This window comes from Carettochelys insculpta, chromosome 9 (genome assembly GCF_033958435.1).
Source record: "Carettochelys insculpta isolate YL-2023 chromosome 9, ASM3395843v1, whole genome shotgun sequence".
Classification (NCBI taxonomy): domain Eukaryota; kingdom Metazoa; phylum Chordata; order Testudines; family Carettochelyidae; genus Carettochelys; species Carettochelys insculpta.
This window is the reverse complement of record NC_134145.1, coordinates 18,766,262-18,910,440: the sequence shown is the minus strand read 5'-3', so window position 1 is coordinate 18,910,440 and position 144,179 is coordinate 18,766,262. Positions and strand designations below refer to the sequence as shown.

At 42.8% G+C, this 144,179-nt stretch overlaps 3 protein-coding genes across 4 annotated transcripts in view; all 3 read right to left on the bottom strand.

Annotated features, from left to right (window-relative positions):
* Positions 1-37,601: 37,601 nt before the first annotated feature.
* Positions 37,602-40,751, bottom strand: LOC142017905 (leptin receptor-like). Its single transcript, XM_075003248.1, has 2 exons — positions 40,740-40,751; positions 37,602-38,423 (listed from the first exon to the last, which is right to left on the bottom strand). Exons 1-2 carry the CDS (start codon positions 40,749-40,751, stop codon positions 37,602-37,604), a joined length of 834 nt encoding a protein of 277 aa, XP_074859349.1.
* LEPR (leptin receptor) lies at positions 38,319-109,576 on the bottom strand. Of its 2 annotated transcripts, none has more exons than XM_075002798.1 (19): positions 109,489-109,576; positions 98,101-98,159; positions 90,569-90,877; positions 88,714-88,837; positions 84,904-85,109; positions 76,005-76,150; positions 74,225-74,369; positions 62,075-62,368; positions 61,762-61,879; positions 55,251-55,447; positions 52,449-52,597; positions 52,008-52,167; positions 51,848-51,930; positions 49,437-49,653; positions 47,731-47,913; positions 46,723-46,818; positions 45,636-45,738; positions 44,528-44,603; positions 38,319-43,536 (listed from the first exon to the last, which is right to left on the bottom strand). In XM_075002798.1, exons 2-19 carry the CDS (start codon positions 98,138-98,140, stop codon positions 43,519-43,521), a joined length of 2,664 nt encoding a protein of 887 aa, XP_074858899.1. In that variant the 5' UTR covers positions 98,141-98,159; positions 109,489-109,576; the 3' UTR covers positions 38,319-43,518. The 2 variants fall into 2 exon arrangements, with proteins under 2 accessions (XP_074858899.1, XP_074858900.1); XM_075002799.1 differs by lacking the exon at positions 109,489-109,576 and adding an exon at positions 102,963-102,978.
* Positions 109,577-142,951: 33,375 nt separating this feature from the next.
* The window catches only part of LEPROT (leptin receptor overlapping transcript), an 8,743-nt gene continuing 7,515 nt past the window's right edge, over positions 142,952-144,179 (bottom strand). Inside the window, exon 4 of the mRNA XM_075003132.1 lies at positions 142,952-144,179. This exon is cut by the window's right edge and continues 2,198 nt beyond it. The gene's annotated coding sequence lies outside the window, so the exon portion shown is untranslated.

Here is a 144,179-nt window from a genome sequence, read left to right as displayed (position 1 = left end):
ATTGGTTTCGCTATTCTGAGTGACCCTACAGCAGTAAAACACAATCTGGTGCCCAAGAAACCCTCATTCCAAATCACAGAATCATAGAATCCGAGGGCTGAAAGAGACCTCAGAAGGCCATCGAGTCCAGCTGTCCTCCCAAAGCAAGATCAACCCTAACTAAATCATCCCAGCCAGGACTTTGTCAAGCTGGGACTTAAAATCTCTAGGGATAGAGATTCCACCACCTCTCTAGGTAATGTATTCCAGTGCTTCATCACCCTTTCAGTAACAATGCTTGGGACTCTTCCATGCCAAGGGCAGTTGTCCTTGTTGAACCTCATCAGATTTCTTTTGGCCCAAGACTTCAACTTGTCTAGGTCACTCTAGACCCTCTCCCTACCCTCCAATGTATCTACTTGTCCCCCTAGCTTAGTGTCATCCACAAATTTGCTGTGGGTGCAGGCCATCACCTCATCTAGGTCATAGATAACGTGTTGAACAGTAACGGCCCTAGAACTGATCTTTGGAGCACTTCCCTTGAAAGTGCCCACCAATCAGACATCAAGCCATTGAGCACTACCTGTTTTGGGCTGGACCATCTAGCCAGCTTCCTATCCACCTTACAGTTAATTTATCCAATCCATACATCTTTAACTTGAGGGCAAGAATATTGTGGGAAACTATATCAAAAGCTTTGCTAAAGTCAAGGTATATCATACCCATTGACTTCCCCATGTCCACAGATCCAATTACCTCATCACAGAAGCTAATCAGATTGGTCAGGCACAATTGCAGCAGCCATAAAGCTGAGGGGAGGTGTATGTGTCTTTTTTTTTTCTTGGAGGTCACAAGTAGGACGTCTTCATGTCACCCTCCTACTTGTTAGTCTATTAATGGTATGTGTAAAATATGAGAGATTCCCCAACATCTGCTGTTAGTCAAAAATGAGGAGGAGAGAGTGTTGTGGAAAATTTCAACTTTTGTAAGAAATTTGAAAACAGACATTTTGGCCGAACACCACCACATTTTCATTTAGCAGTAATGCTGCAGTGCTTCTTGGGAGTTGTAGTTCATATGGCTGAAGCTCCCATTCTCCTCTATATGTCAGGCTCCTGGTCAGACTAAGAAACTTGATCTTCCCTCTTGGAAAATGGAGATGGTGCATCGTGGGAGTCCACAGCCATGGTTCACCACAAGGAGAAGTACTCCAGCCCGTCGGCCAAGTACTCCGCCCAGTACAGAGAGGAGACGAGGACCATGAGACAACCGAACTGCAACTCCTACACAGCACAATGGCAGTATTTCAAAATTAAAATATTTCTGTGTTCTGGTGACAGTTTTTGGCTGATAAATTTCAGTGATTCGGTGTTCAGTTTTTCAATTAATAGACTCAAAATTCTGCAGGCAAGTGCACAGTGGGGAGAGGATAGCAGAACTGTATACCTGGATGCTGTTTGTTCTTCTTCCCATTCCCCTGACTATCAGGGATCAAGAGGAAAGTACATGGCTTGCACACATGTCTCTCACACCTGGCTGGAGACAGGAGGAGGTAGAGGTATAGTTCATGGAATATGTGCACTTTACCCTTGCTCCTTCAAAGTCAGAGGGCCCAGGATGAAGAGGAAGTGGTGTTCTGGTACACCCCCACTGACGCACCTCCACCTTCGCAAGATGGCACGTTTGTCAGTGGGAAGAATTATTTTTCTTTTGTGAAAAGTTTAGTTGAAACAGTTTAATGGAAAATTGTCAAACAACCCATTCATGCTCAAAGGAGAGAGGAGAGGAGAGAGCAAGAATGTTCCTTCTCCATTTTGGCAGTCAGAGAGGGTCACGCAGATGAACTCAAAATGATCAGTCAGCTACTAGATGAAACTGATGTGAAATGTGCCAGTACACAGGAAAGCCTCTGGTAGGAATTCTGTTCCTTTCTCCATTGCTGTCTTGGAGGGTTGGTGTTGACTTCACCCTTGGCAATTCCCTCCGAAAAGAAATGCACTCCCCCTTAACATTCTCCTCTATTTGGACCTCATTGGTTAGGTTTCTGGCTTATAGGCATTTGGGAAAATTTCCAGACCTTTAGATGTTTGTTGGGTAGATGGGGTGACAAAAGAAACACAGAGGTAAGTTTAAAAAGAGATATGTGATTTGGACAGAACACCTGGAGTTGACTGGTAGAGAAAAACAGTGACATAAAATATGTGGGAGTAGTTAGAAAAATCAAGAGTGCTAACTTCTTACACATATTTGTCAGGTAGGTGGAAGGAAAGCAAGCCAATCTTATTTTCAGGGCTGTAACTTCAAGGAGAAAGAATAAGGTGAGCCACACTTTAACAAAAATGCAGCTGTCTCCCCCTCCACACACACACACACCTCCTTACAAAAGCTAAATAAATGTACACAGACACTTTCCTTTTGCCAGGAACTCAGTTTTATATCAGTAAAACAAACTGGTTGTTCGATTTCAGCTCTCTCTTATTTATGCAAAGTTGTTGGGATATTTTTTTCTCCAGAGAGAACATGAGGATGCCGAGGAAAACTGGGATGTTTGTAACCAAGTAGGAAGAAGCATCAAACATGGAATAATGTTGTTGCCTCTGCTGCATACCACACAAAAGTGGCAGCGTCTTGGCTTTTTAACAAAAATAAGTTTTGTTAAATTTTCACCAGGCCCTGATGAAATGCATCCTTCTATACTTGAGGAGCTGATAGACAAGGTATCTGAGCCTTTATCTATCATCTTTGGAAAATCATGGGAGACAGGAGAGATTCCAGAAGACTGGAAAAAGGGCAAATATAGTGCCTATCTATAAAAAGGTGAATAAGAATAACCCAGGAAACTACAGGCCAGTCAGCTTAACTTCTGTGCCAGGAAAGATAATGGAGCAGGTAATGAAAGAAATCATCTACAAGCACTTGGAAGGTGGTAAGATGATAGGGAACAGCCAGCATGGATTTGTGAAGAACAAATCATGTCAAACCAATCTGATAGCTTTTTTTGATAGGATAACGAGCCTTGTGGATAGGGGACAAACAGTAGATGGTATACCTAGACTTTAGTAAAATATTTGATACGGTCTTGCATGATATTCTTATAAAAAACCTAGGCAAATACAATTTAGATGAGGCTACTACAAGGTGGGTGCATAACTGGCTGGGTATCCATACTCAGGGAGTAGTTCTTAATGGTCCTCAATCCTTCTGGAAAAGTATAACAAGAGGGGTTCCGCAGAGGTCTGTTTTATGACCGGTTCTGTTCAATATCTTCATCAACGATTTAGATATTGGCATAGCAAGTACACTTATTACGTTTGCAGATGATACCAAACTGGGAGAGATTGCAACTGCTTTGGAGGATAAGGGTCATAATTCAAAATGATCTGGATAAATTGAAGAAATGGTCTGAGGTAAACAGGATGAACTTTAATAAGGACAAATACAAAGTGCTCCACTTGGGAAGGAACAATCAGTTTCACACATACACAATGGGGAGAGACTGTCTAGGAATGACTACAGCAGAAAGGGATCTAGGGATTATAGTGGACCACAAGCTAAATATGAGTAAACAGTGTGATGCTGTTGCAAAAAAAGCAAACATGATTCTAGGATGCATTAACAGGTGTGTTGTGAGCAAGACACGAGAAGTCATTCTTCCGCTCTACTCTGCGCTGGTTAGGCCTCAGCTGGAGTATTGGGCCCAGTTCTGGGTACCACAGTTCAAGAAAGATGTGGAGAAATTAGAGAGGGTCCAAAAAAGAGCAACAAGAATGATTAAAGGTCTAGAGAATGTGACCTATCAAGAAAGGCTGAAAGAATTGGGCTTGTTCAGTTTGGAAAAGAGAAGACTGAGGGGTGACATGATAGCGGTTTTCAGGTATCTAAAAGGGTGTCATAAGGAGGAGGGGGAAAACTTGTTCTTTTTGGCCTCTGAAGATAGAACAAGAGGCAATGGACTTACACTGCAGCAAGGGAGGTTTAGGTTGGACATTAAGAAAAAGTTCCTAACTGTCAGGGTGGTCAAACAGTGGAATAAATTGCCAAGGGAGGTTGTGGAATCTCCATCACTGGAGATACTTAAGGACAGGTTAGACAGATGTCTGTCAGGGATGGTTTAGATAGTACTTGGTCCTGCCATTGGGGCAGGGGGCTGGACTCAATGGCCTCTCGAGGTCCCTTCCAGTCCTAGTATTCTATGAAATCCAGGGATGTATATTAATTTTTAGTACAAAGGGATCCAGTTCGATGTGGTTACCTTAGCTGGCCTATAGAACAATCTACTAGTTAGGGTCTGCATTGCTTCAGAAACCCAAGAGCTGGAGTCTGCAAAACCCTCATTATTTACAATGAAATTCATTTGAAACTGGGCAACCAGGTAATATTGGCCAAAATGAGCAAAATGCATCTGGGGTGAAAGCCTGACTCTGTTGAAATCAAAGTACATCCTGATACTGACAGCCACAGGGCAGAATGTTACCTCTGGAGTTCTGCTGGAGGCGTGTTACCTGATTGTTTTATTTTGAGTAATTTTATTTTGAGCTTGCGGCAAGCATATCTAAAAAGTGGGTTTTTTAAAACAGAAATTCAAACAAAGACAGAATACAAATGGCTGTATTTGCAACAGAGATTATATGTGATCGTGAATGTCAGTGGAGATGTGGGGTAGTTGAGGAAAAGAGATATATTCACATATACACAACACTCAGGCCCATAACCCACACTCAGGCCCATAACCTGGGGATCATCTTAGACTCTTATCTTTCTCTCTGTCCTTAGACACAGCTTGGGTGTAAATCTTGCCGATTCTGCATGACATCTCTTAAATACAGCCTGTCCTATCCATCCACGCAGTTAAAACACTCATTCAGGCTCTAAACATCTTGTACCCCTTTCAGGAGTCTGATGTGTCTTCTGTACCCTAAGTTTCACCTCACTTAAGAAGTACTAGCTTACAAAATCAGACATAAAAATACAATAGCACCACCGCACATAACTACTGACAGAAATCGCTTACTTTCTCATTTTCACCATATAATTATAAAAATAAATAATTTGGAATATAAATGTGGTACTTACATTTCAGTGTATGGTAGCAAAAGCAGTATAAACAAGTTATTGCTTACATGACATTACACTGTGCACTGACTTTGTAGTTTATTATGTAGCTTGCGGTAAAGCTAGGCAAATAGCTAGCTGAGTGAATGTACCCACTTGTAAACCTCTGCATCCCACCATGCAGGGGTTGCTCTTAACACATCCCTCCTCTCCTTCCTCTGGCTTCTTCTCTTTATTGTAACAAACTTAAGCTATGGTATTTGTCTTCTGTTTGTGGCCCTTCATGGCCTTTCCCCATCCTGCCTATCATCTTTCATGAAATGCCAAAAGGCCAGTTCCTACCTCTGGTTAGCTGACAGTGCCATTGCCATCACCGCTTATCAGTTCAGTTGTCAAACAAACTGCTTTGTAGCTTCTCTGATGCTCCCTCTCTCGCTTGGAATGAACACCCATAAAGATCTCCAAAACTAGGGCATGATCCGCTTCCCAATTTTCCCTTGTTGCAGTACCTATAGCAACTTGTCAGTGGTCACACTGCTGGGATGCAGACACTGCTGCCTGTCATGCCACCAACACAAACCATCCATTTACTCTCTCTTGTTTTATATTTAGATCTAAAGCTCTTTGGAGCGGAGGCTGTCTTTTAGTTACGCACTGTACATAACCTAGCACAATGGAGTACTGATATATGAACAGGGCACTCTGCTGCTTTATTATTAATAGTTGTTTGTTTTACCAACAACCAAGTAATTGTGGGGGGGGGTGTTATGGAGTCTTTTTTCTTTACTGCTTTTCTTTTCTCTGTTTTTTTTTCTTGAAAGTAACTGGCCTATTTGATAAATAGACACTTTTCAACTTGTAAGCAGGGCTTTCATATTAGGGAAGCTTCATAGCAATGTTCCAAGTACAAACAGGCATTTGCAGGAGAGTCGAGTGAATTTTTGGATAATTTAAAGAACTGTTTTGGAATATTTGAGTGTTTGGGGTTTTTTTAATAGTTCATTAGTGCAATTAGTATTTACTTTGGGAGGCATCAACATTTATTTTTGTTGCAAGATATTTTTATTAAAGATTTAAATAAAGTCTTATTCCTTCACCAGTCTTTTCTTGCTACAAAAGATTACAAATCAACACAAGAACAGAACACTGAATTTGCAAAAGGCATTGATCCTACACACCCTGAAGTCAGTGGGAATTTTATCCCATACTCTCTGTCATCTGACCATTCCTCCCAAAACAGCTACATCTAGGTCAGAGAAAAAAGAAACAAGGTTTCAGAGCTGTTTCTCACAGGCAACATACTTACAAAGGACCAGATTTTTGTCACGTAGTCATAATGTTTGATAATTCCTCCAGAGCCTTATGATTTGTTTACATTATGCATTAGGTGTGTATAGCTTCTCCTCCTGCATACACTTGCAGATAAGCTTGGTGCCTGCCCCTGAGGTACCTCACGTCTTTAACTGACAAAACTGTCAGATTCAGAAAGTTGCCTCATCCAGGCTCAATATGAATATAAAAATTCCTGAGAGGGACACAGCGTAAATGGGGTAAGCAGGGTCACAGCTGACATACTGGTTGCGAAAGATGCTGGTGAATTATGCTAATCCTCTCTCTGGGGTTAAGGTACTCTGATGGCTAGCTGGCAGGTTTTCTGTATGTGAGCTTGTAGCCCAGTTTATAAAACCATAGATGGAAAAGAACAACAAGAAGTCCTGCGGCACTTTATAGACTAACATATTTTGGAGCATTAGCTTTTGTGGGCAAAGACCTGCTTCATCGGATGCATCAAAAGCTGGTCTATTGGCTGCATGTTGATGGATTTTGTGGAAAAAAATGGTTTTAACAATGTCTAATATTTCTAACAAGAGAGCCAGGGCTACCAGGCTCCTATATTTTACAGACAGATCAAAAAAAAATCAAATTAATCTTAATTTGTATGAAGTGACTTTGTTAACATGTACAAACAATGCCCTGACATTCTGGCATCTTTATACAATAGGAAATATTTTAATATACATCAGTTATCCAGCAAATGCCACTTAATTTAGTTGAATATTGTTTTATATTGAATATTAATGTTTTATACTAAACAAATAGCTTTATTTTGAAGCAACGTTAAATACTAAATCCATCACTTATACTCTCCCTTTAAGACTTTGGGCTTGCACAGATGTCAGTTAGGGCAGAATTTGTCCCTAAAAGACTAATTTTTGCCCTAAATTATAATACATGGAGTTCTTTTGATTTTGCATATTGTGTAGACATGTTTCCCCCACCTTAGAATCTGCCCCCTTTGCCCCTCCTCCTTTTGACGGGCCTGAAGGTCAGTTCATTGACTAGAATTTAAGACCAGAAGGGACTACCAGCTCATCTAGTCTGACCTCTTGCAGAGCAGAGGTCATGGGTATCACCCAACCCCTGCACCGTAAACACATGATCTATTTCAAATGTCAAGGGAAAGAGATGGTCACGGAGAACATTCTCTTGAATTGAATGCTATTTCCATTTCCTACACCATAATAAATAGAGTTCATGGTGAACAATAAGACAGATTTTAATTGTTTTTCTTTTTAATGATGATATCTGCTCTTAGAAACATGGGTAAGAGAGCTCTGTTTATTTACTGGTTTAGTGTATTATTTTTAATGAGACAGTACTCTGTTAAATGTTGTAAGATATTGACTAGTCCAATCTGGTAGACACTTGCATACAGGAGTAGCTTTATTCACAGGCGTAGTCTCCTTAAGCCTGTGAAATACTTATCTGCATAAAATTACTCAGATGTCTAAGTGTTGGCAGGATCAGATATTTAAACTGCATTCATATAGGTTGTTTGTTCATACAGTGAATTCACCATTAAACCTCCGCAGGATTGTAGCAAACAGTGGGTTGAATTAATTTATTCAGTGAAGTTACACCAAAGATTAATTTGGCACAATCAACTATTTTAAAAGAACACTATAAAACAAGCCCTGAAATTATCCTGTTACAACGTGAGCCTAGTGTTGTGCTGGAGGTGTGAAAAAGAATCTTAAGTTGGCAAAAAACCTCTGTCTCTCACTATAACTGGCCAACAAAATGCAAAGCAGATTTTGAAAAGAACAAAAAAATACCCTGCCAGTTTTTGGCCTGACTCATATTAGATCCAGTCAGAAAGAGGGAATATAGCTGTTCGTACTACAGTGGTTCAGACATGTGCCTGTAACAATGAGCACAATGGGTAGTCAAGCAGATAACTACAAAATGTGGCAATATGGTAAAAACGGTCAGATGGGAAATTGCACAACTAAGAGAAGCACAGTGAAATCTAGGCATCTCTTCCCAGGAAGGTTCATATTACCAGGCATCAGCTCCTGAAATGGACAGGCTTGGTAGCAGTACTTGAATTAGGCGTGGAGGTAGCTACTTACCTTTGTTCTGAAACACTGAAGTAATTCCGGAAGAAAAGCAGGTGTTTACAAAAGAAGAGCTCAAACAGAGACAGCAACTATTTATGGAAAAGAGCACAATCAACTTGCCGAAAACCCCTGCACAATAAAACCTCAAGTTACACGGGGACTGAATTCCTGCAACTCCCGAGTAACTGAAATTTTTGTGCAAGTCAGGGTGGAGAGCTGGGAACCAGCTGCCACTTGATTCACAGCTCCCCACCACTTGCGGGACCCGGGAAACTGACTAACCCACCAGGGCTCATCAGTTTCCTAACTGCTTCTCCCTGCCTTTCCCCAGCCACCTGGCTGTCAGCCTGCCAGTGGTGCTGCTGGGGAAAGACAGGGAGAAGACTTTTAGCCTGTTTGCATGGCTGGGAGAAGGCAAGGAAAAGGGGCTCTTCGCCTGCCTAGCTGCCTGCAGCTGCGGGCAGCTAGGCAGACGGACAGCCACAGAGCAGCTTTAAGTTATGCTTAACTGGTATTAAAGCAAGTTATGCATAACCTGAAGCCACATATTTTGAGGGTTTACCGTACTGCGGGGAAAAAAATCAGATTCAAAGGACAATCTGAATTTTGGGTCTGAGGGCCAATCCAAATTATTTATTTTGTCAATAAAAACAATGTGCCACAAAAACATTCTGCTCTCATAAACACCAGTGGTTTTCCTTTTACTAAGGACTAATTCTGTGAAGTGCAGCTTAGAACAGTCTGTACATCCAGCTGCTTTACAACTGACAGCTATAGAGTAATTAGAAGCAGAGTGTGGCACGCATCTTTACTACAAGGAAGTTTTAAATGGTGCACTAACATTAAAAATTACAGCGTGAATTATGCTGTCATTTATGCTACAGCTATGGATTCGGTAGCACTTGGGGAATTTCACCCATCATCGAGAGTGATTCAGTTTGGTTTGGCATTCTGATCTCTTCCATTGTCTTACTCTCCTGGACTAGCACCATGTGCAGTGTTTCAGAGAGACATCTACATTAAAATCTCTCTTTAGATGTACTGAATTTAGATCTCTGTAAAGGCTAGTACTATTACAACCTTGCTAATGCAACACTGCCAGAGCTGCAGCTCGTGCAAAATAGCTGTGAGTGGTTTTGAGAGCACTCTTACCACTTACCATGGTCAGAACAGTCACCAGTTCAACTATTTTTAATCCAGCCAACAAGAAAAAGGTCAAAAGAAGCCCAATTTGACCATGACATGCAAATAAAAGGCAACTGGTAACTCCATCATAACCTTTTCTCAAAACTCTTAACTCTGTGAAGAAAAGCAAGCTAAAAAATCTACACACGTGGTTTGTGGCTGTATGAAGTCATTTGCTTGGGAGATGCAGTGGTGAGAATCTGAGAGACTCCAGATTGTTTTGTTTCATTGGAAATTCAACAATTTCACCTGGCAGAATTCGGTCAGATCACCTCGGAGAGGGAGTGTGATGTGATGTCGCCATTAACACCAAAGCAACATCGAGTCATATCATCCACTGTGTGCGGAGGGGAGAATGCCATGGGGACTGACTTCTCTTCTCCAGCTCCCAGTTTCACTCTGCAAACCTCTCTTCCCAGGCATTCCAGCTGGAAGAGCTTTCAGTGGGTAACTGGGAATGGACACAATAAAGGTGAGGTGGTACTCCACCAGCCTACGTGAGAGCCACCCTGGCTGGATCCACTTTATTCCAAAAGAGGGGTCAATCCAGGCTCAGATCATTAAAATTTCAGTCACCTATAAACTAGACCACTTCACCAGGCATTTTTATTAAATTAATTGGAAGCTATTCTATAAAGAACAGCATCATGTACCTAGCACACTCCCCTGACATACCATCACACAGACAGAGGCTCACCTACCATTTAATTGCCAGTATTCCGGCTCAGCTGTGTGCCAGCCTTGCAGGGCTTGAAATGCTTCTGTCCAACATTAGCTCCAAACAGCACCATGTCTCCTGCCCATTTCTGTACAAACCTCTCACTGTCAGCTCACCAGCTTTGATCTGGCATCAGTAGCTCTAGATCCACACTTGCTTTCTGGTCACATCCGTTCCTCATACAAAGTGCATAAACGGACAAATGGCCAGTTTCAACGATAAGTGAGTTTCTTCCCCGAAATGCAGCTCGGTAGCATCAGGAAGTTTCACATCTGGCTCAAGTTCAAATTCATTCAGCGCAGAGGTAAAGATTCCCACAGAGATTTTTCAAAAATAGGAGCAAAAGAACAGAAAACATAGCAGGTGCAGAAAGCAAACTGCTCATTTGGCCCTTTCAGCATCAGGCAAGAGCTCAGAGTGCATCGTCATCATTAAGAGTTGAGGGGAAAGACACACCACTGGGAGCCTATAAAAATGAAGACTTAAGTCTGTAGTTGCCACTGCCTAAGTTATACCTGTTCTATGGTTAATCAGAAGACCCCATTCTTCAGAACTGGCCATTGTGTATTTTTTGCCATCACCAATGTCACTGTCAATGCCTTTGTCTCTTCCTCACCTGTTTTTCTTTTTTCTTCTATTCACCCCATTCCAGCAGGACAAAATCATTCCATAAACTCTCAGAACTGAATTTCAGATTTCCCAATGAGCTTCTCAATCCTTTCCCCTCCTCTCCTGATCACAGCTCTGGCAGGAGAAGCTCTGATGGGTAGTAATCAATTGGAGTCTCACGCAGACAATTAATTATCATAAAAACACTTCATAACTTAATAGAATGACACCTGCCAAAACCAGTCAATTTTCCACTATGCAGGATATTGTATGTTTCCCCTTTTACTCGCTTTGAAAGAAAATCATTCTTGCATATTCTTTTGGTCTTCCTGGCATTGTGTTCAACCTAACGTGCTGTTCACTGAGTTTTTAAAAATTACAGCTTCCAGCATAAGGATCCAGTGCTGTAAACAGACAATGAAATTCCAGTCACATGTCCAGAAGATAAAGGAATGGAAAATTATTTTTGTCCTTTCATCCTCAAAGGATACTTTCTGAAGTTCCCATTTAAGGAAGGTTTCCCTTTCCCAAATATTATTGGAATTGTGTCCTCAATTTAAATATGATGTCCTGTAATGGCAATAATGTTAACTGAAGCAGCAGTAATGGTTTCCACTTGCTTAACCGTATTTTAAGTATTTCAAAAGTACATTCTTGATCCATTGTTCTTAAATAAGCATATAGAGCCTGCTTTAAAGCCTACTGAAGCTACAGGGAATCTTTTGGATCAGACCCTTAGGGTTACCATATCTGAGCTTTCAAAAAAGGACACCCCTGAGAGGGAGTGTAACTGCATCAGTATCTACCAACTCACTTTGTATTAATGTATTATACTATACTGGGGTGCTCAAGTGGGGGATGGGACCCCATAAGGGGGTGTGAAATTTCATAAGGGAAAGCAGCATGATTGGCTGCTGGGTTTCATATGTTGACATATGTTACTGTTTTTGTGTGTGTGTTCACATTTATATACTGATAAAGTTTTTACATTCTATAGACTTATTTTCTGACACGTGCTGAAAGGCTTTTTTTCATATGAACATAACTGAAATTTCCATTGGTTTGGATTACGTTAAACAGGTTGGAGGGGCCCTGCTACTTGCAGAGACAAAAAGTGGCACTCGATGTAAAAAGTTTGCTCACCCTTGTATTATACTGTAGTATATTAATACAAGGTGAGTGGGTAGATACTGATACACTCCCTTTCAGGGGTGTCCTCCTTTTTTTGCAAGTTCAAACATGGTAACCCTACCTTAGAGTGCTCCAAATTTCTCCTTGGATATAAGAATCCCTGGACTGGGCGTCAGAAGTAGAACAGCAAAACTCAATTTTAGGTCTTCTAGTCGCAGGCCCTAGATTCACATGGACACTTATTAATCTTTTTTTCTGTTTGTATCAAGAGTTTTTTTTTTTAAAAAGTTCAAAGGGAAAAAAAAAGCATTTAAACCCATTAGTGTAAACAAAGGGAAATAATGTTAGCAGTAGCTTTTTTAGTTCTGTGTTTGTACAGCACCTAGCACAGAGAGGTCCTGGCCCAAAACTGGGACTTCTAGGCACTACTGCAATGCACATAATAAATAATGTTAGTTATTAGCAATTCTAAAGTTAGCTGATGCCTCTCACTTGCCTCTTCCCCCCCCCCCTTTTTGCTTAGTCGTCATCTTACTTGCTAAACTGTTTTTTCTTTGAAGCACTTGTTCAGAAAGCTCGAATCTTGCAGATTCTCTGGCTGTATTCCAGCAGTCTGTCCTGTAAAGAACCAAACTTTTCTTAAAATGAGTTACACACAGGAGCAGCCCTAGCCATTTTCCCAACCAGAGCAGAAACTAACTCCCAGAGCAGCCAAACAACCAATAAACTCACAGCCACTCAGTGGCACATCATTATCCAGCCCAGCAGAACAGATCTGAACTGTGTGGCACTGTAATAGGGCTTGGGTGCTCAGGCAGCCTACTGTTTACATTGCCAGTTGGCCTCAGCCTTTAAGGCTGGCAGGGAGTTGGGGGAGGAAGGAGAGGAAAGAATGACTCGGCCCTCCTTCGGTCCCAGCCCAGGCTCTGTGTCTATCAACCATTAAATGGGGCAGGAGATCAGTGTCCCTCCCAGGAAGGAGTCAGAATCTAGTTCCCCGGACAACTTCCTACCAGTCCAGTCAGTTTGATCCTTCCAGTCCAATCTGCCAGGCAGCTTGCTTTCCATAAGGCTCTGGAGGGGATCTGGACAGCACCTTGCTTCCTCAAGCAGGGCAGCCACAAACTGGAGATGAAAAGCCCCACAACTTCACTGGCGCTTACTCAGTCAGTTACCTCCCATCCGCAGGCTTACTCCACAGACTCCCTTAGCTCTGAAACTAGTGCTTGCTGGTAGGCTAGTCTCCATCCCATCAGACAGGGAGACAGCTAACTCCTGCTTCTCTGCCAATGAACTCTGAAGTGAGACAAGCTCCCTCCTTTTCTCTCTGCTCCAGGCCTGACATTGGCTGCAGGTATAAAAGGGACAACAGGCTTACTTCAACTCCTGATGTGCTAAATGACAGTTTTTCTGCTTCATCACAGGCACTCTTTGGATTTTGGCACCCAGCATGGCTTCCTGCTTGCCCACATCTACAACCTGCCCTGTTTGCACCGGCTGTGCATGCAACATTGATTTAATCAGTAAGCATGCCGTGGTCTCATCATGTAGAATAGATCTTACATTTCTCAGGGAGCGTGTGATTGCCTAGTGAAAATATCTAAGCTTGGACCTTTTGTCTGATTTTTTACAGACATTTAAGCCTTGGAAATGAAATAAATCAGGTGCAAGATTCTTTAAGTTACAGATAAATCCACTAAAACAGGGATCGGCAACCCCAGCACACAGGCCAGCAGTGGCATGCAAGCCGATTTTAGTTACCACATGGCAGGAGCTCAGCCCCGTCCCTCCTCCCACCATGCAGCACAAGAGGGGGGCCAGAGCCTCTACTGTGAAGGTCCCATGGCAGCATGGGGCTGGGGCTGGAACTTCCTGGAGCCCCCACTGGCATGGGGCTGCGGCTGGAGCTCCTCTGAGCCCCTGCTGTGGCAGCATAGTGCTGTGGCCTGGGTCCCCCTGGAGTCTGCACTGCTGTGCAGGGCTGGGGCCAGAGCTGCCCTGGAGCCCTCACCATGGCAGCCTGGGGCTGACTCTGGAGCTGCCCTGAAGTCCCCATCATAGTGCAGGGCTGGGGACGGAACCCCCACTGTGGTGCAGGGCTGGGGATGGAACCCTACCATGGTGGCCCCTGCTGGACAGGCCCCAGCTGCGGGACTGTGGCTGCACCCCTCCTTGTGGAACCGTGCAGAGCCTGCTGCAAGTTGGTTTTTCTCCCCCTCCCCTGTGGACTGGGGACAGGTTTGTGGGTTCTGGCTGGGAGGGCCAGTGCAGGAGCAAGTTGGGCATGGGCATTTGGGGTCGGGGTAGAAGGGAGGGTGCAGGAACAGGTTGAAGGTGAGGTCTGGGAAGGAGCCGGGGTCTGGAAAGGAAGGGATGTAGCAACATGGTGGGGTGGTTTGGGCAGGAGGAGGGGGCAGGAGCAGGATGGGTGAAGGAGGAGGCACTTATCTCCCTGCAGCTCTGTCACTGTCCACCCCGCCCCCGACAGCCGGTGGTGGTCCCCTGACTGAGGCTGGCAGCAGCTCTGCACTCCTGGCCAGTGGGACAATCTGCCCAGGGCTGCCAGCAGCTCTGCTGCCAGCATGTGGAGTTGCCTGCCAAACTGGCTGAGACCACAGATGTTGCCAGACCAGAGGATCCGGGATAAGAGATGTTCAAACTGTATGAACATCCCAGGCAGTTTTAGAAATTTAAAAAAAAAAACAGCTGGACAGATTTAAAAAAATGAAATGGTAAAGCTCTGCATCTTTATCTATTAATGAAGCTGTTATAAGTAAAACTATTAGTGACTTTAAGAAATATCACCACAACTTGGTGATACATAGAGGTCAAAGAGGTCAAATTTCAGCACTCTGCCTCAGAAGGGTTGCTGATCCCTTAACTAAAAGGTATGTACCTTTACCAAGGAAGCATTCTTTATTTGTTTTCTACTCCATGATGCCATCTGCTGGCCCTCTTGAAAGAAGAGGCAGTGCCTTGGCAGAAAAGAGGGCTTCTGCTGCTTTGACTCTGGGATGCTATTCCAGGAAGATCTTTTGGAAAGAGATGGGATTCACTGGACCACAAAAGGAAGACTACCTTTGCCCCTATTGAATCACCAGCCTAGTGTGGCAACCTTTAAACTAGATTCAGAGGGGGCAAGTGACAAACAAACAAACTAGATTCAGAGGGGTTAAACACAAAAGAGACATCCTTAGCACAGGGCTAGATCTTGAGGGGGACGTGCACAATTCCATCTTGAATGTCTATGTACACGTGCAAGGAGTATGGTGAATAAATATGAAGAACAGGATGAATTAGACTATAAGATGAATTCTGGCTTAACTGGCATCAGAGAGACCTGGTGGGGTAAATCTCATGATTGGAGTTTTAGTACAGCAGTGTGTATCTTCTTCAGGAAGGTGAGGCAGGATTTAAAAAATTTGAGGAGGTGTTGCGTTATACACCAGGAACAAATATGCTTGTTCTGAGATACAGGAGCAAGGAACGGTCAGATCAGATGAAAGTCTCTAAGTAAAAAGGGATTAAAATGCGTGAGGTCATGATAGGAATCTACCATAGACCACCAAATGAGGAAGAGGAGGCATTTCTAGAGCATCTAATAGAAATATCCAAAACACAAAAGCTGGTAGAAATGAGGGACTTTAACTACCCAGTCATCTATTGGAAGAGTAATATGGAAAACTTTATTAATTAATTTCTTGGCCTATATTGGCAACAACGTATTGTTTCAGAGAGCAGAGGAAGTAAGCAGGGCAGGGGCAGCCATTTTGGACTTAAATCAGACCAATTGAGCAGAACCTGAGGTTGGATGGCAATATGGGTGGCAATGCATATGAAATGACATATGTCCTGATTCTTAGGAAAGGGAAGAATGAGCAGCAGAATAAAGCCAATGGTTTTGAGAAGAGCAGACTGTAGCAAAGTGGTAGGTAAAGCCCCAGGGGAAGAAAATCTCAGGGGATAAAGGAGTGGAGCAATTTCTCAAGGAGACAACATTAAGGACACAGTTGCAAACTATCTCAATGTGGAGAAAAGACAGGAAGAATACGGCTCCCTCAGGAGCTCTTTAATGACCTGAAACTCAAAAAGGAATCCTACAAACAATGGAAACATGTATGAAATACTCAGGAGGAGTATAAAAGAAGAGCAAAACCACGTAAGGAGAAAACGGGAGCAAAATGAGTTGCACCTTCAAGGGATATAAAAGGAGAGAAGATGAGGTTCTTTAAATACGCTACAAGTAAGGGAAAAACAAAGGAAAACACAGGCCATCTACTTAGTAGGGAAGGAAAATTAATAACTGATTATATCAAGAAAGCAGAGGTGTTCAATGACTCTTTTGCTTCAGTCTTCACTAAAAGGTTTAATGGTGATTCTCAACACAATATTAACCCCAAGGGGAAAGCTATGAGTCAAAAAGGGAAAGAATATGATAAAGAAGAGAGAGAGTAGATAGAGGTCTTCAAGTCAGAGGAGCCAAGGGTACTTCAAACAACCTCAGAAACATTAGCAATCGTGACTGAGAACTCATGGAGGATGAGTTAGGTCTCAGAGAACAGGAGAAGGACAAACATCATGCCTCTCTTTAAAAGGGGGAACAAAGGCAACCCAGAGAATGATAGCCCATAACTTAGCTACTCAGGAAGATACTAGAACTAATTATTAAACAATCTATTTGTATGTACCTAGGGCAAAATAGGATAAGAAATAGCCTGCATCAATTTGTCAAGAACAAATCATGCCAACCTAATTGCTTCATTTTATAGGGTTACTATTTAGAGTAGGGGTAGGAAATCTTGTAGCTTGCCTTAACCTGGCCTGTGAGGCTCAGAGCTCAGCACCCCACGTCGTATTACTTCTTGTATTAACTTTAATTTTCTTCTTTTACCAGTAAAGGAACGTCACTTCCCCCGCGCGCGCGCACACACACACTTTTAGCTTCCCACCCCACAATCAAGATTTTTCCAAGGAATTGTTTTTAGATCTGGAACATACAGCAACAGTTGATGCAGAGGAGGCAGAGTTGCTGTAGATGTCAGTCTATTCCCATTGTATGGTGTATGTGAGTGGATGACAAACAAATGACTAATACAGCATGAGACTGGGGGCTCAAGAAACTTTCCAGCTTTTTCACCAAACAAAAGAGATTTTAAAATTGCCCTTAGAACATGACTTAAGGTGCTTTATGTCCTTTGAAAGGTCAGACCAATGCTCTTCCACACCTGCTCATGTAGTTTGCAACACCAGCAAAACACTGATGTGACAACTAAGCAGGAGGGCCTGATCTGTGATGTTCATACCCATACACTGCTCCCATTCAGCAGTGCTAGGACCCATGGGCCTTGTTTGGGTGCCCCTCTATGGGTAACACTCAATATTTTTAATGAGTGTCTACAATGCTGCAATTCATCACTTTATCTGGCCTACCTTTACTTTATAGAAACATGCACCTAGATGCAGAAGTGCCCTGTGCAATGTTAACCAGCTTGACTTAGCGCGGGAGAGACAGATGACTATGCAGAATGGTCTCCTCTGCATAAGTTCCACTATACAGCCATGCAATTGGAGCAGTCATTCAGTGTGACATTTTGTGCCATACATGCAGGTCTGGATACAGTGTGGAAATAATCACGGGAGCTTTAGCAGTGTATATTCCTCAGTATTTCAGGAGTCCAGCCAGAGTCTTTGCAAGAAACAGCTCTGGCCTGGAGCCAACAGCAGAGTAGCAAACCCATGCTGGCTGTGTGGCTAACTTGCCAGTGCAGAAGAGCAGCATGCAGGGAGAGGACTCAGGGTTCATACTCTTATGATCTGTGGGCCCTTGCTTTCATATTCAGGATAGCGGTGGATCCCCTGCCTCTACTGCCATGAAGGATGTTGTGCGGCAGTGCAAGCTTTCAGGTGTGTGTTCTCATCCCACTGACCTTTACATGCCAGGGAAATACACATACTGCAGACATTAGAGAGGGCGAATGCTACTATCCATTCTCTTGACACATAGCTGTGAAGGTCTGAGGAGCATCTCTCGTGATGTCACTCATAAATATGAGCAAAGTTAATGAGCTTCCACTGTGGGAGGAGGGCCTGGGAGCAACTCCCAACTGGTGGGGGGTGGAATTATGGGACTGATCACCACTGCTTTGTCACTTCCCATTGTTCTCACCTGGGCCCGCAGATGACCGTTGTAGACCCGCTGAAATCAGCTGAAGTACACTTCCGTTAAAAATTAAGGTTATAGCAGAGATCAGCCCAGGAAGTGAATTTTTCCTGCTTCACAACTGAAGGTTCGGAAAACACTGTCCATGGCAATATAACAAAACACACATAGGAGAAGCATCACAAATAAACAATTAACTGGAGCTATAAACTTTCCTTCCTGTAGAATTTTATACAGTGACCTTTCCAAGCTTGGTATGGCTCCTATTTTTTCTTTCCTCCTTGATTTGCCCACCAATGCCATCCTACATATAAAAAAATGTGCATATCTTGAAAAAAAACACCAGAATTGCCTAAAGAGATGACTATAATTTCCTTAGCACATGAAGTTTCAGGCCCGTGACACTCACTCTTAACTATGTGCTTCCCTGGACATCATTAGCTACTGAGCATATTGGGCTGATGTCATTTAATCAATTTAGTAATTCTGGTCAAGCCAGGTAAGAAATCACTCTGGATTTACATCACTGGCATCAACACAATTACTGCTTTAAACTGCAGTAAAGGAGTAAGTTTGAATTAAGCAGTGCACAAGTTTTGCAGGGCAAGTCCCAGCGCTGGAGGGAAATCTGGCTGTACAAAATGTCCTGCTCCCCTCCCAGAGCAAAAAGAAATGCTTGGCTTCGCAGAACGTGAAATACATTTCACTGCCTGTATGTGCATTTCTTCTTTCACACAGAACTTCGTGCACTTCAAAGTGAATTACGAAGCCACTAGATGGCAATAGAACAAAACACACATAAGAGAAGCGTCACAAATAAACGATTAACTGGAGCTATAAACTTCCCTTCCTGTAGAATTCTATTTTGTGGTTGTTTTCAGTTACAAGGCAAGATTGTTAGCAGCATAGGCTCACGATTCACCAACATGATCCTTCAGTAGATGCATATGAGCCCTCAAGCAGTAATTCTGTTTCGCTGTGTCTATGTATAACTGCACTAAACTCCTGTATTTGAGTTACTATTTGAGAAAAAATACATCAATGGTTATTCAAAGCAAAGCATTTGTTAGATAACATTAAAAAAACCCTTGTCATCTTACATAGAATAATTAAAATAGACTTTAAAATTAAAAGAGAAATCCCAAAAAGGCAAAGCGAACCTCCTCCAGGTTACAGGTATCTTGCCACCAGCATCTGACTTCCTTGAGCTGTGTCTACACGTGCACGCTACTTCGAAGTAGCGGCACTAACTTCGAAATAGCGCCCGTCGCGGCTACACGCGTCGGGCACTATTTCGAAGTTAACTTCGACGTTAGGCGGCGAGACGTCGAAGTCGCTAACCTCATGAGGGGATCGGAATAGCGCCCTACTTCGACGTTCAACGTCGAAGTAGGGACCGTGTAGACGATCCGCGTCCCGCAACGTCGAAATTGCCGGGTCCTCCATGGCGGCCATCAGCTGGGGGGTTGAGAGATGCTCTCTCTCCAGCCCCTGTGGGGCTGTATGGTCACCGTGGGCAGCAGCCCTTAGCCCAGGGCTTCTGGCTGCTGCTGCGGCAGCTGGGGATCCATGCTGCATGCACAGGGTCTGCAACCAGTTGTCGGCTCTGTGGATCTTGTGTTGTTTAGTGCAACTGTGTCTGGGAGGGGCCCTTTAAGGGAGCGGCTTGCTGTTGAGTCCGCCCTGTGACCCTGTCTGCAGCTGTGCCTGGCACCCTTATTTCGATGTGTGCTACTTTGGCGTGTAGACGTTCCCTCGCAGTGCCTATTTCGATGTGGTGCCGCGCAACGTCGAAGTTGAACATCGACGTTGCCAGCCCTGGAGGACGTGTAGACGTTATTCATCGAAATAGCCTATTTCGATGTTGCTACATCGAAATAAGCTATTTTGATGTTGGCTTCATGTGTAGACGTAGCCTTGGTGTCTTAGGAATATTGCATATATTGAACAAGCAAGGCCACGTCTGAATCTCAAACACGCACCTGGTACTTCTTTGACTGCAATGGGGTAGCACATGTGAACTGAAAACAGTATTTGGACTTTGGGCTTCTCTTAACAGGACCCACAGGAATGCAGGAACCTGCCTGAAGGGGAGATATTTTATTTGTAATGCGCAAGAGAAAGATGCATAAAGAGGTATTTATCCACGTACTTTTGTGTTGTTTACGTCAGGGGCTTGGGAATCAAGACATGTAGACAATTTCCCTCTGCAATCTCTGAACCTCTGTGACTTTGGCAGAGTTGCTTAAACAGAAATATTAAGCTTTCCCACCCCACCGCCCCCACCGGAACACTACTACTATTCTAGCCAGAGACACAACTTGTGCAACAAGAGGGTAAAAACTGAGTAGTGGTTGGAATCATAATGCCTAAGACAAAAAGCACAAAAAAATTGTTTCCAAGGACACCGCAAGGGATGTTCAGAATTGGTGCTACACTTTTTAGAAAAGGTACAACTTATAGTTCCCATACTATTGGCCTCCAGAGTTTAACAGGGGAGCTGGGCTAGAGCCATGGCCACTCCTTACCCCACCTGGCCACGTCCTTTGGAGCAGATATGATTAAAGACAGTGAATCGTAGAACGTTGGGCTGTACACTAAGGCTATACCTACACGGGCAGCGTCTGTCAACAAAATTGGGCTTCTGTCAACAAAAACTTGCAGTGTGTCTATATAGTTAAAGTGCTCTGTCGATAGTTTGTCGACAACACCCGACACATCGCCGGCAGAGTTATACCTCTCCCCGCACAGGCATAATGCCACTGGTGACAGTAGCATGTTGACAAAAGTGCTGTGTAGACGCATGTGGCCCCTTCTGTCAACAGAGAGGTCTCTATGGCACCAGTCAGCAACCTTCCCATCACAGGCACAGCTCTATAGCCTGTGCGTCCACCTGCACTTAAAAGGGCCAACAGCCCTAGAAGCCCAGGGCAGGAAGATGGGGGCATGGCTCCCGCCAAGTTGCATGTGGCCAGGGACACACCCTGCCAGCCACTCCCAGCAGCCTGCTACAATGTCCCAGGCTGCTGGAGAGCATCTTGGGCCCTCAGAGAGCGCAGAAGAGGACTCCCAGGGATCCACATGGGGCAACAAGAAAAGGGCCCCATCCTGGTCAAGGCCCAAGATCTGGGACCTGCTGGCCCTCTGGGCCAATGAGGAGGTCCTGCTAGACCCAACCACAAAGCGCCACAATGCCCTGGACTACGCTCAAATTGCCAAAGCCCAGGCAGAGCATGATTACCCCACCCAAACCCTTGAGCAGGCGTGGGTGAAGGTGGAATAGCTCCACCGGGGCTACGCACAGGCCTGGGATATGCGGCGGAGGTTGGGGGCCAGGATGGCCACCTACCCCTCCTTCCAACAGTTTGACCACCTCCTTGGGGGCAAGGACACTCTGTCAGTGGCATCATCAACATCAGGGAGGAGGAGCCCCACTCCAGAGATGGTCCCTCCAGAGCCTGCAACCCCACCAGAACCAGTCCATGAGCTGCACTCCAACCCCAAGTGTCCACACTGGTGATGTGGATGAGCCTCTGCAGTAGGATCTCGTTGATGCTGCACGCCATCTGCGGGGAGAGGAGACCAGACACACCCACGAATCGCCCCAATGAGGTTCACAGCCTCCTCACCTCTCCCCCCATGCAGTCCAAGAGTGCCTTACCTTCAAAAGGACGGCTCCAATGGTGGGCCTCCCACACCGAACTGGTGGCCCATGGAACAGTAGCTATCGTGACCTACTTCTACAAGGTGAGGGCGGGCTGCTTGTTGGTGTCCTGTCTATGGAGGGCAGGGATGAGCCAGGTGCACAGCTCGAGGAAAGTCAGTTTCCTATTTGGAAGTTCCAAGTCCACTGCTGGTCTCCCCACTGCCCCATCACCAAGCGGTCCCACCAATCAGAGCTGGTGGGGTACTGCTAGATGCGTCCAAGCCCGCGAGGGGTGAGTGTGGGTAGGGCACTGTGGGTATGGTCCACAGGCGGCCTCTGAGGGTCGTCTCAGCAGATGCGGTGGAACACACTGACCAGGACGAGAGGCAGGGCCAGCAGCAGCTGGCCCTTGGTTCAAGGTGAGCCCGAGGGCTGCTCCAGCAAGGTACTGGTGTGGCAAGAAAAACTTTATACACCAAGGGCTGGGGCCCCGACATGGGCTTTGCTGTGCCTCCAGGAGGTATGCACAGATCGGCACAGGCACAGACTATGGGCCAGGGGGGAAGCTTTAAGGGCACATGGGGCCAGGGCTCCAGGAAGGGCTTGCACTCCATGTGGGCCGTGCTTCTGGGATAAGGGGCCCCCTGTGTCGACAGAGCTGACTGGCCCTGTAGAAGGTCTCTGTTGTATAGCGATCTACTCCTACCTGTAGCTGTGATCTGTTGACGAATGGTTTGCCAGGGAAACTCTGCTGACTGTGACATATGATGACGAAGGCTTCTAGTGTAGATGTAGCTTAAGCGACAGAGGGTTTTCTATGTCACATGGGAACAACAAGAAATACCGTGGCACCTTATAGACTAACAGATATTTTGGAGCATAAGCTTTTGTGGTCAAAGACCCGCTTCATCAGATGCATCAGATGCATCTGATGAAGCGGGTCTTTGACCACAAAAGCTTATGCTCCAAAATATCTGTTAGTCTATAAGGTGCCACAGGACTTCTTGTTGTTCTCGAAGATAGACTAACATGGCTACCTCTCTGACACTATGTCCTACAGGATGTCCACCATTCAACCCTGAGTGTTTTGTAAAGGAATGTCTAACTTAGCACTCACCTAAGGGCTAAACATGGATAAGCTTTCAAAAAGAGAAGTGAAAAATAACTTTTCCCCCTCAAAGTCCTGTATAGCAAGGGGAAACCTTTTGGTCATATCATGAAGACCATTTGCACCACTGGAAAATGAAACAGACGTGATGGAGCAGTGTTCAATTCTGGACTCTTCTCCATATGATCCTCAGAGAAAAGAATGTTTCTGTTTCTCAGGATACATGATAAAGTGAGGATGCACACGATTGACTCACAACAGCTATGTCTACACGTGAAGCCTACATTGAAGTAGCTTATTTCGATGTAGCAACATCGAAATAGGCTATTTCGATGAATAACATCTACATGTCCTCCAGGGCTCGCAACATTGACGTTCAACATCGATGTTGCGCAGCACCGCATCAAAATAGGCGCTGCGAGGGAACGTCTACACGCCAAAGTAGCACACATCGAAATAAGGGTGCCAGGCACAGCTGCAGACAGGGTCACAGGGCGGACTCAACAGCAAGCCGCTCCCTTAAAGGGCCCCTCCCAGACACAGTTGCACTAAACAACACAAGGTCCACAGAGCCGACAACTGGTTGCAGACCCTGTGCATGCAGCATGGATCCCCAGCTGCAGCAGCAGCAGCCAGAAGCCCTGGGCTAAGGGCTGCTGCACACGGTGACCATAGAGCTGGAGAGAGAGCGTCTCTCAACCCCTCAGCTGATGGCCGCCATGGCGGACCCCGCTATTTCGATGTTGCGGGACGCGGATCGTCTACACGTGCCCTACTTCGACGTTCAACTTCGAAGTAGGGCGCTATTCCCATCCCCTCATGGGGTTAGCGGCTTCGACGTCTCGCCGCCTAACGTCGATGTTAACATCGAAATAGCGCCCAACACGTGTAGCCGTGACGGGCGCTATTTTGAAGTTAGTGCCGCTACTTCGAAGTAGCGTGCACATGTAGACACGGCTATAATTGGGCAAAAGCACATTTTTCGGCATGATTGAAAGCAGAACATATACATTTGAGTCAAGCTTTAAGGGAGCTAACTAAGTATGAGTGAGGTTTAAGGACTAAACCCCGTGTTGATGCAACGCTGTTCAGCGATGCCGGAGGACCTCTCCGGGCACAAGCCTGGGAACTTATTATGGAGACTCTGGGCTGCCCAGACACCAGTGTCCCCCTCTCGGCTTTACTGATATAGTCCAAAGGAGAGGATAACCTCCACGTCTGGTACCAGCTCAACTGCAGGAGTTGCCAGGACAGTGCCAGAAGTTGACACCGAACCACCTTTGGACTCCACTCCGGATTTTCTGTCAGGGTTTACTCCCTTAGCCTTGCTCCTTCCCAGGATAACCCACAAGGCAGTGGGGTGTGGAGAATGTGGTTAAGGATCCCACTACTTCATACCTCCCTGTCACCACGAGTCACCATAGCTCCCTGTGGAGCAATGACCTCATATCCCCGGGACCCTCCTCCACACCTTTTCCCGCCCCCCGGCTACCATCACCATAGGACCCTCCCCAACCCACTGTCCCCAACTCACTCTATAACCCTGAAGTCATTCATTTTCCCCCCGATCTCATTCATTTTCACTGAGCTGGAGCAAGGGGTTGAAGTGTAGAAAGGGGGTTCAGGCTCTGGGGTGGGGAATTCAGGGAACACAAGAAGGCTCTGAACTAGGGTAGAGGGGTTCAGAATGCAGGAGCAGGCACCAGGTTGGGGAAGAGAGGTTCAGAGTGCAGGAGGGTGTGCTGGCTCCAGCTGGGATGGGGGCTTTGAGGTGGGTGTGGGGATGAGGAGTTTGAGGTGTGGGAGGAGTCTCAGGGCTGGGACAGAGGTATGGGAGGAGGGGGCTCTGGGATAAGGCAGAAAGCCAGGGTGGGCAGGATGGGGGACCAACGGGGTGGTGCTTACTTCAAGTAGCTCCCAGTTTGCAGTGCAGTGGGGTTGAGAAATGCTCTCTGAATGCCCTGGTTCTGTGAGGGTCGCAGCAGCAGTCAGCAGGTCCCTGTGGCCCCTAGGCAGAGAGCAGTAGGGTTTTCCACCCTAGTTGCCCAAGCCTGCAGGCACTGCTCCTGCAGCTCTCGGTGGCCACAGTTCCTGGTCAATGGGAACTGCAGAGCCAGCACCAGGGGCAGACTGCAAAGTTTCCCTTATCACCCCTCCTGGCGGCCACTCCTGGGAGCTGCGCAGATCCAGGGCGAGCAGGGAACCTGCCTGAGCCCTGCGCATCACTCTCGGGACTTTTAAAGGCCCCACAGAATTTTAGGTAAAAAACGAGACAGTTGGAAACCCCGGCACCCAATCTGCCCACTTCCCTCCCCCCCTCCCCATCCTGCCCATCACCGCCCCATACCCAGCACCCCATCCGCCCACTTCCCTCCGCCCCACCCCATCCGCCCATCACCGCCCCAAGCCCAGCGCCCCATCCGCCCACTTCCCTCTGCCCATCACCGCCCGAAGCCCAGCGCCCCATCCACCCACTTCTCTCCCCCACACCCCATCCTGACCATCACCGCCCCAAGCCCAACGCCCCATCCACCCACCTCCCTCCCCCGCCACCCATCCGCCCATCACCACCCCAAACCCAGCGCCCCATCTGCCCACTTCCCTCCCCCCACCCCATCCTGCCCATCACCGCCCCAAACCCAGCACCCCATCCACCCACTTCCCTCTGCCCCACCCCATCCGCCCATCACCGCCCCAAGCCCAGCGCCCCATCTGCCCACTTCCCTCCCCCCCACCCCATCTGCCCATCACCGCCCCAAGCCCAGCACCCCATCCGCCCATCATCCGCCCATCACCTGCCCAAGCCCAGCGCCCCATCTGCCCACTTCCCTCCCTCCCACCCCATCTGCCCATCACCACCCCAAGCCCAGAACCCCATCCACCCACTTCCCTCCCGCCACCCCATCCTGCCCATCACCACCCCGCTTCCCATCCGCCCACTTCCCTCCCCTCCACCCCATCTGCCCATCACTGCCCCAAACCCAGCACCTCATCCACCCATCACCGCCCCATCTGCCCACTTCCCTCCCCCCGGCCCCATCCTACCCATCACTGCCCTCACCATGTCCTCATCCCCTCACTGCCCCCTGTTCCTCCCGCCCACTTCTGCAGCCCCCGCACCCGCCTCTCACGATGCGGTTCTGGTCGGTGATGAACTCGTCAATGTTTTCCAGGTAGAGATCGTCTTCCATGGTGCCAGGCGCCTCTGAAATCCAAATCACTGACAAAGCCAAACAGATGGAGCTCTGGGTTGAGCACTACTCTGAGCTGTACTCACGTGAGAACGTTGTGGTTGACACAGACCTCGATGCCGTCGAGCTCCTACCACTAATGGAGGAACTGGATCAAGAACCGACTGTGGATGAACTGAAGAGAGCCATCGACAGCATTGCAGCAGGAAAGGCCCCTGGCCAGGATGGTGTACCACCAGAGGTAATCAAGTGTGCCGTGGACACACTTCTGGAACCCCTACATGAGCTACTGTGCCTGTGCTGGAAAGAGGGTGAGGTTTCACAGGATACGCGAGATGCTAACATTGTAACGTTGTATAAGAACAAAGGAGACAGAAGCGACTGCAACAACTACTGTGGAATCTCCCTCCTAAGCGTCACTGGTAAACTGTTTGCTCGCGTCATCCTTGGCAGACTCCAGAAGATTGCTGAGAGGGTGTACCCCGAATCGCAGTGCGGATTCCAGGCAGAGAGGTCTACCGTTGACATGGTCTTCTCTCTAAGGCAGCTGCAGGAGAAGTGCAGGGAGCAGAGGAAGCCACTCTACATAGCCTTCATCGACCTGACCAAGGCCTTTGACTTGGTCAGCAGGAATGGTCTGTTCAAACTGCTCCACAAGATAGGCTGTCCTCCACGGTTACTCAAGATGATCCAGTCGTTCCACGAAGACATGAGAGGAACCATCCAATATGACGGCGCGTTATCGGATGCTTTCAGAATCAGGAGCGGCGTCAAACAAGGATGCGTGCTTGCTCCGACATTGTTCGGGATCTTCTTTGCACTCCTCCTGAAGCATGCCTTTGGATCTTCAACAGAGGGCATCTTGCTGCACACAAGATCTGATGGGAAACAGTTTAATCTTGCAAGGCTGAAAGCTAAGTCTAAGGTGTGGGAAGTCCTCATCAGAGACATGCTGTTCGCAGACAATGCTGCTGTAGTGTCTCACACAGAAGACCAGCTTCAAAAACTGCTGGATCAGTTCTCCAAAGCATGCAAGGACTTTGGGCTTACCATCAGCCTAAAGAAGACAAACGTACTCGGTCAGGATGTTGCTGAATCCCCATCAATCAGCATTGACAACTATACGTTAGAGGTCGTCCATGAGTTCGTTTACCTCGGGTCCACCATCACTGACACCCTGTCATTGGACACTGAGCTGCATCCTCAGCACCCTCCTTTATGGCAGCGAGACTTGGACCCTGTATGTCTGCCAGGAAAAGAGGCTGAATGTCTTCCACTTGCGCTGCCTCAGGCGCATCCTTGGAATATCATGGAAGGACAGAGTGACCAACACCGCCATCCTCGAGCAAGCTGGAATCCCAACTATGCACACCCTCCTCAGGCAGCGTCGACTCCGCTGGCTTGGCCACGTCCACAGGATGAATGATGGAAGGATTCCAAAAGACATCCTGTATGGTGAGCTAGCCTCTGGCAAAAGACCTCCCGGACGCCCCCAGTTGCGCTACAAAGATGTCTGCAAGAGAGACCTCAGAGAGGTAGACATTGAGCTGGACAACTGGGAAGAACTAGCGGACGACCGCAGCAGATGGAGGCAGGGGTTACACAAGGGCCTTCAGAAGGGCGAGATGAGGATCAGACAGCTAGCAGAGGAGAAGTGAGCGCAGAGAAAGCACACTAAAGACTTGCCAGATATCCACCACATCTGCAAAAGATGCAGCAAGGACTGTCACTCTCATGTGGGTCTTCATAGTCACAGTAGACGCTGTAAATGAAGTCCTCAATTGAAACTATAAAGGGTGCGATCCATAGTCTATGCAGACTGAAGGATGCCTACCTACCTAAGGACTAAAGAATTGCAGAATATATAACTCAGTTGCAGCAAATAAGCCCATTTCAATAGTTCCGCGGCTATGCGTGCTGAGTCTCATATTACAACTATGGAAAAATATATAGTGATTTCATTGCAGAAAGCATATGATTAGAGCTATTGTTCTTAAACTGCAGTCCATGGACCACTGCTATCTTCTGGAGCACTGGCTAATGCTTCATGCTGGTGCTTCTCTCACTCAAGGAAAGCTCCTGTTGGTGTTCACCTAATGACACTTCTTACTAGATGCGTTATTGTTCAGGCTCTTGAAAAGGTTTCTGGAAAGTATTTTTGAGCAACTGAGGTACATCCCATGCCCTTCAGTTGATTTGTGTCTTTGGTATAAATTCATCCAGGACCAAGTAAGTTGATAGCACAAAAATTGGAAAAGATAGCGAACACTGGAGCAACTAGGACCAAATAGCAAAGTGACCTGGAGAGATTAGAGCAGTGGGAGCAGGAGGCAGTAAGGATAGAGCTTGTAAACCCTGCACCAAGATAGAGAAAATTAAAGCAGGTGATATGAAATAAAAGAACATAACCATACTCCCTCACTCACTGTAATAAAGTCAAGTAGTGTGTTGTTTTGTTTCTTTAAATCTCATTTCCTTAATTCTGCCACATAGGGACTTTCACCATATAACCAAGCAGTATAGTTGCCATAGAAGGAAAGGATACATTAAGAAATGATCCACAGAACTGGAGAAGATTATATTCTAGGGCTCCATCTACACTAGCAAGTTCTTTTGAAAAAAAAAAAAACTGGCCTTTTCCGAATGAACCCGCAGAGCGTCAGTAAACAAAATGCACTCTTTTGATCTGAAATTGATAGAACGCAGCACTTTTTCTGGTGGCCCTCTTCCTCACAGAAAAAAAATGTGTAGATGCCCCAGAGGCCCTTTTCTTTTGAAAGAGCAGTCCTCATGACATCAGATTTTTCGATCCCTGGCCCGTTCTTTTGAAAGAGTGGGGTTGTGTGGATGCTCTCTATTGAAAGAGCAGATCACTTTTTTGATCTGCTTTTTTGTGTGTGGATGAGCTCTTTCAAAGTTCTTCAGGCGAGATCTTCCTGAAGAACTTCTTTCAAAAGATCACTGTAGTCTAGACGCACCCTAGTAGTGTATATATAATACAGGATCTATGTCATTGTCATGGTCAGTTGTGCTATGTATGCAATGAAAGTAAAATTCTAATGGCTCTGCTGTTCTATTTAAATAATACACTCTGGTATTTAAATATAACTTCAACAATTAGCATTTTATTCACAAAAATAAATACAAAATTACTCTGCCATCTGAATAAAGTGCCATTTAAAGCTACAATTCTGAGAAGAAAAAAAATTACTTACATAAATGAAAATGTTCCAAAAGTGAAAGGTACATAAAAATTTAGTTCACAGTTTTGGCAAGGAAAAGCTCCCCAAAGTTCTACTACACACATTCAAAGTTAAGGATAATTATACAAAACAATGGGTCAAACTGAACAAACTAATCCACAAATATACAGAATATATGAAAAAGCAATTCTTGTTATTTTAAATGATTCCTGTTACTTATAACATGAATTGAAATACAAAAATAAAATAAAATGGATATCTAAGCTTCATCATAAATGACTCATAACAGCAGTAACTCCATGTTTGATTAATAAATATAGTTTTAACATAACTGGGCTATAATCTTAAATGCTATCCAAAATAGATTTGCAAGCTTTTAGTTCTAAGGTGCATGGTTATTTACTTCAAAACTCATAGATGTTCCTCCTAGGTGTTACCAGACAATTTAAACTGAAAGACTTTCCTGGGGGATAAGTAACCACAGCATAAAAATCACTCAGTTGAGTTTGCAAACTTACTGGCAACCTCAGCACTGGCAAATGAAGAGTTAAAACTGAATTTTTCTTAGAAAAGTTGAGGTATATTGAGAGGAAGGTATTTTACTGCCAGTACCTATATGCTGTACTTTTTCTGCATCAATCATAGTTTATGGTACATCTGTATATAGTGCCCTAAGGACCTCTATAGCACACCTGTGCTCCACAGCCACAATCCTTTCACTCATCCTGAGGGTACTTTTTTTCTCTCTGAATGTAGAGGGCTGCCTAAGTGCTAAGCCTTCTCTTTACTGGGGCTGAACCCAGGAGTCCATTTACCCAAGATCCATGTAAGGCTGACTGAGTGATACTGTCAACCGGGGGATGAAAATAGAGTTTATCAAGTTGAAGAAGAGAAGAACTGCATCCCTCAGCCAACCTCCTTCCCTGCCCCATTCATTCAGCTCCCCGCAGGATGATGGCTGGTTCCCTCTGCCTGACCATCACTTTCTTCCTTATCTTTCTCTCATTCTTGGCCTGCAGTAGCTTCCCTAGGCTAGCAATAGAAAAGAGGTGTCAAACTGCAGGAAGTTCTGCTCAGGAGGAGAGATATGGAGCAGGAAACATTTGCTTGAATATTTTGCCTCTTGTATATGTCAGTCACCTTCAAATGCGATAAAAGCCTTCAAATACGTTAAGCACTGTTATGAAGGGGATGGAGATCAATCGTTCTCCGTATCCACTGAAGATAGGACAAGAAATAATGGGGATTCATCTGCAACAAGGAAGATTTACATTAGATAGCAGGAAAAACCTCTTAACTATAGGCATAGTTAAGCACTGGAACAGACTTCCAAGGGAAGCTGTAGAATTTCCATCACTGGGGGTTTGTAGTATCAGATCGGAGAAGCTTCCTAAGTGCTGTCTCAATACAGGTTGCTGGAGTTTACTTCTTGAATAGAGTTGCTAACTCTCCTGAACCGGATACCGTTGCTGTACATGGTGTATGACCTCTCTGGCTGGGAAAGTAGACAACCCTATTCTTGAGGTCCCTTTCTGACTTACATTTCTGTGATTCTATGATCCCCTCCACCTCTGCGTGTGGCTTACCCAGAGGACTGGTTGGCTCAACACAGAGCTGTTTTACACTGTGTTGTTACTTCAGCTACTTCTTAAACTTACACGTGGCAAAATATCTGGCCCAATGCAACCAATACAGGATGTTTCTTATATGTCCCTATTCTAGCTGCTGAACTCATATTAAGGTATCCTGTATTTGTATGGGATCTAGGTTCCATTGCTGCACATGCAAATGACATCCAGAACCCCCTTCCCATATGAGTTCAACATAGCATGTAGACTAGGGGCCACCAGATGTGCATTCAGAGGACCAAACTCATTACTGATGTAAGAAGGTTCAGTGGATTTGTATTCACTTACAGAGGTGAATCTGACCTCAAATCTCTGATGAACAAACTTCCACCCTGAGATCAAGAACAAAAGGCTATTTGAAATTTACAGCAGACCTACAGATGGATGATCACTCAGCTGACTGGTCCAGAATTCTGTATAGAGTGGAGCACAGAGAAGCAAGCAAAACAAATGGGGAAAAAAAATCAAAGAAAATAGCAGGAGTCGCTCCCTTGTTTTTCTATGACATTCCCCTTATAGCTTTCTGAATTGTGAGCTAATGAGGTGAATGATCCTTCCAAAAGAATTTTGTAACTGTACCTGCTTATGCACAAAATCAGCTTGTCCATTCTTCTCATTAATAAGACACTAACAATTTTACTCACACTTAAAATGAATACATTGCCAACCTAGACATGTTAAGTTTTGTGAGGCTGTTGTTAATGTGGGAAGGTTGGATTGAAAACCAATTAGCTGAGGTGACATGACAGATATTCAATTTCTGTTAAAGTGCAACAGAATGGGGAAAGATTGAAGGAAACTCATTAAGAGTAATTTCAAGAACAGGAATGCATAACTGCTGCCAACTCTTAATCCCCACTGTCAAAGAAAGCAATGGCACACACCACAAGCCTTCACTGTAATAATTACAGGGGATTAAAGGAGAGCAGAGACAGAGGGTAGCAGATGGTGGATCCAGACTATGCAGGTGTTTCCTTTTCACAGAAGAGCGTAGAGCTAGAGAGTGGGATCGCATGTTTTATACGGATGAAACTGCAGATGCTATGTAGTAGAATGGCATGGTACAGATTTATCCTGCCTTACTCTGCAAGGTCAAGGAAAGAATCGTATTTGTGCTGTCAAAAATATAGGCATTTAGAAGTGGTTTGGAAGTTGATTAAGCAAAAAAAGGATAAAACATTCAACACATAAGGGACTACATAAATTATAGAAACTGGACAGTAGCTGTCCATACAAGCTTTCGTTCCTTCCCTTAATTAAATAAAAACTCTCTCACAATTTACAGTATGGTTTTGATCAGCAATATGTAAATGGAAGGGTGCAGTGCTCTGAGTTTAAGAGGCATTGCAGGAAGGGAAGTTGAAGAGGCAGCAGAGAGAAGGGCCAGGTGGAAGATGTGATTTCACACTGGAGGTGTTTATTGCAGGGATACTTAGCCATGTTATTTCCTACTGAGCCAATTAAGATCAGTGGTAGAAGTCTCAGCTCACTCATTCTATTATATATTTATTCACAGAACCAGCAGGAGAATCCCTTTGGATTTAGGGTCCAATCCAGGAAAACCCTTAGCCTCTTTGAAGTAAATGGGATTACTCACATGCATAAAGCTATACCTGTGCTTAAGTGTCTTCCTGGATTACGGCCTCATAGCAGTGACCAACACCAGGATTTGTAAAACATGCAGCAGCTCTCCATTTACTTCAAATGTCTCCCACTAGTTTTGGTCATGTGAAAATTTTGCACAAATACCCAGAATTGAAAACAAAATGAAACTCAGTGGGATATGCCATCTTGTCCTATTTACCATACATTGGTCTTTGTAATGAGGATGCCACAGCTCACAGCACTTCTGCCACATTGATTAACAGGAAGCAAAGGCTTGTGGTGCTACCAGCCTTGCAACTGCTCCTTCCCTGTCCCATCCTTGCTGCACATGTGCCCAATGGGACTCCACCGTATTCTGGCATGCATGTAGAATCCAGGCAAGGTTACCTCAGAATAGCAGAACCACACGGGTTTCATGGCTTGGGGTGGTCAGAAGCTATGAAGGGAGATACAGGATTTAAATGAATAGCAGTCAGAAGGGCTGAATTGAAACACCTAGGTCTGCTTGCCACTCAAGTGATGAAATACTATCCCTCCCAGACCTTGGAGAATTCTCCCCACAAATTTCATGTCGTCAGATATTTGTGCAGGACAGGATAAATTTAATTCTTTGTGTGTTGTCGAACTGGGCAGCTGGCAACTGATATATTTACCTGGATGTTAGTATGAGTTTTTAATTCATTTTACTAGTGCTATCCTTAAACCTGCATGTCTAATGCCATGTACAAGATTTTGTCCTTAGGGCACATCAGTGAGCCAGACCAAAAAGTCACTGAAGTCAAGAACACTGACTTCAGTGATCTTTGTAACAGACCTTTGATTGCCTAAATTCTCAAATGAGTAGTGATTTTGGGTGCTCAACCTGAGATACTTAATTTTCAAAAAATAGGACATACCCCATCCTCTGAACCTCAGACCTCTACGGTCTCATGTCACGTACCTAGAAACTCAAGCACCCCAAAGCGCTAGTTACCTTTCAAAATATAAAAAAGCTGCTCAGAGCCCTTTCACTCTACAGCATTTCCTAGTTAAAGTTTTATGACACAGCTCAAAGTTTTTGCTGGTGCTGTAAAATCACTTATGTTGCTTTTGGGTAAACATTTTGGAGTATCTAAACTCAACAGCTTTACACATTTGAATACTGCTTAGAGGTTCTTCCAGATAATTACTAACTGAAAAATTCTCAATATAAAAATAGTTATTTGAGAGTAGAAAATAATATTTAATAATAAGTTTAGATTTTTATTTTTACAATTTATCATAGAAAATTCAGTTGAGATGCAATGCCCAATATTCTCAGAAACTACTTCTTACAGGTCCTCCACAGGGTTCACTGAGACAAATAGGTGATCTGAGTAGCTTGAGCTCAAAGAGAATCTTCATCTCAGTAGAGTTTAAAGTATAGGAAGAACCCGTTGGCTCCCAATCATTACTGGTTTTCCATTTGACCACACTAGCTACTTAACGTTGCTTTTCTAAAATGGGGCCTCGTGAAATAGGACAGAAATGTAATGGTACTTTATTCTGGTGCCGTCGCTACTAGAACCACATTTTCCAAAAAGCAACTCCAAACATTTGCCCCTTCTATTTCCCTTTGTTTTATTTTGCCCAGACAAAACCCCACAAATGAGGCTATACAACCTATAAGAAGTTCAGTTCCTGTTATCGTACTGCCCTAAATGTGTAGCTAGATCTACAGTAAATCCCCAATTCAACAGACTCCAATATAACGGACTTCGGAAATAACAGGCGCTGTCCGACGGCCCTCCCTAAATAAATGCCGGAGACTCACCAGAGGTGCTGCCTGGGCTGGAGGGGCCACTGCAGCCACTGAGTGGGGTGCAGGAGCTCTCCTCTTCCAACCCCGTCTGCGTGGGAGCATGTTGGCACCCAGCCACCGTTGCCAGCAATGGCACTGAGCAGCAGCCCTGGCATTGGAAGCTGCTGCCCGCTGGCAGGCTGGGGGCGGAACACTCTACCTTCACGCGGGCGGCTCGGAGCCAGGGGCTGGAGGAGCCACAGCACTGAGAGCTGCAGGAGATGGAAGGAGCCAGGCCGGCATTCAGCTCCTCTCCTGGTAATTGGGAGAGGAGGATGGAGGTGTGAGGGGAAGAATGGGGCAGGAGTGGGGGACGGAGAGGACAGGCATGAGTGATGAGCTGGGAAGGTCAGTGCAGCATCATACGGTACAACCATTCGGATATAATAGACTTTTGGCATTAACGGACACACCTTCCCCCCATTAGTGCGTTAAATCCAGGGTTTACTGTACTGCTTACAGCTGATCTTACTTTTGACAATACTTTTTTATATTACTACTACTTAACACTTCCCTTGATTGACAGACGTTATTCGCTTGGAACTATGGTAGATGCTTTCTTGTTTATTTAAAAGGGACAGTGTAAAGCAAGCTAGGCCTGAACCTTCACCTATACTGATAAACGTCTCACTCTGGAGAATTTACTTGGAAGGAATCCATGAACTTTTAAAAAAAATAATCCCTGTTACAGCTCTGCCTCCTCTGTTACATATTCATTTAAATGCAAATCCCACTGAAGCAACCACTCTACATTCACTATCACCCATATGTTGGGGCTTCTTGTACGTCACTACCCAACACAACTAAGTTTGGTTAATGGACATATTGATTCTACAGCACATTGTTTTATTCATAAAGGCAGGACCCAGGGCAATGTGCCAGGGGCTCGGCCCTGGCATGAAGAGACAGGGCAAGGGGCAGCCAGATGTCAGGGCCCCCCCAAGGCTCTGACATTGATTTAAAGGGCCTGGGACTCTGGACACCGTCGCAGCCACTGTAGCAGCAGCCCAGAGCACTGTGCCTTTTAAATTTGCTGGCCCTGGGGCACGCACCCCCTTTGCAATTCATCCCCACCCTGTTGGCAGCCCTGCATCAAGGCATTTAAACTGGAAAGGGAGCTTTCATCACACCAAGCAGGGATGACGGCAGCTCTCCTTATGCTAAATATACACATATAAATGGGAAAGGTGCTGTACTCCTAAGTGATCAATGTATCCATGTGTACATACAGGTGTGTGTACACACAGGGCCAGTTCTGGAGATGAATAAGGACGGCAGTTGCATGAGCTGCTAACTACCTGGGGGACATTGTACAGCATCTCTTCTGCCTTTTGTTTGTTTGCTTGAAGTGACTGACTCTCACCCTCATCCCGTTCTCCTCCCCGCTCCCCCAACTCCTCTGGAAGTCTGTCAACGTGGGCCAGCAAAACACCACGGGCCATTATGGTGCACATATGTACGTGTGTGCACTCTCCTCACCATGAAAACCTGGCCCTGTTACCACATCAGTTAGCTAACAAGTTAGCTTCTACTGGAGAGACCATTGCTATGCAGAACTATCCACAAGAGGTCTTTTTCCACCCTTGCATTTAGGCACTACAGAGCTGCTCATGCAAGTGGGAGAGATAAGGCAGGTCATGCTCCCTATGTGCAAGCAGCTATCAGTTCCCCGCACTTCCAGCTGGGGAAGCTTAGGCTATGTCTACACGTGCAGCCAACATCGAAATAGTCTGTTTCGATGAATAATGTCTACACGTCCTCCAGGGCCGGCAACGTCGATGTTCAACTTCGACGTTGCTCAGCCCAACATCGAAATAGGCGCAGCGAGGGAACGTCTACACGTCAAAGTAGCACACATCGAAATAGAGATGCCAGGCACAGCTGCAGACAGGGTCACAGGGCGGACTCAACAGCAAGCCACTCCCTTAAAGGGCCCCTCCCAGACACAGTTGCACTAAACAACACAAGATCCACAGAGCTGACAACTGGTTGCAGACCCTGTGCCTGCAGCATAGATCCCCAGCTGCCGCAGAAGCAGCCAGAAGCCCTGGGCTAAGGGCTGCCGCCCACGGTGACCATAGAGCCCCGCAGGGGCTGGAGAGAGAGCATCTCTCAACCCCCCAGCTGATGGCCGCCATGGAGGACCCGGCAATTTCGACGTTGCGGGACGCGGATCGTCTACACGGTCCCTACTTCGACGTTGAACGTCGAAGTAGGGCGCTATTCCTATCTCCTCATGAGGTTAGCGACTTCGACGTCTCGCCGCCTAACGTCGAAGTTAACTTCGAAATAGCGCCCGACGCGTGTAGACGCGACGGGCGCTATTTCGAAGTTGGTGCCGCTACTTCGAAGTAGCGTGCACGTGTAGACGCAGCCATAGAGTCCTCCAGCCTTAGCTCAGCAATAAACCTGAATTCTGCCGCTGCAGCATGTAGAAGCTGATGAAGGGAAAACACCGTTGAATCAATGAGCTGTTTTAGAAGTGTTTGGCCTTTGCCTTCATTTTTACCTCTGCTTAGAACTGTGATTCCATTGCCAGATGGACCCTTTGGAACTGGATGCTGGGACTGTGGTCTGCAGTTTTGGACAAACACTGCCTCTTCAATGACTCTCTCCTGTTTCCCAGTGACAAGGGACTCCCTTCTCCCAGCAGAGGAGGGGTTGGGTAGCCATGCACATTAGATGTAATCACCTGTTGTCCAGGATACCTATAAAGGTGCAAAGGGCTTGGCCCCAGGATGAGCCTGACACTGGGATTTGGCCTAACAAAAAGTATATTTAAATAAACCACCACCTTTGGAGTCCTTGTCATTGGACCTTTCAAGACCAGTTTTCTCCTGTGAGTGTTTGTAACAGGGCATGGTCAGAGATGCATATAGAGCAGTCACCACAAATAGTCAATTAAGTACCAAATGCTAACTTGAACCAATGAAATGAAAGCCCTGATCTGAGGTCGACACATGGAATTCAGTGTGCCCAAAGTGCTGATTTAGGTCACTTAAATGTTGGAACAGGCATCTAACTTCAAGTTGTGGGCACTGCATGTCCACTACTCACGAGAGTTTCCTGAGGGAGATGTCCAGGGGAAGGGGGTGGGAGATACTGACCCTTCGAAACTATATTCACAACAGCAATCAGGTAGAAATACTGACTGTGCTGTTATGGCTTAAATTTTGGTCTCTGTTGTCTCTTGCAGTTTAATAGTAGTTGCCTGAAACTGTGGCATGTATGGTACGAAAGTTTTAACAGGGCTATCGTATGTAAGGGTATGTTTGATAAAGGGATTTAAATCAGAAGAAGTATCCTGAAGAAACCCCATGCCTTTGAATAAGTCACCTGTGTGATGATGGCACATCATTCTAGAATTTTCCGTTAAAAAGACATCATTTTCGTCTTTCTGAACTGATGTTAGCCCTAAGTAAAAAAGGCTCCTCTCAGGACTGTCTCCATCACTGGAGGGGTCATTGTGGTCTGAAGGTTCCGAAAAGCCCTCAGAAGAAACAACAGAAAGGGACAGAGTTTTGCCAAGTTGGCTCAGATGCTGATCAGGTAATATTAGAAATTCATGTTTTCCCACCTCCCAAGATCTAGAGAAAGGATCTGTAATGAAGGAATCTTCACCTAGGAAGCATCCATTAAATGAACCACTTAGATTCTTTTGCTGTTCAGAAAGCCCACTTGATTTGTAGTGACTGATAATTGTAGCATACTTAATACTGGACTGTCTTGTAATTCTTTCTCTGACTCTGTCATCATGGGAACTCTCAGAAAGGCTGTTACTGAAATGGCTGCTAGAACAAGACGAGTCATGCTCACAGTCTTGAATCTTTGTGAACACTGAATCAACTGTTAATAAATCTTGCTTGTCTTCACTTTGTAATGCTTTAGCAACACTGATGTCTTCCAAAAGTATTTCTGGCTCCAGAAGAAGAGGCCCAAATGATATTGCTTCAGGATGCTTGATAAAAAGATGCTCAAAAGTTTCAGGCTAGAAGAAAAGACATATTTTAATGCTCAACTATAATTTAATAGCTTTATTTCAATATGAAGTTACTGTACTTAAAGAGCCACAAATGAAAAGTAATATGGTACATTTTAGTATAAAAAGTACATAGGTGAAAAACCAAAGAAAACTTCAGTCAGCAATGTGGCAGGAGATCAAAGTGGGGAATGGAGGATAGAGAAATCAAGCACTTGTCTGTGTCTTGTGTGTGAAAAGAAAGGTTGGTCCTGGAAGATGCTGAGCATTCTGGCTTAATTCAGCAAAGTCCATTAATGTCAATGAGGCTACTCATGTGTTTAAAGCTAAGATAATACTTTAGTGCTTTGCAGGATAAAGCCTTATATATGCTGCAGGATTTTTTGGTATTTTATTTCATATTCGTGAACAATCTGGCATGTTAGAAATTAATCAAAATATTTTACAAAATTTGAAAGGATCCCTCCCGTCACAATTATACTATCTAGAGACAAATTCTGCCATCCAATTTTTTTAGACTTCACCTGCTAGGGCTACATATTTGAAATTTATACATGCGTGTGCATGCACACACACACTTTTAGGGAAAGGCATCACTTCTATATCAAAAAGGATGCAAAATATAAATACACTTAAAATATATCACAGTACAAACAGTAATAGGAAACAGTAATAGGAAACTGGCTTTCCTATTTACTACTAAGAAGAGTTCACTTTAAAGTGTATACCCACTGATGAGTTTAATTAAGACAAATAAAAAACAATTGCTTAAAAACAAAAGATTGTGTTTATGTTAACAAACTGTACCAATATTATATCACAGCAAGAAACCTTCCAAAGTAAAAAAATATGTCATAATGCTTATACTGGTGTACATTATGAGAAGGTTTAGTACAATTTTATCTATCTTAAGCTGGTGGGTGTTGTTTAACCTAGAACAGCAATCACCATAGCATTTAAAGCCCTGACTGGCAAGGTATTTAAGCATGCTCTTTTTAAACTACTCACATAGTTAAACGTCAAAATGTGCTTCAATACCTTGCTGAGTTGGAGCCTAAATGCAAAGTTGGGATCGCTTTTGTGCTGCTTGCATGCTCAGAACTCCCATGGTCTTCAAAAATACTGTGAAAATGACATTTAAAAACATCAAACTAATTTCTGAAATGAGCTACAGGCATTTGGTACAATGCACATACAAAGCAAAGTCTTCAGTTCAAATTGAATGGCCTGTGCGGAAATTTATCCATCCCTACGGCAGATCAGCTATGAATGAAGATAGGCATATAGGAACTATTGTAATGAATCAGACCAATGGTCCATTTAGTCCAGTATTCTCTCATCAACTGTAGCCAGTAGAAGACGCTTCAGAGCAGAAACCCCACAGCTGGCCGCTGTGAACCTGTTGGCAGGCACGTATCTTCCTGACCACCAAAAACTAGAGGTTGACTTATGCCCTGAAGCACAAGCATAATTATGAATATGGGTTCTACAGAATCACATCAAGATACTGCCCAACATTTGTTATCTAATATCAAATACCATTTTTAAGATAGTATTTCAATTAGTAAAGATCACTTTCTGATTAATCAAAACATGCCACTAAGTAAAATATGTTGGACGAATATACAAATACAATGAATATACACTCTCCTGAGAAAGATGTAATACTGTAATATGATTTAAATAATGACAGAGTGATATGGGTAAATATCACTGCAAAGCAGGTTCTCAATCTGTGCCATATAATTTTTGCAAAAATATTTTACAGCGGTCAGCATAATTCTATAAAACCAGAAGAGAGTATTCATGATCTGAGGTGACAGACTAAAATTTCATTCACATTCATTTGCCAGACTATAGCAGAGTCTATATTCAGAGAGAGTCTAAAATATGCTCCTCTCACAAACCTTCACTCCTGCTTAATTTTACACACTGTGAATAATCCCACCGAGGTCACTGGGACTACTCCCGCTACGTAATGTTAAACATGAGCATAAATCTTTCCCAGGACTGCCAGAGTCATTACTCAGCCATATTTTCCTTGGAAATCATTTGGAGCTTTGAGTAAGTAAAGGGATGGATGTACAGCAGCGCTCAGATATTGACTGCTCATGTGATTAATTACCTTGCGGGATTAATAAACTCAAGAGCTGGGGGGGTTAAAGCCTCATGGAATTAATAATCTCAAGGGGTGGGGGGCAGGGTTAAATTTGCAAAATACAGTTTTTCTTGTGCCAGTTCTAGAACAATCGCCAGAGCCAAAAGAAAAATCCATCACATTATAAATAAATACTTGGACGCATGATAGAACTGTTTATCACTGACCCTATGACCCATTCCTGCAAATACTTATTCATATCCTTATCCTTAAGAACGGGTTGAACCTCTCTAACCTGGAACTCTCTCATCCGGCAACATCTGTAATCCAGCATGGTTTTTGTTAGCTGGATGTCCACTTATAATGGGTGTGGCCAAGTTTCCCCTGGTCCAGCCACCAGTCATGGCTCTCAGTACTGTTATTTAGCTGTAATTTACCCCTAAATGTCTTCTAAGAGCCCAATAAGCAGTGGAAGTGTTGGTAATGCTGCTAGACAACACTGATCTCCTTCGGTCCAGCAAATTCTCTCATCCAACACCGGTGAGGTCCCGGGGGGTGCCAGATTAGAGAGTCTGAACCGCTACGAGAGTACTCAAGGATCACTCAATCTTAACACTAAGTGTGTGTGTGCATATATTTTTGCAAGATTTCTGTACAGATACAGCATTTACCCACCCTGTGCTGCATCACCTTAATGCATAAAAATAGTTTGTTAAACTAATACTCCATAAATACAGCCTTGGAGCCTCAATCACAGAACATACTACATTAAATACATGCATTAGTAACCAATTATTGAATCTGGTAGACTTCTGACAGACCTATCAAAGGAAAATAAAATTTACATGTGGCTTCAGCAAGAAGAATTTGAGAACTTCCTCATGCCAAAATGTGGGAGTTTTACCCAGGCAACAGGCCTCAAAGCTAATGAGAATTAAAGTACAAGTTCTGCACTTTGTTTTTCCACTGAAAATTTCATTTACACAAATGAGGGCCCTAGCTACATAAATCCCTTCTGATTACAAAGGAGTAGAGACTCTGGCTTTGGGTGCACATGGAATCAGAGGTGCACTACAGTGCTCATATGAGGGCAGTATGGGTACTCTACATGGTAATAAAATAACATTATCTCAGAGCTAAAAGCTGCCTTGTGGACAGGCTGAGTCAGGCTGGATCCTGGGCTCTGAGACCCCTCCCTGTGTTGTGAGATTGCAGAGTCTGGGCTCCAGCCTATGCCCAAATGACTATCCTGCAATTTTTAGCACACAGACCAAGCCCTGTCAGCTCAAGTCAACTTATCCAAGCCAGCTGAAGCCATGCCATCAGTCCTTTACTGTATTGTGGACACAATCAATGTGACCCTTTTTTCACTATGATTAATAAAAGTGTTTAAAAGAAACATGCATTAACTCTGTAAACTGAATTCTGGTACAACAAGCTGTCAAAGGTCATGCAACTCTTCCATTTCCCATTCAGCACATGCACTTTCTATCTTCACTCATAACTTCTCTTCTTAGCTCGGAACACACCAGGACATAAGACTACAGAATAATGTCATGGAAGTAGAAATCCTTTACTCTCCTTTGTCAGTTTGTTGATTGGTCTAATTTCAAAGATTTCAGTGGATTTACTGCCAACGTACACCAGCATGAGAAAAATCAGGCCCACAGTCCCTGATCTAGCATGAAAATTACTGGGGGCTGGGGGGCAGTGGTGTTAAGGCTAAGTAAGTGGTAAAGGTAAGTTTCCATTTCTATATATAGCTAAGTAAACAAAAAAATTCTCTATGCAACTCATACTTGTAGACCTCCTCCAGCAACATGCAAATCTTTGTTCAATAATCTCCAGCCATATTTGATGCTTTAAATATTTCAAATGTATGTTCTCCATTGTTGTCACTAAACTAGCACTGTGGTGCTGGTCCATGGAGCTAATGGAAAGAGTCTCACTGATTTCAGCCCTGGACTAAGCCCCGTATTATGTATTTCACTGAACTTTGCTTAATACTAAATGATATTCTTTGCATTCTAAAAATAGAGTACCACTTTAAACAAAAAGGAAAAGGAGCTCGTGTAATAAGTAATAGGCTAGTTACAAAAAGGAAATGATGCTCAGTGGAGATTACACTAAGCAGAAGTTGCCATACTAGGGATAACAGATTAATATTTAAATATAGATATATAGTTTATATATGCACAAACAAAGAGAGAGAGAGAGAGAGCGATATCTAATGTTAGATGCTATTATTAGTGTGGTTGTGGGAGTTGCTATGTGTTTAAATGACAGTGAAGTCCCTGTCAACAACATGGAGAATGGGTCCTTTTTGGAGAAAATGTTGAATGCATACTCAGAATTATTTCTGCAAATTCTGTGGACTAAATTCTACACTCAGAGGCATGGGATTCACTCCCATTAACCTTAATGGGAGCACTGTGAACATCCAAAGGCGGGGTTTGGCCTCCTCATCATGCCTGAAGTCAGTGGAAACTCCCACAGCTGTTCAGCACCAGAATCAGTCTAGCTCTTGGGCTAAACAACCAATAACTCTGTTAAAAAAAAAAACCTTTAAGTTGATAATTGAGCAAGTCTTGCACTTAACTAGCTGAATTTCAGATCACTTTCTGGCTCCATCCTCATAGGTGCTGGGCTTGGGAACTCTCAGTCTTACAGAAGTCTAGGAGATGAAAACCTTCAGCCCTTTTCAAATCAGAGCCTTAACAAACAGGTCAATAAACCAAGGTTAAAAATGTGATTTAAAGCAAATTTTTGCCTACTTGTGTAGCAAACCCTGCTCTAGGCTGCAATAAGGCCATTGTCCCTGATTTTTCAAGGACATCTTAAATTTTTGAACAAAACTATTTCCAGGACTATCTTTAAATCAATCAGCATGTATTGTATCTGTGCTTCCTGTCTTCTGAATGTAAACAGAAAAATCTTCTAACAATTCTGTATATGTAGTCTGGGAGCTGGCACAATGGTTCAGCAGGAAGTGACCATGATTAGACTTCAAAGAATGTCCATTCTCTGTTTAAATGAAATAAAATAAAAGATGAGAAAAGAAAACTTCACTGGGAATGAAAATTAAATATCTAAAAAAAAACAAAAAACCCAAAACAGTTGTGGGCCATTAGACACATTTTATGTTTGAAATAATAATCCTAAATGTTTAAGTTACTGTCTCAAATTGATTACACAGTTGACGTGTCAAATTCTGGAACTGAGAGACAAATTCTTAGCTGGTTTGAACTGGCGCAAGTCCATTTAAGCCTGCAAATTGTTACAGTTCAACTGTAGCTGAGCCAGGTTTTATCAGCAAGGAATTTGGCCCTGGGTATCCACATGTGCCCTCCCCACCCCTGACTTCAATGGCTGCCATACAACTGAAAATCACCTGGTAGTAGGATCCAGTTCTAAGGCTATGTCTCTATTGCAAGCTAACCCTGGACTTAGACTCAACTTTTGAGTTCCAGCCCTCTTTCCATCCACACAAAAATCAGTCAGACTCAGATCAGCAAACATACAGGACTGGGGTACTGGGTCCCTGCTGGATGAGTGGGTCCAAGCCCAAATCTTGCCCTATATGTTTGCAACATTGATGTAACACATGCCACAGATCAGAGTCACAAAGTCTGCATCGGGCAGTGAAAATGTATTAACATCACTGAGAGACCCAGGCCCGCCAACTCTAAGCCCAAGTTTACAAACCAGTGTGGATGCTCAAGAGCAGGCTTGGGAACACTATGTTCATAGACCCAGGTTTACAATGCACCATAAACATACCCTGAGCTTGCCCATCAATTTCAGAACAGGTCTTGTTCTGCTCTTAATCAGCCCACAGCCAACCATCAGCTTTCCGCAGCTGAAGCGAAGTCCTGCATTTTGTTGCTCTCTGTAGCTTTAAAATTTTGTGGTGGATTATTTGGATAAATCTCAACATCTTAACACTTAAACTCAATATCAGTGTGCGAGACACATAAACCCACATTTAAAAAGGCATCACTATGGAAACCCATACCTTCTGAAAATTAACTCCTTGCGCCCAGGAACAGTTCTTGGGGTTTGGAACATCCTCCCAGAACAGTTTCTTCATTCTGAAATGTTAGACAAAGTACTGATTAGTGCTGACTACACACACGGAATTTGAGAGTGCCCCAGATAGAAATATAGAATTGCTCGCTATCACGGGAGCATGACGATATAAGCAGAGACAGACCAATAGCCTGATTTTCAAAGTTACTGAAAGTAGGCACTGAAATTCCTAGTTCCCAGTACTACGTTCAAGCCACTAGAACAGAGGCTCTCAAACTGGGGGTTGAATTTGGGGGCGGGGGGGAATGAGAAATGTAGAGGGGGCATCTTACCCACAGCAACATAGGTGCTGGAACTAAGGTGCAAGGGTGCTGCAGCAACCCCAGCTTTAAGTGGTTTCCATTATAGACAGAGTTTACAATTTGGTTCAATATCTCCCCGCACCCCCGTTATGAAAATTGTTCCAGCACTCCTGCACAGAAATGAATAACTAGCAAAAGTTGATTCCTCCAGACATACCAGTCTGTAGATGGTGCTGTGCATTGGACTCTAGATGGCGTCATGCACTTGACAGACTTCTGGAAAGCTTGCTCTGAAGCAGTGTGCACATTTAATTGTAAGCATCAACCACAACGGCAGTTTTGTTTATACTGTTATTACAATGGATTTATTGGCACAACCGTGCAATTCATGGAATTGCTCTGCTTCAGACGCACCCATCCCACTAGGAAAGCGTGATGCTATATCTCATTTAAAATTTACATTACTATGTACTTAAATGGCTCCGTTTGAACAAATTCTTCATTATTTTCAACATTTAGAGAGAGCTACATGTTGATTATTTTAACAGTGTATGTACTTCCATGGTATGGTGGGGTAATAAACTATTACGGACACCAAAGGGGGTACAATCAAATACATTTGAAAACCACTGCATAACACTGCGCTACCTTTTGGATAATGTAAAGCTCAAATACATAAATGGTACCAAAAGTTAACTAGGTATGAATATTTCTATAGGCACACACTTTTTCAGCTGCAGTATCTTCTGATAAGCACATTGAGGGAATTGTTTATAAAAATAAACAGCATGCCTTTGGTGTGAGATCAGCAAAGCTCCAACCAAGAAAACAGAGGACGAAATAACTATTGGAAGAATCACATAGAGGCCTGCATCATTCTCTTTTTCATTCTTAGCTGAAAATGAAATAAAATTGCATCAGATTCAGTCCTAACTTTATTGCAATTAAAATATTTGTAAACAGAACAATTTAGATAATGATCAGTATGCATGCATACCAGAAACAAATTACTCAGTACTGGCAAGTACCCGCACAAAAAAAGCAAAACCCTTCAGTAAATTGTACTGGATCACACCAGAAACCCCTGACTTGCATATAAATACACAGGAGGTAAAATTACTCTAAAAACTCAGGGCTTATGCAGCACTTCATTAGGCTAACTCTCCCCCGAGGCAACTTCAAAGCATCAAACTTCGAAGTGCCGGCATGCATGTAGCCCCAGGCAAAATTCTGGGGAGTAAAGGCACTTTGAAGTACATGCATGTCGGCACTTCGAAGTTTGATGCTTCGAACCTGCTGCAGGGGAAAATTAGCCTAATGAAGTGCTGCATATTCACCACAGCACTTCATTAGTAATCTCGCATCACCCTGATTAACATAGCCCCTTCAAAGTTAGGGGGAAGTGTAGACCCAGTCATAGTGACCCCATGTCTCTGTGGGATTGTCCCTTGCTTCCCAGTTACTCAGGATCAATACTGAGACAAGAAAAACAAAGGAAGTAGCCCATATACAGAGCCTGAAGAAACATGGGAATATAGGACCTCAGAAACTCCTTGGGAGTGTCCCAACATGTGCCTCTCATGTGCAGAACATTGGCCTGTTTGAAAATGTGGGCCAAATCTTGAAATGCACTGTATTAATAAATGCAGAATCAGTGCCAGGAGAAGTTGATGCAGATACTCTACTCATTTCAACTAAAATATGCCAATTTATACCAACTGATGATCTAGAGTAGGGTCAGTCATGCTTCAGTTATCATGTTTTCAACACTGCTCTCTTGATGTTTCTCATAAAAACCATGAGCAAGAGTCCATGTTATATTCAAAGGGAACTTTTACTAATCACCTTCTGATTAACAACAACAGATCATATTGGTCACCTTTGATGAATCCATTCGTTGTTTTGGGATTGCCTACTCCTTCAGCAAATATTGGGTACAGGCTAAACTGGTATGTCTCAATAAGAATGAAATAATCTGGAAGGAAGAAATCAAGCTTTTAAGTTTAATTTCTAGTTTACTATGACTGTATAATACTAGCATCTAGAGAGGCTTTGATCTTATGCACCAGAGGCTCAAGTTTCTCTAGTTTAAGCCTTTTATTTCTGGGATTTAAAAGTAGAACTAACAATCTATCTTAGATACATCAACATTTTTTCCATATGGAATTATTATCTTTTGATGAGATTATAAATATTCACGCCACAGAGCATATATCATAAAAACTGGATAAATAGTATATATAAATATGAGTATTTATATTTTTCACACATTGAGCATATATTGGTGATACTGTAATGCACATAACTGAGCTTCCCTCTTTATCACTTCGTCACTAACCACATACAAACCCACACATTTACAGGATGTAACAAAGATGAATCATACTTCTTTCCAAGTCCACTATGATAATGATGCTCCTTAAATGGGTCTAAATCAGGCACAACTCCATTCAGATCAATGACATAATATCAGCAAAAAGCAGGTGCAAATGTAAGGAGGGTTAGGCCCAGAGTGAACGAACTATGTGAACATTTCTGCAGATTTGAGCCAAGTAGTCTGTAGTTGCCTGGTATGCAGCAACTAAGGCACATATGGCCTTGCAGAGCAATCCCCATGTGATCAGGGCCTGGATTTTCAACAGCAACATGGGGCAGTCAGTAAGCCTGTGTCAGTCCAAGTCATCAAACTGTATAGTTGTTCTTCGACTGACAAGTAAGATCCAGTACAGCAAGAACAATTCTTAACAAACTATTCTTTCATTAAAAGAAGTAAGAGAAGGGTACTTCAGGGATGGTAGATTCTTGTACCCAGAAAGTGCTACTTTTCATCACACTACAACACAGGATTAAAAATATCATGTGTGTTTATTTTCAAGTGCAGACTCACCATAAATATAGTATTTGGTGATATTTGGAGAAACTCGAATCCATTTCATTTCTTCTTCCTCATTAAGGTTTTTCCATTCAATAACAAATGATGCTATAACATACATTTGAGGTGAAAGTGTCCAGGTCAGAATTACACAACTGCTGTTTACTGGATAAGCACTAAGAGACTGCACAATATTCACTGTTAAAACAGAAAAAAGCATGATTAAAATGAGATCAGCTGTATCAAATCAGAGTTGGATTTTACATGCTGCCGCTCAGATGCCACATAGAGACAAGAAAGACTATAACCATTTAGGTTCTTCATTGTTTATTTTTGTGTCTCTACTTAAGACAATGAAAGCGGCATTGTTTTACACCATCAAAGGTCTTGTCTTCATGGTGGGGTAATGCACTACACCAACATGTTGCACATTAATTGGTCCATGCAGATTCTGCTGATGAACACTTAAGAGTCCCTAATGTGTTTCAATGGAGTACTGTTTGAAACAACACTACAGTAAAGCACACTGGCAGGGTCTATATGGACCAATTAATGTCCAAATTGTTAATGCACTTGAGAAATCACACCACTGCAAAGCACATTAGCCCAGTGTGTAAACAAGCCTTAAGTATCTGTCCCCAGCTATTAATGAACTAAATCTGTGGGTTGTGTTCCCATCTCTCTTTTCCTTTTCTCTTGGCTGTCACTCAGTAATGAGTAGGCTGTCTTCATGACACCCTTCTATTTGTGACTCTGTGAGGTTCCCACCACATTTCACATATCAATCTCTCTTTAAGCAATTCCTGTTTTGAGCAACAGTCCTGGTTCAGACCTACATCTTTCAAACCTCCACTGTTTTGTTGGTACATACTAAAATAACTAAAACCCACCAAAATGCAGTTAGCAACACAGTGCATAAATCTATTGTCCATGTGTCATTACACTCCTCTATGACAAGTAGATGAGAACCCAGGTGGCCAGTTTCCAGCTGAGCTCCTGCTGCTAGCTGCAGCCATTCTGGGGTATACTTATGCAAAGCCACCTGACTCCTTGGTTCTCACTTGCTCCTCTGAAGAGGATTTTCAGAAAGCTGGGGCATGCCAAGGGCCTCAATTTCCTGGGATTTCCACCTCTCCTGCATTCCACTAGGCAGGCTGTTTTGCTAGCCAGTTCCCTGGTCCCCCCCACAGTTCACACAGCAGGCTGCTTGCTATGTGTGGCTGGCTCCTTGAGCTGCCTGGTTCCTCAGCAGGCTGGGCTGCTAAGGGATCCAAGTCCCCCCATCACCCCAGTGAAGCAGGTAGGGATGTATATTTCATTTTGGAACCACCCAAACACCCCTGCAAGTGGGAATGTTTTTGTGTAGCTGAAACAAAATATTGTGGAATTTCATTTCTGCTACAAGCATGGTGCTTCAGGTTCTTTGTTCATATGATAGCAGAGAATGTCATAATAAGATGTACATTTTGCTTGTTAATAAAGCTTTCTTTCTTAAAACTGTCAAAATATAGAGTAAACAGCCTCAGGCGGTCACCATGTGAGTCTGCAGCTTCACAAACAACAAGCAGTCCCATGGAACCTTAGAGACTAAAACATTTATTGGGTCATTATCTCCATAGGTAAAATGCTCTTGAATGGAGTGGAAAAACAGAATCATAGCGTAATAGGCTAATCCTGATCTTTTGAATGTATCCCTGTTATTACTAACCTGTTATTCTTACCTGTGCTCATTTGCTGTGATAGAGTTAAATTAAAATTCACTGAAGAAGGTCCAATTGAGTTAACAGCTAGAACTGTAAGAGTGTGTGCATGCTCAGTCCATGGAAAAGTATAGGTAGTGCCAGTGGTGACAGATTCGGTCCAGCTCGTGTTTTCCGAAGTGTCATGCTTTACAATGTATCTGCACACGCTGCATAATGAGTAATTCTTCATCAGTGGCTACAAGGAAACATCAGAGTATTTTAGCTTGCTAGAGTTTGATTTTCTCTGAGCAGTAGAGGACAATCTTCTAGTTCTCAGATATCAGAACCTTAATGATGAGACTACTTTCCTTACATCTAAAATATTGCCATCCATTTAAACTGGCTGAAGTGTTTCCATAATCACTGATGCCTGACATCTCTACTTCCTGTACCTCCTAAGACAAATGTGATAGAGGAAATGCAAATCTTCAGTTTGCTCTAAAAACCGTATTGTCTTATCTGATTATTTCTAAAGGACGCAGCACCAGAAGGAATTGCCCTGATCCTAATTTGTGGACATATTTTCAGTAAAGGAAGCTTGGAACCATAGGCAATCATGCATGCAAAGCTGCAGGCAGAGTTACCATGACTACCTGAGCAAATAAGGATAGTCACTTAACTAACTAATCGCTTGCATGGGCAATTATACAGTTTTTATGCAGAGTCCTAGCAATTGTACAGGGGCTAGTTTATAGTTGCTGGAACAAAATTTTGCAAAAGGAAACTAGTTTTTTTTCAAAATAACTCGCATCCATTGTTTTTAAAGACTTAGTCACACAGTATAAGGTCTGAAGGGCCCACTAAATCACATGCCACCAACACCACAGAACTCCATATTACTCACAACCAAAATGAGCCCAAAAGGAGCCTAGATTATGTGCTAAAGGAAAAAATAGGAAGGGCTGAGACACACCAATGCCTGAGGGTCCTGCAATGGCTGGGAAAAGATGAAGTGAGGTATGCCCAGATAATCCCACAAACTGCAGAGGAAGGTGAAAATGCTCAATCTGATCCAGGGGAAATTCCTTCCTGATGCCACACATCGTGATCACTTAGGTGCTGAGCATGTGAGAAAGGACCAGCCAGCCAAGCCCTTGAACAAGACAATTCTCAATGTCAGCTCAGAGCACCATGCTTAGGGCCCCATCTGCAGCTGTGGCCATCTAAATGCTTCGTAAGAAGACGACCAAAAACACCACACCTGAAAACACATGGGGGAAAAGGGATGGGGGACTCCCTTCCTCACCACTGCAGGCTATCAGCTGAAACTTTGTTTTAGGTGGATTTTGGAATCAGACTCTAGGGCAATGTTAAAAAGAAAAGTTTTAAAAACCACACAAATGGTACATCTTTGCCATTATATTTTATCGCGTATTACCTGGTCAAGTCTCGAGCTATCATGATTTCATTTATATATATGATATTGGGGCTTTGATTCCTCCAAACTGCTGCTGAATCACTGCAGCCTAGGTGGCAAGACCTGTCCTGACAGGAAGGAGGGCGAGTGATTTACACTCTGGAAATAATGCTGTCATCCCCATCCTGGGTAGTGCTGAGAAGACAGGACGAAGAATTGGCCATGCCGGTATTTTTCAGCAGAGCAAAAGGACTTGCTTGCGTGTTTTGAGAGGCAGGAAGCATGTGTATACATACTGTGCGTGGATGAGGAAGAAATATGAGCAGCATGCACCCCATAAACCCCAGGCTACTGACAGGACCATGTAACTGATCTTAGGCGGATAGAAACTGACTATACCCTAAGGCGGGCCTCTGGTGAGACAACCTAAGTTAGCTGTGACACTGGCTACTGTTGTGTTGACCTGAAGGTTTGGAATCCTGCCCTGCTGCTGAATGAAAACTGCTGGCTGACGGAGTGACTTGACGTGATCTTGTGGCCATTCAGAGCAACCATATGTTAGACGAAAGGAGTCTGTCCTATTAATAGGCTACTTCGTCTTGTTGGTGAGTAGTGAAAAAAAATAGCTTGAGCTCTGTCAGCTAGTGGCAGGAAAGATTTCACCGAAAAAGAATAGGAGGAGAGAGAGAAGGCTGAAGAAGAGGAAAAAAAAAAGTTGGCAGTAAGAGAGATAAGAACTATATTCTCATTACACTGCAGTACTGTCATCATCTCTACTGACAGCTCTGCTGTGTGAGAGGTGGTAAAATTAATAAAGCTGCCCCCTAACTGTACTCTCTATAAAGGAACCATGAATAATGAATACTTGAGTCTGCCTTTAAGAACAGTACATGTTTGCCTTTGCCCACCTCCAATAACTCTATCAACACTTTTGAATCATGCATCCCACAAAGACATCAAACTGTGACATCATCCATATCATGAGTAAGAAACAGCGAGTGAGAGACAGGAGCTGAAATACAATTCTTCATACCTTCCAAAATAAAGTAACATTGTTCTGCTTCCTTGTGGGGTCTTCATTAACAGTTCTCCAAAATTCAGGCCCTCTCAGGGGAGCTGCAAAATCATATCCATTTTAAGATGAAGAACTGCATAAAACTATGATCTTCATAGTATTTATAAACTACACGCACCTTTGATATCCTTTACAACAGTATACGTTGGTTTACTCCAGTCACTCCAGTAACCTAATCCATCTAGACCACTACAGCGCACCTGAACAACATATACAACACAAAGGTCCCGCACCTTTATCATAGCTGATCTTGTTAGCACATTTGACACATCAGATATCTGCAAATAGAATGAAAAATGTTTAGATTAGGAATGCCACACAGTTTTCTAGGCGTTTTATTCAAATCTTAACAATAAACTGGCAAATTCACTTGCCACTGAACCCAATGAAAGAGACGGATCACAAATATAATTTTGCCACAGAAAAATAAATTATAATGCAAATTAAAATGATTTACCATATAGAATGAATTCAACATACATTAAATGACTGACATGGACTTCACACGTATAAATATGGCAAGGATGAAAACATTAACACAAACTAAGTAGAACAGTACCTCCCATAATATTTCTTCCCTGTTTACGGAGTACCGAATCTGAAACTTAAGATCGCTGTTTGGAAGTGCTGGGTTTGTCCAGCTCACATTCAGCAGCCCAATATTCTTGGTGATTTCTGCCTGAACGTTAGAGGGAGGAAATGGCTTCACTAGAAAATTGAAAAGAAAAAGTGACTGAAAAATTTCTGCATAATTTCTGCAACATTTTAAATTGAAACGAATGGTACTTAACATTCTATTATTCCCCTTTGCATGCAACCATGTAGCGATCTTAGCTGCAGTAATGCAAATTCCTCCCTGCAAACATCAGTGGTTTCTCCTGATTTTCTCTGTCTTCTCTCAAATCAAAATTTTCTCGGTGTAAAGTGTAACATGCCACTATAGGTTTGTTTATTAGGTCACTGCAGGTAACTGAAAAGTAGAGCTGACTGACAAGGTGAATTTCTGTCCCATGAGATATTGCCCCAAATCAGGACAAAAAACTGAAACACAAAAACTTTTCACAGAATTTAAAAAAAAAAAAAAATTCAGAAAAATGTCAATTCAGAAATCTCAAAACATTTCATTTTGTTCATCATTGTCTCACATTGGGAAAAGACAACACTGATTCTGCACCCATTTCAGCTGTCATTCTGCCTCCTGGAAACTACCATAGGGAGTTTGTAGTGCTGCATCACAGAACATGAAGTTGGGGGAGGCAGCCTGGGGCCAAAGGAGAATATGGGGGCATGAGTAACTCGGAATTACACCTCCCATGTTACGTTGCAGTGCCACAGGCAAAAGCAGAAACTAATATCGAGTTAACCTGAAATTAAATGTTTTAATTTTCTAGATGGAAAATTTCTCCAAAACTACTCTTTTCACGTAGAAAATTTTGATAAAGCTCCATTTTGCAACAAGAGAATGTTTTGTTCAAAATTCTTTGAGCAACCCTGTCAAAAAGCAAAAAAAGAAGATGAAGAAACAGGGTAAGAAGAACTAAAACAGTCAAAAGTCTGAGAGGTAGCCATGTTAGTCTGCATCTTCGCAAAACAAAGCAAGCAGTCCTGTAGCACCTTAAAGACTAACAATTTTATTTATTATGGCAGGGGTGGCCAACTCACAGCTCTTTGAGCAATTAAATGTGCCTCCTGCTTGGAGACACACCACAAGGACTGCCATCCGCCAGTATGTTCACATGCCCCAGCACCTGGTGAGAGAAGTGCATGGCAGCAGTGGCTCTGGTGAGTCACTGACATCACGTTTGAGTGGGGTTCTGGGAGTACCTGGCTCTGTGGCGGAGGGAAAAGGCATTGAGGCATAAATATATAATACCTGGCTCTTTGCACTCTATCCATGGCCACCCCTGTAGCAGGGAATGAGCTTTCATTGGAAAGTCCCACTTCTTGCTTTGCTTTGTAGGTCAAAAGCTCTCTGTTGTTTCCATTGTTTAGAATGACGAACGTGTAACTCAGACTTCTAATAGTAACAGAGACTGTTCTGGTACGGCTATGGTCTGAAGAAGTGGGTCTGTTCCACGAAAGCTCACCTAATAAACTATTTTGCTAGTCTTTAAAGTGCTACTTGACTGCTTTTTGTTTAGACTTGTAAAAAACTCTTTAGGCCAAGAACCTCTGAAAACCTTCATTTGCCAGCACTGCTCAATATCCAATATGTGCAACTGTCAGGATGACTAAACACTGGAATAAAATACCTAAGGAGGTTGTGGAATCTGCATCGCTGGAGATTTTTAACAGCAGGTTAGATAGACACCTAACAGGGATGGTCTACAGTGTGCTTGATCCTGCCAAGAAGGCAGAGAACTGGACTTGATGACCTCTTGAGGTCCTTTCCAGTTCTAGTGTTCTATGATTCTATTCTCTCCCTGGAAGCTAATGGATATTTGATCTATTAGCTCCTACTGTGATGTTCCCCCGCCCAGCCACCAAACCATGGTTTACGAAACTTGGCTTATGGTTATAAATACGCATAACTTGGGAAGGGAGGTGATAGAATAAGGGTTTCCCAGCCCACGGGAAAGTCTATTTAATCTATGGGGAGCTATCAGATTTTGTCTTTGGCCTGGCTTGGAATCTGTCTGACACACATTAGAGGAAAGAAAGGACTATGAAAGGCTGTTGTCCCCAATCAGAGCTAATCAACAGCTCAGGTTTGAAGATTTTACCTGACATGATAACAGCTATTTAGGACAAGAATCTACTTGTGATAAGTTTCGTAGGGAAGTTAGAATTAGCTATGTGTTCTGTGTTAGAAAATAGCAGGCAAACAAGACCAACATCAACGACACAGTAAAGGAGAAGGGACAACACAATGGAGAGAAGAACAAGCAGACAGGAGAAGGCAAAGCTGCAGAGGACATTCAAGTTAATGTCAGAGCCATTTCTTTTCTTTCCCAGGTATGGTCAGAGAATTCTTTCCTTGGCACTAGAAGTTGAAAATGGATTATTTTGCATGCCATAAATTTTAAAAACCCAACAACAACAAAAACTAACGTTTTTTTTTTTTTTAAATCCAGCCTTTCTTATAGCTGCCTCTGTAATGGTCACAAATTGACAATCACCCTCATACTGGTACTTTCTGCTCAAAATACATGGTGTGAAGTGAAGGCCTACCCAAAGCCCACTGAAGTCAATTGAAAGGGTCTCATTGACCTCAGTGGTCTTACAATCAGGGCCTTACAGCTCCTTCCAGGATATGATCTGTCCAAAAGGTTGTGAAACATAACTCCACCTACAGCATATACACTTCGCTGTCCATGGCCACTAAGGGCAGAAAAGATATTACGGAAATCTTTTGACATACCCACGTCTGCTGGAACGACACACGTTGGTGGAGATTCAAGTGTTCCTAGTTGGTGCTTTACCTCTATCCACATGGTATATCCAGATAAAAGAAAAATAGGCTGAAATGTACACTCATAATAATGATTCCTCTGTAAGTGGCATTCTTTTGCCTGTGATTTTGGAGTACTTGGAATGTCGGAACAATAGATACTACTCCTTAAAAGAGATGAAAACATCAATTAATTTTCAACAAAGAGCTTTTTATGTTATGAACAAAACTCTGAAGAAAAATAAACTACTCTCTTGCTGAGGCTTAAAAATATATTGCTTGCAAACCTTTACATGCTGTGTTTTAAGCCAAAATAATAACAATATTTCTTTACAAAATGAGTATTTTCCCTATCCTCCCCAAAATTACATTACAGGACCATCCTTTTGAGAGTAACATCAAAACATAAAAAGTGATGACACTTTCATTTAAAAACATGAAACAAATATTTTATTCTCTGGGTGCTACAGCCATGCTTCTAAAATTAGAACTATTATAATCATTTTTGATTCAGTGTTTGATGGCATGTTTGTTTTCATTAATATTGCACTGTGTGGATCCAGGCAATATTGTAATTAGATACTGAAGATTTTTCTCCTCCACTCTGACTCTTAAGCCCACGTTGCACTGGTTGAAAGCAGTTATCTGTTGCTGTTGTTGTGGCTTATGCAAAATAAGTTGACAACCTAGAAGACAGGATTTTCACAGCACTTGATAACCTACACATTTGCCACTTGTTGATTGGTGACTTTTTTGATCGTGTCAGCAGAGAGCGGGCCTGATCCAAGGCTCACTAAAATCAACATGAGTTCTTCCCTTAAAGTACATGTGATTTGGATGGGGGCTGAAAGGCACCAGGGATAAGAAATCACCTTCAGAGCTCCAGAATTAATTTCTCCAGAACACAATGCTGGCAGCTTAGTGTTAGGTCCTTAGTGTTAGGTCCTTATACTTATAACACTTTACAAAGGTTTAAACTCCTCCCGTTTCTGCAGAATCTGACCACCTCCCAGATATTTAAAACTGAAACACCACAATCTCTTCCTTCCTAGCCTCCAGGAGAAATACCATACTAAGTGCCTACTGAGCTCCTGTGAATATGTAGGTGTGAGTGCACATGCATTTAGTTCTGAGTAGGTTCATGAGCTTTCTCGGCTCCAGCGAACTTCCTTGTCCAGTTCCAGCACTATAGAAGTTCTGTTGCCTGCACTCAAGAGCCTCGCCCAAGTGAATGACAGTTTCATTGGCCCAGGGGAATGTAACTGTGGTGGGAAGTCATGATCATAAAAAAGAGACTCAGCATGGGCCAATCCCAGATGGGGCACTGACTATCAGTAGGGTCCCACCAAATTCATGCCAATGAAAATGCTTCCATGCCATGAAATCTGGTCTTCCACCAGGAAATCTATATCCAATGCACACGTCATAGGGAAGATCATCATTTGTTAAAATTTCGGCCCCTGACTCAAACGGGAGTTGCAGGAGTCACAAGGTTATTTTAGGTGGGCCATAATATTGCCACCCTCAATTCTGGACTGCCTTCAAAGCTAAGCAGTCAAAGAGCAGCAGCTGGTGACAAGATGCCCCGCTGTATTTGCAGTGCCCAGTCAGCAGGAGCCTTGAAGTAAGGGAGGGCAATACCATACCATGCTACCCTTACTTCTCTGTTGTTGGTAGCAGCTCTGCCTTCAGAGCTGGGCTCCCACCCAGCAGCTACTGCTCCCCATCTGCCCAGCTCTGTGGGCAGTACCACCGCTAGCACTAGCACAGAAGGGTAGCAGTACCACAACCCCTGCTACCACAACCTGATGAAACCCCCCCCAATTCCTTCTTGGGTCAGGACCCCTACAGTTACAACACTCTGAAATTTCAGATTTAAATAATGAAATCATGAAATTTACGGCTTTTAAAACCCTAAGACCACAACATTGATCAAAATGAACCATGAATTTCATTGGGCCCCAACTCTCAGGACAAAACACATTGACAGGGACTCTCTGCTGAATGGGGAAACTGTGCAGAGAGCAGAGACTCATATAGCTAAGCAGACAGGCTGTTGGATTCGGCACCACTCAGAGCTGTTATAAGGAGTGTGGCACACTCATGGACCAGCCTAGCCAGGTCTCTCTGGATACATGGAGAACTTTGTTTCCAGAGCTATCAATTCAGCACTTTATAAAAATTTAACAGTCAGTTAATAACATATAAAAGAAAAGAAAAATAAAAAAGAGAACTTCTGCCAGTATGGTGGTCAGTGCTTACTCAGTTATTGTTTTTCACCATACAATCCTGCGATTTTGTGCCCTATTAGAGACCTACAGCCAATTGTCTTGTTTTCTGGACACCAAGACAGACACTTTCATAGGTGATTCAATGACCTGTTCAACTGCAGGAAGGGATGCAAGTTTTTCTCCTATTCTAGTAGGGGCAGTCAAAGAACATGGAACAGAGCAAAAGCACTAACTGGGACAATTGAGACAATACACAGCATCAAAATATGGCACTTCACAGCCATTTATAAAGTGCATTAACTCACAGTATTCAACTTTCTGATGCTGAATGGTGGCTTAAAGACCCACAAAAAGTGGAATGCAGAATTTTCCCTTCACTGGTTCTCTCATCCAGACCTCTTGTGCTGTTACCCCTCCTCCCTTCTTAATTAAGTCCTTTTCTTCTCCATTTCCCCTTCCTCTGCACCCTTCCTAACTTTCTTCTTTTTTCTCACTTCCATCTTAATGAGCATCTGCTGATTTGTATCTGCTCAGAATCTGGATCTCAAATTGGTGGGTATGGTGGGTTATTCTGCCTAACTGGACGCACACGGCTGCAGCTCTGTCAGTATGAAATCCCATTTAAAAACCAACCCAGTGGGAGGGTGTTAAACTAAATCTTAATGGGCTGCTGGATACACAGATAAATCACAGGCTCTGAACTGGGTATGAGAAAGATGCAAATGCTCATGGTGACAGTTTGTGGCTACTGAAAAGAGGAATGTTTTCAAATTTTCCCTAAGATACTAGAATTTGCATCCAGGCCTGTGGAGCTCGAATTTTTGGAGCTACACACCAGAGACGTAACTGGTTAGTTAATTGGACCCTAAGAGGTACATGGTTCTATTTCTCCCATTAATGTCAATGAAACTAATGCATATTCAATCACTACATTCTGCTCTAAAGAGGTATCTTATCATTCTGGATTTTTACTGGATGGTCTGTGCTGTTTTTATTGGCAGTGCTGATTTGTAGAGAAAGGTAGAATAACAACCCAATCAAAACAGTGAAAAGGCAAAACACTGCACCGCACTATAGTATGCAATGGAATTTTGTTTTCAACATTTTAATTGCATCAGTGTTTGTGAGGAAAACAAAAACTGGCACAAAAGATTCATGCTTCTGGCAACAAACAGCAATGATGCAAATATAGCATGTTTAACTCTATGCTTTAGACTTCAGTTTTGAGGACAGCCTGGTATACCCCACCAAAAGGACACTGACTGCCACAACTTAACCATTTTTATCCACTAAATTATCTTCGTAGTATTTCTAATAGCACCACTACAGATTATTAAAACAGAAGGAATTTGTCAAATCAAAGTTTATTCTTAAATAATTATGATTGCTGCTTATATTTGGCATTTTGTTTAGCTCAGGCAATGAAAACAGAGTTCAATTTCACACAGGTTTCTAACTGATTGCTGGCTAGTTAGATTGTGTGTCCTTGTTCACAATATTTTGGGCAAATATTGAAAATATATATTTTTTTTAAGATCCTGGAAATAATGCCCTTAATCAGATATTTTTAACTTATTTTCTAGTTTAATTGTTATCATAGAAAATGTTTTCTTCTCATTAAAATTTTAATAATACCCCAACAGAATCAACATAACAACAAACAAACAAGAAAGATGGCACGCACTTTTTATACCGTGTCAATGCCAATGCCTGACAACGCATCATACTGTAATGAGATTATGGATATTAGGAAACACCATTTCTCTGCAGAGATGTTTGAGACTAACATAAATGATGAGAGAAGGAAAGGTCAGCAGTACACAAACAATCCAGGAAGTTTTTGGAGAATGCTGAGGACAGCTTCCTGGTGCACATGCTGAAGGACCCAACCAACTCGACCTGCTGTTCACAAGCAGGAAGGAATTGGTAGGGGAAGTAAATGTGGGTGGCGGCCTAGGCAGGACAGCAACAGAACATGAAACATGGATTTCAGAAAAGCATATTTCAAGTCCCTCAGGGATGGGCCAGATCCCCTGCAAAGCTAATATGAGAGAGCAAGGAGTCCAGGAAAGCTGGCTGTATTTTAAAGAAGCCCTACAGAAGGTGCAGAACACACCATCCCAATGTGCAGTTCAAAAAAAACCCACAAATATGGTAATCTTTGGTGAGCTTAAACACACAGAAGTTTACAAGAAGTGGAAACTTGGATAGATGATGAGGGAAGAGGATAAATATATTGCTTGAACATGCAGGGATGCAATTAGACAGGCCAAAGCACAACTGGAATTGCAGCTAGCAAGGGATGTGAAAGTTAACAATTAAGGTTTCTACAGGCACGTTAGCAATAAGGTGGTGGTCAAGGGAGGCTTGGCGCTGTTACTGAATGGAGAAAGTAACCTACTGACAGACGACGTGGAAAAAGCTGCAATACTCAATTTCCTCCCCTCCCTCCCCCCCCCCCTTTTTTTTTTTTTTGCCTCTGTCTTCACAGACAAGTTCAGCTCCCAGACTGCTGCACTGGGCAGCACAGTATGTGGAGGAGGTGGGCAGCCCTCAGTGGGGAAAGAACAGGCTACGAACTATTTAGAAAAGCTGGACACGCACAAATCCATGGGGTCAGGTCTAATGCATTCAAGGGTGGTAAGCGTGTCAGCTGATGTGATTGCAGAGTCACTGGCTATTATATTTGAAAACTCCCGGCAATCTGGGGGAGGTCCCGGATGATTGAAAAAAGGCAAATGTAGTGCCCATCTTTATAAAAGTGAAGAAAGAGAATCCAGAGAACTACAGCCTCACCTCACATCCCTGACTGGGATGATCTAGTTGGGATTGGTCCTGCTCTGAGCAGGGGGTTGCACTTGATGACCTCCTGAGGTCTCTCCCAACCTATGATTCTATGAAAGGGGCAGAGCGTCATAAGTGGCTCTAGCAGGTATTCAAGGCAATATTTATCCCAGGAGGCAACTGGTCAAAATATAGTCCCAGAAAAGATTTTGATATGAAATCCTAAAGGCTCTGTTTATTATTATATCCATCAAAGTCATTACAGTCACAGTCACTTAGTATTTATGATTCACTCCTACGAATGCTGTTGAGTCAGTGGAACCACTCACACTTCACACAGTGAGATCCCAGTTCAGGAAAGATCTTCACTTAAATTCATCCCTATTCAAAAAAGCATTTAAGCTTTCCTGAATCAGGGCTTAAATGTTTGCAGGATTGGGCCTTAAGTGCGGATTTAAGCTTCTTTACCAAAATAATTCTCACACACCCAGTCTAGTCCAGAAGGGAATAAATCCAACAATTTCTGGTCAGGGAGACTTTGTTTTTCCAGTTTATTCAAATGCTATACAGGTCTAGGAATGTTTTGTGTTTAAAATTATTAGATGCACAGTTCTGCTGCGAGGATTTGAGTTCTATTGACCAACCCTCTCTAAGCAAGAGACCAAATTTCTTACACTCAAGAACATCTATGAAGATTGCATTCTAGTGTCTTCACTGACATACCTACATTAGAATTTGATTCTAAGCTTCCATGTTCCTTCCAGTTTAGCGTAATACTCAAGAGAAACCTAACCTTCTGAAAATTAGACCATGAACATTAGTAGCCATCTGAAGACTGCTCTGTACACCAAAGCTGTTAAAAGCATAAAATGACAATCTTTTTCTTTTGGAGTAAGCCAAATTCTACCATCGTATCTAATCCCCATGTATGTGTGGAAATTGGGTGTTATTTATACACATGAACAATTAGTCTCAGACATACAAATTACGATTCAAGCAAATTTTCCCACTGTGAAAATCTATATAAATCAAAACCCATTGTGGCGAAGTAAGGTGGAGATTTGTATTGCAAAACTGGAACAGAATTTGAAAAAGAACAGGAGGCTTAAAAGGTATACTAGTTTGCTCTGCCAGGAATCAGCCCTGCTGCCAGTGCAATCAAATCAAATTCTTGCAGCATAGTTCTTTCACATTTCCTGCTTTTGTTTTATACATATTTTATCCACATTTTCAAAGCTGACCTCCAAAATTGTGTCCACAAGGTGTCTTTATTACCTAATTTATGCACATGTGAGATTTGCTGAAACCTGTGGGTTCCATTCTGCAAGCCAGCTAGGAGACCAGTGAAAGTTTGACCCGCAATGGCTTGGTGGATTTTATATTCACTTCTATTGAACATCTATTACTGCATTAATATTTCCAAAGTAACAGTTTCCAAACAAATAATACATTAAAACTATACACACCTGTAGTATTTTAACTGTAAGGAACTCCCCACAAGCAATGTTTTTGTATTGGCGAACCATCTACAAGTCATTTTAGTTAAGTACCCATCAGTTTCACATGTGATATTGATATTGATATCTATTTAAAACATATTGAAAATATTAATACAAATCAAAAACTGTTAAGGAGACAAAAACTGTGCATGATAAATTACTGTTGCCTGCAAAAAGCTTCTAGGAATCATAAACTGAATTGTTCCAACTTGAAAATATCAAAGTATGGTGAAGTTTATTTAAAAAAAAAAAAAAAAAGTAAAGTCATCCAGACTCTTACCTACTACATATAATTCAGCATATCGATGATGACATTCCCTGTTTTGATTACAACAGTACAATGCATTATAGAAGAAGTTTCCCCTAGGTTTTGTTGCATTCAAGTTGAAAAGAGTAACTTTGCTAACATGATCATTCACAAGTGTATACTGACTCTCTGGGATTTCCTCTGCTAAATTCAGCCACCAGACAATCTTCTTGGACAAAATCATCTTGTTTTTGTCATTGTAAATGCAATGAAAGGAAATATTAGAACCAACACTTGTCAGTATCTTAGGAGGGAAGTACATGACATCTATTACAGGGAAAGAAAAAAAAAGAATTTAAGCAATTTGAAGCATTACAAAATAGACAGATTTACAAAATTACAGGACAATCAAAATGTGTATTGCCATCAAAATCTTGCTCTTAAACACACGAGTCCAACTCATGGAATTTAATGAGTGTTGCACGAATACAGGTACAGGAGCAGAAAAGACCCCAAGACTTCTTATGGTATCATTATTTATATCTACTTGAACATTTTTACCTACATAGACATTCACCTTCCAAACCTTTACTCATGAAGGAATAAATAAAATGGAATAAATGCATGGTCATATATTATCTTACATGTGGAGTACATTTTCAGGAGGGGGACTTAACTTTGTGTACACCCAATGCGCAGTTGTATACATGAATGGGCAACTGTTTTGCAAGTGAAAAGGAAATGCTGGGAAACAGCAAGCTGCAATTAGAGATTATACTTCAGTGCTATTTTGAACATGAAAAGCCTCTGTCAATAAGCACTCTCTCAAAGGTTTGAAAAAGAATAATAAATTCAGTGTTGTGACAGGCATTTCCAATACAGAACAGGCCAATCTGTACAGCACTTGTCATGCAAACACATACAAAAGGTATTGTACAATCACACATCACAAAGGTGCATGCACTCTTAGTCAAAAATAAATGCATTTGTTGTGAGACAATTAAGATCATAATGTTTATTTTGAAAAATCCGTCAAGTGAGTTATAGGAACTTAGGTAAAGAGCATCTAATAGAAAAACAAAGAAGCAGTCAAGTAGCACTTTGAAGAGTAACAAAATAATTTATTAGGTGATGAGCTTTCATGGGACAGACCCACTTCTTCTGTCCCATGAAAGCTCATCACCTGATAAATTTTGTTACTCTTTAAAGTGCTACATGACTGCTTTTTTGTTTTGATAGAATACAGACGAAACGCAGTTCTCTCTCTGTCAGCATATAATAGGTTGAAAACATACATCAGCTGAACAATTTTCCTCAGTATCCTAACGAATAATTCCACTTATAAATGGATTTCATAAGGGTTTTCATTCCAGCCAATAGATATTAGAACATAAGAATGGCCATACTGGGTCAGACCAAAGGTCCATCCAGCCCAGTATCCCGTCTACTGACAGTGGCCAATGCCAGGTGCCCCAGAGAAGGAGAACAGAAGACAATGATGAAGTGATTTATCTCCTGACATCCATCTCCTGCCCTTGTACTGAAGGCTAGGGCACCATACTTTACCCCTGGCTAATAGCCATTTATGGACCTAACCTGCAAAAATTTATCGAGCTGTTTTTTAAACCCTAATAGAGTCCTGGCCTTCACAGCCTCCTCCGGCAAGGAGTTCCACAGGTTGACTGTGCGCTGTGTGAAGAAAAATTTCCTTTTATTAGTTTTGAACCTACTACCCATCAATTTCATTTGGTGTCCCCTAGTTCTTGTATTATGGGAAAAGGTAAATAATTTTTCTATGTTCACTTTCTCCACACCATTCATGATTTTATATACCTCTATCATATCGCCCCTCAATTGCCTCTTTTCCAGACTGAAAAGTCCCAGTCGCTCTAGCCTCTCCCCATATGGGACCTGTTCCAAACCCCTAATCATCTTAGTCGCCCTTTTCTGAACCTTTTCTAATGCCAATATATCTTTTTTGAGGTGAGGAGACCACATCTGCACACAGTATTCAAGATGTGGGCATACCATAGTTTTATTAGGGGAAGTATGATATCTTTTGTCTTATTATCTATCCCTTTTTTAATAATTCCTAACATCCTATTTGCTTTATTAACTGCCGCTGCACACTGCGTGGATGTCTTCAGAGAACTAGCCACTATAACTCCAAGATCCCTTTCCTGATCTGTCGTAGCTAAATTTGACCCCATCATGTTGTACGTGTAATTTGGATTATTTTTTCCAATGTGCATTACCTTACACTTACCCACATTAAATTTCATTTGCCATTTTGCTGCCCAATCACTCAGTTTGCTGAGATCTTTTTGCAGTTCTTCACAATCCCTTTTGGTTTTGACTGTCCTGAACAACTTGGTGTCATCTGCAAACTTTGCCACCTCACTGCTTACCTCATTTTCTAGATCATTGATGAACAAGTTGAACAGGATCGGTCCCAGGACTGACCCCTGGGGAACACCACTAGTTACCCCCCTCCATTGTGAAAATTTACCATTTATTCCAACCCTTTGTCTTCTGTCTTTTAACCAATTCCCGATCCATGAAAGGATCTTTCCTATCCCATGACCGCCTAATTTACATAAAAGCCTTTGGTGTGGGACCGTGTCAAAGGCTTTCTGGAAATCTAGGTATATTATGTCCACTGGGTGCCCCTTGTCCGCATGTTTATTAACCCTTTCAAAGAATTCTAATAGATTAGTTAGACACGACTTCCCTCTGCAGAAACCATGCTGACTTTTGCCCAACAATTCATGCTCTTCTACGTGCCTTGCAATTTTATTCTTTACTATTGTTTCTACTAATTTGCCTGGTACTGATGTTAGACTTACCGGTCTATAATTGCCAGGGTCTCCTCTGGAGCCTTTTTTAAATATTGGCGTTATATTGGCCGTCTTCCAGTCATTGGGTACCGAAGTGGATTTAAAGGACAGGTTACAAACCACTGTTAATAACTCCGCAATTTCACATTTGAGTTCTTTCAGAACCTTTGGGTGAATACCGTCTGGTCCTGGAGACTTGTTACTATTCAGCTTATCAATTAACTCCAAAACCTCCTCTAATGTCACTTCAATCTGGGAGAGTTCCTCAGATTTGTCACCTAAAAAGGCTGGCTCAGATTTAGGAACCTCTGTAACATCCTCAGCCGTGAAGACTGAAGCAAAGAAATCATTTAATCGCTCCGCAATGGCACTGTCTTCCTTCATCGCTCCTTTTATATCTTTATCGTCCAAGGGCCCCACTGCTTTTTTAGTGGGCTTCCTGCTTCTAATGTATTTAAAAAATATTTTACTATCATTTTTTGAATTTTTGGCTAGCTGTTCCTCAAAATCTTTTTTGGCTTTTCTTACTACGTTATGACACTTAATTTGGGAGTGTTTATGTTCCTTTCTATTTTCCTCACTAGGATTTGACTTCCACTTTGTAAAAGCTGCCCTTTTCTCTCTCACTGCCTTTTTAACATGGCTGTTAAGCCATGGTGGTTCTTTGTTAGGTCTCTTACTGTGTTTTTTTTATTTGGGGTATACATTTAAGTTGGGCCTCTAGTATGGTGTCTTTAAATAGTTTCCATGCAGCTTCCAGGGATTTTAATTTAGTTACTCTACCTTTTAGTTTCTGTTTAACTAGCTTCCTCATTTTAGTGTAATTCCCCTTTTTGAAATTAAATGCCAGATTGTTTGACCGGTGCGGTGTTCTTCCCAACACAGGAATATTAAAAGTTATTATATTGTGGTCACTATTTCCAAGCGGTCCAGTAACAGTTACCTCTTGGACTAGATCCTGCGTTCCAGTCAGGACTAGATCGAGAATTGACTCTCCCCTTGTGGGTTCCTGTACTAGCTGCTCCAAGAAGCAGTCATTTAAAGCATCAAGAAATTTAATCTCTGAATCCCGTCCTGAGGTGACATGTACCCAATCAATATGGGGATAATTGAAATCTCCTATTATTACTGTGTTTTTTATTGTGATAGCCTCTTTAATCTCCCTTAACATTTCAGCATCACTATCACTGTCCTGGTTAGGTGGTCAGTAATATATTCCTAATGCCATATTCATATTAGAGAATGAATTGTTATCCATAATGATTCTATGGAACATTTTGATTCCTTTAGGATTTTTGTTTCATTTGATTCTATATTATCCTTCACATATAGTACCACTCCGCCACCCGCACGACCTGTTCTGTCTTTCCGATATAATTTATATCCCGGTATGATAGTGTCCCACTGATTGTCCTCATTCCACCATGTTTCTGTGATGCCTATTATGTCAACTTCCTCCTTTGATATGAGGTACTCCAGTTCACCCATCTTATTAGACAGACTCCGAGCTTTTGTGTAAAAGCACTTTAAAAAAACTACTACTATTTATATGTCCGCCTTTCACAGACGCTTTGGATTTTTTTATATGCGATTGTTTCACATCTGATCTTGCCCATATATTATTTCCCACATTCCCTGTCTGACTAACTTCTAGGGAGTCCCTATCTATGGAGCCTCGTGTAAGAGAAGTCTCCGTCCGATCCACGTGCTCCCCCGCCCCAATCGGCTTTCCCCACCCTCTTAGTTTAAAAACTGCTCTACGATCATGATGCTGCCAAAATATCAGTGATGCAAAGCACTCTCTCCTTGTCGCCAGCATTGTCTTTCTGACTAAATAATGATCAGAACATAATACTAATCCGCTCTATCAAAATATAACTGCCTGATTTCAGCATTTTGTAGTCTCAGTATTAATGTGCTTGCATGAATGCAAAGCAGCCTCTTTGTTGCTACTAACCATCCTGCTGGTTTTACTGTTCTTCTATTGGTTAATGTTAACATTAGCCACTGGGAGACTAGGCAAATTTGAGCTCCCTGCAGTGAAGAAATTACTCTCCCTGAGGTTGACATCATGCTTATCACACCATGATTTCTGGCCAGTGAAATGTGCTTAATACAATTAATATCCTTCAATAGAATATTAAAGAGAATGAGAGAGAGAGAGAGAGATTATCTACTGCATCTCAGTGTTTTCCATTAGCTATACATATTTTATATGTAATACATGCATACAGTCTCTTTATTTACACACGCATTACAGGGAAAGCATATATTCATATGGGCCAAAAATTTTAATTCATTATTTAAGCACCTAAACAACAGACCTGGTAATCAGAAGATGCCAACTCCTTCCGGGAAAAAAAAAACAGGTTAGATATTTGGCATCCAAGTTAGAACAGTCTGACTTGTGTACGTCCATGTGTAAAGCCCACCAATGGGCCCACTCCACTGTCTTCGGTCCAGGCTGCCTGGATCACCTTCATTTACCTCTGGTAGACCTGGCTCCTCTGCTTCTTTGATGGCAGGCTTCTCTCGCATTCTGAGCATGGGTATCACACACCTCCTGCTCTGCAGACATGTAATTTGGTCAGCTACACCTCAACAGCCCTCCCCTGGGGAAACGCAGGGCTAGGTTCCCATAACCTTCTGCTCAAAATTCTTCATAAGCGCGATTTGTAGCTCCTCTGCTGATTTCCCCTTGGAGGGGGAGAGTAGACCGTATTTCTAACCTACTCTCCTCCCAAGAGGCTTCATATCCATTGTGTCCAAGGATTCTACCAGGCTCATTTATTTCTCCCTTGCTTTGTTCTATCTCCTTTAACTTAAAATAAACAGAAGAAAATAACAAAACTATGAGCTTGTAATTTGCTACCCCTTGCCTTTGAGTCCACTGCAATCTATTATTGCAAATGTTTGGAATGTAAACCTCTGTTCACTGACATTGGGGTGCAGTTTCTGTAGGTGACAATGTCCCTCTAGCGTTCTTGGGATCACCCACACCAGGGAGATGTTGTCACCCTCTGCTGTGTAGCTTAGTGCTGTACTGCTATGACTCTGCACTCTGACACCAGTAGCCTGCTGACAAAGATTAGGTCTCACACTGGCTTTCACCAGCATACAAGAGCCCCTTTTGGTCTGAGTCCTCGCAGATCCATCTCCCTGAATTCTTAATCAGCAGACACAAAGACTTCCCCCCCGGGTTCACCATCCTGAAAGCATAAAACTGTCCCCTACTATCAGTTCACTTTGGTCCATTCACTTCACACTGTTACACAACAGACACCTACTTCACGTAAAAATAAACAAAAAGTTTAATTAATAGAAAAACAACAGATTCAAAGATAAAAGAGTGAGGAAAATAAACACATGCAAGTTACACAGAAAACAATGACACAACCTCTGCCTTTAACCTTCTATGTTAGCTCAACTCCATTTCCTAACGCATTTGGCCAACAGCCGGCATGCCCTCTGTCCTAAAGAGGATCCAGTGATCAAGACAGCACCCTGCTTAGACTTTAACCCCCACCCCCATTTCTGGATAGCCTGCCCTCCAAATGCCTTCCCTTTCAAGAGCTTCTGTAGTGGTTTCCTCCCCCTCTTTGTTCTCATATTATGGAAATTCCTGGTTATACAGAGCGGGATCTACCCAGAGTTGGGTTGTCTTTTCAGTTTCAAGTATTTCCATTGCCTCTTCCTGTCTAGACAATGCTAGATGCTTGAACGAGGAAGCCATTTTCCTGAAAATACCTGGCCTGACACTGCCTGATTGCCTCAGCCTACTGCTGGGAGGTGATGCTGTAGTTACTATAGTTACAATTACAATTTGCTACACAGATCTGCATACATGCATCCAGAACTCTACCCTGTATACAAATGTAAATTATGATCAAGTTTAGGTCATGACAAGATTTCATAAAAGATCTTGCTCGACAAACTGTGTATACACAACAACACTGTCTACAACCACTCAATTCAAATGCTTATTTTCAGTCCCTTCAGTCTTCCCTTTGGCTGTCTGGATTTGACACTCTCTCTCTCTCTCTCACACATACCCCATGTATAAAATTACTCAGAGAATAACTTTAGCAAAACAGACTGAAATACTCCTTTTAAAATAAAGGAGGAACAGTGCAAGAAAATTGTCAGCATCACCAGACTGACCACGCAGGTCAATTTGCAAGACAGTGTTGCTAACTCTCATGATTTTGTCAAAAGTCTTACGATAATTACCATTCTCCTTACATCCCCAGCTCCTGGAGTCAAGTCGATATGTGAAAATTCCAGCCTACATTTTCAAAGAGTAAGTAAGGTTTCTGGTGGTCTTGGTCATACAGAAAGCTTCAAAATGTGACCATAAGGCAATCCAAAAGGCTCAAAAAACAGAAGGCAAATAAAAAAAAAACAAAACACCTATTGCTGTCACATAATCTTGAGATTTATTTTTTGAAAGCTAATCTCATGATTTTGGGTCCCGATTTTTGAATACTTGGGCTTGGCAATATAAATGAGCACTCAAAAGGCCATTTCTACACAGGCTACTTCCTTCTGAAGTGGCATGCTAATACATGGAGCAAAAGGGGCCTCCGGAAGGAGGAGTTTCTTCTGGAAGGCACCCCCGGCCCCCAAGGGCCACACTTCTACGCAGCATTTTGGAGTCTGGAAGAACAGTCTTCCGGACTCCAAATCACATGACATTATGCTAATGAGGCATGGGGAATTTGCATCCATGCCTCATTAGCATCTTTCACTTCGTGTATTAGCATGCCACTTCCAAAGGAAGTGGCCTGTATAGAAACAGCCAAAATGAATGGATAATGACTTGCCAAATAAATTCTCTCTCAGTGCAGATGGCAACAAGAGACAGTAAGCTGTATCACAGGGGCTGGCAACCCCCGGCATAGGAGCCAAGAATGGCATGTGATCTGATTTTCATCAGCACGAGAAGAGGGAGCTCAGCCCTGCCCCTCCTCCCCCAGGCAGCCGGGATCTTGCTGAAAGCCGTGCCGCCTGTGGATTAACAAAAGACCACCACTTGAGCAGTAAAGCACTGCATCTTTACTTATTTATTAATGAAGCTGTTGTAAGTAGGACTACCAGTGACTTAAGAAAGTAACACTGGCGCTCAGACCGTACACAGAAGTCAAAGGGTCAAATATTGGTACTCCCCCTCAGAAAGGTTGCTATATTATTTCAGTGGAACACCTTTGATCCAACCCATTTCATTGGCTCTCAAAGAAGCTATTGCCATGCAACATGTCAGGAATCTGCACTTTCATAACTGAAGTTACTCACCTAATTGATGGGTGTAATAAACTTAAGAGTTTTAGATGTAAGTTGGTACTAACTCTGATCCAGATTTATTTCTTATACCATCTGCTAAAAGTTAGTTTAAATTCCACTATTCAAACTTCATAAAGGCTCCTCACCAGAGAATGGGAAGTTCTTCTACCTACCCTGTTTTGGGTTGTCATAATGGCAATAGACTCTTTGGGTGTGCCTACATGTGCACAGTATTTCGAAATACTGGCCCTCTTTCGAAAGAGTGAAGTGAGCGTCTGCATGTACCATGCACTCTTTCAATGTGAAATCGAAGGAACGCAGCCCAGACATTGAAAGCTGGATCCTGATCCCGCATGGGAAAAGCGTCACCCATCGAAAAAAGGCACGTGTAGACGTGCCACGGCCCGCTCTTTCAACAGAGGAGTCCTCCATGACAGTGCCCAGTCCGAGAGCGGAGACGCCCTGCCCCACCAAGCGGAGCTCTGTGACCTGCACGTCTGGCCGCTCTTAAAGCCACACAGACCCAGAAACCCCATGGCAGGAAGCTAAGAGCGGGCAAGCTGCGAAAGCACGAGCTCCAGGCAGCACATCCTCTCAGCTGCACCCAACCACAACGACAGACACATGGCCAGCGCCCGGCAGTCCCCCGAGCCCCAGAATCCCCCCTCAGAGCCCCCACTGGTCTCCGAGGGGGTCTGTCCCCCAAAAAAAGAAAAGGGCCCCCTCCTGGACGGACCGTGAACTGAGAGACCTCCTGGGCCTCTGGAGGGAAGAGGTCCTCCGGGAGATGGGGGTAAAGTGTAGGAACGTCGCTGCCTTCGCCTACCTTGCCCAGGGGCTGACCAGCCAAGGCCACCCGGAGCGGACCTCAGAGAAAGTCCAGAACAAAGTTAAAGAGCTCCGGCAGGGCTATGTCCAGGTCTGGGACGAGGCTGGGCGCTCAGGAGGAGGCCCCTCCACCTGCCCTTACCATAGGGACCTCCACAGCTTCCTGGGGCCCCGGGACAGCTCCCCACCAAAAGTGGTCCTGGACAGCTCGGCAGACCAGCCCAAGCTGGAGGAGCTGCAGGAGCCAGGACCAGCCAGCCCGGGCCAGGGGGCAGACACCACCTGGGACAGAGTCCCAGGGGGAATGAGGACAAGGTCCTTCTTGGAGACTGACATGCTATCTGTCACCCCTTTCAGGTGCAGCAAGTGAGGGCCCACGCAGACCATCAGTGCCGGTGGTCCCCAAGAGCTCCCAGAGGCATCGGACAGAGGCCGGGCACCCTCAGTAGCATTGTTACGCCGGGTGCGCAGCCAGAGGTCACAGCATCGCCTGGTGGATGACGCCGCCAACCTCCACCAGGCGGAACTGATGGAGTGCCGGCTCCAGCGGGAGGAGTCCGACCTGGTGTGGCAGAGGGAGGCCTGGGACAGGCTCATGTCCCACCTGGATGCCATTCATGGGACTTTACAGAAGCATGTGGGCAATGTGGCCCAGCTCCTGGCCCTCTGCACCCTCCCCCCAGCTGCCCAATCCCCTGAGCCCCCTGCAGGGCCCCCCCACAGAAAGGTCCCACTCAGGGTCCCCTGCCCACCCCCCCACCAAAGTCCTCCACCCCACCTCACACAGATGCCCCCCAAGCCCCCTGCCATCCCACCATGCCCGTACCTTCCGGTGCTCCCCACCCTGTCCCAGCGCCACTGTGGCACCCGCTCCCGGGAGGGAAGGGGAAATCAGGGCCGGCGTGGCTCTCAGCCCACAACCCTCTTGCCAAGTGACCCTCCCAGTTCTAGCCCCCTCCTCACCCCCTTCCAAGTTCAGGCTTCCTCACCGAGTTCTAGCCCCCGCCCCACCCCCTTCCAAGTTCAGGCCTCCTCACCCAGTTCTAGCCCCCGCCCTATACCCACCCCCACATTGTACATAGTTGAACTTTTACACCAGTTTTTTACAGTTTATTATTGATAAAGGTTTATGTTGTGCACCCCTACCCGTGTCCTGTGGTCCCATGGCGGGGACGCATGGCGTGGCGGTGCATGTGGTGGGGGGTAGATGTATGGGGGAAGGGGGAGGTGTGGGCATTGAGGTGCTCAGTGCAGCCCCGGGGCAAGACTTGCACGAAGGGCCTCCTGGATCCGGACACCCTCGCGGTTCGCCTGGCGGCTGGCAACACCACTCAGCTGCTCGAACCCCATGGTAGCCTCAGCTGCCCACCCCGGATGTAGGCAGACCCTTGGACGCAGCAGGCGCCCACCACTTGTGGGACATTGCATATCCCCACCTCAAGGCGGGCAAGAAGGCACCGCCACTGCCCCTTGAGGCACCCAAAGGCCCGCTCAACCACGTGCCAGGCCTGGTTGAGGTGGGCGTTGAAGGCCTCCCTGCTGGGATCAAGGTGCCCAGTCCAGGGCTGCATCAGCCACGGCAGTAGGGGGTATGCCGCATCCGCAACTATGCATAGCGGCATGGTGGTGTCCCCAACTGGCATTTCCCGCTGGGGGATGAAGGTACTGGCCTCCATACACCGGCACAGGCCAGAATTGCGGAAGACCCTGGCATCGTGGGTTCACCCCGACCAGCCCGTATTGATGTCCATGAACTGGCCTTTGTGGTCGACCAGGGCCTGGAGGACCACCAAGTGGTAGCCCTTCCAGTTGATATAGCGTCCGGCACTGTGTGGTGGGGCGCAGATGGGGATTTGCGTCCCGTCCAGGGCACCAAAGCAGTTCGGGAACTCCAACAAAGAGAAACCCTTGATGATGCAGTCCATATCCCCAACACAGATGACCCAGTGCAGAAGCATGGCGTTCAGGGCACAGACAACCTGCAGGGAGGGAGGCTGTTCACTCTCGTGAGGGTGTGGCAGGGTGTTCCCAGCTGGCGACCCTCTCCTGCCCCCCAGCCAGCAACCCCCCCTTCCAGCCCTCCCCAGCTGATGACCCCCAATGAGTCCCTGTGTCCATGGGCCCCCTTCCCCCTTCCCATGGTGGGAGTGTGCTCTGGGCCCGGCTTACCTCCACAAGCACTGCTCCAACAGTGGCCTTGCCCACCCCGAACTGGTGACCCACTGAGCGGTAAGAGTCGGGGGTGGCCAGTTTCCACACCACAATGGCGACTCGCTTCTTGAGGGGGAGCGCAGGCCACATGGTGGTGTCTGATGCCTCAGTGCAGGTGCCAGCCAGTGACACAGCTCCAGGAAGGTGTCCCGGCTCATGCAAAAGTTCCGGAGCCAGGTGACATCATCCCATTTCCCCAGAACCAGTCGCTCCCACCAGTCCGTGCTGCTGGGGTGGCTCCACAGGCACCAGGGTGCAGGCGGGGCGTGCTCCACGTCCTCAGGGGGGCTGTTCTGTCCCCCAGGGAGGAGGGGAGCGGCTGCGGCGACCGTGCAGACAACGTGGGCAACAGTGCCCATGATGTCTGCATACAGTGCGAGGAGCAGGGTGTCGTCGGCCATGGTGCTGCTGTGCTGGGGTCCTGCATTGCTCCTGACAGCTCGGGAGGCCTCGGCTAGTGCAGGGCTAGGGAGGTGAAGGGGGGGCCTTTAAGGTGGCGGTTGGCTGCGGGCCCCAGAAGGACTTGGAGGCCATGTGAGCCCGTCCACGGCATCGCCGCCTCCCTTCTTTCGAAAGAGCGCTCGCACACGTGTGGACACTCTCTTTCGAAATAATGGGACGGGGGTCTTCGAAAGAGTGGGTTGGAACTGCGATCTGCCTTTGCCGTGTGGTCATGTTCTTTTGAAAGATGGTATATCGATTTCTGAATTTCAATTTTGCTCTTTCGATGGTGGGCTCCCGTGTAGACACACCCTTTAGGCGTAGCCAAAATTTTGGGCGTTATTTATGGCATTTACTATGCACCTCTTATCTGTAGGAGTATTTACTGTGCATCCATTTGCTCTAGGACTTTGTAGTACAATGCACGCGCACGCACACGTGCACACACTTCACCCAAGTGTAATACACATTACATAATCCACGCACACATTTTTTATACACAACCAAATAGACCGGAAATATATATTTCAGTCCTAATAATGGCTGTTTACATGAGGACATACCTCACGTATGGTAGAGGACATACCTTCTGCATTTAAATTATAAGGTGTGCTCCAATCACTCCAGAATCCTGGACCATGAAGACTCTTGCACCGTATTTGAACTAAATATGAAGACCCAATCAGCATATTTCCTATGATGAGGGAGGTTTCTGTTACATTCTCAACCACCTGTTGAGTTACATCAGAAGCCATTAACATTATTATTTTGCAGCACTTCAGAAAAATGAGAGAAATCAAAGGAAAGAAGCTGCTTGAGGGTTAGGAGGATTGCTCAGAAGCATTCAACTTTTAGCACACCTAAATCAAGGATCCTAAAAGTTATGCACAGCAACTGAAAACAGCTACAGTATATTGTCAAATGGATGCTGCTTTTCATCTCTACTGATAGCTGCATTTTGGCAGTGGGAGAAGTGATTCATTAATAGAACTATGTATAACACACACAAGCAGAAATCCTAGTTCCACCTGGCCTGAGTGCTTTGACTGACATCAATGCGACTAGGATTTACCTGCGGACAGGGCTCGGGGTCTGCAGCTGAAAACCACACCATGATGAGAGTGGATTTTTGTCCCTTTCTAACGGTGGCTCCATATAAGTTATAATTTAGAAGATTTACCTGGTGTTGCTTGGGTCCTTAACTCAATTAATTTTTGTTTTTTGGAAAATAAAATGAAAGTGTATATCCTTCATTCAATCATCGCTGTGGGGTGGGGCTGGAGATGAGGGGTTCAGAATGCAGGCTGTTCCTGGGATCAAGGACTACCATAGCCCTCTCTCATCATCAGTTGAGGAACACTTCTCCATGGCTACTGCAGCTCCAGTGGACACATCTGGGAGAGAGGTGCATGCCCCACCCCCATGACGCACATCTGAGTTTGTGTGGCCCCTGTGCTCCCCAGCCAGATTATGGAATACAGCAAACATGCACTTCCCTTCACTCCCAGATAAAGGGGGAACAACCAGCCACGTAACTGTACAAACTGGGGAGGGGGCGAAAGGGCACCTGCAAGGTGGGGGGCTCGGGGTGGGACAGTCCCAGAGGGAGAAGGAGGGCGCCCCCAGCCAGCTTCTTTCACCTGTCAGGAAAGTCTGTCTGTCTCTTTTCTATATGGTTTTGTGAGAAACAAGGGATAGCTCAGAGGTTTGAGCATTAGCCTGCTAAACCTAGGGTTGTGAGCTCAGCCCTTGAGGGGGCCATTTAGAGCTCTGCGGCAAATAGATTTAAAAAAAAAGGGGGGGGGGCAGTGCTTGGTCCTGCCAAGAGGGCAGGGGACTGGACTTGATGACCTACCGAGGTCCCTTCCAGTTCTATGAGATGTGATGTGTGTAATCGCATTCTAGGCGCATCCTATTCTTCTGGAACAAACAAACATTTACCTTGCGTTAAGCTATGACAAGAAGCAGCTGTATGCCGAATTTGGCGGTCCTAACTCTTATAGTTTTGAAGGAGTTCTTTGGGGGTGGGGGGGAAACAGATGACAGACTCACAGAGAACTCTCAAATATATATTCCTTTTAATTTTTAGGAGTCTGTGCTGCTTTCAGCTAAACAACTTAGCCCTTTTGCTCAGTCAGCAGAGTCGTACAACCTGAATTCAAAGCCTGCTATTGAGCCAAGCAGGTTTGGCAAAGTGAGCTCTAGTAGCTGCCCTGCGAAAGAGTCTTCCCTTAAGTTCTGGGTAAGCCGCAGCCACTGACAGAGACAAAGAGCTGCAGCAGATGCTCCTTAAATGCAAAATTAAAATGGACTTAGTCTTCAGTATATATAAAAGAACAAAAGAATAATAATACAAGTACACTGACCTGCCAGGCATTTTGAGTTGCAGTTCCAACAAACTTCACTTCATACTGAAGCAGATATGGTGTTAGTACTGGGTTAGACCAACAGAGAGTTAACTGTCCTTTATCTGTCATTTCTATTCGAAGGTTCAACGGAGGTTCAGGCTTTACTGTAAAAATATTAAAACAAAGCTATTTTATCTGTTAGAGTCACTATCAATCACTGCTGGCTGAGATGTTTGGATTCACCACAGTTCAATCGGTTACCGCTCTCTTTTAAAATCTTGCCCTTCATGTTTTTAGAAGTTGCTATTCTCTAATTTAATACAGCAAATAATATAAGCCTAAATTACTCTGAAAAACTGCACAGCATGCAATATTTTAGCAAACATGGTTAACTACTGGGCCAGGTTGTTGCAGAGATAACTGATGCCTGCTGAGAATGGGGGGGCACAATGTAAAGGTTTGGCCCCCGCCAACAGATTGAGTCACACCTCCCCCCTCAGTGGCCCCTCCAGTGGAGAGGCAGCAGCAAACAGCTGGGAGCTGCCGGGAGAGGCTGTGGCTTTAGCACAGTGGGGAGAGGCATCAGCAAAAGCTCCCTGCAGCTCCCAGATGTTTGCTTCTGCCTCTACCCAGGATCACAGTTTCAAGTTTGCCTGCTCTGCTGCTGCCATGCAGGGTGGGGACCAAGAAGCACCGTGTGACCAGGCAGGACCAGCCAACCCTAGCAAAAGGGGTTTTCCCTGACATACTTCTCTCCACTTCTCACCTCTGGCAGCAAGGGGAGGGTCTTGTGACTTCAGTGCTATGGGACATGCCTATTGGAGTTCAGGGCTGAAACTATGAGAGCCAGAAAACGTGCCCCAGCTCTCCAGTTTCTGAAGATTGTCATAGGAGGCTCTGAGTATCAGTAAGTTTGGCCACCCCAGTCCAGCAGTTGTCATAAACCAAAATCAGCTTCTTGTTATCCAAGCTCCCAGTTCTACAAAACACAGACGCATTTTGCTGAATGGGAGCTGGCTTGTAAAGTAGTTGCGTCCATTCTACTATGATTACTAGGATTTTGGCTATGAAAGGTGGTCTCCTAGGAAAGCTGTAATGAAGTGAAGGAAAATGAACATTTGGCATGGCTCTAACAGAGCAACCACCCCTGAGAGGGAAAATGGATGACTATCTACGAATCATCATCATGATGGGTACAAATCAAGAAACCTGGATTCTACTTTTACCTAATATGGAGTAAATTTATTTATTGCTGTGCAATGACGACTGTGGTTTACTTTTTGGTATGCTCGTAAACAAAATATTGACACTCTCACTATGGATAAATACCTCTGATAAATCACATTTTTCAGCTCAGAATAAACAGCAAAGCTTGTATTTATAACCTAGAAATGAGGAACTTCTGAGATTTATAGTCAATGCTTCAGAAGACCATTGTAAAGGCAGCATTGCATCCTGCAATTTTATTTGCATGCACAGACCCTCTGAGCCCATGTGGTGCCTCTTGGACTTTAACAGAGCTCTGGTAAAACACAGGGCTGTGTCCAGACTGCAGGGAACTGTCAGCAAAAGATATGCAAACTTCAGTGCACGATTTGCATATCTTTTGCTGACAGTTGTGTCAGGAGAGGCTTTTCCAACATTTAGCCCATCCACAGGGGGCCAAATGTTGTGGGGGGAGAGCCGTCTGTTGTGATATTTCTTCTGCCTCAGGAATGAGATTTATAGAGAGATCTGCAGTCTGGATGCATGCTCTGTCAACAAACTTCTGTCAACCTAAGTTTTGTCGACAGAAGCTACAGTATAGACATAGCCCAGAGTCCACCTTGGTGCATCAGATTACAGAGGTGTGTCTACAAATACAACAGGGTCATTTTCTGATCTGCTTAACACTAAGAGTGGTCTCACTGAAGGCAACAAGAGTATTCAAGGGGTAAGGAACTATTCAGCCTTAGTGAGGTTATCAACATCTAGACCAAAGTTGTTATCAATATTCAAGTCAGTGTAAGCTAAATAATTTGGATCAAATCCCTCACTCTGCGGCAGCTCTAATTCAGTCTACACTTTGACTGGTTTCAGTGGAGACAGGCCACAGGGAAGAACTGAGGATGTGGTAAATTGTTTTTAAAAACTTTCATCTGTAATTTTGATGCCATAATGTTTTTATGGAAGAACAGCAGCACACTTTTAAAAAGAGTGACTTACCATACTATAATCTATGTGGTTGCACAGGGAGTGTGATGGATGGAAGGGCTACTAACCCTTTTTTAGCCATCCCAATATTCAGTTAACTAACCTGACAGTAAAAGGTTCAATGCAGAGATAGCGGGTCCCTGAAAACCTTGAGGAAATATTTTAGCAAGCACTCAGGGGAGCCAATGGGAAGAGAGAGGGGGATTTTTGAATTAAAGCAGTTATTTGCTTGTTGCAATCCTTTGTGTGGCCAGAGGAGAGATACAAAGATGGAACCAAGGGTGTAAGTGTTCAGCAATATCTATACCTTCAGAAGAACCTTGGAATAACAGATATGTGAGTAGAAAGGGGATGTTTAGTTAGATGTGAGCAGGTTTTGTTTTTTTTTTTAAATTTCAGGCTTGGTCTGAGGGACTTCAAGCTGATGTATCCCTCCGTAACATGTAACTTTCAAACTGAATCCCAGGGACACAATTCTCCAGGTACATCTACACTAGGAACTAACTAACTAACTAACATTTACACAAATGCTAGGAGTCTGTCTAATAAGATGGGTGAACTGGAGTACCTCATATCAAAGGAGGAAGTTGACATAATAGGCATCACAGAAACATGGTGGAATGAGGACAAATCAGTGGGACACTATCATACCGGGATATAAATTATATCGGAAAGACAGAACAGGTCGTGCGGGTGGCGGAGTGGTACTATATGTGAAGGATAATATAGAATCAAATGAAACAAAAATCCTAAAGGAATCAAAATGTTCCGTAGAATCATTATGGATAACAATTCATTCCTCTAATGTGAATATGGCATTAGGAATATATGACTGACCACCTAACCAGGACAGTGATAGTGATGCTGAAATGTTAAGGGAGATTAAAGAGGCTATCACAATAAAAAACACAGTAATAATAGGAGATTTCAATTATCCCCATATTGATTGGGTACATGTCACCTCAGGACGGGATTCAGAGATTAAATTTCTTGATGCCTTAAATGACCGCTTCTTGGAGCGGCTACTACAGGAACCCAAAAGGGGAGAGTCAATTCTCAATCTAGTCCTGACGGGAACGCAGGATCTGGTCCAAGAGGTAACTGTTACTGGACCGCTTGGAAATAGTGCCCACAATATAATAACTTTTAATATTCCTGTGTTGGGAAGAACACCGCACCGGTCAAACACTCTGGCATTTAATTTCAAAAAGGGGAATTACACTAAAATGAGGAAGCTAGTTACACAGAAACTAAAAGGTAGAGTAACTAAATTAAAATCCCTGGAAGCTGCATGGAAACTGTTTAAAGACACCATACTAGAGGCCCAACTTAAATGTATACCCCAAATAAAAAAAACACAGTAAAGCTGCGTCTACACGTGCACGCTACTTCGAAGTAGCGGCACTAACTTCGAAATAGCGCCCGTCACGTCTACACGCGTCGGGCGCTATTTCGAAGTTGAAATCGACGTTAGGCGGCGAGACGTCGAAGTCGCTAACCCCATGAGGGGATGGGAATAGCGCCCTACTTCGACGTTCAACATCGAAGTAGGGACGTGTAGACGATCCGCGTCCCGCAACATCGAAATAGCGGGGTCCTCCATGGCGGCCATCAGCTGGGGGGTTGAGAGATACTCTCTCTCCAGCCCTTGCGGGGCTCTGTGGTCACCGTGGGCAGCAGCCCTTAGCCCAGGGCTTCTGGCTGCTGCTGCTGCAGCTGGGGGTCCGTGCTGCATATACAGGGTCTGCAACTAGTTGTTGGCTCTGTGTATCTTGCACTGTTTAATGAAAGTGTGTCTGGGAGGGGCCCTTTAAGGGAGCGACTTGCTGTTGAGTCCGCCCCGTGACCCTGTCTGCAGCTGTGCCTGGCTCCCTTATTTCGATGTGTGCTACTTTGGCGTGTAGACGTTCCCTCGCTGTGCCTATTTCGATGTTGGGCTGAGCAACGTCGAAGTTGAACATCGACTTTGCCAGCCCTGGAGGACGTGTAGACGTTATTCATCGAAACAGCCTATTTCGATGTCGCAACATCGAAATAAGCTATTTCGAAGTTGGGTGCACGTGTAGACGTAGCCTAAGAGACCTAACAAAGAACCACCATGGCTTAACAGCCATGTTAAAAAGGCAGTGAGAGAGAAAAGGGCAGCTTTTACAAAGTGGAAGTCAAATCCTAGTGAGGAAAATAGGAAGGAACATAAACACTCCCAAATTAAGTGTCATAACGTAGTAAGAAAAGCCAAAAAAGATTTTGAGGAACAGCTAGCCAAAAATTCAAAAAATGATAGTAAAATGTTTTTTAAATACATTAGAAGCAGGAAGCCCGCTAAAAAAGCAGTGGGGGCCCTTGGACGACAAAGATATAAAAGGAGCGATCAAGGAAGACAGTGCCATTGCGGAGCAATTAAATGATTTCTTTGCTTCAGTCTTCACGGCTGAGGATGTAACAGAGGTTCCTAAATCTGAGCCAGCCTTTTTAGGTGACAAATCTGAGGAACTCTCCCAGATTGAAGTGACATTAGAGGAGGTTTTGGAGTTAATTGATAAGCTGAATAGTAACAAGTCTCCAGGACCAGACGGTATTCACCCAAAGGTTCTGAAAGAACTCAAATGTGAAATTGCGAAGTTATTAACAGTGGTTTGTAACCTATCCTTTAAATCCGCTTCGGTACCCAATGACTGGAAGACGGCCAATATAACGCCAATATTTAAAAAAGGCTCCAGAGGAGACCCTGGCAATTATAGACCGATAAGTCTAACATCAGTACCAGGCAAATTAGTAGAAACAATAGTAAAGAATAAAATTGCAAGGCACGTAGAAGAGCATGAATTGTTGGGCAAAAGTCAGCATGGTTTCTGCAGAGGGAAGTCATGTCTAACTAATCTATTAGAATTCTTTGAAAGGGTTAATAAACATGCGGACAAGGGGCACCCAGTGGACATAATATACCTAGATTTCCAGAAAGCCTTTGACACGGTCCCACACCAAAGGCTTTTATGTAAATTAGGCAGTCATGGGATAGGAGGAAAGATCCTTTCATGGATCAGGAATTGGTTAAAAGACAGAAAACAAAGGGTTGGAATAAATGGTAAATTTTCACAATGGAGGTGGGTAACTAGTGGTGTTCCCCAGGGGTCAGTCCTGGGACCGATCCTGTTCAACTTGTTCATCAATGATCTAGAAAATGAGGTAAGCAGTGAGGTGGCAAAGTTTGCAGATGACACCAAGTTGTTCGGGACAGTCAAAACCAAAAGGGATTGTGAAGAACTACAAAAAGATCTCAGCAAACTGAGTGATTGGGCAGCAAAATGGCAAATGAAATTTAATGTGGGTAAGTGTAAGGTAATGCACATTGGAAAAAATAATCCAAATTACACGTACAACATGATGGGGTCAAACTGAGCTACGACAGATCAGGAAAGGGATCTTGGAGTTAGTGGATAGTTCTCTGAAGACATCCATGCAGTGTGCAGCAGCAGTTAGTAAAGCAAAAAGGATGCTAGGAATTATTAAAAAAAGGGATAGATAATAAGACAAAAGATACCATACTTCCCCTATATAAAACTATGGTACGCCCACATCTTGAGTACTGTGTGCAGATGTGGTCTCCTCACCTCAAAAAAGATATATTGGCATTAGAAAAGGTTCAGAAAAGGGCGACTAAAATGATTAGGGGTTTGGAACGGGTCCCATATGGGGAGAGGCTAGAGCGACTGGGACTTTTCAGTCTGGAAAAGAGGCGATTGAGGGGTGATATGATAGAGGTATATAAAATCATGAATGGTGTGGAGAAAGTGAACATAGAAAAATTATTTACCTTTTCCCATAATACAAGAACTAGGGGACACCAAATGAAATTGATGGGTAGTAGGTTCAAAACTAATAAAAGGAAATTTTTCTTCACACAGCGCACAGTCAACCTGTGGAACTCCTTGCCGGAGGAGGCTGTGAAGGCCAGGACTCTATTAGGTTTAAAAAAAGAGCTCGATAAATTTTTGCAGGTTAGGTCCATAAATGGCTATTAGCCAGGGGTAAAGTATGGTGCCCTAGCCTTCAGTACAAGGGCAGGAGATGGATGTCAGGAGATAAATCACTTGATCATTGTCTTCTGTTCTCCTTCTCTGGTGCACCTGGCATTGGCCAGTGTCGGCAGACGGGATACTGGGCTGGATGGACCTTTGGTCTGACCCAGTATGGCCATTCTTATGTTCTTAAGTTAGGCACTACATCAAAGAAGCCAGCAGAGAGTCTACACACATTTCCTTACTTTCAAGTTAACTTTGAAGTGGGGAGCCAAACTTTGAAGTCTTTATTCCATTCCCGGGAATGAAGTAGTGCCCTACTTTGAAGTTTAACTTCAAAGTAGGGTGTGTGTAGACACTCAAGTTGTACTTTGAAGTAAGCAACTTTGAAGTTATTTTTGTAGCACAGACACAGCCTCTGTGTTTTAATTTACTTTTTTAAAACAAAGCAAAAAAGATACAGACTAACAGAGCTACCTCTCTGTTCCTTTTTTTTCAGTTGCTCTGGAACACCTAGCAACCAAGTATGTCTTATTGTTTTTGTTTTTTTTAAATGAAATCACCTTTTTTAAGGCGATGAACTGATTCCTGCGACCTAGAGGGCAGGAGGGTCTGTGTGCATCTGTCTGGGGCTGAGAGTTCAGTCACTAAGGAACTCCAGTTTGTTTTCAAGCTCTCTCGTAAAGGAGAGTTAAGAGCTATGGGTTACCCCACAGGGGAGAGATCCCAAGTATGTCTTCTTGAGTCCTCAAAAAGTATTTTTGCACTGGCGGGGGGGAAGGCGGCAGCTACTCCCCAAGGTCAGGAAACCTGTTTTTTGTTTTTTAAACTTAACTTATTTTTTTAAAAATAAGCAGAAGCCTTTAGTGGCAGTATACTTAAGGCATTCTTGCAGGCCTCTACCTTCTGTACTTGAAGTGCTGGAGTGTGCATTATCCTTGACAGGCAGACAATGTTTTTCTCATGTTGTTGCAATGGCTTGCATGTGCAAAGCAAACAACTCTCTTCACTAATATTCATCTTTTTATTTTAAAGCTGTTCCTTCCCTCAAAGCTCATGAAAGGCAAAACATACGATTAAAAATTATACATTTCAAAAACACACCTGACCTTACTTAATGCTTAGAACATATTACATCTATGATCACTTTTAATAGTGGCAGATGCCACTATGAAACAAATTGATCCTGTCACATAAGGAACATGGAGTCAATATATAATCATCAATATAATCTCTTTACTGCCAATATATTAATTTCATTTGCAACTAAGATCAAGTGTTCATCCAAAAGGTTTTCAATTATTTTCAAAAAGTAACAAAAGAACAAAAAATTTTCATTCTAGCTACAAATATCCCAACTACTCAGAAAATGGCTAAGTATTTATCAACCTTTAATTATGCAGCATATATGGCAACAAATTAGCAAATGTGTCTGTCATCTGCCTTCAGTGACCTGATAGATGGATAACATAGCAGAAGTAAATTTTCCACTTTTATAAATGTGGAAGTTGTACCTTTAATGAAAGAAAAAAAGCAGTCAAGTAGCATGTTCAAGACTAATAAAATAATTTATTAGGTGATGAGCTTTCGTGGGACAGACCCACTTCTTCAGACCATAGCTATACCAGAACAGACTCAATATTTAAGGCACAGAGAACCAAAAACAGTAATCAAGGTGGACAAATTAGAAAAAAAATTATCAAGGTGAGCAAATCAGAGAGTAAAGGGGAAGAAGTAGAGGGATGGGGAGGGGGAGTCAAGAATTAGATTAAGCAAAGTATGCAAACGAGCCCCTATAGTGACTCAGAAAATTCCCATCCCAGTTCAAACCATGTGTTTAATGTGTTGAATTTGAATATAAATGAGAGTTCAGCAGCCTCTCTTTCAACAGGAATTTTCACGACACTCTTGAAAGAGAGGCTGCCAAACTCTCTGTTATATTCAGATTTGACACATTTAACACACGGTTTGAACCGGGATGAGAATTTTCTGAGTCGCTATAGGGGCTCGTTTGCATACTTGGCTTAATCTAATTCTTGACTCCCCCCCTCATCCCTCCCCTTCTGCCCCTCTACTCTCTGATTTGCTCACCTTGATAATTTTTTTTCTGATTTGTCCACCTTGATTACTGTTTTTGGTTCTCTATGCCTTAAATATTGAGTCTGTTCTGGTATGGCTATAGTCTGAAGAAGTGGGTCTGACCCACGAAAGCTCACCTAATAAATTATTTTGTTAGTCTTTAACGTGCTACCTGACTGCTTTTTTTGTTTTGATAGTATATAGACTAGCACGGTTTCCTCTCTGTTACTCTTTAATGAAAGAAGTGTCAATATGAGAGTGAGAGAGTACATACAAATAATGCTGATGAGAATATGCAAGTTTATTTTTAAACCAAATAGCAAAAAGTTTATTTTCTGTTACGGACTAGGTAATAATGATCATCTACACCATTGTTTTTCACATGCTGATGTACCTTCCTGCATCCAAAGTGAATTTTCAAGTGCCTCCAAGACATTGTTCCTCCTCCTACCTAGGTGCTACATAGACTAGAAGGACTGGGGGTGGGTCTACAACTCACCATGAAAAAGTTACTCTGAAAAATTAATACTGCTGTAACTGAGGTCCTTGAAAAACTGGCTCGTCACAAAGTAAGGACTTCCTGTTTCTGCTTTCTATAACCAAGGTATACAATAAATTGAACTTACCAATATTTATGGGTCTGAATGACATTAAAGGTGACTGAAGAAACGTTACATCACTTAAGACGTTTAGCCACGTAATATAAGTGTAGTTGAGTTTCAGTGAAGGTATGTGACATTCATATTTGTCGTACCCATTGCAGTCACACTGAGTAACCATGAACGTGCCTGTTAGGGAAGCTGTAAACATATCTTCCAATGACAACTCTGATCTATATTGAAAACAACAGATTAATATTTTGAAAGCATCATGTCCTGAACAATTTTCTGCATATTCTATTAGATTTAACCCTTTGGATTAAACAGTAGAAAAATTAGTGAGGACTGCAAAGCACAAGAGACAGATCAGTCCATGTTCGTTTTCCACAGCAGTACCTTTTTGGGCAGCAAAGAAGACTAATGAAAAATATTCCTGATGCCTGATCCTAGACATCAGAATTGCCAGACTGAATCAGACAGACAATCTACTCCAGCACCCTGTCTCTTACAGTGGCCAGAACCAACTGCATGAGAGAGGAAGGCTAAAGAACATCTCCATTTGACAGATGTGGAATAAATGTGTAACTCATGAAGGTCTCATCCCAGTCCCTAAATCAGATGCTGATTGAACCTGAAACCTGAGTTTTGATATACCTCCCAAAATTTATGAATAATGTTATAATAATGCAAAATTCTGAAGTTGTTATTCAGCCAAAACCAAAATTTTGTGTCTGCAAAAAGCTGTGGGATTTGGGCTAGGTTTAGAATAGGTTTCTAAATTAATTATCAGGCATACCAGATTACAACTGATAAATTTTGCATATACACAGCACAAAAAATGTTCTCTGAAGATCTAACTTTATGTGAACTCATCCAAGATGATGAAACTTTGTTTACTTTGAAGCGAGTGTGTGTTTCTCTCATAGGTAATTTGACTTTTTCTTAGCAAAGCAAATCTCATTTAATCCAGGCATTACTAGTATTTTTGTTTTGGATGGGCTTGTGGAAAGTATTTGGTAACTAACTCTTTAGTATTCTGTTTTGTTTATTTCTAAAATGAAGTACAACCCCAAGAGACTACTTCTGGCTGAACTCTCCAGATTTGTTTTCATAAATTTTTCACATGTTGGAATACTTTCCTGGAGAGATTAGCATACAAATGAAAATACTCTTAGTACAAGAATCTGCAAAACTATATGGTTTAATAAAACCTTCCAAAATTGTAAATGGAGAGCATCCAAACTGCTAACAAGATGTTTATTTGACACAAATAGTTAGATCAAATTTTCCAGCGATTGAAGACTAAATATATGCTTTAAAAATTCTTAAAGGAAAAAGGCATAATATCAAGGGCATATAGAAATACACAAGCTGTGCGACGTTTTATTAATATGAAGTCTCATGCAGCATACAAATGGAGATGTGTGCTGCCACACAGCAATTAAAGTTAATACTCATTCAATTTTTTTAATACCTGATTCAGACAGGCACTATATCACCCTTCTAAAGCCTATGTAATACTGTTCTTTGAGTCACTTGCAAGAAATAGCATCAAGATGATCCATTTTACAAACCTGAGAAGGCCGTGGAGAAGGAGAAGGGAAAACAGAGTCCCTATCTTTAAATTTAAAAAAAAGAGGAATAAGGGGACCTGATGCTTTATAGCCCAGTCAGTCTAAGTGTAACACTTGAAAGATACTGGGACAAATTATTAATCAAGTGATCAACCTGTAAACACCTAGAAGATAAAGAGTAACAGCGAACATGGACTTGTTAAGAACAAACCAAGTCAAACCAGCCTAATTTCCTTCTTTGACAAGTTTACTTGCCTAATGGGCAGACAGCAGGTTAGGTGTAGCCATGTATATTTTGGTTTTTGTAACGCTTTGCCACAATCCCACATGACATTCTCACACACACAATAGGGAAATGTAATTATGATATTATTATAAGGTGGGTGGATAATTGGTTGGAAGACCACTCGGAGTAATTATCAAAGATCTGCTGTCAAATCAGAAGGACTAATATACTAGGCTCCTTCAGGGGTCAGTGCTGAGTCTGGTACTATTCAACATTTTCATTAATATCTTGGATAATGGTGACAAAAACATTTGTGGAAAATATCCTCACTCTGGGAGAAGTGTCTAACACTTTGGAATATAGGATTAGAATTTAAAACAACCTTGATAAATTTGGGAATTAGTCTGAATTCAACAAGATTAAATCTGATAAGGCCAAGATCAAAGTAAAGTACCTCACTGAGTAAGGAAAAGTCAAATGCACTACTACAAAATGATGAATAACTGGTGAGCTGGTAGATTCGCTGCTAAAGAGGATCTGGGGGTTATGGTGGATAATAAATTAAGTCAGTCAACAATATGATACATTTGCCCAAAAAAGGCTACTATTCTGGTACATACGAAAGGAGTGCCATATGTAAGATATGCGGTAGCTGTCTTGCTCTACTTGGCTTGATGAGGCCTCAGCTACAGTACTGTGCCCAGTTCTGGGTGTCACTCTTTTGGAAAGATGTAGAAAATTGGAGAGAGAGTTTAGACAGCAACAAAAATAACAGGAAGTTTAGAAAAGTTGATCTCTGAAGAAAGAAAGTAAACAACTGGGCACATTTAGTCTTGGTGGAAAAAAAAGTAATGGGGAACCTAATAAAAGTTTTCAAATACCTAAAGAGGACAGTGATAAAATTATTCTCTATTACCGCAAAAAGTAATTGGCTCGATCCACAGTAAGATTAGAAAGATTTTCCTTAATATCTGACTATCTGAACAGTGAAAATCTAGGCTAGACTTCCAAGAGAGGTTGTGGAATGAGACAAACACATGCCTAGGATGGTCTAGGTTTCCGCATGCCTGTTTCCACAGAGTGGATCTCACCTATGAGACTTCTCCTGTTCACTTCCAGACCTCCATTGTTTTGACTCTCTGAAAACTACACGGTTAAATAATTCTCTTCTTCCGAGGAAGTTGTGCCATAAGAGATAAGGTGACTACTGGACAGTGACAATGTCTCCATCTTGGCAACCCTCTTGCTATTAGTATTTTTTCTGCAGTATATTTTCAGAGTCTGATTTGACTGCTCTCTATTCTTCAGACCTATTCTGTAGCAGATAGCCTGAAGAACTTTCTATTCCTGGCTACTTCAGATGAAGTTTATAATATTTGGGGGTGGGTGAATCAAAAATGCTCTTTTTTTCTTTAAATGCTGAAACATTTCAGCTGTCAAAGGCCAAATGTGAACCACTGAGGAATGTACAATAAAACATGACCATTATTTTCATTGTTTATATGCCCTAAATATGAGAATATTGGCACTTGTTCCTGAATTGAGGCCTCCCAGAGAGAAGCAAATGCCATGAAAGCACTTTTAGGACTGGGATTGTTTTCAAACTATTCTGGCCTACGTGCAAAAGGCATCAGTGAGCCAACAAGGGAAACAACCCCCTTACCAAAAATATGAAATAAACAAGTCAGCTATTCCTTCGGAACACCAGGCCTCACTAAGAAAACTATAATTGACCTCCACTACTGGGAATAAAAATGTTAAATAAATTTCCTATGGTAAAAGCAACAACAATGGCAAAAATACTACAGATAGTCTTTGTGAGAGTGGAATGAACACATTATCATTGAGTCGTTTAATTGGAGATGTATAAATCTGGAGTCGAAAACTGGTAAGTTTCTTTCAAGGTAACACTTGCACAGACTAATGCTATCATGGAGTTTCTACTCACAAATTATTTTATGACAACAAAGTCATAAAACCTTTCTTGGTGTTTTAGGATATTCTTATAAATGGAAGCTTCATATATTTAATACTTACAGAACATAAAAGAGATTAATCTTAAATTCTCCATTCGAGTACAACTTCTTGTTTGACAATTTCAGGATACAAACTGACAGTTTCAGGTCTCCTTTAGTCCAACATTGAACGTCCCAGTTTAAATCTAAAATTTAACAGAGAAACATTTTCAGAACTGCACTGAAACCAAAGACATTTAAAGAAATAAAATTTACCAGAAAGATTTATCCTCCATCACTAATGCTGCACTAAATAGAAAAACCATGAAATTAAAAAAAAAAAAAAAATCTGGTACTCTCTCATCTGCACTGTGGCCCCAACCAGGCATACATTTAAGAATGTGCATTACCTTACTGATGTGACTCATATTTGGAATTTATGGCTATTAATGTGAGTGAGTACATCACTGCTGTTTGCAAAATTAGGGCTTCAGACCCAGGTTTTCAAAGGTATTAATATGTTGCTGCATTCAGCATTGCAATGTCCAACTGATTTAGGAGCCTACATGTATTTTCCAAAGATGTTTAGATGCTTAACAAGCAAAATCCCATTGATAGTTGGTTCCCAATGCCTAAATCCATTTGGGGAAAAAATTATGCTCCTAAATCTCACAATTACGACGCCTAATATAGCTAGTTATCTAGTTAAATCCTGTTATGCCCGCTGGCATGTAGGGCAGCCTAATATGATAACATCTAAAGGTCTCTTAAAATGTAGTGATCTGTCCGGTAGTTTCTTATTCTGGAGAATGTATAGAGCAGAATATAAAATTAAAAAATTATAATCACAATAATTTGTTTAAATAATAAACTTTCTAATTCTAACTACTGGTTGAACCTTTCTAATCCTGCACTCTCGGGACCTGACCAATGCCAAAACAGAAAATTTGCTGGATCATCAGAGGTCAATATTGTCTAGCAGCATTACTAACACTTCCACTGCTTACTGGGCTCTTAAAAGACATTTTGGGGTTAATCAGAGCTAAGTAACAGGACAGAACACAGAGCCAGCACAGGTGGCTGGAAACTAATTTTATGGGACTGCAAGAAACTTGGCCACACCCATGACAAGTGGAAATCTAGCTCATCGGTATCATGCTAGACCATGGATGTTTCCAAACCAGTGTGCCAGACTACAGAGGTTCAACCTCTAGTGACAACTTTTAGTATGCAGGTAGGAGATGAATAGTTGTGTTAAAGTTTCTGACATTCTTTTTAATCATTTTGCTACTGTTCATAACGAAAGCCTCTCCGCAATATCAGACAATACAACTATACTGATTACTTCTTGAAAAGATCTGACACAAGGCACAGCTATAATAATAGGGTAAAATCCTGACCATGTTTAAATGAATGGCATTTTTAGCATTGCCTTTCCACCATGTACAGTGTGTGCCAAGCAGCAGGAGTAACCAACCAACTTTAAATGACCAGATGAAAATAAAGACACTGTGGATGATAACATATCATGGACATGAAGGCAGGGACAAGATTCACCCAACCAAGCTTAAAAGACGTATGTTCTTATCTGTAAGTTATTTAATTCAGCACTCCTCAGCAGCTCCAGTTCTATCATGATGTTCACAAGGAGTTAGCCAACTAGTAAGTGCTAAAAACAAGGGCTATCAAAATGGATTTCTATCATAAAGATGTGACTTCTACCTCCTTACTTTCATGACATACTCCTTTTCCTTCCCCTTTGTCTGCCTTTGTACATGGCAAACTCTCCGGGACAAGCATTTGCCATCATTTGTACATTGCCCAGCACAATCCAAGCACAAACGGAAACAAGTTAACAGTAATAAGAAAATATTCAGAAATCAAAGAAAATATGATATCCATTACTGAGTCTTTAAATATTTATACTAGAAACCTACCTGACTGCTGAGGAGCTAAGATACTTATTTCTGAGGAAACAAATTTCTTTGTTTCCACGCCTGCCATTTTCAAAGAACAATTGGTGTGTGTTTTGTTCCAAAGGCAGCAGAGGAAACTCTCTTTAGCCACCAGCGCCAGAGAGTTGGTTTCAGCAGTGCCATGCTCTCCAGGCAACCCAGGACCACTTGCTACACCTCCAGCACTCGAAGGGATGACAGAAGTCTCATTTAGTGACATGCAAGGGACCATAAATCTTGATGCTGGAATCTGATATACCATACAGTGAGCAACTGCCATACGAATAAAATCTGGAAATACAACAATATAATGAAGGAAATTAGTTACACTATTTGGGACAATGAAAATAAAGTGAGCTGCTGTTCCAAGGAAACATGGGTGGTTAAAAATATTGGAAAGATCCCCATGTGCCAATGTCTTCTGAATTGACAGATCATTTTATTGAGTTAGGCTTCCAAAACTCACCCATATGCTTCATACTTGACATAAGCCACTCTGCTCTTTTTCCAAAAACTTACTGCACATAACACCTCTTTCAAGCAAAAACAAATCAAAAAAGATAGGTCAACAAAGGAACTCTAGCAGAAAAGTTCCCTCCTGTCTTAAAGTGGATTAAAATAATTAGAATCAAACATATTAAATAGGGATTGAAGTCAAAGGAGCTGCACCAATGTAGCAGAGAATTTGGCCCTAGAGCTGAGCACACACACTCTGAGGTCTTAAAACCCAAACCCAGGTGTCCATTTTGCATCTATCTTCTGTATCAGGAGTGGACAAGGTACAGCTTGCAGGCCACGTGTGGCCTGCGGACCGCCCTGCGGGACACTCAAGCACAAAGCAGGAAGCTGCTTGAGCAGTTCCTGCTGCATATAGCTCTCTGCTCCAGGCCCCAAGGTGTAAGGGAGGCTTCGTGCACTGTCCCACCCATCAGCAAAAGTCTCTCAGCTCCCATTGGTTGGCTTGTGACAAATCGGAGCCCCAAGATTTTGCTGGGGGTGGGGGAAGGCGGGAGCAGCATGCAGAGCCTTCCCCCCACCGCCCCAGTGTCTGGGGCAGAGAACCACATGGAGCAGGCTTGACCGATCTGCAGCTGCAGCAGGCAGGGAGCCTGTCTCAAGGGTCTGCTGGACAGGAGCCGCCTAGATAAGCATCTCACAGACAGTGCCTGCCCCAGTTATCCCAGCCCCTCCCTGCCCACAACTTCCCACCCAAAGTCACCACGCAAATCCTCTGTGTTCACCTCCCCCAGGTCACAACTCCTTCCCAGACCCTCAACTCCCTCCATTTCCCGCCTCCCGCAAAATCCACTCCTGCACCCATACCCACTCCCATGACCTGTGCCTCCCTAGCCCCTGCCCCAGGTCACAACACCCTCCTTCACTCAAATTTCCTCTTAGCTCCACCCCCCCAACTCTCTCCTGCATCCTATCACCTTACCCCGAGCTCTTGCCTGCTCCCAACACCATCCCAGACCCTGCATCCCTGTATAGAAAAGTGTGGCCCTTGACCACTTGCCAAAATCTTGGAGTGCCCCCTCCCATCCAAAAGTATAGTCCACCCCTCACTAACAAGTATCACGTAAGCCCAAACATTGCACGTCAAACGTTACTGTTAACATTTTCTAAAGACATGAGAAACCAATATTATTGTTCACAGCAACAGTTTAAAAAGCTCTATTGATAATATGTGAGACCCTGAATCAGGATTGCCAACCATCAGTAAATTCACCATTAAAAACAAAAAAAATCCAAAAACCAAAAAGTGGATCAGTCTGTGGAATTCATTTAGATATCAAATTTAAAAAAAGACAACGAGCTTTGCAGTGGAGTTGAGGAGTCCCTCCCACCTGGCTCCAGCAAGCTCCACCCCGGAGGGTCTACAATTCCAAGGACGGGGTAAAGAGGGGAATTCTCCTGGTAGAGGCTCCCTCTGACCTGCTGTTGGCTGGCAGGGGCTGTGCCCCCTCTGGCTTTGAGCTCTACTTTAGCATCACGAGCCTCTGCACAACAACAGCTTTTGGCTGGCATGTCTGCAGCTGTGACGTTATTAGATTAACATGTGGCCACAGAGATCACTGCTGTAACTACTATTACACAGTGCAACAAATCTTGTACCAAGCAGGACACGTTGCCAGAAAGGTTTAAATAATCCCAGGCCAAATGGCCCAGAGTTAACATGTAGAGTAGTAAGGGGCAAGCTCGGCTAATGAGTGGGTCGCATGAGCGGCTCTCCTTCATCTCAGCGGGCCACAAAACTGCTGTAACCAAGACAGTCTCCCAGGATAGGTAGTTTTGCTAATCGCACTTGAGTGCCTAGAATGTGTGGGTTGTACCAACTGAACTCAAACTGGATGCAGAGGGAGTGCATGGTTCTCACAAGGTTGTGTGCAGTCAGCATGTACCTCGCTTCATATGCACTTTTTGTACATGTGTGTCACTTCTGTAATACTGGTAGGAAAAAAAAAAAGTATGCAGACACAAACCAACAGAATCCAGTAACCCCGTGCCTGGGCAACGGTAAACAACACGTCTCGTTGGTCACACATGGAACCCTAATGGGATACATGTGGCCCTCAGGACCCACATAGCCCACCACTGTTGTACAGGCATGAAAGGAAAAAATACACAAATGTAATTAAGCCCTTCAATACTAACGAGGCTAGAGCTTTCACACGCAAACCTATATTACTAGAAATTAGAGGCAATACTAGTTGTGTGTGTTTACTTATATCTTATAGATGCTAACCATGTAAATTGACGTGTCACTGTAACTGTTGATTCAGAGATTAAAGGTAAAATTAACATTTAGATTAATTTTAGGTGAGAAGGTCCTTTCAACATGTCTCTTCAAAGTTTCTGATAAACTGCTTAATGGACAAATTACCTTATGTTAAATTACTGAGTATTTAATTACCAGCAGGTTACATCAAAAGACTACTGTGTTCTGTCATTCCAAGAGTCTGCTGCAAAGATATAAAGGACCTTTGTTCCTGATCTTGTATCTGTTTGGGTGCTCTTGGGAGAAACTGCAAGCCATGAAAATGAGATCCTAGATATCCTTGTGCTCTTTGAATGGGCACTGACTTAAGAGTCTCACATCTGCTTGATGTCTCAGACAGAGGAAACCTAAGCCATAAGGACTGAGTTCCCAGTCATTGGCTGAAATCACCACAGATATGGATCTTGGACTATAACCACGGACTAACTTCTAAAAGAACTTGCAACTAAAAGATCCCTATTGCTATTATCTAAACTTCAAGAATTGAACTCATGTCTATATGCATACTGCTTTTTAAAATCAACATTCTATCTTTTAAAATAAATGTTAGCTTAGTTAATAAGAATTGGCTGTAAGTGTGTGTTTGGGATAATGTCTGAAATAGTCATTGACCTGGTACGTAACGTGTACCATCTGTTGGGACTAGTAGAATTTGGGGTGTGTGGGTGGTGGCGTGAGGCTGTGGACTTTATGGGAACTGTGTGGTCTGGACTCCGAACAACTAATAAGGTAATAGAGAAGCTGTTTGGTGCTGGCTTGGTGACTCTAAACATCAGAATAACCACCAGCTCTGGGGATGGCTGTCCCTTTTCTTGCAGTGCACTCTAAGTGGGACCCATTGGGCCCTGCGTATCACAAGAGCGCACACACCTACTGGACTCCCTAGGGCTGGGGGAAGGACAGGGAATGAGATGTACCAGCCTCCCACAGGCCCCCCACCAGTAAAACACAGCAAGAAGGTTACTTAAATGTAAGAAATATACCATCCAGTCCTATGCTGAAAGGATTAGCTGTCAAAAATGGACTTGGAAAAATATTATTAAAACAATGTTTGACAGTGTGGCTGCTGCAATGTATCATCACAAACTGGAGAACTTGGAGGATGTTGATGTGGCTAGTAAGTAGGTTAAACTAGCATAACAATATTGCTGTTGTGATGCATGAATAAAAGCACTGCATACTGTACTTACTGCACTGTACCTTTGTCCTTTGGGGGTTCTCTTTATATTAGGTAAGAATGTGTCTATAAAAAAGTTTAGAAGTCTGTAATTTTTTTTTCTATGCTGTTTATAAAAATCATCTTCAGCAGTTGACAACTCTGTCCTGGCTCCACAGAAGTCATGAGTTTTGCCAGTGACTTTAATGAAGCCAAGATTTCATTTAACATATCAGATGTCTTTTCTTTCCTCTTTACCTAATCTGAAAGGCTTTGTTAATTGTTATGGAGTACATTGCAATAGTCTTGAAATGCTTCCACAATATGCTTGTTTGTGTTGTTACAAGAGAAATACACTGTTAAACCCCTGGCTAATGTGTATTACAAAAATGACAGGTTGGAAACAGGACCAAATGACAGAATTTTCTATAAACTAAATCTAGTAAAAGGTGATATTTTCTACCAAAAACTTCGATGTCTCAAAAATAAAACTGCGTACATTGTAGGAAGACACTTGTCACACTACATCACTTCTGTTGGTAAATCAGACCTTCTAGTCTGCTAATAATACTTCTGATAATAATAAATAGGCCTCTTTGAATTAAAATAAGCTTTTGTTACTGAAATGCATATAACTGATGAATGCATGTTCTTGGTTTCAGTGCAATATGCTGTAAATATTTAAATCATTTATTACATAAAAATTCATTCTTCCTAAGTGTCTTGCAAATGGACCCAACACTAACAAAAATGAGGGAATTTGTATCTTTTGCCTTCACAAGCACAATCTGAGCATTTATATAAACTGAACAGTAAACCAATGCAAAGTGAAAAATATGTTTAAGGTCATTTCAAGTAAACTCACATTACCATCTCAGTGCCCAAGCTGTCCAATTTCTTTGGATATACACATTTTTTGATCAGCAGAACCCTCTGTGGTATTTTCTCTTGCTTAACAATGCAGTCTGTGCCTTGTTAAACATCAGCTTCATTACGCTTCCTGGTTCCGCACAGAGGATTCAGTTGATGGAACAGAATATTAGTACACCATCCATGATGCAAAAACAAAATGAGGAGGACATACAGCTAATATGCTACCCATTTTACATAGGTTAATTTTGAAGGACAAATACATAGGTTAATTTTGAAGGACAAATCATACTGCAGAATCTCACAGGCACACCAACAAAATCCCTTAAGATCAGTGTGCATGCCCTTGCTGTCATACTTTTTCATGAAAGGTAAATGAAATGAATAAGCTACAATAAAATTTTAATAATATTAATGAACATGAGCTTATATTTTTATATTCCTTAATCAACATGCTTCTTTTTCCAAAAATGAGTAAACTGCGTTAAGAATATTCACTTTCCATTGATAAAGGATTTTTTTTTTTTAAACACGAAATACACACAAATCTGCCGACCAGTGACTAGAGACAAATAGTTCTACCTCCCAATTCAAATAACATGAGCTCTCTAGCTGTGCAATTAAAAGACATTTCTGTAAATGCTGATCATATTCAGCATGTGTATTAAGTTGTGACAATGTAGTAATCCATTTGATACTGAATGAATGAACACATGAAAAATCCTAATAAAACCTGCTACAATTGCTGCAAAGATCAGAAAGACACAATTTTTGAAATTTAATGCATTGTATTAAAATATTTGCTTTATCTTCCATGAACATCTTTGGAAATGTAGAGACTTTCACCAAATAAACTAAAATTACAGGGAAAAACACAAATCAAGTGAAATCTCCTCTACAGCAGACACCTATGACAGGTAGCATTCCAGAAATCCCTGTCAGGTTGCCACCAGTGTGCTGATCAAGCTACTGATGTCAGTTTTCCTGCCCTCTGGGGCTCCCCAACATGAGAAGAGCCAGTCTTTTCCAGCCAAGGCACACAGTTGGAGTTATTGGCCCTTTCCACACATATACACACACATGCTGCTTCAGCAGCACAACACAGATGCTGAATCAGCTCAACTCTGGTAGGACTCAGCTATAAAACCTTTGACAATACCCAGGAACCCAATCCACAAAAGCGGCCAAAACCCCAAATATACCCTCCTTACTCTGCTTAAAAATTTTACACAAAGAAAGCTCACACGGTCAACCTCCTTTATGAACGGGAGGGAAAGATGCACTGTAGTTGCTCCCCACCCCAGGTAATAATTAAACTGGGCTTCATAATAAACAAAAGTGGTTTTTACTAGGTATAAAAAGTAGGATTTAAGTGATTGCTAAGGAAAACAGATCTTGTATAACAATGCAGAGTCTGTGCCTCGTTAAACATCAGCTTCATTAGGTTTCCTGGGTCCAAACGGATCAAAGTAAGTAAAAATAAACAAAAAGACACCAGCTAGTTCCAAAACACTAAGAAACTTGTTACCTGCAAATTCTTACCCTGAACAGTTGTTCTTACCTCAGGACCTGGACCCAGCAGCTTTGCCCTCACCCTTTCACTAAGTTCTTTTTGTCCAGGTCTCTTCATATGTATCCTCTTGGTGGTCGGGGGGGTGGGGGAATGCAATTTCAAAAGCCAGCTGAAGACAAAAGACTAATTGCTTTCCCTTCCTTAAATATCCCTTTCCCAGGGCAGGAACCCTTAGTTCAGCACTCCCCATACCCAATGAAAAATATCACATTCAAGATGGAATCCAGCATGACCATATATCCTTCTAGAACCAACCACAGTTTGGGCTTACAGGAATAATAACACCATTCACAGATTGTTTGTTCAAATACTGAGCTATTAAGTTCCTGAAATATCACTAATGGTCCTTATTAGCACATTTAGAATTAGAACAGATTCACACTTCATATTTCTAACTTCACAAGCAAGAACCATACGTGCACAATATAAAATACACAGATTCTGCAGATTATAACTTTAAAAAAATGTTACATAACCTATCTTGCATACAGCATCTTTGAGTTATGCATATTCATAAACCAATTCATAAAGCATGGGGAGGCCCTATGACCATATCTACACTAATGTGCCTGACAAAAATCATGTATATCTGATTTAATCTACTAGGTTTATTCCTTCTATTTTAGAAAGGAAAACTGAAGCACTCATATCTGAGTTATTATAGTTACCATGAACTGAGCACCCATTTCAACAATTTTAAATATTAAAAGTAGAGGGACTGGTTTAGACTGAAAATATAACGAATCAGCACCTCCTGTGAAATCCGCACTCCACTGAAGTCATTGAGTTGTGTTATGATTTCAGTGGAGTTATTTTACCCTCAGTTGTTGATATTGCCCATAAAATTCTAGCCTGTATGAATTCTGGTTATGGTGGTTTGTCTTGCCTAACTTCATTACCTGTATTACAACTGCAGATTTATCAACAAACTTTTTTATAAAAGCTAGATAACTACATATTGATCAGCTATCAGTTGGATTGGTTATATCATCAAAAAGTTATCATTCAGTCTCTAAGGTACTGTGCATCAAATGGTTCCATAAGAAATACGGGCATTCCGTAACTTGTCAAGTCAATAGCTGCTGAATATGTTTTTTAAAAAAACAGTTTCAATGTCATTGTCTTAGGTGACTTACCCAAGTGCAGAAACACAATCAAAACTTTGAGCGAACACATCTTTTTCTGTACAGTGACTCTAAAAAAAAAAAAAAAAAAAAAACAGCCAAATTATAATAAATGAACAAAAGTGACAGAAGTGATCATTTCAATTTCAGAAGTAAATCTGTAATTCTACTTGGATCCTCACATCTTCTACAAGACTATGCTTTAAAAGTTGTGAATTTATAAAAATATATTCCCTGAAAACACCAAAGGTCTGGGTAATTCTTAAACTGTACAAAGGTATGTTTTATTTAATTTAATGTTTGGTTTTTACAGGAAGCAAGACAGAACATATAGCATCATAACAGAAAAGTAACACTCAGGCTACTAATTAAATATCAAGCAGCCGGTCTCTCCCCACTACAATTAGGAAACGGTTTTCTGTCCTCATGCATTTTCTGACTAACATGGTAATTATTTCCAGTTCTTCTCTTTCAAGGTAGTGTTAATCCACACAGTTAAAATGACTGAGAGATAGCAATTTCCAAAATACAGCACACCTTTGAGCACTATGGTTTCAGTAATCCACTTTCAGCTAGAGAGAAGCCATTTGACCAGGGGAAAGTTAGCTAAATACTACTATTAAAACATAGTGGTTGCCGATCACTGTACTAAGCCTTAATAGCAAGAAGAGCCTTTTTTAATTTGGTAAAAAAAATTCAACAATTCAAGAGCTGCAATGCATGTGAATACAAGATGGTCTTAATAAATAAAGTTAAACCATATCTTTTATAACTCCTATTTTAAGAGTAGCGCACACAACCATTTGTAATGCAATACCTTTTTACTGTAGGACATTCACTGTTCATCAAAAATAATCAGAAGGCAGTTTGGTCTTTTTTAACTTTGCAGTTATAGTATTGGGAATCACAAAGAAGTCCTTAAAGAGCTGCATGTGGCTCCAGAGCTGCAGGTTGCAGGCCCCGGCTTAGTACCTCTATAAAATAATTACAATTTGGGATTTTTGCCATGCAGTCTTATAAATGTCTTTTGTAACTGGGTTTGTGTATCATAATAATTTGTATTTATGATCAAGGTATTTACTATATCTGCATAAATATGGATGGTTCAGAAGTTTTCAGTTTAACACTCACACAACCTGGCTGTAGAGCTGAGCTAATAATTGATTTTTTTTTTTTTTTAAGCTTAGCAACTGAACCAAAATGGGCTTGTTTCAAACTAAAACTGAGGGCTTTTTTTTCCATTTTTCCCCATGAACCAAAAAGAGAGAGAGAGAGATTGTTAGCATTCACCAAACCATTTCAGATGTCAATCGAATTGGTATTTTCTTTAGAAAACATCATTTTAAACAGTTCTTATATTTTTTATTTATATTTTTGTTTTCATGTTTCTTTCAGCTGCAGTGACTTGCTATATTCATCCGAGTTGGTGAATATTCGCAGTGGCTCGTCAAAAGCATTCTTCAATAACTTAACTGTTCGGTGCCCTGCATCTTCCCCGTAAAACATTCATTTTCATGTGGTTGGTCATACTTTTTCCTCACCCACAACTGACAGCCCTAACTGTAGCAGAATCTACATGAACCCATGGACAGAAAACATGATTTGGTCACGCCCCCAAAAACACCTATGTCTACTATATGCTACAGAGCACAACCTCATTTTGAATCTGAATCCTTCCCATGCCATCAGATATTGCTTATAGCACAAACAAGGCTCCTAACTGGGGGTCTCCATGCTGTCTATGGGCCTAATAACCATGACTATATGGAGCCATTTATTTCCTGCTTAGAAAGAAAGTAGAGAAGTGAACCAACTACAGGTGCTACTGCAGCCCTGAAGCATAGACAATCTGCTGCCACATCTGTGGCTTGGAGAGAGGAAACCTGCATGCTGGGAGAGAAGACAGCAGAATTGCTCCTCAGCTCTTCCAAGCCTTCCAAGCACTGCTTCATAAGGCAACTCAAAAAGTCTGAGACCCAAAGAAGAATTCTACACAGGCAGGAATGCTACAGAGTTAATATATCCCAATATGAAACAAAACATTTTATTATAATAAAGCAAACAGCATTGTTGCTAAAGCTAGCATTGGACTTCTTTGGCCTCACTATGGAGCTTCTGGGGCAACATAATTTTCTGCAGCCCTTGCTACAACCTGGCTGCCTGTTACAGACTTAAAGAGACAACAGACACATTTGCGTACCTCTCCAACCTTCTATTCTGTGCAATCAATGAACAATCAATCAATCTTAAACAGAAGCTCAGCTCTCCAGCCTCAATGATGGATACAAATGAGTCACTGACTTTATCAGCCACTCAGACCTGATCCTCTGCTGACCTTAATTAAGAGCTAGTTCAATTAATTCCACTTGGAATACCAAATTCCCAAAAGAAGTAAAATCCAATGCAGTAAGTTCAGAACACTTCAATGAATTATCTCAATTCATTAAGGCTGTGATGCCAGCACTCCTCCTAGTAGTGTCATTGCTTCTGTGCGATACTATATAGGATTTTGGTCTGCAGTGACATCCATGACAAAAGATGAAGATGTACAGTTTGAAACTGGATGAAGGAAAAAAAACGAGAATACATTTTGATCCATATACCAAGATCTTAGTTTAATGTTTCACTGCCTTTACTTAACGCAAAAATAAACTCCCCAATATGTAGTGTTTTTCTAATCTATCAAACTATAAGTAACAGAGCTGGATTTACTCTGACTGATGTGGGATTTCCCCATAGCTCTGCAGAGTTACTGTAGGGTCATATTAACATAGAACACTTATTTACCAGAGCAGGCTGAACATCTCTCATCCAGCAACTCTGTAATCAACCGTGATTTTAGTTAACTGGATGTCCACTTATAAGTGTGGCCAAGTTTCCTGTGGTCCCATAAAGTATGTTTACAGTCAGCAGAGTCCTGGCTCTCAGTATTCTGTGCTTTAATTTACCCCTAAATGTCTTCTAAGAGCCCAGTAAGCAGTGTAAGTGTTGGTGATGCTGCTAGACAATATGACCTCCCATGGTATGGCAAATTCTCTTGTCTGGCACCAGTCAGGTCCCAGGGGTGCTGGATTAGAGAGGTTCAACCTGTACTTTTCCCTCCATTAGACCATCCTATAATATGTGGAAATGAAGTCTGGAAGTAATAAACTAATTACAGCTCTTCCTCCAAACATGTCCATAGACCTACAATGAAAATTAATCATTCTTTTCTTTATTTCTAACAGACAGAAACAGGAGTGTTATGTTTTATGTGATATAACCAACAACATTATATATGTCTGTGTAAAATGGATCACAAAGGGAAAGAGGGTATGCTTCACGCATGTAGCAGGAATTTGTGGTTAGCAGTCCAGCTGATTTTCAGTATGAAAATTTAGATCCCAATGCTCATAAAATATACTTACCTGTTTATATGGAAGAAAACAGACATATTGCACTGAAGTACATAGTTATTTTTACTATACACATTTATAGGTATTATCACATCTTTATGTGGTAGGAAATTTCACAGCCAAGAGAACACATCCTGACCAATGTCCCTAAAGTTTTCCCTGGAGGACTGTCAGCCACAGAGTTTGCATCAACAATAGCTGCCACAGAGAAGAGGCTGTGACTCAGGTGTCTGGTCCCCATCCCGTTAAAGGGCTTAAAGATCTGTGTCAATAGTCTGGATTGTATTCAGCTTCCACAGTGCTACTTCAAAGTAGAGCATGGTGCTTCGGTACAATGTGCTCGTCTCTCCCTCTTACTACAAAGGCCAAAGATCTAGATAAACTAGGTGTAGTTTCTGTCACTTTCACAATAATAGCTAAAGAGGTCGATACAACTAGATCTATAACCAATTGTCTGGTCAGAGGAAGATGGCAAAGGAAGTTCTGGTCATTGTTTCCATCTGAGTAACCAGACATAGTGATTAATCAAACAGCACTTTGAAACCAGTCATTAATATGCCCACCATTGGACAGATGCCCTGGATAAAAAAGGAAGTCATAGCTTCAGTGAGTGGCTTAAAATGCTTGGTTTTTCCTACTACCATCACATCCATCTAATTTGGATTTCATTTGGGCCCTGTTCTTTTCCTTGGTTCCAATAACATTCACAAACTGCACCTGGCCCATTTGTAAAACAAACACTAGGGGTCATTTGCATGTTCATGGAAGTCCTTCACAGCTCTGATAGAAAAGTTGGGCAAAAATGGCTGACAGGACTGAGCCCTATGGGACTCCATATAGAGGGATGCCCTTTGGGTAAGGTAACAGCTGCTGCTCCTCTTATGTTGGATGGGCCCTGAGTTTAATGCTTTTTTGCTGCTAGCATGAACTATGATTTTTTTTGTAAAACGAGATCACTAAAAAGAGTTAAGGGGGAAAGGCAAGTCTTTCCATAATACTTGCAGAAAATGGGGAGCAAATTATAAACACTGTGATAATTAGGTGTGTTACTGCCTTACTGGTAAATGAAGAGCAGTTTTTTACGTTAATGCCACGGAGTTGAAATTAGATTTTTATTGTCTTGTATATAAATTCTAAACACAATGGGGAGTGAGGGGAGAAGTACGGGAAACCAAAGGATGTGAACAAACTGGAGAGAGTCCAGAGGATGGCAACAAAAATGAGGAGGGGGCTAGTGAGGAAAAGGTTGAGGGAACTGGGCTTATTTAAAGACTACAAAAGAGAAGAATGAAGTGGGGATCTCACAGCAGCCTTCAACTACCTGAAGGAGGCTTCCAACATGAACAGAGCTAGGATGCTCCAAATGATGGGTGAAGACAGAACAAGAAGGAATGGTCTCAACTTGCAGTGGGAGAAGTTTAGGGGCTATGAGGAAAAACTATTTACTAAGAAGGAGATAAAGTACTGGAAAAAGCTTACTTAGAAAGACTGTGAAATTTCCAAGGCCAGGCTTAACAAAGCCCTGGCAGTAATGACTTAGCTGGGGTTGGTCCTTCTTTGAACAGGAGGTTGGACTACAAGAGCTCCTGGGGTAGAGGGTCTGCAACCTGCAGGTCTGGAACCCAATGCAGCTCTTTAAGGACTTCTATGTGGCTTCCAATGCTATAATTGCAAATTAAAAAAAAAAAAAAGAAAAGAAAAAGAAAAAAACCTCCTGATTATTTCAGATAAACAGTGAATGTCTGAAAGCCCAAAAATGAACAACTCATATCTTAATAGCAAATTATATGGGATCTTGAAATGTTAGATACCCTCCCCTAGCATCCTCCACAGAGGAGGAAGGTTCGGGAGTGAAAGTCAGGAAGACAGTGGTACAAACACACATGTAAAGTGTGAGGAAATATAATATGCAAAAAGTTGTGAACAGCCTGAAGGAAACATGTACCACATTACAAATCATTGTGTGCGCGCGGTTAAAGAGTATGGTTTGACATTATCCCCAAAAGATAAGCGGCACCAAATACTGCAGGAACAGGACTCACTACGACAAGGTGGTGTAAGCAGTCAGATTCTAACCACTTGTTTTTCAGTCACTTTTCCAGCTGAAGTTTTCCAGCCTTGACCTCTGTCCAAATAAATCAGTTGGCACTCAGGCTTTATAAAGTGCTATGTTCTGTGACTTGCCAGAGTAAAGAAACAGGCAGAATAATCAATTTTTGTAAGACCAGGCTCTGGACTTATAGTATGTTTACGAACTTAACATTGCTCAGTTGTTACCCAAGCACCACCTAGCAAGATGCAGCACCAGCACATCAGGTAGTTGTGCGCACCCATATGCAATGCAGGAAGAGATAATACAGTGCGATCTTCGACCGCTGGTTGCGGTATGAATGGAAGGAGACAACCCTCCTCTGGACAGTCCTTGTAGCACAGCATTCTGGGTAGGGTATTCTACCTCAATGCACAAATAGTTGGATTTTTTTTTGAACTGCAACCGTACCTAACACTATAGGATCAGGATTCCACCATCCTATGCACTCTGACAAAGTGTAAGTGAAATCCCTTGCCTTGATTAGAGACCCCAAATATGACAAGACAATGGAAAGGGGGAGACTGATGAAACTAAGCCAGGCAATTACAAAGGTGGCCTTCATTGCACAATGCCTTGGGATGACTAGCAGGGGAAAGGGATTCCAGGCTCAGTTTCACAGCAGACATGCATTTGGGAACAGCTGGGGATTTGTGCCCTTCTGCCTAAAGGGTATTTCACAAGTGAAGCGAGTAAAAAAATGTGTTAGATTCTTCTCCCCTCCCTCTTCACAACTGCCTTGGTAACTCAAACATGTACTTCCTTTTTCGCATTAAACATGGAATTAAGAGGTGCAATAGCAAAAAGGTCCACCCAGTCAGGACATTAAATGACAAATATATTCTCAAAACTAATGGTGCTGAGTTATTTTAGCTGCTCCTGCTAATAAGATTGATTGGTTACAAGTTTAAGGCCTATTTTGCAACATTTACCCTTCAAAAGACAAAGGTTGAGAGATCCTGGCCCCACTGAAGTCTGTGGCAAAAATCCCTTTGACTTCAGTGGGGCCAGGGTTTCACCAATTATATATGAGTTTGCTCTGCAAGATCCAGGCTTTATTTTGTTAGCGGCAAAGGCCTACCAACATGGACCAGGTGGAGCGGGGGAGGAGGGAAGAAGATGACACAACAAATGAGGCAGCTACCCTGGGGCTCAGATATTTAAAAGGACCCAGGGCTCCTGACCACCATTACTGCATCAGCAATGACAACTGGAGTCCTGGGCCCTTTAAATTGCCATCAGAGCAGTGGGTGACACACTCCAGGCAGTGCTAAAGGGCCAGTTGTCGGGGGAGGCTAGCTCCAGCCCCACCCCATCTTACCCAGGGGCTCAGCAAGTCTTTCAGCCACCCTGTAGCGCTTTATTTAAACTGGTTAAAGATTGATCAAGCTGAGATCAGAAGCCCTAACTATCGGAGAGGGTGGATTGCTGAAGAAACATAATTACCTAACTATCATGTTTCCAGTTTTCTTGTATTTGCTTGAAAAAACAAACAAACCACTCCAACAAGCTAACAGCTGCTAGTTAATGGAAACATGATACCCTGAGCACACAAGCAGCCCCTGCCTTCAAAAACAAACTCTACCCACAGCTGCTTTTAAATATTTAATAGATTTTTTTTTTTTAAAAAAAAAACCATAGAACATCCCAGAAATAATGCTTATTCATACCAGTGACAGGCCTGATTTTCACAGGTGCTGGGCATGTACAGTTCTCGTTGACTTGAGCACCTCTGAAAAGCAGTCCCCTGGCTTATTGTTAGCTTTGTTCATTTTTGTACAGCATGTTCTGAGTATATGAAATACTTTGCAAATTACCGGTGCAACTGATTGGAAGTGAACATTTTTCTTAAAGATTACGCCAAATTTTAGCCACAGAAACCAATCAGCAACGGAGCAACTATTCCCACATCAGCACAGCAACGTGTGGAACCTCAAGAAACTCAGCAGTTAAGGAGCCTCCATGTTCATTAAATACTTAGCCTCTTTGCCAACATGTGCTTCAATTAGTATTAGAGATGGTAGTGGTTCTCTGAGGAGGTCACCTCTCTACTACAATTAGGAACTAGACTCGGACTAGCCTCCTATTTCTTAAAATATATGAAGTAATGTACCATAAATCTCTCAATGCTCCATTCATTGCAGTCCATACCAAAATTTGATTCAAGAATTTTTGCACTTTCTACTCTGCCTTAAATAAATATTCTCTGTAATGTGTAGTTTAAATAGGCTCATGATGAAAATTCATTGAAGTAATTGAGGTTTCACAAATATTGGTTATTGCAAAGAACTACTAGAGAAAACTAACTATTGTTCTTTGCACGTCTAAAACGTTTCCTTCAGGCACTTCTCTTCTGCACTACTGAATGCATTCACTTTATTCCCTGTATGCAGAGCTGTTGTAACTATTTGATATTTAAAGCTTTCCTGTATAGCTGCATGTAGTAGTTGAGAGTTTCTCAGTGCTTTCATTATAAATGTTATTTATAACTTGTTTTTCCGTAATTAGTAGATTACATTTCATATTAAGTACTGTTTTGTCATTATGGACCCTAATGGCTCCTATAGTGTCAGTGATTCACAGATTAATGAACTGTCTACTGCATGTTCATTGAGACTTGTTTTCTGTTGACTTGTACATTAAGCCTAATGGGACATGGGGGTAGGGAGAGGGAGCTTGTGGCTTTCTGGACCATGCTAGCCACAGGCACAGTCTGCATTGGAGGCTGGTGTGCAACCCAATGCAAAAACAAAGTTTTAAAAGAATATCTACAGGCTCAAAATGTAGTTCTCATTGAAATATTTATATGTATTTTTAATTTTATATCTTTAACTGCATATGGGTCCTTTCCTCTTTTTCCCCTATATTTTTGTCATCAGCACGAAGAGAATAAGAAGTCAATGGATCAAGTAAAGTACTCTCTCTGGCCATTTTCTATTATTGAATTAACAGGTCATTTTTAGATTACATTTTCTTTAAGAAAGTTCTTCAGTGGCTGACAAACAGGAGAGTTACACTCCTTTGTTCCTCTTTTTTACCTGCATACTCATGGGCAGTTACCTGAAAAAACAAGTGAAGAACATCACATTTCTAAACCAAAAAACAACATTTTTCTAATTTGTGTGCCTAAAGTTAAAATAGTTAACTATGAATTTAGGCAGCACAGTAAAAATGGCCTGATTTTTCTATGATGCTGAGGAAGTGTAATTCCACTGACTGACTGTCCACTACTGAAAAATAAAATAATCTGCCTGGATATGCCTAAATTAATAATTCAGAGGTATAACTTTAGTCACCCAAATTCAGATATTTTTGACAAAGGTAAATAAGCCAGAAGGCACTTATTATAGTCACTAAGTGCTATAGCTGAGTAACTTCTGACCCAGCAATTTCTGAAGAAATATGATATTCCTCCTTTATAAATACTCAGTCTATTTTTGCAGAATAGGTCTTTCTTTACAGATTCTGACCCTCTTTTAGCACTGTGCAACCCTCACACGATGTAATGAAGAGTTAGCCATACCACACTAGAGACATCCAAAAACCATCATGGATTCGGCCCACCCAAATATTCTGAGAGAACCTGCTTCAGTACAGAAAAAGAATTCCCCCATCCCTCCCGTACTCATCACCTAACCTACCAAACCACAATGGAACCCAGAGGGGGTTTCATTAAATAACAAGCCATGCTTGATAGGGGCTCACTTTTCTGGCCTGCAAACACCCTTCAGTGTCACTAAGCTCCTCATCCAAAGCATGGTATCCACAGACCAGGACACACAAAGCTCACAGAAGCACCACACCTTGTCAAAACAACAGATGCAAAACCTGCTGCTAGAAGCATCAATACCATCCTCTCTCCTACACTCAGACACCTTTCAAGATCCACAGGTCCCACATATGTGTATCACAACATGTGTAGCACATAACACAGCGCATCAAATACTGCAACAAGTATATAGCAGAGCCAAACAACTCACTTAGCTCTTGAATGAGCTCACACAGAAACATGATAAAAGCCATAGTAAATGCCAGGCACCCTCTCAGACCTAAGTGAACGTTTTGCACAATGCAATCACTCCGTATCTGACCTCTCAGTCCCCCTCAAAAGAAATCAGCACAACACCTTCAAAAGACCAACACAATTTTTAATGCACTAATCCTCATTTGTTCTATGATTGCAAGAGTGCTAACTGCTCACTTCCTTTAAAGTGGTTTCTGCAACATGTGTTATTCATGTTTTAACCAATCTCAACCTCACCATATAGTTATCTGGTGAAACTCTGGTTACTTTTTCAAGACCTGAAGAAGAGCTCTATGAAGGTAGGAAATCGTGTATCTTCCACCAAAAAAACCCTGATCCAATGAATTATATTAATTACCTCACACACCTTGTCTCTCCTGTGTCTTGGGACCAACCACACAGCTACAACACCGAAAACAAGAAGGAAACACGCTGAACTATTCAGTCTTGTTTCCAAAGTCCTATTTATACCCTTCTGAAATCATTTCAAAACTTTGTTATTGGCTGTCATTTTCACAATATCAGCCAAATATTACTTTTGCCTTAGATTGTTACTTAGGGATAAAAAAAAAAAAAAGCCTAATGGCTTATAAACATACACATGCATGCATGCCAACATCTGACTTCAAATATATCTTTTTGGTTAACTTCTACTGTTTGCCTGGAAGTAATCCAGAACTCAACACGTCACTTAATTGGCAAACATCTAGTTGCCTGTGGAATTTAACTCAATAGTAAAGTGATCTCTGAATGTTTTGTGAACATTTTACACATTCTAACTTTTAAGATAGTATGAAAGACAGTCTAGCAAGCTGGTCAAGAATGTATAATGCACAATGTCTTTCTTCCACAAAAAACAAGCTACACTTTTGACTGTGAAGAAGATAAAATGTTTCAAGCTGCATTCACATTGGGTGAAACAAAAAAAAAAAATACAGTTCTGTTTTCCTCTTACTTCATTCCACGGCTGTTGAGAAAACTGGGGTTAACTACATTTTGGGGAGATCCACTACATACTATTCCCATATAATATATCATTAGTTTGAGAATATACACTGGGGTGATGGAACAATTTTTATAAATGGGGTGAGAGCCATGAAACCAAACTGGGAACCCTGCATACAATGGAAATCTCTTCCAGTCAGGGAGTGTGGCAGCTCCCCACGTTCCTATACATCATATTATACGTATCTTTCAGTGATGCCAAAGAGGCAGCTCTGTCCATAGACAAGAGCCATCCCCACCTGTGGTGCCTATAACTTAACACCGTACCAACAGGGTTCAAACTTGGTTTTATTTTCAGGGCATCTTCAGGTTCAGACCTATCCTACTGCTCTCCATCAACTCTTCTGCAAAGTTCTCCAAAATTTAAGCAAGCCCAACGCTGACTGCAGGCTCGGGCTGAAGGAGGGTGTCAGACTCCCCTGGGTCCCTTCCCCCCCCGGCAGGTAGCAGCAGACTTCTCCGAGGCAGCTCCGGAGTTTGCTGAAAGACCGGTCCTTAGCTGTGCTTCCGGCCCGTCCCCTCTGCCCCACCTGAGAGCTACCCAGCGGGGCTGGAAGCACCTGCCCTGGGGGCCCTGAGAGCCAGTGAGCCAACCTGTGAAGCCTGGCTCCGGTAGGAAGCCCTTCAGCCAGCGGGGTGCTCAACACCCCAGTTCCAGGGCCTGTGTCCCCCCGGCAGAGCAACACTGTCGGCCGGAGCTGATGAATGGGGAGGATTAGTAGGTCCTAACCCCCCTCACTTCTTACTCGGGGGAGGGAGCGGCCGGCTCGCATCGGGGCACGTGGCTGGCTCCCCCCGCCCCGCCCCGTCCCGTCCCGTCCCGGGCAAGTGACCCACGCTGGGACACGGGCACTGCCACGAATCCCCGCGCGCGGGCCGGCACGTACCTGCTGTGCGGCGGGCTGCAAAGCCCCGGGCTCCGCCTCACCCCGCCGAGCCCATCTCTCCGCGGCCCCCCGCGGCCGGCCGGGCAGAGGTGGCCAAGCCCCCTCAGTGCACGCCGCGCGGCCGGGAGCATCACGTGGCCCGGCTCTGGCGCCTGGGACGAGCGCCCCCCTGAGCAGCGCCTGGGTACCGGGACCCGCCCTGCGGGAGCCCAGTCGCCGGCTTGTGGGTTGGCTGCTGCCTGCCCGCGCTCGCCGCTCCCGGACCCGCAGTGGGCACCGCACCCCACCCCGCCCTTGCAGCGCCCTGTCTGGGGTCGCCCTGAAGTCACTGCCCGGCCAGGGGGAGCACCAGCGAGTCCCGCTGTAAATGGGAGATAGGGAAATGCCTCCTTTAAATACAGCCAAAGCTGCAATGCAGCGTCCCCACCAAACTCCCCCTTCCCCACCTCCGCAGCCGCTGAGCCAAAGGACGAGCTAGTAGTGAATTGCATTGAGCTAGCAGCAATTACTCATTTTTCCATCCCCGTGCAAAATAAATGTTATGTGCACCGAAGCAAGTGGTGATGTGCACCACCAGTAGAAACGCAGGTTGCTGGCTGTTGTGGGCACGCCGCTCAGCAGCGCTGCACCATTGGAATCCCTCCTAGGTAGCCACCCAAGTGCTCAGTCCAGAGGGAACACTGGTTAGCAGGGAGCGGTTCTTGCTAGAACGATGGAAATAAATGTTGGGGCTGGAGGGGGGGAGTCGAGGTTAAGTGAAACATTTAGTTTGATGCAAAATTTAGTTTGGCCCTTTTCATTTTCACACTAATGTTCAAATGTATTTTTTTTAACTTTCTTCAGATTGACAATTTGACACCTTTCCTGTCAAAAATGCAAAAAAAAAACAAACGGGCTTTGGGTTTTGGGGTTTTTTTGGTTGGTTGGTTTGTTTCTGTAGACTTCACCTATCCAATGCCACTATCTATGATTAATACTGTTTTAGTTTGTCTAGCTGAGGTTAGCAGTCACTTGATATCTGTCAGAAAACCACACAAATTTAAAAGAAAGAACTCAACCTAATTGTTTCAGTTTGTGGTTTTCTGGCTTTTTATCATTTTTTTTCCTTCAAGACTGATCAAAAATAATTGAATGCCAGTGGCATACTTTCAGTGCTGCCAACTGAGATGTTGTATGATCCAAAGCCATTAGGTATACAAGGCAGGTGAAGTAATAGCTTTCACTGAACCAACTTTTGTTGATGAAAGAGTGAAACTTTTGAGCTACACTGAGCTCTTCTTCAGGTCTGGGAAAGATACTCAGGTTGTGTCTACACTACAAAAATAACTTTGAAGTTGAGTGTCTACACACCACCTACTTTGAAGTTAAACTTTAAAGTAGCGCACTACTCCATTCCTGGGAATGAAGTAAGGACTTCGAAGTTGGGCTCCTTACTTCGAAGTTAACTTCCAAGTAAGGGAAAATGCGTGTAGACTCTCTTCTGGCTACTTTGAAGCAGTGCCTAACTTCGAAGTTAGTTCCTAGTGTAGATGCACCCTGAGGCTATGTCTACACTGGCACAAAACTTTGAAATGGCCATGCAAATGGCCAAATTGAAGATTACTAATGAGGCGCCAAAATGCATATTCAGCACCTCATTAGCATGCTGCCAGCTGCAGCTCTTTAAAATTGCCGCTTTTCTCTCATGGGCAGCTTGTCCAGGAGGGGGTCCAGCTGATGGGAATAAGCGGATTTCGAAGTTGGCACGATCATTTCAAAAAGGACCCCCATTTGGATGAGCTGCACAGGAGCGAAACATGGCAATTTCAAAGAGCTGTGGATGGTGGCATGCTAATGAGGCACTGAATATGCATTTCAGTGCCTCATTAGTAATCTTCAATTTGGCCATTTGCATGGCCATTTCAAAGTGTTGTGCCAGTGTAGACACGTCCAGAGTGATTGATACTAATACAGTAAACTCTTCCATATCCACAACTCTCAAATAACCAGCATTTTAACCAGAAGTAAATTTGTTACTTTTTCTGTAAGTGTATTGTAGTGAAAGTCAATATAAATAAATACAGCAAATACAGTGTAAATTTACAGTGTACAATAGTGTTGCTGTTAAACAAAGTACTCTGCATACTTCTCTGTTTCTTAATATCTAATCTTGCATTTCTTTAGTGTTATCCATTGCTAGGAATACCTCTCTATCCAGAATATTTGAATATCCGGCAACCTCCCCATCCCGGGGCTGCCAGATATGAGTCTACTGTATTTAAAATTTAAGCAGTTGCTTAAGAGTGCCTGGTCTGTTAAGACACTTGCTGTTGATCCTGTTCTTGAGTCAGATGGGCACAGAAATGCTTCCACAATGAAGCTTCCCCAAATGTTTTTGTATTCAGCTTTGAAATTCATTTTCTTCAAAAGAATAAAGACTGTTACTGTCTGACTGATTGACAGGTAAGGGAGGAAGAGGATAGGAGGAAAGACAAACATCTCACATAACAGTGAGTTTGGCCAAAAAGAGTAAATATTCAAAAAAAAATTTTTTTGCAGTAGTTCCCTGTGCCAACAATGAGTGAAGAAGAAAGTATATTGATACTACTTATCTTTTTACTAATGCAGAGTGGGTTGTTTTACCTAAACTGAGAATCTTCTAGGAACAATCAGTGCTGTCTGAATCCATGGTAACATTTGTAAAAAATTAAGCTAATGTCTGTTTGAGTATTTTGGTTAATGGCTTTAAGCATGCAGAATACACAAACATCCAATTTCTAAATAAAAGGTAACAGGACCGAAAAGAAGAATATTTGCCTGATATTTAAAACTACTTTCTATATCTTCTTAAAGATCTTTATATTTTCTCAAAAGATAAGGTATTAATAAAATTGAAGCTGTGAATTCTTAGAAAAATGCAAATATACGTATTGTATTAGTAGAAGCACAAGGATTATTTCCCTTTTTTAAGGGCCAAATTCAGATACAGTACTTCAGATGCCCTTACTCATGTTGAATAGCATCTTATTCCACAAATAACCTATCTGCTTCAACAGTGCTAGTCTCTGAGTTAGGTATTTACTATTCAATATGAATAGGGATATCAGAATTTGGCATGAAAATGTTAAAGTCAATAGCCTGTTAGATATTCCCAACTTATAAAATGTATGTAACTAATGACATGAAGTTTAAGTTTGTTTAAATTCAACTTTCATGAGCAATAACTCAGCATTCAGGTGCAAAAGAAGGATAAAAAATTGATTAGGAAAGAAAGTAGGCAAGTAGCACTTTAACAAAATAATTTATTAGGTGGTGAGTTTTCATGGAACAGACCCACTTCTTCAGACCATAGCCATACCAGAACAGACTCAATATTTAAGGCACAGAGAACCAAAAAAGTAATCAAGGTTGACAAATCAGAAAAAAAATTATCAAGGTGAGCAAATCAGAGAATAGAGAGGCAGAAAGGGGAGGTGAGAAGTCAAGAATTAGATTAAGCCAAGTATGCAAAAGAGCCCCTATAATGACCCAGAAAATTCACATCTCAGTTCAAACCCTGTGTTAATGTGTCAAATTTGAATATAAAAGAGAGATCAGAAACCTCTCTTTCCAGACTGTTGTGAAAATTCCTTTTCATTAAAACGCAAACTTTTAAGTCATTAACAGAACAGTCCACTCTATTAAAATGTTGACTGACCGGTTTGTGAATCAGGAGTGTTCTTATGTCTGTTTTGTGCCCATTCATTCTTCGTCTGAGAGAGTTTGAAGTCTGTCCAATATACAAAGCATCTGGGTATTGTTGGCACATAATGGCATATATGATGTTAGCTGAGGAACATGAGAATGTGCCCATGATTCTGTGAATAGCCTGGTTAGGTCCAGTGATGATATCTCCAGAATAGATATGTGGACAAAGCTGGCAACGGACTTTGTTGCAAGGACTGGCGCTCCTGCGGTACACTGTGGTTGTGGGTGAAAATCCTAATAAGACTGGGAGGTTGTCTCTCCTTATTCCCCATTCCAAACAAGATTCTGCACCCAAAGCTGGAGCTCTCAACCCCCAAATCCACCCCTAAGCCCTCAGCTATGGCTCCAACCCAGACCCCATGCCCTTATCCTCACCACACCCAAACTTCCCTATCCCAGTCCTGAGCTCACTCCCAAACACTGAACCCCTCATTTTGGCCCCTGCCTCAAAGCCCATCCCCTCTGCCAGCACGCTCATCCTACCCACATCCCAACACCCTGCCTCCACCTGTGAAAATGAGCAAAGCTAGGGGAGGAAAAAAATGACAGAGAAGAGATGGAGTGAGCAAGGGCAGGGTCTCAGGGAGGGGAACCGCAAGCAGTTTTCTTCAGAGAGTTGGCAACTCTACCTCAATCTCCCTTCCTGTGACCTCTATCATATTAAAAGCCCTCTCTGAACTAGGCCACCTTTTCTTTCAAATTGCTCCTTATGATCCACTTCTGTCAGAATATATATAGCCCTTCTTAGGGGGCTAATTTTTTTTGTTAAGAGTTATGGGTAAGACAGTGGGTTTTATGTTAGCCTTTTAAATTGTATATTTATTCATTTCCTCTCCTTATTGCTGGACTTCTTGTATTTTGACCTCTTCAGACTAGGAACCATGTCCATGTTCTTTTGTGATGTCTTATGTTCTTAATGCACGTGCAAAGGAGCTACTAAGCATATTATATATATATATATATATCGGTAGTCCATCGTGTTCAACGATGACATCTTGAGCTTGCATGGGCTCATCTGTTGTGGACTCGCATGTGGCTGAGGAGTCCAAGCTTTGAACGGCATGGGCGTTCATAGTGGGGGCAAGGGAATTGTCCTGGCTCTGTTGGTGCGGCTGCTGCTGTTGCTTTCTTCCTCTCACAACCATCAATGAGGCATACGTGTCGCTGCTCTTCAAAGTTGTCATACGCATGTCATATGACAGCACACCAGCCTGTTTGGTCTTTTGCATGCTGCTCTAGCTGATCTGGTTTTAAACCAGCATGAGCAACGTTGGCCTTCATGCAGTCTTTATACCTCTTGCGAGGCCTACCTTGATTCCTTTTGCCCTGGGAGAGTTCACCAGAGAGGAGTTGCTTAGGGATTCTTGACTCCTCCATTCATATGACATGCCCGGTCCAGCGAAGCTGGGCTTTCAGGATCATGGCTTCGATGCTCATGGTTCCTGCTCTGTCCAGGACTTCCAGGTTCGTAATTCTGTCCTGCCATCAAATGTGCAGTATTGACCTAAGGCTGTGTGTGTGGAAGCGCTCCAGCAGTTTTATATGTTTTCTGTACAAGGTCCAGGTTTCACAGCCATACAGGAGACTGGTCAGGACTACAGCCTTGTACACTTTCAGTTTAGTGGACTGTCAGATATTGTGCTGATTCAACACTTATGTTCTCAGACATCCTAGTGCCTGGCTGGCCTGGCAGATTCTGGTATTGATTTCTTTGTCAAGGGAGCCATCATTGGCTATCACACTGCCAAAGTACTTGAACTCCTCCACTGTTTTTAATTCTGTTCCTTCAATAAAGATTGAAGCGGGGAGAACAGCAGATCTTGGAGCAGGTTGAAACAGCACCTGGGTCTTTCCTAGGCTGATGGTCAAACCAAAGAGGCGAGTGGCATCAGCACACTTGTTGACGATGAGCTGGAGATCAGATTCCTTGTGTGCCATAAGTGCACAGTCGTCAGCAAAAAGGTGTTTCAGGGATGAGCCTCTCAAGTGTCTTGGTTTCAGCATTCAGATGACAAAGGTCAAAAAGTGACCCATCAAGTCTGTATTTTATGTAGACTCCACGGTCCAGGCCCCTAACTGAGGATGCATGTGAAAAAGAGGTTGAACAACACTGGTGCCAGCAGGCACCCTTGATTCACACTGGAGCTACTAAGCATATTATAGGTACTATCTTACCACCAATCGAATGTAATGAATAAAATAATAATAAAGCACCAAAATTAAATAAATGATTCATCTCTGTTGGAAGAGGAACATGTATTATTCTTGGGACATCAAAGTAATACGAGGCTTTAATGTTTGATGTTGATTGTTCTGGTCATTCTCCCCGCATAAATGTAACTTAACAACTGTTAGGAACAGCAAGAGAGAGAGACGCAAAGCCAGGCGGTAAGCTGTGGAAAAACGTTTGGTCAATTATTTTTGCTTTTTATTTTTAAAAGTTATTTTGTTGGAGGAAAAAAAAGCAGTGTGGGAGGGGAAAGCACTTTTTGTCCACCTACTGCAAGCTATTTCACAGCCTCCTCTTTGTGCATCTTTTCTTAATAAGTGGTTTTGCACATATCACAGTGTCTCCTGGATTGTACAAACAAGTCCATTTCAATCATATAAATAAACAAGCCTACTAACAGATTAATTTGTTCATTGTCTTTCCATAGTTCATGATCCATGTAAATAGAGTAGTGTTATCTGACTCTACTCATGAAAATAGTCAAGTTTTACTTAATAAAAATTCTATTTTGAAAGTATTCTTGATTTCTGGTATTAAATATTTGTTTTTATCATTACAGTTCCCCCTTACATTATTGTTTTAAATCAAAATAACCTTCTAATAGTATTTTTGATAAACATAAAACTCCATCTCCCAATATCTTTTCTTTGAAAACTTTATCTTGCCATCTCACATATACTGTACTGTTAACTTATAACCATACTGTCATGCACATATTTATTTTTATCTTCTTATGTGAAAGCTAAGGGGAATTTTTAAGATTTATTCCCCATCTCCTTTACATAATACTTAACTTCCTGGGGCAAAGTCTCCCTAGCTCTCAGTTTCTAACTACTAGATCATCAATTGCCCAGCAGAAAATGTATGACTATTGTAAAAATACAACCCAGAGCTTTTCACAAAAAGACAGGGCAGGGAGAATGGAGCAATGTAATAATGTTTAAAAAAAGTGGAAATGAACTATAAAAAAAGAAGGCCTGAAACTTCAATATGAAAAGGTATCGCATCATTCCTCCCACAACACTGAGGTTAAGAACCAGTTTTCCATGAGAATTGTTTCTACCAGTTCTTCCTAAGCTTCCATGGTCAGTCTTGAAAGATTAGAAAAACAGAGCAAGCCCCAAGCAAACATTCAAACAATTACATATTGAAGAATGTTCAATATGAATCACCCGATTCCAAGTATTATTAAGTGAGAAGACTTCAAGGGCCTACGCTTACCGGTACAAGAGATTGAGAACGAGAAATATCTGTATCTACAAAGTAAAGCTTCACAGACAGAGCAAAGTCATAGAGCACTTTATTCTATTTAACCTTGACATTTTCAATGGTATGACATAAAAACAATCCCATACGTTATAAAAGTCCCTTTGGAGATAGGAGACCATGGCTGTCTATCTCTTGCAGAAAATTAAATTGTAAAAAGTAAAGTGGTTGTTCTCACTAATCTCAGGAAGATCAGTATAAAAAGTTATATATGCAGCAAAATACCATGCTCTTGGTACCAAGCTGTCGTAATACTTGTTGTGGAAATGCACCATGACGTTGTGCTGTCCTTATGTTGAATATGAGCTTTGTGTTGAATAGTATCTTTCACCAGGAATAATTTCATGCAGGCCTGCTGACAGAAGGGGCACGTGCCTAGGGGCCTGGTGGACTTAAGGAGGCCCAAGGCTGCCACTGCCACCACCACTGGTGTAGCCCTGCCTGGGTCCCGAGCCCTTTTAAATAGTGCTGCTGTAGCAGCATGATAGTACTGCAGGGAGCCCTGGAGCCCTGCACGTCTGCGGGACTGCAGAGCAGGAGGGGGGCTCAGAGGTTGTAACCATGTGAATGAACAGGGATCGGAGAGCCGGGCTGGGAAGAGAAGGAGGGAGCCAACCTCTGCGGAAGAGCCGGGCCCAGGAAAGGGGGAGGGAGGGATGACCGGGGCAGAGGAACTGGGCTGGGAAGGAAAAAGACCAATGGAGTGGTGGAAGAGGTACACAGGAACAGCTGGGAGAAAGGAGTTGAGTGGGGGTGGGCACAGGAATGCTCCGGGAGGGGCAGAGAGGGGAAGGAGCTTAGCTAGGCACAGGAACACTGTGGGGCAGAGCTGTGCAGGGTTGATGGCAGTGGCAGAGGGTGGGAGGGGCACCTCCAGGCAAGTGGGGAATGGGATTGCAACCAACCAGAGGGTCCTCTGATTGAGGTGTAGCACTTGGGGTTTCTTAGTCAAGGGAGTGGGTGAAAGGGCTTGTGGCTCTGTCGGACTGTGATGCCCTGGGACCTGGAATTCCTGTCAGCAGGCCTGATTCCATTAGAGGCATTGATCACTGCCACAAAACTGATTGCAAATAGCCTTGAGTGCAACTCGAGCACCCAGCATGACTAACTCCACAGCACACTAGAATACTTGAGGAAATCTGCCCAGCTAACATCTGAGGGGCATAGTGAATCAGGTCCTTGAGAGATTAATTTAAGGGCAAAATCTATCCTCCTAAATCACATTTATGTTACTCTCAGCAGTAAAACAGGTGGCATGACCAGACAGAAATTGGCACCTGTTGAAATCAGCAACAAAGAAAACCCTTATAACAGAGACCTGAGCTATTCTGCTAACGCAAATCCTGCTTTGTGTTGTTACTATTCTTTGTGCAACATGGTGTCTACTCCCTGTCATTGCACAAGTTGTTGGGTATGGAAGCAAGATAAGTAATGTAATTCCACAGGAAGAGACTGGTACTTCATCTCAAATTATTGTGCTGTGCATATAATATTGGATAACATCAATGGTAGGGCATTTCAGTTTAAACTTATTGCAGCGGCAGTTGTACTTCCAAAATTCACTAGTTCCAGTTTACAACTGCATTTAATTTACTGTATGAGTTAATAGCTGCATATTCCTCTCTTTAAAATAGACATTCCTTTTCACAAGTGTGCAGATAAAACAGTGGGCCCCAATCCTGTACACTTTTACGCAAATGAATCGTTCCACTGAACTCATCTTTCAGCTCAGAGTTGTGTAGCGGAGCTAATTCTCCTCTTGCTTACACCAATGAGGGTAATTCTTTTGGGGTCAATGGCAATTGTGCTCCCTCGGCATCTCTGAATGCAAGTCAGGCGTTTGCTTCAATGGTTGAATATGGATTTTGAGTGGGGATTTTCCAAGGAGGTCAAGGAAATTAGGTGCCCAACTGTCACTGAATGTCAGTAGAACTTGGGCACCTAACTCCCTTCCCTTGCTAGTCACCAAGTTTTAGATCTTCAGTTATAGGCACCAACTTGGTCTTTCATGCCACAGTTTTACCAAGTGTAAAATTATAGCAATTGGTTGTGTACAAAGGGTACTGTTTGGCTTCAGTTTCTAATATTTTTTAAGTATTTTGCAATCCTCAGATGGAAAGTTGTGTGTTTTGTACAGTGATTGCGGTGATACAACTTTTACAGCCTACAGCTACTGTTGCTACTCAGGCAACTCTACCATTGGATTCAATGCCAGTATAGGTTGAACCTCTCTGGTCCACCACTCCCTCATCTGGCAAAATACATCATGCAGCATGATTTGAATTAGTTGGATGTCCACCTAGAATGGGTGTGGCCAAGTTTCTCATGGTCCTATAAAGTCCTGGCTCTCAGTGTGCTGTGCTCTTATTTAGCTAAAATTACCCACAGATGTCTTCTAAGAGCCCAATAAGCAGTGGAAGTATTGGTAATGCTGCTAACAATATGGACTTCCTGTGGTCTGACACATTCTACTGTTCAGCACCAGTCACATCCTGAGGTTGCCGAACTAAAGAAGTTTAAGTTATATTGCCTGAATAAGGAATGAGTAAAGGCAACAAGACAACCTGTGAAAAGTAAAAAACTATTAGAAAATCCAATCATGTTATTTGGCTTGTTAGCAAAAGACTTAATTCTGCCTGGCTCACTGTACCATGCCAGGTTCCTACAGCCAATACACACAATATTTTTGCTTGTGGTAAATGTTTAATAGCTTAGTGCTATTGCCCTGCTTACCCATGAATGACAAAAAATAACTCCACTGACTTCATATCAGTTTACTCAGTTTTACAGTCTCATAAGTGAGAGCTGGGTTCTCCCCAGCACCCGTGCTGAAGGATATCTAACTGAGTCATTTTGTTAAAGAAGAATGAAAAAATCACTTTCAACTTAAGAAACAACTGCTGGTATCCAAGTTCACATTTGTTTACCTTCCAGGACAAATCATTCATTGTTAGCTGTCTACTCCTCATTGACAGTGATTCACCCTGGAGACATACAGGAATGAATCACAATTTACTAATGAGGGAGATGCTGGCAGCAAAGTAGGGACCTTCAAACCCTGACTCATTCTCAAACTTATTACTCCAGCATCAAGAGAAAAAACTTTTCAACAGCACAGTTTGAAATAAGGTCTTCAGATTCTAGGAGGAGCTGGTCCAGTCCTGTTCTTGTTGAAGTCAGTGGAAGTTTTACCTTTTACTTTAACAATAGCAGAATTGGGCCTGCTAGTGATTAAGGATTGGCTACTTCATTTTTACTTTTCAAGGACTCAAACCCCTTAAAACACATTTTAAGAAAGCTGCCTGGTCTATAGCATATATCAGCGGTCAGCAACCTTTCTAAGACAGAGTGCAGAAATTTGATTTTTTGACTTCTAGGTACAGTCTCAGTGTGGGTGATACATTTAAAAGTCACTAATAGTCTACTTACAAAAGCTTCATTAATTAATAAATTAAGATGTAGAGCTTGACCATTTAGGTGCTGATTGGTAGCATTAGATGGTCTTTTGTTATTTCACAGGCAGCATGGCTTTGAGCAAGCTCCCCATTGCATGGGGCTGGAAGGGCAAGGAGCATGCTGATGAAAATTGGCTCGCGTGCCACTCTTAGCACATGTGCTGGGGGTTACTGGCCCCTGCTCTTGAGGCTACTGCTGTTGCTCCCTTTTTTCTTCTTTTAAATAGTGCTTACCCCGTCATGTCAAGTATAGAGAATCTCTGAAAAGTCTCTTCCTTCTAGTGCTGAGAAAGGAACTTTCGGGATGAGATAACACTAGATGATTCTTTACTATCACTTATTTGTATTATTGTAGTGCCGGGAGTCTCAGCCTTGAGCCCGGAGCCCATTGTTCACACATCATACAAACTGTTCCTGCTCCAAACACAAGTACAATACAAGAGACAATGGGTGGATACAGACAAGGGACAGCAGTAGAGAGGAGTATAAGAAAACTGTGAGAAAACATTGGATGGAGCATCTGCTAGAACCTTGCCGTCCCCCAACTTTCGCCTTATTTGGCTTTGCTAGTTGTATGAAACAGTGTACATATGCTCGCACATAGCTGTGTGATGCCAGTCTCCCAAGGCTGGCTTATTATTCCATGTTCACTACAGTCACTAACATAGAGGGTACAGTATGAAAGAGATGTTAGAGAGATTCAGTTAGCAGACAGTTAACCAAAGCCTGATGAAAACCAAAACCACCTCCACTCGAGGGGGAGGGGGAAACTGGAGGGATGACTACCTGACACTATGATATAAGAAATATCCTCCCCAGGACATTTATGTGAAGCTATATATTTGGGCTGATCTCTGGACAGAACTGTGTGCAGACAAAATTTTTTTAGTGTGCAGAGAAAAAATAAACAGGACCTAAATACATACACAAATGCACACTGTAATAGAAACTATTGTTGCCATGCCACCTTACGGCTTCTTAGGCAAGAAAATATGTATGGAGGATGAAGTAATGAAGAGATGATGCAAGATGCATAAGGAATGTCAGAGGATAGTATAGAACTAGCTAACTAGTAATAACACACGTAAAATGTTTGACTCATGCAATACTGTAATTTTCCAGTTTTGCATCATGCTTTCTTCACAAATTAATAAATGAAGTAATTAGACAGTAGGGTTATCACATAGAAATTGTGAAAAATTGGGACAGGAGATGGGGGCAGTAATAGGTGCCTATATAAGGGAAAAAAGCTGCAAATATCACAAGTGTGCTTATAAAAATGGGGACAGCTGGTCACCCTAAGAGACATCTTCAATTCTCTAGTTTGTTTTGAATCATGGGGCAGCGGGGCAGCTGGCCCCATTGCAGCCTATGTTGCTTCCAGGATAGGGAAAACCATTCTGCCACATGAGCCTTTGCATTTCACTGTTTTAAAACCAAACCTATTTTCCAGCTGGTGGCCCTGCCTGGCTGTATTTTATCGTTCGCATCCCACATTTTTTTTTCCAGCTCAGCCAAAACTCTCTGATCACATAGAAGTGGGACCATCCAACATAGAATTAACAATGTTATGCAAGAGTTAAGCAACAAGTAAATATTTAGCAACCTTTTTGCTTAGTCTTTTAGGCAAGCACCAAACACCAATCCTTGGAAGAGTTTTCAGTGTGGAAGGGCATTATTATTTAATCTTGCACAGGGGGAGGTTCTCGTAATGTGCAGCGTTGTGTAAATTAGGACAGAAAATGAAACAGTGCACTCATGAGGCCAGAATAGAGCCCCCCCCACGAATCCTCTCAGATTTCCTGAGAGAAAGCATTCCAGGGCCAAGTATACGGGGTCAATAAAAGGCAAGGGAGGAGTTTATGACATTTCTTTCTCAGGACAATACGTTTATTCTGCTCCACATGGCAAGCCAGCTATGGTTGAAGAACATCTCTAGTATAGCACCTTCACTCTCTTTCCAACATGCCACATGCCCAGATCAATGATCTAGAAAACCTTGACACAAGCTGTAGGAGGAACTCTTGCTCCATTCTGTGCTTCCACATGCGTGCATAAGACCAGGGCATCACCTGGCCCCAGATGATTAGCAATGTCACCATGAATGGAAGACTGGCCATTACAACATTTTGCTTTAAAAAGCAATACTGGAACAAGGGGTGTTGCTGCTGCACCCCTTGGCTTGAAGTCATTTCCATTGTATGCTGGGTTTGCAGTTCAGTGCTATGGGTCTCAGCACCTCCACTAGAAAACCTGTTCCACCACAGCCGCTTAGAAGTGCGCAGCTTAAAAAGATAGGTAACTGGCAGGAGGGAGAAAGGACTGGCTATTCCAATATGGATAATACACGCTGCAAGGAAGCTACAACCTAACTACAATGTAGGGCAAAAAAGTACATTTGACTGGTAGGCTTTGCAGTTTAATTTACACATCCGCCAGTGATATGGGTTTCATATGTCTTTTTACTTGGCCTTTTAAATATAAACACTAGTTACTATAGTAACATTTACATCATAGATTGTATTTACATTGCCTCCAAGACACAGAAAACCAATCTGCCACATGAACCTTTGTATTTCACTGTTTAAAAGGCAAACCTATTTTCCAGTAAACTGACATTTTTGTCCCCAAGGCTCTTTCTACTCACATTATCACTTTAAGATAAATTTTGGGCTGTTTTTATTTGAAATGACTAACCCTTAGATCAGTGGTTGTCAGTCAGGGGTATGCACATCCCATAGATATGCAGATGTCTTCTGGGTGGTACATCAACTCATCTAGCTATTTGCCTGGCAAAGTGCTAGAGTTAGAGTGATTGGCAGCTGAAATATCACATCTACACTAGACACAACAAATTGATTCCTGATAAATCGATAGTTGCCCTGTTGATTGGCCTCTAGTGAAAACAAGCCCTTCGAGAATAAGTGCCCAGGTTCAGGGGGAGGACAGAGTTGTGGAGAAGTGAGAATATTATTTGGTTTTAATTCCAACTTTGTTTTCTCTTGTGGAAAACATATTAAAATTATGATTATTAATATTCCTTTGGGAAAATGAACTCTCTATATGTCTGTTCCATTTCACTAGCTATTGTAGTGATATGGAATGACTTGTTATGTAATCTCTCCTCTTCCTGATCCGTGCTATTTTGCTGCTCTATACTCCTTTGTCCTTACTTTTATGGTTACCTTACCATTTTTAGTTACCTCCATCTGTCCATTATATTCACACTGCCAGACACCAGAGTCCCCTTCATCACTGTTGTGCTCAACACCATGAAGAGCAGCACTTCTTGGCACTCTTGCTTAACTGTTGTGTCTAAATGCCTTACAGGCTGCTCTGCTGAAGTCATTCTGTCAGCACAAGTTAGGGTGATACCATGGTCAGATTCATCCTTGTTCTAACTCCATGGAAACCAACAGACTGAGATGGCAGAAGACGTCACCAACTATTGAGATCCATACCCAGATCTACAGCCAAACAAAAAAAGAGAAGCTAAAATCCCAGTTCCCGCCGATTATTTCTAATGATGCACTTGGCCAATTTCTGAAGTGTTTTTTCCCATTAATGCTTCCCTTTTTGCTTGGAGGCCAATTTAGGAGTCACATGTTGCATATAGATTTCCAAGCTATAGCAGCAAAGTAAGGTAATTCACGACTTTCCTGTTTTGTACAAATGTGCTCAATGCTTAATAGGGCATGCATGCCCCCTAAAGTGGTCCATTCTGAACAGAAGAGGTCTTAAGAAAAAAGAAACAGAAGAGGAATATGTGGGGCAAGGGGAGTAGGAGAGAAATATGAAACAAATATGATGTTTTATATAATGAAAAAAAATTACTGGTATTTTAGCTAGGCCTCTAGATCAAGCACTTACCTGGCAGGAATTAGCTACCAGATAATCTAAGAGAGTATAGGCAGATAATTGAATGAGTGAGTCTAAGCAGCATTAGTAACTCTAGAAAGAATAGTCTCCAGTTGGCTAGTTGGTTTTTCCCTTCAGTTTTTCTTCTTGATGTGTGCTTCATTCAGATAATCATGAAAATGTGCATGAATGGTTCAGAGACATAGAAGGAACATTGCTGGTCACATAAAGTTCCCTTTAGCTAATGTTGGAACTCAGACAAAAGTACAATTAGCTCATGGGTTTAAAGGAAAGAGTATTGTCAAAACTATGAACCATATACTCCTCCAATGGAGTAAGATCCAGGCTCAACAATATGCACCAAAATAAGATAAATGCTGTTTCTCATTCCAAACAAACAAACAAATGAACAAAAACAAAATCAAAGAAAAAAAAACCCTTCTAAATGAAGAGCTTTAAGTTGAGCAAAGAGCAAAAGTTGCCCAGGACCCCAGTTTCACAGGTATCTTGAACAGCATCTAGTAGGTGAATGAATGTGACAGAGTATTTTATAGAATTTCATGCAGAATGCTTCACACGTCTATTCTGTGTCTTTTTGGACTCAGAAGCCTTGCAGCTTGTGACATTTTTCAAACATACCTGGTTTCACATCAATTAATAAAATATATCAGTAGTGAAATTGTAATTCCATTGAAGTCAGTTGGAGATTGGCCATTGACTTCAGTAGGAACAGATGCGAAAACTGGTCTTCAGCCAAACAAAATACCAAACATTTGCTTTTGATTTGTGGCGACCTGACACTGTACCATTTCTGAATGAAAACAGACCAATTTTAGAACAAGATTTCACAGGCTTTTCAAAAAGTGACTATTTCATAAATCAAACAAGAAAACCTCTTCTTACGTTGAGAGCCCTGTTCGGATGAGTTACCTTCCTGTACTCTCACAAGTAAACAAAGAAGAAGGGAAAATTAAAGCACACATTAGGGACTAAAGGAGCAAGTGCTCCAATTTCCTACAAAATAATTCCAGGCTAATATAAGGACGTTGAAGACAGCTGCTCCTCACCTTACCAGGCTGAGTGTTGATTGTATTTTCTTGTTTAAAGTGTCAAGCTGTTTCATTACAACATAAACAAGGAGACATTTTGACCTAGCAAATAAGATAAGCTGTTTCAATGAGTATTAAGTAGCTGTCCTGAATGGATTTAAAAATATAAAATAGATATTTACTCTATTCCGTTATGCCATAACATCAGTAGCCATAGTGTATCAACGTGGTTAACTCAGGAGTGTTCAGAGCTTCTAAGATGGTTGAAGACACTCCGTTAAATAGGTCTGGAGCACGAAAGGATCACATTATCATCTCATTTCTGTGCCTCAGGTATAATGTTAAAAGAACATTGACTGGGGTTAGTCTTTCAATTGATGCTTCATAGAATATAAGGCCAGAAGGGATCATTATGATCCCCTCGTCTGACTGCCTTCATAAGGTAGACCACAGAGTTTTGCCCAGTGACTACTGCCTTACATTTAACAACCTGTGGTTGAATTAGATTCTAAACTAATAAACTCACATTTGTTCAGTGCATCACACACACTTTCAGGCCTTGTATTTATGGCCCTGCACACTTCTGGCTGAGCCTGTATCTCAGCTCACATCTTCTATGTCCCTGCATTATTCCCAACAAGGCCAGTTTTAACTTTCCTATTTCTGGAGCAAGCCACAGTGTGTACCTGTGCATAAGATAACCTCCCCGTTCTCTTATTCAAATCCATCCTGATTATATGAGGTTTAACATTATCAGCTTTTGATATGGCACCAGGTACATGCCACTTAAAGTTACACACACACAGTGTCAATTCATACATCTGTCCAGACACTTAAAGGCAACTGGTGGAAACTTTTGCTCAAATAAATTTGTTAGTCTTTAAGGTGCATTGGGACACCCCATTCTTTTTGCAGAGTCAGATGAAGGCAGCTACCCGTCGGAGACTTTTCATAAGTGTGTAATTCGCCCTCCAGCATCATTGTAAGGATGAAAACAGATCTGTACTTAAAATTAGATTAAATGCTTTTGAGGAAGTTCCTGGCATTTTATGTACAGATGTGGAATTTGTCCAAGCAAATTTAAAGTAATCAGATGCTGAAGAGAATTTCTACAATTACATTAGAAAAAGTACAGCGACCAACATTTTTTAAAGAATTGGATGCCTGGGATTAGGCATCTGGTGAGGGGGTGCTCACCCCACATCAGAAAAGAAATTAAAAAGCAGCCTAGGCAGGCTGTACAGGAAACAGCCAATCAGAGAGAACCTGCAAAGGGCAGCCGATCAGCGCCCAGTGGGACCACATAAAGGGAATTGTGTGACTCAGTAATGTTGATTGCTGCAGAGAACTTAGGCTATGTCCACACTATGAGATAAATTTGAATTTATTAATATTGATTTTGTCATGGTGGGTTTCATAAATTCAAATTGACTATCCTCACCTCCCCACATGCTCTTCACAAAGTCAACTTTTTGTTGCCACACTCAATTAGCAAACATCAACTGTTGCTGCAGTGCATTGTGGGAACCTATCCCATAGTTCCCTCATCCCCATGGTATCCTGGGTATGTTCACTGGTATTTGACATCACCTTCCCACACTGCATTTCCCCATTCCCCTCCCATGGTAAGCAAACATCCATTTTTCCAGTCAGAAGGAAGGAAAAGTAGGGCATCCACAGAGATGGAAAAGTTAACAGAAATCACCTTCTTCTGTAACTGAATTATCAAGGGTTTTATAAAAATCAGCAAGTGTGCGTCTTCTCAACTGGCCATCCACTGACTTCCCCCCTTCCCTTGATTGCATTGGATCCCTGAAAATAACAGGGACAATGAAAAGCTGGAAGAAAGAGTTGATAGTAAAGTTTTGTTTTTTTTTAAAAAAAAAGAGAAGTGCTGAGGGGAGCGTATTTGGCTTCCCAGTTCACTATACAGCTTCTGTGGACAGGCTATATTCTCAACTGGCCCTCCACCCACTGTTCCCTGCATGAAGTGGTGCAAAGTTAGAAGAAAGAGGATAGAAAAGGCTAGGAAAAAAAGATTTTTGTCTTCCCTCTTCACTACACAGACATTGCCAACACAAGGGATGGCAGCAATGCCCTGAAAATCTTGTTGAGGTGGGGTTTCAGTGGGGGAGCCACTTGAAGTAGACCCCCCAGTGTAGCAGCAAGCCTCCAAAAATCTTGGCCGCTTGGGGATACTTCTCCCGGGCAGCACCTAGCCCCCGAGGTCCTTGTTGGGGTGGGGGGTTTCAGTGGGGGGGCCATTTGAAGTAGTCCCCCATGTGGCAGAAAGGCCCCAAAATCTTAGCTGACGGGGGAGATGCCCTTGGTGCCCTAACCAAACACAAGCCAGGACACGGTGCTGCCTGGCAGCATGGTCAGCACTGAATGGCAGGCACAACCTTTTGTTGGGTTGGGGGCTAGCCATGTGATGTGGTTGAGTGCAGGAAAGACCCCAACCTCGTGGCACCTGTGGGGAGAGAAAGGGGTTCATGCACAAATGTAAACTGCCACGAAGAAGTTTCTTGGCTTCATATGCAAGCACAACCCCCACAACAGCCTTGTTGCCACATGGTGTGTCAGGGCAGCGGCTGGCGCCAGACAGCACAGATAAAAAATAACAAGTGTACAGACAGAACCACAAACTCCATGCTGGGGCTATTTGTAATGGGTAGATGCACTCACAGTGCTAATAGCGAAGAAAGATAGACATTTCTCAGGCTCTCATACAAACTTGACCCCAAAGCAACAGGCTTCCTGGTCCCGATTTGAAATTCACAGTCTTCCTTTCACCTAATTCCTGTGCATGTGGAGAGCAGCAGCCAGAGCAGAGCACTGTGGGGTACATATGGGACACCTCTGGAGGCTAATACATTTAATTTTAAGAGCTGGTGCTTCCACACTGGCCTTTATTTGAACTTTTAAATTCAAACTTGACGCTACACCCACTAGGCTCTGACAGTATTATGATATCAATATTAGTGCTCCCTAAATCGAGCTAATGGTATTTACAGTGAAGACAGTCACATGGTAATATCGAGCTGCCTTAAATTCAAATTTATCTCATAGAATAGACACAGCCTTACAGAGGACTTTGTTCCTATTGTGCTACAGGAAGGTAGCACCTTGGACGGAGCAATTAATGGCAGAGGTCTGAGGAGCAAGAGAGCGCTCCTGACTGGCTGCTGGGACTTTATATGCAGGGGTCACAGGTAGCTTGGCCAGGGAACTGGAGCAGTAGTGATGGAGAAGTGAAGTCTAGGCAGCAGGAGGCTGCTATCTACAAGGTTCCAGGGCTAGGACCTAGAGTAGCAAATGGATCCAGGTCCTCCCCCATGCTCACCCCTGAGAAAATGGCAGGACTGGACTGAGCGATCCATCCTCACCCCCTCAAAAGTAGGGCAAACACAGATGACGACGACATGGCCAGAGGGCGGACTCATGAACAGGGTGCTGTGGTTCCTGAAGTGAGACAGGTCTGCAGGCAGAGAAGGTGGCAGGAGAGGCACCACCACAAGCGGGTGCTCTGGCTCTGAGTGCTAAATACCCAAGGTTGCCAGCAGGAAGCGCCACTCTGATGAGTGAAACCTGTCTCACATGGTGGAGAATGCAGGCAGTTTTCCCTGAGGGAAGAGAACCGAGAAAGTGACAGGGAGAACAACTGTATATCAGTTTCCCTCATACCAAAGGCAAGAGAGACTTTAGCCTTTAAGGTGCCAGAGGACTCTCTGCTGTTTTTGCAGACAAAAAGCCCCCACCACTACCCCTCTGAGACTTGTCAACATTTGGGCCACCAGTGAAAATTCAACTACAAAACATATTGCAATGCTTCACTTGTAGCCTGTGCCCTTGGATCTTGCTTAAAAGATCACAGTCGTTAGCTCTGCACTTTCAGGATATCCCTCTTTATTTATCAAATGTTGTAACCAAAAGCTCTCTGCCTGAAACTTGTCAAATGCAAGTCTGATTTGATTATTTCAGACAGGTCTTCACCTAATAAAAGGTCACCTTTAATACAGCATTACTCCAACGCACTTTTTATTGTAGGCTTTTGGAGGATTTTCTCGCCAGTTGCTTAATTAGATTATGGTTAATATTTAAGGACTTCAAATACAATTTAAGCAGGCTTATTAAAGATTTTGACACTTTATAATGGCATATCATTTGTAAATCAGTTTGAGATTCTTGGGGAAAAGATATCAGAGAACGGCAAATATTCCTGACCCATGTTTCCAAGTACAAAGAGAACTAGGCTATGCAATGACCAGTGGATATTTTTGGGATAACAATAAGCACCTAAAATAATTCCAGCTACATACTACCCACTGAAAATTTCACCAACATGCACCTACGGCTTTTTTTTTTTCCCCCACCTTGCTACTTATCATTCTATCTGCTCCCGTTTCACTTGTGGGAGGAAAAAATACCTATCCACCACAACTAATGAAAGTAATTTCAAGATGTTGGGTTCTGGCAAGGAATTCTGAACCAAACATGTTTAAATGGGAGCAAAATAGCCCAAAACCTTTTTTCCTGCTTCCTATTGAAGTAAAAATACAATAATAATAATAAATGTCTATTACTGCAGTTTAAAAATTTGCAGAAAGCCTAGGAAAGGCTGTTGAGTTAATTCAATTACTAGAAACGCTACAGGAAAACATGTATTGACTGATCCTCATAATGAGTTTACCTACAGACTTCCTCATTACCTTCACATTACAAAAGGGATTTAATGTTGAAAATAAAATTAGTTTCAAGAACTTATAATACGTGGCACCATAACTTAAATGGACATTTTATTGTAAACCTCTCCACTGAGTCAGAAGAACAAATGGAAGAACAAACTTTTTTTTGACCTTTGATTTACTTAAACTTTTTACAAAAAATAAGAAAGTTCAGCTCTTCCCTATGGGAAAGGATTCTGAAAGTCTACTTTTTGTTGATTTCTGTCTATTAGTCTAATTATTCTTGGCACTGAAGAAAATGTAATATGCATAGCCATGAGTATTAGTATTATTACCTACTTATTTCATCCATCGTTTGTCAGCAGCATTCTGTAACAGAAGTGATGTTAGACCTAAGTAAATTAAACCTTCTGTCATATCAAATCAGGAAATAAATGCATGTAAGAAGAACCTCATGCCCTGAAAAGTTTTAGATTACATCAGTATTCTCAGCAGGATTATATGATAAACGGGGGGTGACAGGGCCTGGGGATATGCAGCCCCCCCAGTGCCTCAGATGTGAGGACAGGGGCAGCCCCCTGGGGCCCAGACCCTGCCCTTACCCCACTATACCCCCACCCTGCCCACTTACTCCTTCCCTGACCAACCGGGGCAGCAAGAGCAGCAGCCCCCTCCACTCTGCCATGCCACACCCTCCTGGCCTGCTGACCCCGCCTTCTCCACATGTGGCAGAGAGCAGATGCTGCTTCCCACAGTGCAGGAGCAGTGGGGCTCAGGAGGTTAGGAGGGTGCAGTGGAGCAGAGAGGAGGAGGCTGCCACTTGCACAACCCATGTGCTGGTGGGAGGAGGGCTGAGGAGAGGTGCCATGCCCTGCCCCATGTAATGCTGCCCCCTCCCATCCAGAGGACTGCAGAACCCCCAAAAGTGTGGAGCCTGGGGTGGCCACTCCAGTTCATCCTATGGACAGGACAGCTCTGTTGATAAAACACAGACCAAGACACAGAGGGGGGCCACTACCTTGAGATATAACAACTCACTCAGGTTTTATTTAAATACAGAATGTATTTTTAAAAAGTTAAAAATTCAGAGAAAACCCTATTAGTGATGAGAAAAATATTTTGTCATATTGATGGCGGAGTGACCCTGCCTAGGTGTGTACTGATAAGGTGCACACTGAAGCCTGAGGGAAGGCTTGGCCGGCTGCACAGTAGTTAAAGGTGGAGGGAATCACGGCTAAAGGGCTGGGGCAAAAAACAGTTATGCACAGAGGTCACATGCACCCCAGCATTGCCCCCTCCCCGGCACTCATTGTGCCACTTCCGGTGAGCGTGGGGCATGTCCCGCCTCTCCCCCAGAGTGGAACACCTTGAGAGCAGCACATTTCCTAGCTCTCACTGCTCTTGGACCATGCTGCTCCAGGGGAGGGAACTGTCTCAGCCATCACTAAAAGTGGCATGGTGCTTCCATAGAAAGAGGCAAATGGGGGCAGCACAAGGGCATGAGAGGGTGGGGCCTGGGTGGAGCAGGGGCATGAGGAGGACAGGGCACACGCCCATGACCATTACCTCCATGGAATCTCCACACCAATTGTCACTGCTGCTGGATCATGCAGGTTCAGGGGTGCCCCAGTCTCAGGTCGCATCTTTGGAAGAACCACATCTCAACCTATACCACAGAGGACTCTGAAAACAAAGCCATAACCCCTCCCTGCTCTGCTGATGCCAGAGTATTGTACTACTACTGCTCTGTGGCCCTCTGTGAAACTTGAGTAACTGATTGCTTTTTTCCCCCTCTATATTGCAGGGAAGTGGTGCCATTATATTGTGTCTTCTCATAAAATCTTTATCATCACTGTGTTCTGATGGGTTTAAAGCCAACTTTCCTAGAAGCCAATGGAAAGACCCCACTGAAGTTGCACAATGCTCATGATGCATTGATGGCTGTACTAGTCACATGATTTTAAATAGTCAGTGAGGAGAAGGATGAAGCATAGCTGTAACCACGTCCATTCCAGGATATGAGAGAGAGAAGGTGGGTATGGTAATACCTCATACTGGATCAACTTATATTGATGAGAGACAAGCTTTCAAGCCATCCTGAGTTCTGCAGGTCTAAGAAAGGCATTTGCAGGGTCCCAGCAAAACACTAGGTGGAACAGATTGTTTAGTACATGTCATTAATACAAATGGTAAAGGAGGGTTTAATCCAAATCCTCTGACTTAAATTGACTCTGGTCATCACCAGTCAGGCTACCTCAGAGATTGGGGTGAGGTTCTGTGTCCTGCAGTGTGCTATTCCTGGAAGAATTCTGTGCCAAAAAAATTAAAGAATTCTGCACACAATAATTTCAAATGATGCAAAATTCTGTATATTTTATTTGTCAAAACAACAGAATATAATCAAACTGCTTTCAATTATTTTTGGTCTTTATTTCAAAATACCTGTAAGTAAGTATGTCTGTAACAATGCAGACAGCAAAAAAGGATCCCAGAATTTTTTTCTTTTCTTTTTTTTTGACAAATAGGCTTCTTACCAGGTATGTTAATACAAAACGCTGAGTAACAATTCATTTAAACAAACAATACAGAATAATATTTCCCACATCCTCAAAAGCAATGCAAAGGCTTGGGGAAGTCAAGGGTAATGGAGGAGCTGCGGGAGAGGGAAGCAATTACTGGAAAGGAGACTGGATGTGAACTTGGAGGGTTATTGGGTGTGGCTGGAAAAGTCTGATCCTGTCTGGCCCCTATTTTCTCCTGTTCAGTCAGGCACATCTGCCCCTTTCCTTGTGTCTGTACACCTTCACTCAGACACCTGCTTCTTACATGGCCCTGCAACCTCACCTTGAGTATTGCACCCCTCCCCCACAACTGTAGCCCTGTGCCTCCACTTTCATTCTGTCAATGCCCTAGTCTGTCCTCCTTCTCTAGCCCTTAGGAGCCCGTGTGATCCCTTCTGGCAGCCCCATGCTATCTGTCCATACTCCCGTCTCCTCACCTGGCCCAACAGGCTCTGTGAAGAAGGCAGGCTCTTTCTCTTTCCTAGCTGGCTGGGAGCTGCTGCTCTTTTCTATTGCCACAGAAAAGGACAAAAGGTGGAACTGAAGTAACTTTCCAGCAGAGTGTTTTCTGTGCAGAAGAATTAAAACTTTGCACAGCTCATTAATGATGAGCATGGAGTGGCACATACAGTAATCCACAAGGAATGATATGTATGATGGTCCCATCTGACCTTAATGTTGATTAAAGGTCAGATTTCCCATTTGTACTCACTGATTTCAATTCTTTTCTTTTACTAAAAATATCAGGATCTCTGAATCTGTCCCCAGTTAGATTTTAGTGGGGGTGGGGACGGAAAGGAGCACCACATAATCTACAGGAAATGACATCCCATGCTCCTAGACTTATCCTGCTCTCTAAACCCATCAGTTAACCCAAACAATCTAGAGGAAAGCTAAGTGATTACTGTTAGTGTTCAGAAACTTCTATACAAGTCCTTTCTCAAATCTATGGTCAAGTAGACAAGATATTTATAACTCATTCAGCGTCGTTATGGCAGAATGAAAATTCAAGCCTGAGTTTCTGTGAAGTCAGATGGTCCTTCAAAAATTCAGCAGAGGAGGATATATGTATATATATAGATAGCCATAGCACATCACACAACAAAGCATGGCCTGTCCCTACTGCCCCACAGTGCCTTTGCTAAAAATGAGCAAAAAAAATGGGTAAGAACAGCAAGAAAGTCCATTGAGCTTGAATGAATGAACTGGACTTGCCAACATGTTTCTCTCTTATTCGAAGAATTCTCATTCAAGGGTTTCTTAGAATATTTGCGGGGGTAAAGTCATTATTTTACAGAGTGGAAGCAAATGCTCTGCCCTTTCTCTTCTGGATGCATATTGTAACTAATTAGAAACATAGGGATGAGGAGAGTTTTAAGTCCATAGTCAGCCATGATGATTAATTAGATGTCTGTAAACAAGCTCTTTTTGAACCTGAATTGCCATTTATTTGCATTTGAAAACTTAATGCCATAAACTATGTTTTAAAATGGCCAGCTTTATATCTGAAAGCCATCTGAAAGACCTCGACTGCCCTGTCCAATGGCACTCAGATATGATGGAAGACGTATGTCCTGCCGCTCACTGTGCTCATTATAGGTGGCAATAGAGCACCAATAATCTGACTAGCATACAGTTTTACATGTAAAAGCCTTAAGAACACAGTTTAGGTATAGATGGGCACTTGGGGCGGTTTCAAAAACATCTGGATAAACTAGACGCCTGATTTCAATGGAAATAGTTGTGCTCTTGAATATTCCACAAACTACCTATCTGCATTGATAGGCACCTCTGAAAACTTGGGCCTTAGTCACGAGAATAAGTGCTATAGGATAACTAACTCCATATAGTGTTAATTTTTCCTGGCTAAACAAAGAGGGCATTTTAGAAATTTAGAAGAATCTTGATAGAAAACAACCTCTGTAGACCAAAACAAACAAGCCGTCAGGTAGCACTTTAAAGACTAACAAAATAATTTGTTTGGTGATAGTTTTCAAAGTGCTACATGACTGCTTGTTTCTTTCATTAAAACACAGATTATCATGGCTACCTCTCTGTGACTTCTGTAGACCAAATTAATCTTATTAGCAGACTGGACCAACAGGAGCATATTTGAATGATTAATTAGGGATTTAGCCTTCTCCTTTCGGATGGTGAATAAGATACCTAAGGGTACATAAATTAGTGCAATAATATGCCACAACTGTATGCTGCAGGCCATCAATATGATGCCCGCATTTTGCAAGATCAGCTCTTAAGTCAGTTCATGATGACTGCTTGGTTTTGTAACAGATGGAATTTTGTCAAGGCAGAACTTCAGAGACAAAGAGGACATATAATATGGGGTGCAAAAGAACTGAATTTAAAATTAGTTTAAAGATTAAAATTATAGACTATTGTATCATACCGTAACTTTGACTTGCTAGCAATAAAGACCACAGAGCTTCTCCCACTGATAGTTGTAGTGGTGCATCTATTGCCTGTAGTCCAATTACTAGTAGGCAATTATACTTGAGCATGTTTAACTTTCCATTTACTACAGGGCAGAAGCAGGAACACAGAGCACAATCTGAAGGTACACAGTGCATTTTAGCACCAGGCCCCAAAGCCCAACGCAGCCTTCACTGAAATCAATGCACAAATTCTCACTGGTTTCAGTAGGATTTGGTCACTAGCCAATACATTACAGCTACTACCAGTTTTATTGCTACATTGTGCAAGACATTTAAGTTATTTTAAATGTAGGACTGGGAACAAAGTTTCCTGCTGTGTTGTGAAAGACTAAGCTAAGGCAGGAATTCAATGAATAAGAAAACTGCAATATGAGTTTCAAATGCCAAAACAAAGGGTAACTGAAATATAGAAATGTCACAATCACTTCTCTAACTCCAAGAATAAGCATGATAAATACCCTTTAACTTCTCCCCAATTTTTCAAATAGAAGACCAAAACCCCAAGCTCCAAAATTAATTTACATGGACCAAGAGAATAACACTTCCCATGTTCAGTTGGTGGTAAATGAAATCCAAGCCAGAGAACACAAAACAAAGTTCATAGTCTTAGGTTTTATGGCCAGAAGAGACTCCCCTCTTATGATTTAAATCTGTCCTTCTGCATAACAGGTCCCAGAACTTCATCCATTAATTTCTGCACCAAGCCCATAACTGCTGTTTGAGCGAGAGCAGCTCTCTGAGGACAATATCCAGTCCTGCGTTAATGATTTTACATGATAGAGAATCCATCATTTATGCTTAGCATTTTTAACCTGAATCAGTTTGTCAGATTTGTAAACTTTCCTAGAGCCTGCAAATCTGTAGATATCCATGGCTCATTTTTGTGGCTACAGTAGTAGTAGGCATCCTTCAGTCTGCACAGACTATGGATCGCGCCCTTTAAAGTTTCAATTTAAGACTTCATTTACTGCGTCTATTGTGACTATAAAGACCCACACGAGAGTGACAGTCCTTGCTGCATCTCTTGCAGATGTAGTGGGTGTCTGGCAAGTCCTTATTGTGCTTTCTGTGCGCTCGCTTCTCCTCTGCTAGCTGTCTGATCTTCAACTCGCCCTTCTGAAGGCCCTTGTGTAACCCCTGCCTCCATCTGCCGCGGTCATCTGCTAGTTCTTCCCAGTTGTCCAGCTCGATGTCTACCTCTCTGAGGTCTCTCTTGCAGACATCTTTGTAGCGCAACTGGGGGCATCCGGGGGGCCTTTTGCCAGAGGCTAGCTCACCATACATGATATCTTTTGGAATCCTTCCATCGTTCATCCTGTGGACGTGGCCAAGCCAGCGGAGCCGACGCTGCCTGAGGAGGGTGTGCATGGTTGGGATTCCAGCTTGCTCGAGGACGGCTGTGTTGGTAACTCTGTCCTTCCATGATATTCCAAGGATGCGCCTGAGGCAGCGCAAGTGGAAGACGTTCAGCCTCTTTTCCTGGCGGGCATACAGGGTCCAAGTCTCGCTGCCATAAAGGAGGGTGCTGAGGATGCAGGCTCTGTAGACTTGCATTTTGGTGTGAGTGTACAGCTTGTTGTTATTCCACACTCTCTTGCTGAGTCTGGACAGAGTTGTGGCCGCTTTTCCGATCCTCCTATTCAGCTCAGTGTCCAACGACAGGGTGTCAGTGATGGTGGACCCGAGGTAAACGTACTCGTGGACAACCTCTAACGTATAGTTGTCAATGCTGATTGATGGGGATTCAGCAACATCTTGACCAAGTACATTTGTCTTCTTTAGGCTGATGGTAAGCCCAAAGTCCTTGCACGCTTTGGAGAACCGATCCAGCAGTTTTTGAAGCTGGTCTTCTGTGTGAGACACTACAGAAGCATCATCTGCGAACAGCATGTCTCTGATGAGGACTTCTCGCACCTTAGTCTTAGCTCTCAGCCTTGCAAGGTTAAACAGTTTCCCATCAGATCTTGTGTGCAGCAAGATGCCCTCTGTTGAAGATCCAAAGGCATGCTTCAGGAGGAGTGCGAAGAAGATCCCGAACAATGTCGGAGCAAGCACGCATCCTTGTTTGACGCCGCTCCTGATTCTGAAAGCATCCGATAATGCGCCGTCATATTGGATGGTTCCTCTCATGTTTTCGTGGAACGACTGGATCATCTTGAGTAACCGTGGAGGACAGCCTATCTTGTGGAGCAGTTTGAACAGACCATCCCTGCTGACCAAGTCAAAAGCCTTGGTCAAGTCGATGAAGGCTATGTAGAGTGGCTTTCTCTGCTCCCTGCACTTCTCCTGCAGCTGCCTTAGAGAGAAGACCATGTCAACGGTAGACCTCTCTGCCCGGAATCCACACTGCAATTCGGGGTACACCCTCTCAGCAATCTTCTGGAGTCTGCCAAGGATGACACGAGCGAACAGTTTACCAGTGACGCTTAGGAGGAAGATTCCACGGTAGTTGTTGCAGTCGCTTCTGTCTCCTTTGTTCTTATACAACATTACAATGTTAGCGTCACGCATATCCTGTGGAACCTCACCCTCTTTCCAGCACAGGCACAGCAGCTCATGCAGGGGTTCCAGGAGTGTGTCCGCGGCACATTTGATTACCTCTGGTGGTATACCATCCTGACCAGGGGCCTTTCCTGCTGCAATGCTGTCGATGGCTGCCTTCAGTTCATCCACAGTCGGTTCTTGATCCAGTTCGTCCATTACTGGTAGGAGCTCGACGGCATCGAGGGCTGCGTCAACCACAACGTTCTCACATGAATACAGCTCGGAGTAGTGCTCAACCCAGCGCTCCATCTGTTTGGCTTTGTCAGCAATGACTTCACCAGATTTGGATTTCAGAGGTGCCATCTTGTTCTGGGTGGGTCCTAATGCCTTCTTCATACCCTCGTACATTCCTCTGAGATTACCAAAGTCGGCACAGGTCTGGATGCTGCTGCATAACTGGAGCCAGTGGTTGTTGGCACAGCGCCTGGCTGTCTGCTGTACTGTTCTTCTGGCCTCTCTAAGTGCTTGCTGGGTACTCTGGCTTGGTGAGCGTTTGTACTCCAGGAGTGCAGCACGCTTCTTTTCAATGACTGGAATCATCTCATCAGAGTTAGCTTCGAACCAGTCGTTCGTGTTTCTAGCTCTTCTTCCAAACACCGACAAGGCTGTGTTGTAAACTGTATCCCTCAGATGTTGCCATTTGGATGTCGCATCGACGCCCCCATGGCCGCTGTGCAGATTTTCCTGGAGGGTCTCTCTGAACTTTTCAGCTTTCTCCGAGTTTGCCGTCTTTCTGGCGTCAATGCGGGGCCTTCCAGCAGGTTTACAGCAGTACAGCTTCTTGGGTCTCAGCTTGAGCTTGGAGCAAACTAGCGAGTGATCTGTATCGCAGTCAGCACTATAATAGCTGTGTGTCAGAAGGACGTTTTTGAGGTTGTTACGCCTAGTGATGACATCTAGTTGTATAAGAGACGCGACTTGCAGATTCGGGATCTCTAAAGGAAAAGGACTACACCTTTTTCTGGCAGGGTAAAGCCCAAGAAGAACCCAGAGAGCATGGTGTTGGCTTCGCTGTCAGAAACACCCTTCTACAAATGGTTGATTTAGTCATGGGCGGATCAGAAAGACTTCTTCAGATCACGCTTCAAACGTGTGCCGGTCCTGTCCACCTGATCAGCGCTTATGCCCCAACCCTGTACGCCACACCAGAAGTAAAAGACAAGTTCTATGACGTGCTAAGTGCTGCTGTAGCGCAAATACCTGCTCGTGAACAACTGTACATCTTGGGTGATTTCAATGCAAGAGTTGGAGCTGATTGGGCCTCATGGCCTTCCTGCTTAGGACACTTCGGTGTGGGAAAAATGAATGAAAATGGACAGCGTCTCCTTGAACTGTGCACATACCACAATCTGTGCATCACGAACACATTCTTCCGAACGAAGCCACAGCACAGAGTGTTGTGGAGACACCCACGCTCGAAGCACTGGCATCAACTAGATGTGTGGCTATAGATGCAGATACAAATTAGAATCTTGCCAATATCTGCTTACAGATGACACAGACAGGCCTTAGAATCATGTTGCATGAACAATTAAGGTCAGTTTTATGATAAATCTTTACATGATTTTTAGTTTAATATAAAAATATCACTACCTGACTGACTCAGATGGGTTAGTTATTGTTTGCTGAACTTGTGTGTGAATTTATGGCTCATTATATTGAAGAACTAACCACCTTATTTAGAGGCAGGGTCTAGAAACATCTTCTCAGGCCTTGGGAAAATTGCTCCTAGTGTAACAAACTGTGACTTCAAACTGATAATAATTAAACTCTCTGTGGACATCCTCTTATCTCAAAATGGCTCTCTTCAGTTTAATATAGGTCGGCAGGAATGGGTTCAAGCTAAACTGCAATAAATCATTCAAACGGCCCTGACAACCACGCAGAAATTTGCACTGGTTTAACCATCTCAATTAAGATAATTGAAACTAAAGTGGTTCTGCTTTCACTGTAGACACCTCTGCTACTGTACCTAAGCTAGAGCCTGCAAAACCATTCCAATTGTAGGCCTCACTCACCTGTGTTCAGAAGCAGTTATGTAACACTGTTCAGTGACATGAAACAGTTCTGGAAAGTGGACAAACAATCACTAGTAATAGGGTGATATCAGAAACTTCCTTATCCCTGGTGATCCAAGCCAGTGTGAAACCTGGTCCTCAGGATTGAAATACTAGCCCATTTACACACTGCCCACACTCTCTTTCCCTTTATCTAAAAATCATTTGACTCAGCTGTACTCAATTGTGGATTTGGCCAGGAAAGAGCAAGTGAGGTGTTAATTTCTTCATTTGGTTCATTGCATTATTTGGAGAGCTTTGTCCTTTCCTTGTAAATGGGTTAGAAAGTCTGAATCCTGAACTTCAGACAAATTTTACACACAAAATATTCCCCTGGTGCCCAACCCTCAGTCAGAACTTTGGGTTCAGGAAATCTCAAGACAAACTATTCCAAATGGAATGTTGAAGTTCCAACGCCCATGTAAGCCTAAAATTGGATAATTGTGCTTTGCCTGTCTACACTTATACCACTGCTCATTGCAGACGCTCACTACTGTGATCAGAAGGGGTTCTCTTGTTCAGGGATCAGCAACCTTTCTGAAATGGAGTGCTGAAATTTGACCTTTTGACCTCTATGTATGGCACCAGTACCAGTGATATTTTTTAAAGTCACTAATAGTCCTACTTACAACAGCCTCACTAATAAATAAAGCTCTACTGTCAGATTTCATTTTAAATCATGGAAAATGACCCTTTTTATTTTTATGAGACTTCCGGTGGATTTAATCACAGAAAACGAGGATCCCTGCTCATTACCCAGGAAAAAGGGGGCAGTAAGAAGAAACTAAAATGCAACAAATTTAAAACTGATTAAAAGAAAATGAGTTTTCACACAACATACACTTCACCTTTGGAACTCACTGTCAGAGGGTGACACTCAGGCCAAGAACTTAACCTGAACATCCACAGCTCCATTAGACAAGGTGTCATACTTTAGGGCTAGCCACCTCTCTACCCTTGCTGGTCTCCGAGAGCACTCCTCATTGTCGGGTCCCAGCAGGGCTTTACTTTGACTGAAGTAGTATTCAAAATTTCTCCTTTCTCTTAGACAGGGCCCTTGACTTCAGTACCCTGTCATTGGTGGGGATTCCGACCCTGGCCTCAGCCCCAGTCCCATGCTGCAACAGGGGCCTCCACAATAGGTGCTCTGGTGGGGGGCTGAACACAGCCCTGTGCTCCAGTGGGAGAGCTAGCTACAGCCTCACACTCCACTTGGGGACGGGGAACACTCCAGCCTCAGCCATGCACCATGGCCCTGGCCCTGAGCTGCAGCAGTAGCTTTGCAGTGGGGCTCTAGCCCCAGGCTCTGTCCTTCTGCCACCTCCAATGCTGCATAGGCGGGGAGGGGCAGGGCTGAGCGCCTGACACTGGAAACTGGCTTGAATGCTGAGGGTTGCTAACCCCTGCTCTAGTTAACCAAATTGCCCTGTGAGCTAGAAGCACTAGCATGAGAAAAGCAGCACTTATATGCCTTTTAAAGCTTCAACAAAGCAGCTAAAAACCTGTAATGGTTAATTTCAAGTTTCTGGAATTCATTTTCAAACTAAAGAATGAGCTTGTCTAGACTGAACAAGCAAATAGCTAGTGGGACTTAGAAATCATTAATGAACTTAACATTCATACAATACTTGCTGCCTAAAAAGTGCCTTCCTTTATGCCATCCACCTCTCCTCTAAATGTTCATCCTTTGGTTTCTTTAACTCCAAAGTAGTATGACTGCCCTGGTTCAACAAAATATAGATGGAATATACAGGGAAAGTTTATTTTTAAGCACCCCCACCAAACTGTGCCATCGTCATACATCTGTATTACAATGCGTGATTATTGCTGAAATAAGGAACAGTGACCTGTAGGCTACGTCTACATTAGCAAGTTTTTTGAAAAAACCCACAGAGCATCTATGTACAAAATGTATTCTTTCAACAGTAAATCTGAAGAACATGGCACTTCTTCTGGCAGCCTTCTTCTTCACCCCAATGAGGAAGACCACTTTTAAAAAAATTTTTTTTTTTTTTTTTTTGCGGGGGGGCGGGGAAATGTGCGTAGACACCCCAGGGGCTTCCCCCCTCCTCCAAAAGAGCAGCTCTCATAGCACTGGATTTTTCGATCCCGGTCCTATTCTTTCTCAAGAGCTGGTGGCCGTTCTATCAAAAGAACAGATTGATTTTTTTTTTCAATCCACTTTCATGCGTGCACATGCTCTTTCAAAAGAAGTTTTTTCAGAAGAGAGCTTCCGGGAGAACTAAAGAGCACTATAGTATAGATGTAGCCTAACTGATTTGATTCAGGACACACGACATTTGACAGAGAACAAATCATGGATCAGAAAGGAAGTAACGAATGGCCACCCTTCATAAGAGAGAAGCATATATGCAATGTACAGCAATAGTATTTGACTCTCCAAACTGCACTTATATTAAGGACTGATGTTTTACCAGCTTTGTGGATTTAAAAAAATTCAGACGACCTTGTTGCTACCAAGAGGTCGTGGCTGGACAACACCTGGAGACTAAACACCCTGTTTTTCACTGGGACAGCCCAGGCTAAATTGTAACTCCCTACACATACCTCTCAGTCATGACCGACGGTAGCTTTGTGGAGTGGTCAAAGGCCATAGCAGCCATAATCCATTTAGTCCTTGGACATAAGATTGTCAAAAAGTATTCCATTGAATGCTAACTTTCATGGGAGCTCTGTGAAGCAGGCTTCTGTCAGTAAGGAACTGCCAGGGCACAGCAACACTAGCCCCTGGACAACTGACACATGGAAAATACTTAGTCCTTACCTACTGGTCTCTAGATTTGAGCTAAAACTTTGTACTCCAAAGCCTGAATCCCATTCCCAATCCTCACCCAAAATGGAACCAGTTCCTACTGACATGAAAGGCTCCCTATCCCGTTTCCCAAACCTGATTCATCTGTTCTCTTGTCTACTCCTCACCATGGAACTGGGGATGGACTGAACTGGAGATGACATTGTTCCTTTTGTGAGCAAATCAGGGGTCACCCTCAAAACACTGTTCTTGTTGATGCAGAAAACGAATTCGCCTGAAATATGCCATTATCTCACTTTATGGTATGCCTACACTGGAATACTATATGCAGGTTGGGTTGCTCCACCTCAAAAAAGAAAAAAAAATTATAGAATTGGGAAAAGTGCAAAAAAAAGGCAACCAAAGTTATTAGAAGTATAGAACAACTTCTGTATGAGGAGAGTGAGAAGACTGTGACTGTTTATCTTTTAAAGAGACAACAAAGATGTGACATGATAGAGCTCTATAAAATTATAACTAGTATGGTATGGAGAAAATGAATAAGGAAGTGTTATCTATTCCTTCAAGTAATACAAGCTGGACCTCCCTGATCCAGCACCCTTAGAACCTGACCAGTCCCAAACTTGTTTAACCATGCTTTGATCCCATCAGCACTGACCATCTAGGCAGATGATTATACTTGCTCTAGCACATTAAGATGCTTTTGTTTCTTGGCCTCTCTCTTCCTCAGCTGCAATAAAAAGCAGAGGAATTTAAAAAACAAACACTGAAAACAGAACCAACAAAAGACAGACCCAGGACAATACGAGTGTCAGCTACATTTAGGCAGTTTTATTAGACAACTTGGAAAAAAAATTGAGAATAATTTACAAATGTATTAACGTTTTCAGTAACTTGGCAGTTCTGGAAAACAAATATTTTACAAAAGTTACAAAAGGTGTACTATATTTTGAAGTACAGGAAAAGGTACTGGTCAACAGTAAAGATATATATTATGTGATAGTTTTTCAGTCAGATTGCAAAATATAGATTTCATGTCTATGCCTTCTCAAAGCCACAGGTCTGGAGGCTAAGGCACTTTGGATCTATTATCACTAGCATATAAGGAAAACCATTATAAGGAGACTGCAATAAATGGATGCTCTTATGCCTAATAGAGGGTTTTAGCACACCAGACTCTCGTAAATTGGCACAGCTCCTGACAAATAAACTGAAGACTTTCTTCTTACCTCTGATAATTTAAAAATTAATTCAAGCAAATTTACTTTTAAGGAGGCCAGAAAATTCTGAGATTTAAACTCCTCATTAATTTTTTATTTGAGCTTCTTTTTAAGAGGGAAAAACTGTGCTAATTGCATGGGAAAATGATGGTGAGAATTAACATATGCAGCAATTTTTCAGAAAAAAATGTTTAAAATCTCCACCCAGCAGTATTTTACTGATTTGTAACATGCACTTAGATATCACCAGAGTGGCTAACACAAAAGTCTTTGAAGCATTACAGCAGCCTTAGCAGGACCTTGTTTTCAGTTCCTCCCATTAATTTTAAAAGAGTGTTTCTGACGCTGATTAAGAACAGTTAACATCTAACAGTCCCATGGCACTATAGATCAATTCTACAAACTCCCCTTTTTGAGTAAAAGAAAAAAAATGACTACCACCTTAAAGGAAACTCACTGGAGTGGTAATTTAGAAATGTGTTTAGTGCTTCCTCTTCATTTCTGTGTATTAAGTCCAAAGTGAAATACAAAAAGTTCATTCAAACATCAAGAGCCCAATCCTTTACTCACATAAATTCCATTAAATGTAATGGGCCAACTGACAAGCTTAGTTGCTGCAGAATCAGACTCAATTTCTACTTTTCTTATTTTTCACTCAACTAATTGCTGTTCTTTTGCTCTACCAATTACTGATACAAAAATAACTTCTTCAAAATCGAGAAAAGCAGATAAGCCAAAACCGAGTTTTCCTGAAACAGCTCAACCAGTAATTTGAGTACGCAATTTCCCTGAGTAATATTTTACAATTACAACA

What these genes read in the sequence shown, in the direction of transcription:
- LEPR (XM_075002798.1), bottom strand. Translation starts at nt 98,140, where the DNA reads ATGTGTTCGCTCAAAGTTTTGATTGTGTTTCTGCACTTGG. An exon ending in GATTGTGTTTCTGCACTTGG is followed by an intron (nt 90,878 to 98,100) that starts GTAAGTCACCTA and finishes TTGTATTTCCAG; the next exon opens with ATTTTATTCGTATGGCAGTT. An exon ending in ATTCAGACCCATAAATATTG is followed by an intron (nt 76,151 to 84,903) that starts GTAAGTTCAATT and finishes ATATTTTTACAG; the next exon opens with TAAAGCCTGAACCTCCGTTG.